Source organism: Pteropus medius, unplaced genomic scaffold (assembly GCF_902729225.1).
Source record: "Pteropus medius unplaced genomic scaffold, Ma_sr-lr_union100, whole genome shotgun sequence".
Lineage (NCBI taxonomy): Eukaryota > Metazoa > Chordata > Mammalia > Chiroptera > Pteropodidae > Pteropus > Pteropus medius.
In genome coordinates, this window is record NW_024355521.1 from 49,399 (window position 1) to 191,248 (window position 141,850).

Genomic DNA, 141,850 nt, shown 5'->3' on the forward strand with positions numbered 1-141,850 from the left:
TCTGCTCGCAATCCCTAACTCTGGGAGTGGCACCTCCAACCAGCAAGGTGATGAAGTTGAACCTTCTACCACCACATTCACTTTGCCCTTTGATTTTTCCTTTTAAATATTCATGGACCTATTCACTTTTCTCCACTCCCACTTAATAATAAGCTAGTTCAGAGTTCGCCATATTGTTCACACATTAGGGCTTTTAAGCATGCTGCTCCCTGACTGGAATATGGCTGGCTCCTTTTTATTCAGGCCTCAGACCTTCCTTGTCTACCTTATCTCAAGTACCCCATCACTATAACATTGTATTTTTTTCTTTCACAGCAGTTATCATATGCCATAATTACTTTATTCACTTCTTCACTGTCTTTCTCCACCACTAGAATGTAAATTCTCTGGTATCGGGGGCCATATTTTTTTTATCTCCAGTTATATCCCTAGCACTTACGACACTGCTTTTCAAATAATGAGTGTTCAAAATATTTACTGACTGAATAAATTATCTGGACTACTTCAGTGGCCTCCTGATCTCCCCACCCCCACCCCCCGCTTCTTCATGCCTCTCCAGGAGAAAGACATGTGACCAGGGAAACCTGAATTCTTCTGATTGACATTTAATTATCATTGAACAAAATCAAGGAGTCCTGAGAAAAGAGGAAGCTCAAGGCCAACTGTGGTGGGGGGCGGGGCGGTGCAAAAGAATTGGGACTGGTATGGTGACCAGACAGGGTCAGGGGACCTGGCATCTAGTGCCACCTTTGCTGCCTGCTGTGATCTTGAGCAACTCACCTCAACTGACCTTGAGCAGATGAAGTGGTGATATTAAAATCTTAGCGATATAGGGAAATTGTAAAAATCAAATGAAGATGCAAGAACGTTTTTTTTCTGGGCCTCAGTCTTTCCCTTAAGAAAGCCGGCATAATTATCTCATCTCCCAAGGTGTAGTCATCAATATTACAGTAGTGGCTGTAGGTGGTGTAGGGTGGACGCTTCCCAGAAGACATCAGGGAGAGTTAGAGTCACTTAACCTCAGGTCTTCAGGTGTGCCCAAGCTTAGTTTAGGAGGTAATGCCTGTTTGTCTTTTTTAGGTTTCCTGTAGCCAAAGGTTCCTCCTCCTTTAGCCATAAAAAGGACATTGTTTACTTAGTGGGCCAGAAGACTTGTCCCAACCACACGAAAAGATTTTTCAGCCTGAAATTTAAAAACAAAACAATCTCCTGTACTTGTAAAGTATGATCCATTTTAATTCATATTCTCTTTTGATGTTGTTTGCTCAGTCTCCTTTCCTCCATGGCTTCTTAAATGTTGGTAATTCCTACATTGATCTTCAACATTTAAGGAGAATTTACTTATCTGAAATTCAGAAGCCCAAGAATTTCTGATTTTATCTCTTTCTTTAGTACTTCCCTTCTCCAAATTGACTCCCAACCTATTGCCAGAGGGATTTTTCCAAAGCACAGTTTCGATCTGGCTCAGAAATCTTTTGTTCCTACTGTCAATAGGATAAAGTCCACATTCCTTAAGTGGGAATCACAAACTGCCACAATTCACTTTTTCAGTTTCATGTTGATTGACTTGATTTCAGTATAAATTATAGGATATGTTATCAGTTATGATTAGGTTCAGAGAAAGCCTAAACATTAGGGGGTTAAATATCATAGAAGCTTATTTTTTTAAGTAAAACTTATTTCTCAAGCCCCAACCGAGGTGGGCAGTCAAGGCTTTTGGGTGTCAGGGATCCATTCTTAACACAGTCGAAGATGGCTATGCAAATTCCAGGAACCATGTCTGTATCCCAGCTAGAAGGACGGTGGATGGGGAAGAAAAAATACAAAATAGATGCCAGCTATATTTTAAAGAGGTTTCTAAGAAACCATACCTACCACTTCTGCTTACCTCACAAGGGATGTCTGCTGCAAGGGGGGCAGGGAAAACAGTGTTTATTCCAGCTTACCATGTGCCCATCTAAAAGTCATTAGTTTTCATTCTAGGAAGAAAATGGATATTTGGGGAAAATGAGAAGATTCAAACATAAATGTACTGCCTCTATAACTTTGCTTTAATCTTTAATGCTTGTCTCCCTTCCCTGAGAAAACAATTATCCCTTTAAGCTCAGCTCCAATGTCACTTCCAGGCCTCTAGAGATACTGTTCTTAGGACATTCTGCAGGGTCCTCCACAAGGTCTCTAACCATGGGGTCATGAACCTTCCTCCTTCCCATGTGCCTCCTGGAAGTCTGTAACAAGGGCCTGCCTGCTCTTTCTCCATGGCTGCACACTCATCACTCCCACTGAGCCCAACACTGTGGACTATCCCCCAAAAGCCTAATCTTATCTTTCACTCCAGTGGCTTTTGGGCAGCCACCCACTTCCTCAAGCTTTCACTTGCCCACATTGGCCATCTGTACAAATCCTCTGTCTTACCAACCTTGAGAATAGAGGACAGGGGAATGGGAGGGACTTGGGTGAGCTGGGGCTGATCCTGTGCCCAGGTGTACAAGGTGGCAAATCTTATCCAGAGGGCACCTGCAGACCTTCCCCAGCTCCAGGCTGAAGCCAAGTCCTTTCTCCAGAGGACACACAAGATGCTCCCAAAGGCAAGAGGATCAATCACGCTGGGAGCCTGTGTACATGCTGGTGTGCAAGTAAACCTGAGTGTACTCTGGCCTTCTGAGCCAGTGTTTCCACATCACTCCACTGCTTAAAATCTGAGCGCCTCCCCAGGTCTCAAACGTAAGTCTTGACTTCGTGACGCTTTGCTCTGACCGCTGCCTACCGTTTCCACCTCAGTCCTCACATTTCCCCCATCTCTTAGGCAGCAGCTACACTTGCCTGTTGGCAGTTCCCCAACTGCCAAGCTCTCTCGGGTCTCCAAACTCTCACATGTGCTGTTGGCTTTGCTTGGTATACCTTCTCCTGCTAGGCCTTCAAGATATGCTGTGTCCACGCTTCCTCAGAGAAGCCTTCCTTAAACTCTCAGGTAAAGCTGCACTGTCCCCTCAACCCTGTGAACCCCTCTGTATCTGTCATTAGTATACTGTAAAGGTCTATCCCCTGCACTAGGCTAAGGAGCTAGGGGGCCAGCCTACATCTCTCCTGGGCATCCTTAGTCTCAAGCATGCATGAGGCACCTAATAAGTATTCCCTGAATGAGACTCTTGGGCTAACGGACAGAAGGTCAGGTGATAAAGGAGACATCCCAAAGTCTCTAGTTCTCTGCTTTGAGTGAGTGGATCATGAGGCAAACACCCCAAAGTCACATACTGTTAAACTCTTCTCTTTGAATTAAACTATTTTAAAGGGTGCACTTCTAAGCTTCATCTCAGGAAGCTTTATCTAAGGCACCCTGACCCCAGGCCTAGGTCAAGACCTTAGTTACATTCTCATGACACCTCACACGTGTCTTCTTTAGCACACTGATCACTATCGTGGGATTATTGGTTTAATGCAGGGTCCCTCATCAGTGGCACTACAGCATTTTGGGCTGGATAATTCTGTTGAGGGAGGCTGCTCTGTACACTGTAAGATGTTTTAGCAGCATCACTGACCTCTACCCACTAGATGCCAGTAGCACCCTCTCCAATATGCAGCCTATGAAATGTCCCCCGGGGGTAAAATGACCTCAGGTTTAGAACCACTGGTGTAACATGTCTCCTCAGTGAGAATGGATGTTCCATGGGGTGGTCCCGTCTCCTGAGACCACATTTCCTTGGTTTCTCAGCATGGCACTCACTCCCACGCACGGCGGATCCTCTTCCTGCCTCAGACTGCGCTGGGCACCACTTGAGAATGAGTCAAACCTTCCTTTTTCAGAAGATTCTCCTCTGTGAGCTTGGGCAGCTTGAGGGCAGAAATCATGTCTCACTGGCTTTTGTACCTGCCAGGCCCACCCCCGCTTTGCCTTCAGGGTATCAGGAAATGATTACTAGGGACGAATGGAGGACAGGCAAGAAGGGGGACTTCTTAGTCCTGGGAGATGACAGGTGTGCAGTGATAGTCCTTTTCGACAGAGATGACTTCTACTGGTTTTTGTCTGTTGTGTTTAAGAAGTTTAGACTTTATTAGATATCCCGAGGCTGACCCTGGGGAAAGCCTTGGTTGGCTTCACAGCTCTTCTAGTGGGAACAGACATTGAGGAGAGGAGCAGCCTGGGGAATGTCAAGGGCCTTGACCGAGGAGCCAAAACGTGTCCTGCTGACCCATCCCGCCCCCACCCCCTTCTGCCCCCTGCCCCGCACTTTGCTCTGGCTCCTCTGGGATTATTATCACATGATGAAAATCTGCTTTGACGATGTGAAGGGATGCATTGCGGTTTCCAAGGCATGGTTGTAGTCCTGCAGTGGGACCTCGGAGCAGGTGGGGGCTGTGAGCTTGCCTTGGTGAACGAGGTGGCACAGTGTAAGGATCAGCTCCTTAAAATGGTCTGTGGGAGGTCAGAGGAAGTTAGACAGGGGACCAGCAGAGCTTGGCAGAATGGCACCTGTGTCAGCCCCACTGGCAGGAGCTGGTGCTGAGCTCCCAGGAAAGCCTTGAGAGCCCAGGACTTGGCCACAGATAGGGCGGCTGTGGAGGTAGCCTGGTCTCCATCTGTGTTCAGGACAGCGAGGCCAGGGTGGGGACAGAGGAACATGGGGAGTGGCCCTAGGAGCTGACAGGCAGGCAGAATAGTGGCTACAATGGCTCAGACCCACAGAACCTGATTGAGGTGCAACCTGGAGTCCTGAATGGTGGGAGAGGCAGGATTACTTCGAGGTAGGGAAGCCAGAAGAGGCACAGGAAGGGAGGTGGGTGTGCCTGGCACACCAGTTGATGTGGAACAGATGAACTTTGCTCAGGGAAAGGACCTCTCCCTGAGGGCTCAAGGCTGGTGCTCTTAGAACCCCACAAGTTGAGATCACCAATATCCCCTTCCGCTAAGGACCCTATATGGTACAGGAAGATGAGAAGTGAAGGCATCGGCTGGGAAATATTTTTTCATAGACATCAATTCATTCAACATTCAAATCTAATTATATCCCCCTGCTTAAAACACTTCAATGGTTCTTGCCTTTATGATAGAGTCTGAACTCCTTAAAAAGGTCATAACCAATCTGTCTGGCTTCCCACTCTGATGGGCTTTGGCATGTGCTATTTTTTCTGCCTGAAACACCCCATTCACGCCACCCTTTTCCTCTTCTTCACTTTGATAACTCCATGTTATTCTTCAGTCTTAGCTTGGTGGGGGTCACTCCCTGGGGAGCCAGTCCTCCAGGAGAGGAAGAACAGTGTACTGGCTCAGGTTCTGGGGTCAGAGAGACTGGCTGTTCACGTTATGGCTGCACCATTCCCTAGGTGGGGTGACTCTGGGCTAGCTACTTAACCACTATGAACCTCAGTTTCCTCTTTTGTCATTAGGGCTAACAATAGTTTAAACTATTATCACATTTAACTGAGGGAGGGGGTGTTAGGTAACTTGCTCAGGTTCCACAGCTAGGTTAGGCAGAACCTCTAACCAGAAATGGTAGAAGCAGGATTTGAACACAGGCAAGCTGGCTCCAGAGTTTGTTCTCTTTACTCGGGGCGGGGTCTGTGTTGTTCAATGCTGTGCCCACAAGGACTAGCCCACTTTAGTCCAATAAGTATTTGCAGACTGGCTAGAGTTAGAGGCTGTTTTCTTTTACCCTGTTGTGGGGATGGGGGTCCGATCACCTCTCCAGGGCACAGAGTGGCTGGTCACTTCTGCAGTAGGCACTGGCCTTTTGTATGACCCTTGGCAACGGGGCCATCATCCACTCACCTGTACCGTGGTCATTCTTCCACTGGGATAGCCAAAAGCCCCGAAGTTTGACATCTTTAAAAATGAACAGGCTCTGTGGACACAGGAAGGACATACTGGGGCTCTGAGGGCAAGAACTTCAGGTACCACTTAAGGTACACATTCTTCCCCCCAGTGACAGGGGCACTGCCTGCACTGAGACAACTGTGGTGTCTGAGACCATCTCCAGGCCTGCCTTCCCCACCAGCTTACCACAGAAGCGATGACGGGCTGCTTGGCCATGCCCCCGTAGGTCACCATGGTTCCTCCGGGCCTGAAGAATCAGAGAGGTCAGGGTGGGTGCAGGCAGATTCGGAGCCCTTCTGGAACCTGCCACGGTGGTTCTATTGCAACCCTGGAGCCTAAACTTGCTTTCAGAATCCCTGGGAAGGGTCCAAAAATATGGATTCCAAGGCCTGGCCCCAGATTTAATGAACCAGGAGGGAAGGATCTATATTCAAAACAACCCTTCGTCCAGACGACCTACATGTTTGGGCAGGATTGGGACCCATTGATTTCACCACCCAGTCAGGCTTTGATGAGGGGTTGCAACAAAGCCTGCTCTACTGAGAAAAGCTCAAGACCCGAGTTCAGTCGGCTCTACTCCACTCACAGGTATGCAACTATGGGCATGGCATTGACATAGGGCCAGATCGCCTGTCTTCCTCACATGCTCGTGCGAAGGATCAATGAGATGAAACAGCTATAGGCTAAGGAATGGTGTGGCTGGTCTAGAGGATGATGGCAATTGTCCTTTTGCTGCAGCAGGGGCCTTGCCAGGACCTGCTGCCTGAAACCCACAGCCACCCCAGCAGTCAAACGGGAGAGGGGATCATATAATTTTTAAAAGCTAACAAGCTAGGACTTCACATGCTTGACTTACCCTTTGTTCCCGTCCCTACTACCTGGCTCTTTCTGGAGTTTGCTGATCAGGGATGAGTGAGGCTCACTTTGGGATAACACAAGGGAGACTTTGTAAACTACAAAAATGGAAGAAGTGCAAGGCAGGTAACTTTTTGTCCCTGAGGCTTTAGTCTTAAGTTCCCTTCAACTGCTACTTGTTCTAGAAAGTAGCACCTGGGGGTATGGAGCTCTTCTTTCCTGTATCCCCACTGTGTTTTGTCTAGTCAGAATTGATAACTTTTACTGGGCATTTTACTATGTGCCAGGCACAGGCCCGAGCATTGCACGTGCATTGGCTTAGTGAAGCCTCCGAGTAACCCCCAGGGGGCATTTTATTACCCTTATTTTGCAGATAAGAAAACTGAAGCCTGTCCCTCATTTGTATAGTGATTAGTGCGTCTCCTCAGTGTCCCTCAGACTAAACAGCTGAGCTAGAAAGGGTTTATATCTCCCCATTTTACAGGTGAAGAGACTGAGGCCTGGTTAGTTTTTCATGTATTGCCTAACTTTTCATAGGTCCACAGCTAGGAAGTAGCAGAGCTGGGACCGGAACCCAGCCTTTTGGACTCCAATGCCTATGCTGTAACCTCTGGGATAGGTTTCCTCCTCCAGGTGACATGGGATTGCAATCTGCCCTGGAGGTTACCCGGAGTAGGACTGGAGAGGTTTGTTCACAATACCTCAGGGTCAAGTCTGGCTCTGCTGCTTCCTAAACCTTGGGCAGGTAGGTAATCACCCTCCTGGGCCGTGTACAAACAGGGATGGAACAGTGGCCCTCGCCTAGGTGGTTATGGGAGGGGTACGTCAAGCACTCTGCACAAAGTCCTGTGCACGGTAACGCTCAGTGAGTGTTATCACAGCTCTTTTAGCACATGACCCATCTTCCCACTACCCTGTGAGTTCTAGAGGGTTCCCTCAGTGTCTCAGCCAATTCTGAATCCAGTAGCTAGTAAGTGCTAGCAAATATGTGTCAACAAATGCTGTTTAGGAGATTCCTGCTTTAGCTGGGAAGTGTCCTTTTGGCTGTTCTTCAGCTTGAGAAGTTTATAATAAAAGAAAAAAAAAATGAAAGACATGTACTGTTAACACTGTCAGCAGAGCTTCTCCCCCTTGGTAGTGGGATGATAGGTAATTTTTGTGCTTAATTTTTCCTTTGTACTTTAATATGCTTTCAAAACGTTTTGTATTAAACACAATGTTACCTCTAAAATTAGAATCTATTTTTAAAAGCTAATAAAAAATTTAAAAGCTAATAAGCTAGGACTTAGTGACTTTTTAAGATGCCTCCAGGTTATGAATGTTTACCACTCCCCTATCACAGAGAGCCTCGCAGTCTACTTCCGGGGTCCCTTGGAAAAACAAAGCTGGATGGGCCTCTTGGTCACCAATAAAAAAGGTGGTTGAGAAAGGAAGTATCCAGATAACTAGGACATGACTGTGGTCCCAGTTTCCTACTTGGGGTCATGCTGACTTGGCCTTGGCTCGCCTTGGCCATTGGGACTGGTCACTTCATGGTCCCCCCACCTAAAGGCCTGGAGAGCGCTGGCAAACTGGACTTGCAGGGTCAGGTGACTTACGCCAAGTGCCGCAGCAGCTCGGTGGAGCTTTTCCCACCGACGCAGTTGAGAGCAAGCCGGGGCCGGGGCACGTCCTGGAAAACAAGGAAACTGCAGTGAGGGAGTTCCACATGGGCCCTGAAGCTGCTACAAACAGCACCTCCCTGCCCCAAGTGCTGTGTCAGAAGGAGGGAGTAGAGAAAAAAGATGTTCATGCCTTCGAATTCTCTTTTTTCTCTGCCTGGGAAGGGCCTTTTCTTTACCAACCCAATCCCGCTATCTGGTTAGGAATTTCGTCCAAAAGTCACCTCCTCTGGGAAAGAACAGACAAAGGGCACCTACAGTCTGTTTGGAAGGACTTCATTTCCCTGACTGCATCTCTTTTCAGCACTTAGAATTCAGTTTATATTAGATGTGCTGATCTACTGCTTCGTAAATGTTCTCAAGAGGTGTGGCTCTCAAGTGAGTGTGTATTTGGTCCCTCCAGAGTTCAGTGCGAAGGGGCTGAGATGTGGTTTGGTCACTTACTAGGTGTGCTAGAGGTTCTGGCCACTTAGAGGTTATGGAAGGTTAAGAGGCTATGAGTTTGGAGAGACCTGGGGCTAGCCCTGACTCTACCGCTTACAACGGTGTGGTCTCGGTCAACTCCTTTATCTTCTCTGAGTCTCGGTTTCCTCATCTATGAAACAGATAGCACCTACTTTGCAGAGCTTTTGTGGGATTATCAGATATAAGGTCTGTGCCTAGGAAATATTACTTCTTTCTTTCTCTTCCCTCTTTGTGCCTCAGTTTCCTCAGGCCCTCTCCCAGCTCTGAGATTCAATTCGCGTCTGCTATGTGGGCTAATGTGGCTCACCACAGATATTCAAAACTGTCAGTCATACAGGGTTTTCTAACCCATCTTCTCTCCTGCCTCCCTTACAGCATCTGGGCACTTGATGCGTGCTGTCCCCTGGCTGAGGGATGGGCTTTATTCTTTCATGAAGAGACAAAGGGAGGATGTGAAGAGGAACAAAGCCAGTCTCCAGCTTTTCTAGTTCAAGGCAACTGTCTTCAGGGAGGTGAGCACGGAATGGAGGTGCAACGTCCCTCATTCTAGGTACCTTAAAGAAGTTTTTCAGCTCAAGTTTTCTTAGCTCTTCTTCTGTGATTACATACTCAGCCCCTAGATTCTTCAGTCTGTCAGTCAGCCTATGGATGTCAGGTCTGGAAACCAAACACAATTTTTGGTCATATCTGCTCACTTTCTCCACCAAAGATTCCTTGGACTCTGCCACAGATGTGAGGTGAATTTCTCTTTGTGGGAAGCTAGGATCGGGTTTAAGCCAAGCCTTAAGCTGGGGCTGGCCACCCAGTTTAATCGTACTCCAGCATTTCTTGGCCTTGGTTTTCTCGCTGGCATGAGAAAGCTAGACTGGGTGATTTCTTTCTTTTAAAAAAAAAAAAAAATATTATTTTTTGGTGATGTTGGCTAATGAAATCCAGTAAGTTTCAGGTGTATATTTTAACAGTAAGGCATATATATATTGCATTGTGTTAGGCTGAGTGATTTCTATAGCTCTTGCCAGCTCAAGGATGCTAGAAACTATCTGTGCCCAGGGAGAAGTCATTTCACTTCCTGATTTTTTCTACTGAAATGACAAACTCCACATCCTTTCCATCCTCTCTCTTAGCAAGAGGCTCTTCAGAGTGTTGTGCAAACACACTCTATCTAGGAGTGGCTTGAGGCCTCTTTGGCCAAGGCAAACAATAATTTTGTTAGCACAACTGAGGGGATAGAGAACTGAAGCGAGTATCAATTCTCCTGCTAAGACTGGACTTTCATGACAGACATGGCCATACTCGTGGACAGTGAGGTTCAAGGAAACTGGATGATATGAGGAAAAGAGAACAAGTCAGGAAACAGTCTGTTACTGACTTACTATGTCTCCCTGAGCAAATTGCTTCCTTTCTCTGAAACTTCAGTTTCCTCATCTGTGAAACAAAGTTGACAAACCTGCCCCGTCTCCTTTAATCTGTATTTAGTGTACTTCAAAGTACCACACAAAATGCAAGGGAAAAGGGCCCTCCATTAGACAGTTCACAGAAAGAGTAACACAGTTTACAACATTCCCAAATATGAACTGTGGTTTTGAAAACATGGGGTTATCACAAGTCAAGAGTTTCAAAAACTCCTAATGTTCAGTAATGGCCATCTCCACTTCCTTTCTGCCCTCCTCCTGCATTTCAAAGATCCACAAATCCTATAGCCAAAAGCCACCTGGACTTCATTTCTTGTGGCTGACTCATCCGTGCGCAAGCTGCATCCTGCCCAGAGAGGCTAGCTTATGCAAGGGCGCCATCTGGTGGAGAAGCAGGTTGTGAGGTGGAAAGGCCCAACTCCAGATTTGAGATTCCGCCTCCCCACGCACCTGTCTCGGACCACATTGATGGTCCTCAGGCCCAGGGCTGCGGCGATCTGGATGACTGCTTGCCCTACTCCACTGTTGGATGCATTCTGGATGACAGAATCCCCTGTGGAGCCAGGAAGAGACCAAAGTCAAGCCCTGGAGACCTGTAATAAGTAAAGGGCTTCCAGCCTGAGATCCTATTATATAAGGCAAGAGATGGAATGCTCAGGCTCAAAGGGGACCCAGGATCTGGCTGTTGAGCCTTCTCAGACTTGGAGTGTTGCACACTCTTCTCCCAATGACTCCAAATTTCCACAACACCTATGGTGCCTCCTAAGACTCAGCATCTCAGTCTACACTGGATGTAATTTAGACCCTGCTGTGTAAATGATTACATATCCTTTATCATCCTCCTCCAATTTTTATGTCCTAAAGTCTCTGCTTAGGTTATTTTTTTGGTTTGCAATGCTTTTCCCTCTCTCTCTCCCTTTGTTTGAAATTCTATATATCCTTTGAAGCACAGCTCAGATGTGGCTCCCTTCATGAAGACTTCCCAGATCCCCTGTGCTCCCACAGCACTCTGCAGGCATCTTTATTAATATACATGGTCTGCTTTTTCTTATACTTGGTTGTATATAGGTCCATTTGTATGAAGAGCTTGAAGCTTCTTGAGGGGAAGGCCATGTCTTATTTCCTCTCCGTACTGCTTAATAAAAGTGACATGCCTTGAATTGGGATTGGAGCCATATTGGAGAAATTGGCAGCCCCTGAAATAGGGTCCTATAGAAGGTTTGTGGTCTGAGCCAAGAGCTAGCTTTGGAATTAGTCAATGGGGAGGCAGCGTGGCATGTTGGGAAAAATGCAGGCTCTGGAATGAGATGGACTTCAGTGTGGGTCCCAGCTTCACCACTGACTGTAATTGAATGAGATGGGGCAAGTCATGATCTTTTTGAACCGCAGTTTCCTCTCCATAAAATAGGAGTCTTATGAGCACCAATCAGGATGCTCCTGATTAGAGTCAGTGCCGTCATGTCCAAGAAGGTACTCTTGTTACCTCTGAAATGCTGTATGGGTTTTAAAAGGCAGCAGGATCTGGTGCTAGAAATGGAGGACTTCCTGGAAGAAGGACGCCCATTCTTCTTAGCTGGGGTCAGCATACAGGTTGTCACTCATTAGTGGGTTATGAAACGAATGCAGTATTTTATTTTTTTAGTAAAAATTGAGGAAAATAGAATACAAAAGAGAGTGCATCACAAATAGTAAGGGTAAATATTGTTCAATGAAACTTTGGTTTGTCTATGTACTGAATATCAATGTGTGTAAAGTATAATTCTCACAGTGGGTAGAGACCATAAGTTTAACACTACTCTAGTCCAGGTCACGCCAGCCCCAAGGCAGAAAAGTGGAGAGATGCACTGTGGGCATCTGAGGTGGGGTGGTATCAGAATGCTCTTGTGCTCACCACAGCAGTGGCCCAAATCAGGGGCGGCCTAAAGGGATGAGACACAGATGACCAAAATGTCTGCTGCACTAGGACTCGAGGAAAATCCCTGGTCACACTGCTGGCTTTTCCACTGAAGTTTGCTAGGACTGCTCTGCTATCGCTGTGAGAACCTGCATTTCTCTTTGCAGGAAGCTGGGACTGGACTTCAGCCAGCCTTGGGCAGCAGCAGCCACCAAAGTTTATCAAATTCCAACATCTCTCAGCCTCAGTTTCCTTAGCATGACAAAGCTAGACTGGGTGACTTTCATGGCCCTACCGGCTTGCACATATGCCCACAATGGGGCATGAGAGTCAGTGGGTAACCTCCCATCATTTGGAGGTCAGTTCTGAGGTGGGTTCTGGGAGGGTTGTTAGAGCCCCCGCCCGCCCCCCCAGGACTGAGTCCCAGTCACACGCAGTGGGAACCCGCCTTTACTGCCTTCTCTTTCCCGGTCTTGCTCTCCCGATTCCCTCACTCCTACTTCCTGGGATCACCTCCTCAGTCTCAGGCTCTGCTTTCAAGGAACCCCAAATAAACACCTGGCTTTGTCATTTCCTGGCTAAGAGATCTCATGCAAATAATTTACCCCCTCTGGACCTTGGTTTCCTTATTTATAAAAAGGAGGAATAATGAAAGCATTTACTGCACTGTATGCCAGGCCCTGTGCTGTTACATTGCAGTGTTTCAGCTAACCTTCAAACTCTTTATTCTCCATTTTACGGATAAAAAACCTAATGATTTGAGAGGTCAGCTCACACAGCTAGTGAAAGGTGAAGCCTGGGGCTTGAGCTCGTGAGCAATGCTACCAACTTCACGGCACTGCTCTGACGATTTAATGCATTCAGTGGGGTAATGTGTGTAAAGGCACTTATGTAAACTGGAAAGTGCTGTAGAAATGCTGAGTGGAATTACTAACACTAAGTTCAGCATTTTATTGAAAACACAGGGACTATGTCTATCTTGTCTGGCTTTGTATCCCCAGTGCTTAGCAAAGCACGATACGTTTTTGCTGAATGACAGAATTCCATCCCAAGCTCTAGGAATGTGGTCCTTCAGCAGTTTTCCAGAGTGTATTCCTCATGAGGTTTCAGCATGTTTTCTAGGAACCAAGCTAACATCTTTCTAAGCAAAAGTAACAACAACATACTCATCCCGCTTAGGGGGCCCGTCTTCCTCTCCATTAGGTTCCTAAGGGACCAGGACCTCAGGACCAGAATTTGGGTCACACCCCAGTCAGGAGATCCTGGCCCACTCCTCTCACCTGCAGCTTCTTACCTGGCTGCAGCTGCTCAAAGTCCATCAACATCCTGTAGGCTGTGCAGGGATTGACACTCAGGGTGGCAGCAGTTTGAAGAGGGATGTCACTCGGAACTCTGATCAGTGCTTCCTCGCTGAACACAGCCTCGGTCCGCCAGGTTCCTGAGTCAGGATAGTCTAGGGCAGTGAGGAAGGACCCTCCCCTCCGCACTCAACCCCAGTCCACCCTCCTCAGTAAATGGGCATCTAGGACAGCAGACTTCAAATAATTCTTAGAGAAAAAGAAAATCTTGAAGTCTTTTTGAATGCCTTTGAGTCTTCATGCTAATTAAGTAAGGTAGATTTTGTCACTGGCACATTTGTTACTGTTAAATTTAGCTAACGTCACCCAGCAGGTGGCTAAGGATCTCAAACTACTGGACTCTGAGGGTGAGAGTAACATGACCACCAGGGCACGGGAGGCTGAGAAAGCCCCCATTTTCCTACTCAGTTCTCCTTCTTCTCACCTAGGGCAGGTTGACTTGGGGTGAGATTATGGAAAAAAGCATGAAAGTAGAAGTTGAAGGCCTAGGTTTGGACCTGTTAATTTGAGCAAATCCCTAAGTCACTGAGTTTTGGTCACCCTACTATGTGAATGACATTGGCAGGAAGAGCCTAACTGGCCTTTGAGAGCTGCTGTACAAATTAAATAAAATCAAGGAAATGAAAAAATCCTGTAAACTGGAAAGAAATGGTCATTAACTCCCAGCACACATTCCAGTTCTAGACAAAAGAATTGTAAAATGTCAGTACTGAGAAAGCCCTTAAGAGTATTGAGTTTAACCTCTTCATTCAACGGGGCGGGAAACTGGGGAAGTGACTTGACGAAAGTTACCTGGCTAATCAGGGCTGCCTCCCTTCCGTCTACAGATACCTATCCCATACCTACTGTGAGCCAGGCACCTGAACAACACAGACGATTACTTACTTTCAGGGAGCTTTCATTCTAATGGAGTAGAATGAATAAAAACAAACAAGCAAACAATAATTATAAATTATAAAAAGATACAGAAACAGTGGAGAGAATTACTTTAGATGGGAATCAGAGACACCTTCTCTGAGGAGGTAACAAGTTAAGAGTTAAAGATTAGAGATGATAGCCACTCAAAGAACATTCTAGGCAGAGAAGAAAGCATATTCAGAGACTCTGAGGCAGGACAGATGTAAGAATGGAACTGGAAGAATACACACTGGAGGGCAGAGGCTGATGGGAAGAGTGATTTGAGATGGGTTGATATGTCATAGGCTAGATGAGTGTTATATAGAATTTCATGATCTTGACCTATAGAAACCATGAGTTATGTTGTAACTCAGTACATAAATACACACACACACACACACACACCGCGGCTTTTATCTATCTCTATCTATCTATCTATCTATCTATCTATCTATCATCTATCTGTCTATCTATCTATCTATCTCTGAAGCCAAATTTTCATGGAATAATATTTACCGTATCTTCTTATTCTTTATTCTATTGTTTGATTTTCACAAAAAAGAAATGCTGTTTGCAACTCACTAGATTGATTTAGCTAACAGGTTACAACATGCAGTCTGCAAAACACAGGGCTTAGGGTCATGGCATGGAGAATGAATTTTATTTTAGTGAATGGGAAGGTTCTAAATAGTTTTAAGATAAGTCTGATGAGGTCGGATTTATGCTTTAAGACCACACAGTTGCTGTGTGGAAAAGATGGTGAGGTGGTGAGGGGTGGAAATGGGGAGGCCCACTCACGAGGCTTTTGCAGGGGCTGTGATGTGAGATGACAATTGTCTAGACCAGGACATCAGCGGTGGGGACGAAGAGAAAGTGATGGATTTGAGTTATCTTTTGAAGACAGAATCAACAGGGGTTGATGAGCATTGAGGGGCCTTTGTCCATGTAAGCAGGATCCCATAAAAAGCAGAGGCGAAGAGGACAGACGTTGGAATCAGACAGACACTTATTTAAGCGCTGGCTCTGCCATGCATTTGCCAGGTCACCTTAGGAAAACTACTTGAAGCTTTGCTGGCTCAGTGTCTGTGATGTCTCAGGGCCCTTGGCCTATACTTCCAAAGCTCTTGAGTGTGCACTCACTATCCACTTGCTGAGATTCTAACAGTACCTTGGTACTACGTGGCCCAGATATGGGGAGTAGAGGGCAGCCCAGGCGACTACAAATTGTGCTGCAGGAGGGGAGAAACAATGTGGGCTTTAGGGACCAGGAATTTGAGACAGAAGGCAGGAATACTCTTTATTAAAGGCCGTGTCAATCCCAGAGCATATCTTTGGCTGAGAAAATAAGAGGCTGAAAAACTGAAGGATTCCTTTGGAACCCAGGAGGGCCTTTGCGTTCTCTGGGCTTCACTCAGCCTGGTTTTCAAAGCATCATCATCCTCTTCATAATCATCACCCCCTTCATCTTAGCTAACACTTAATGTACTCTACTCTGGCCAAATGCTTAGTACGGCTTTTATGCATGAAATCAAGTGTGTCTTCTAATTCCCCTAGATGGCACAACAATGAGAACTCGGCCCTTGACATGGGTTTCTGGGACTTGGCAGTCCCTACTCCCCTTCTCGAGAGGACCTGGGTGGGATGGGAGCAGCGCCCACGGTCAGCCCCAAGGGCTTTCATGGCTTTAAAATAGAAACTCTTAGACTTTGCATTTGGAGACACGTGCTTAAAAACTCAGCTCTGCCATCCACTAGTGGTGTGACTTCAAATTCTCACTTCACCTTTTTTGATTTTTACGTTTCCTTGTCTATGAAATGCAAAGAATAACACTCATGTCATAGTGTGAAGATTAAACGCGATGGTATTTGTACAGACTATCACTGTGCCTAGTACTTAGGAGGTATGTAACACCCCTTCGTTCCCTTTACTGGTTTTAAGTCTCATGCCCTAGCTCTGAGGACTGCTATTTCTCAAGCATGTGCAACTGACCCATAACCATCTCCATCATCAGCAAACATGCAACCAAATTTGGCTCACCAGATTTGGTTTTTGTAAATACATTTTATTGAAACATAGCCATGCTCACTTTTTATGTACTTATAAAAGCAGACTTGAATAGAGGCAGTATGGCCTGCAAAGTCTAAAATATTTACTAATTCGCCCTTTAAGAAAAAAGTTTGCTGACCCCTAATCTAATGCATACAGAAATTTAGTGTTTGCAAAGATCGCTGCATGTATTCCCTCAGCTGAGCTGCTAACAACAGTTGGTTGAGGTATGTGAAGTTGACTTGGCTCCATTTTAGAGATGAGGAAACTGAGGCTCAAAGTATTTGTGACTTAAACAAGGTCATATAGGGGAGGAGGAAGGAGAACCCACATCTGATTTTCAGGCTAGTGCTCTTTCTTCTGCCCTGTGCTGCCTCATGGGGGTTTTGAATATTTCTTACGAGAAAGTCAGTTGGCACATTCTCTGGTCCAGTCTCCCCTGGGACTGGTTGGTTGCATGTGACAAAAAGCTGGCTATGGGCACAGCAACAGCTGGGCACCTCAGTACCATGAAAAATGATGAAGATCTAGCTAGCTGAGGACTTATCTGCTTAATGATTGCCACTTTTATTGAACTGCAGTCTTTACTAGACTGTCATGTCTGTCCACTGCTGTATGTTAGAGCTCAACACATTGCAGATGCTCACTAAATGTTTATTGGATAAACTAAGTTAATTATAGTCCTGGCAATTATCAAGTCCTCATCCTCTGTGACTGGCACCTGGTTTAAAAGACTCACCTTTTCTCCAGAGAGAAATCCTTAGTCTAGCTAATACCACCATCACCACCCATGCAATTATCCATACATCTGGCAGATTTGTCCTTTAGTCTTCTCTCCAAATTTATTTACCAAGTCCTGTTATTTTAGATCTTAAATCCACCATCTTCTCTAGTCCTATAGAACTGTCTTGTTCAGACGCTCATCATCTGAAGCCTGAACTGTTTAGCTACCTTCTTACTGGCTTCAGGCCTCCACCCTCTGCCCTTTCGGAGCATTCCTTGCACTGACTGGGCCCCTGACTATGCCTCCAGCCTCATCTTGCTTCTACCCCGTCTCTCCTCTGACTCGGCCACACTGAGCTACCTGAAGTTCTGACAGTGCCATGCCTTCTCCATCGCCAGACCTTTTCACATGCTGCACTTCCTGCCTGGGAAGGCCTTCCTCAACTAGCCCATTGGCTGCACTTCTACTGTCTTCCAGATGAAGTTCAAACATCACTTCTCTGGGAAGCCTTTCCTAATGCTTCCTGAGATAGGAGACTCTTGCCTTTGTGTCCATGCTGTGATTATAGCACTTATTATATTGCATTGTATTAAGTGTTGTTTTTCCATTCTCAGCCAAGAGCATTTTGTAGGCAGAGTCTGTGTCTGACCCATCATGGATGCCCTTCACTCAGCATAGGGGCTGGCCTGAAGCATCAGTCAGTATCCAGTGAATCCTTGCAGCTCTCAATTCACTCCCACAGTTAGGCTCTTTCACTGTCAGGTGGCTATTGGGGAGGGTGAAGCCGTTCTTGGCAGCTTTCCTGATCTGAGAGAAGCGAAGAGCTTCTAGTAGACTTCTGTTACTGTTTTCTTCCTACCTGATACCTTTTTCTTTCTAGGACTACTCCTTCCTAACCTCTGGGGCTATCAACCACAAGGCCTTACCTTCTGTACCACAGGGGTGGCAAGAGACTCAACTAGGCAACTGGAGTGGCCCAACCCCATCTTCCCGGCAATTGGTTCATGGATGGATGGGCAAGGACCCAGGCAGGGTTGGTCAGAGCCCTCTGGGCAATGAATATGGTTATCCTGAACGGATTGCGGAGGATGTGCTCGTTTAGTTGTTCTCAGGATGATGTAAACCTCAGGTTGCTAGTGATCATCTATGCCAGGTATATAGCAGAGTGTGTTAGAATCTCAGCTCTGCCATTTATTGGCTGGGTGACCTCAGGCGAGTTGCTTAATCCTTTATATTTATTGTTGTTTCATCTGCAAAATGGGTATAATAAGAGTATCTATATTTACTTCATGTTGTGGGTATAATAATTGAGTTAATATATGTAAAATACTTAGAACAATTAATATATGTAAAGTACTGATGCAAAGAGAGTGGTCACTAAATATTTGTTTCTGTTACTATATCACTATGTGGGGAGATCTCATCCGAGAACTAGAAAGAACAAGAGAAAGACAGAGCTCTGATAACATTGGGGTTCCTGGATCCAGCTCTGCCTGAAGCTTTCCATTTCTTGTACTTCCCAGTTCCACAAACCCATTAACTTTTTTTGTAAAGCAAATCTGAGTTGTCTCTCTGTGAGTTATAACCCACAGGGTCCTAACAATAAGGTGTAGTGGGAAAAACAGAGGGAACGAGAATCCAGTGAGCTCTCTTTCAGTTTGCTGTTTAAGTTTGGCCAAGGGCTTCTTTTTAATCACATATCCAAAAGGGATGAATAATGTCTGCCCTGCTTCTCTCTTGTGGCTGCTGTCAAGATCCATTTGTATAATGTTTGTGCCTCCAAAACCATCAAGTGTTAAATAACAAAACTCACCAATGACTCTTCACTACATATAAAAGAAGACCCTAACTCTTAGCTTGGCTTTTGCAGGGCCTCCCCCCATGTGGCCCCACTACCTTTGTGACCTTCCTTCTCATTTATGCAGTCCTCTCCCATGTGCACATCCTCTGCTGAGGCTACTGGATTTTCCACCATTTCCCGAACTCGCCTTTGTGTCTTTGCTCATTTGTTTCCTCCAAAGGAAACAAATGATTTTAGGCTCATTTCCACCTAACAAAATTCATCTATCAGAGTTCTGGTCCAATGAGCCTCTTCCAGGAAATCCTGACCCTTCCCTAAGACTCCCTCCCTCTGTCTCTGTGTCTGTATCTCACTGTCTCTCTGTCTCTCTCACTCACACACACACACATACATACAAACACATACGTGCACACAGAGTAGCCGGAAGTGCTCTTTGCTTCTTGTGAGCTTGTAGGGCTCCTTTTATTTAAGTTACTGGTTTGGAGATTTCTTTAATAAGATCTTAACCTCTTGGAGGGCAGGGGCTGTCTTTGTTTTGTTCCTCATTGTACGTTACTGCAGGGATTTAGGGATATAGGGATTCAGAGAATTACAGCTTTGATCAACACCAGCCCAAGGAGATGAGAGAGCAGGTGCATCATCCTGAGCAAAAGAAACAGAATCTTTCCTGGAGTAGGTATGTGGACTTAACAGTAAACCCCACATTGCTTAGTTGTTAGTTACACTGAGCCAATTAGCAAATGTTTATGGTAGAGGTAAAATAGGGTCTAAAACAATGAAAGGCTGCGGACACCTGGAGAAACTCACCCAAACCGCTATGTGCTAGAATCACCCAGTCTCCTGGCTTCACCCTAGTCACACTGCTGCCCACTGCAACCACCTGTCCAACGCCTTCGTTTCCTCCAATGGCAGGTAGCTTGGGAAGGAAGCCATAATTCCCTAAGGGAGAAGAGCACAGGGGGTCATCCAATGAAATGTGGGCAGTGAAAACATGGACTTTGGAGTCAGATCTAAGTCCGACCTGGGTTCTGCCTTAGAGCAGCTGTGTTACTAACCGACCTCTCTGAGTTTCTTTACAAAGAAACTAAGAGGATAATACTCTTCTGTGTTCATGGTTATTAGGACGATTAGATAAGACAGTGCATGAAATGAGCCCAGCATATCCCAGGTACTTCACTGTGGTTGGTTTACTCCCCACTGCAATATTTCTAACTCTTGAAAAGCCTCATAATCCAGAGAGGGGAGGCCAGAGGGGGGCTCACAGTCTGCAGACCGAGCATCTGGAGAACAGCTGTTGCTAATCATAGAGATTTCACACCCACACCTGAAGAGGAATGAAAATGAGGTGATGGCTAAGCAAAAAAGCCAATTAACATAAGCCACAGAAACCAAGGTTACCTTGGATCATATTTATGTCAGATGGATTGATAGGGGCCGCCAGCATCTTCACATGGACATCTGATCCGCCCACAGCAGTTAGCTCCAGGTTCTTCAGTCTAAGCACAAAGCCAAAGAGAGATGTTAATGTCACCCAGGCTAGACAGGGTATCTTTTGCTCAAATCATCTCTCCAAAGTAGGTCAGGCAGCAACATTTTTGAGCTACCACTGTGTGCCCAGGAATTCGGGTTCCGCTAGAAAAGGGTAAGGTGCTGTAAAGAATTAGCACAGGATACAGGTTAACTCTGTCATTAACTGCAAGTAGAAAATCCCTAGTGACCTCTCAACCCCACTGCCCACTCTAGGGCAGAAAAATATTTAAAAACTTCGCTGGCCTGGATTAGCCTTGTATTTTCTAAAACTTGCTTGCTTATCAGAATCACCAGGTATGCTGACTGATACAGATTCTCAGGCCCCAGCTCTGACCTGTGTAACTAGATCTCCAGATAGGGGTACCCCTGGTACTTCTCAGGAACAGGCATAACTGGGAAATCTCAGGCTCCCTGATGGGTTCTCCCCTTATTTGCCTTCTTATAATACACACAGGAAAGAGGAGACATTTCTGTTAGTTGCAGAGGGGGTGAAGGAAGTAGAGAGAGGGCCGTTGTGGTTCAAAAAGAACTCCCTGGGTGACTGTGGTTTACTCCCTGGAGTGATGTCCCTTCCAAATGCGGGCCCTGGTCTGTCAGAAAGGGCACTGGCAAGGATGGAGAGCTGTCTTAGATGTGAAGCCCTACCATGTGACAACTGTGTCACCTTGGGCAAGTTTCTTCCCCACTCTAGGCCTCTGTTTCCCCATCTGTAAATGGGGGTTGGAAGGGGTGGTCTGCACTTGTTCAATCCCAAGAGCCTCTCTCATTTTGAGTCTATATGATAACTCACTTTGCTTGTGGTGGGCCCTAGAAACCATGAGACTAACATCTTTATCCACTGGAACTTTGGTTAATGGGTAAAACCTGCTACAGGCCTTCTCACGGAGGTCCAGTGACAAGGTCCATGTGTGACTTTTGTTCTTTAAAAAAGGAGTCTTTCCAACCAGAAAGCCTGATCAGTGTACTACAGTGGTGGGGCCTCATGACTTTTTATTACCAAATTCCTTTTCTGTCTTTCTCCACACCCCTCAGACTCGTGCTGGCAATGCCTTTCTCTGCCCGAATGTACTTATTAATAATTCTCATTTTTACTTATACTTATTAAGTAATAATTCTCTTTATTTTTACTTACCAAAGGCACAACATTAGGCAACAGTGTCATCGCACTAAACTGATGTAATTCTACCCACTTCCCACAGAAATCTGACCTTTTAATTATACCCGAAGCTCCATTTTGGGCTAAAAGTGTGATTTTCAAGACATCTCTCTACTAATAGTAATAATGGTGGCAGGTTTTTATGAGGTGTTTATTGCACATCAAATCCTGTGTTAAGGGTTTTAAATACATGACCTAAGATGTAACATTCCTGTGGGCAAAGTATTAACATTCCCATTCTAGCAAGTAAGAAATAGAGGCTCCTGGAGATTATGAAATGTATGCAGGGTAAGATAACTGGTCAGTGGCAGGGAGTCTCTACTTTCAAAGTCAGCGCTCTTATTTACTTTTCTCTATATCAGTATCCTGAAATCAGGCTGGGAACCCTGCCGACTGCCTATAATGACCCCTGGGGATTTGGGAACCCCAATCTGGGAATCCCTGTACCAGATCATGACCAAGGTGAGGGAGGCCATGCCTCACCATGATTGAGAAACAAAACAAAACAAAACAAAAAACAAAAAATAGAAACACTACAGAAAATGGTTAACCAGGAAAAAGTTGATGACCAGGGCAGAGAGAATAAAGGGCTTTTTTTTTTTCTTTTTAGGTAAATATTAAGGAATGTATATTTTTATATATAGCTGGAGGAGGGCGAGTCTTTGTATAATTATTGTTTGAGTGGTTGTCAGTGAGGCATTCTGCTAAGTGCTTTCCATACTGGCTTTCTACTATTATTCTGATTTTATACCTGAGGAACAAAGGCACAAAAATGGTAAATAACTTGTTTAAGGCCACCAAAAATAGTAACTGGCTGATCTGATGTGAACCTGGCAATCTGATGCTGGAGAAGCCAGATGGATAGTGGCTCACCCCAGACCAAGCAGAGGGCAGCAAGGTGAGTACCAGCCAGCAGTGGTGTGTAGGCTTGATCCTTGCTGGGCTGCCATGGGTAGGAGGAAGGGTCAGCAGCTCCCTAGCCTCCCCTGTAGACTAAGCAGGGAGGCATTCTGTGAATGCATGTGTAAGTCTGCATTCCAAAGAAAAATCCTGCTCAGAGTACAAGGACTGTGGACTAGTGGCCTCTTTGTATTATCTGTACTGCTCCTCTCTTGCATTTTGACAGATAATCAGAGTTTTTCTATAAGCCGACAAAGTCCATGCACTTAAGCTAAAGACAATTTTTTTCTCTGCACATTTTCCATATGCTCTTGCCTCAGCTCAGAATTTTTCTATAACTTCTCCATAAAGTGAGAAATTCAGTTTACCCTTTAAGAACTGGCTCAAATTATACTTTCCCTAAGACATCTTTTGTTTTATTTTTATTTTTATTTTTTAGGCGAGGCAACCCTTGGTTGACCTCACAGATTGCAAGGACCTTGTCAGCTTACAATGCCTTATTTTTTCTTTCTTTTTTTTTTTTAACGCCTACAGCACCTGGTCTTCCTAGGTGGTCTCCCATCCAAGTACTAACCAGGCCCAACCCTGCTTGCTTCCAAGATCAGATGGGATTGGGCTTGTTCAGGGTAAACTGGTTGTAGACCTCTAAGACATCTTTTGACCTTCCTCTTGGCTCTGAAAAAAAATCGTGTGCTCCATCTTGAGTGTTCCCATTACACAGAAGGGGTGACCAAACCATTTAAGACCATCTTAATTGGGTTCATCACAATGAGGCATGAGTTCACATTCTTTTTCTAAAACTCTTGGGGTGAGATGTACTTCAGAGTGCGGAACCATGTATTATCTATACCCCTCCCCGCCCCATGAGGGCTGGGGAAGTATTCTGTGATCAGACACATTATTTTGCAGCAAAACATATGAATATTCACACTAAGTGGGATGAATAATGGCCATATAGAAACTTCATGTTAGAGATCAGGTTTTGCCTCCAAGACTTATAAAAAAACAAAACGAAACAAAACAAACAAATAAAAAAACAACTGCCAGTTTTCAGAGCTTTTTGGACTTTGGAGTTGAATATGGATCTAGGTCTTTCAGACTCAGTTCAGTGCTCTTTTTACTGACCTTCTAGCTTTGTAGTTAGAATGTGTGGTCTCATGGAGAGCAGAGAACTTTCAGTCTTAGTACAGTGCCTGGGACCAAAACAAAGCTCCATGATTCCTAAAGAAATATGCAAATTATCCAACTTTCTTCTCTAGAGAAAAAATGTGGCATAAAAATGCCAGTCATTTAGGGAACCGGGGTACAGGCTCAAACCATAGGAACTTTGCTATTGAGCTCATACTTGCCCTTCCTGGTTCTGGGCTGTTCAGGAACATGTCCCTGAAGGATGGGTGCAAATAAAAATGGAGATTATCCTTAAAAGAGTTTGGTGTTAGCAAAAACCTATGGCTCTTTTCCTCATAGGAAAGTGCAGATCAAATTTGCAATAAAATTGCACTTCTTAAAAATCTAGACAATCATGGTCAAGATGAGAATATAGGTAGATCTCAGTTCATAGATGAAGAGTAGAGAGCACGGGTTTGAATCCAGCCTCGGTCAGTTACCAGCTAGATAAACCTCAAAATGCTTGTCTGTGAAGTGTGGATAACACTAGAACCTAGTTCACTGGATTAAATGAGTTAATGTACATAAAGCATTTGCTAGAGTACCTGATACATAGTAGATGCTGAAGAAATGGCAGTTGTTATCCGTGGTAAGACTACCCAAGGAAGCCTTTGAAATAATTAGCTGGCTATACTTCTGAAAGGAATCACTGACTCACTGAAATTAAATTTAATTCAACAAATATTTAATGATTGTCAGATAGGGTTTAAATATGAAAAAAAAAATCTGCTTGGGAGCTCGATGGTGTGGCGACTCACACATGGGGGAAATGCTACCTCAGAGGCAGGCTTGTGGTGCTAATGCTGAGAGTTTAACCAGCCAGAAGAAGAAAGCAAACAGTGAGCAGAGGGCTTTGGAAGAAGCAATACCTTAGTTGAGGCTCAAAGGATAAATGGTTTACTGGGTGGGCTGAGAAAGGATGGGAGGCTTTCCAGCCAGAGGGAATGGCAAAGAATCTGACCTGACAGTAGGCCGGGCAACAGGTGTGGGCTGGATTGGAGCCATGGGAATGGAGAGGATTGGATAACCTAGAGTCTCTTAAATAAGAAGCAGCATTGATGTCACTTGGTGACCAACTCCATGTGGGAGAAGTGGAAAGCCTTTGATGGCTCCTGGGCTTCTGGCTTGGGCAACTGGATGGTGAGATGAAGAAAAAGGAAGAGCGGTTTGGAGTGGGTTGGAAGCTTGAAGCAGGTGGCCTGCAGTCGGGTACAGAGCAGAGGGCGCTGACATAGAGAGCTGTGAGTCAGCTGTGTGTAGGTGGAGTCTAGGGTAGTTGGTAAACATATTTTGGATGATGGCTGTACAATTAAATGACAACTAATGCTGACAGTTTCCTAAGCTCTGGGCATCGTGCTTAACATTTTATATATCCGATGCTGTTTAGTCCTTAAAACACCTATCTGGAGGGTGTTATCTTCCTAATTTACAGATGGGAAACTGAAGCTCAGAGAAGTTAACTTGCCCAAGGTTAAATTGTTACTAAGTGGCAAGACTTGACCTGAAACTTGACTCTGAAGCTGAGACTATTGAACACCAAGCCAGCATTCCTCAGCTCTTTGTGGAATTCTTGTCCTGAGAAATATTATTAGGTATTCCCTGGGGTCCAACACATTTGGCAATGCTGCCCACTAAACCCCCTTTATAAGATTCAGACTGCACATTAGAGTCATAAAGAAATCCATGTGGCTTTGTGCGACCCAGAGCTTACAGAGTTAACCTGGCTGGGAACAGTTTTCACAGCACACCAGGTAACTGCCTGTCCCCAGACAACAGCTTGAGGGGAGCTGCACTGGGCTATGACCTGCTCCCAGTTCTCTCCTCTTTGTCTTCTGGGTGGCCTAGCTTTCCGGTACTAGTTGAAATTCACAGAAGTGGGACGGAAGGAGAGTGGGGCAGGGACGAGGGTCTAGGAGATGGAAAGTTGAAGCTGCAAACACAGGTGGGTGAGGGCGGCAGGCAGGCCTGACACATGCTGCTCTCCTAGGGGGAGGTGTGTTGGTCCAGCTGCGTCTCACAAGGGAGACCAGCCCCAGCCTGCCCCGTGGAATGCCATCGATACCACAGACACTGCTGTTCCTGCAGAGTTCTAACAGCGTCGTCAAGGATACCATTCTGCAGAGACAGGAAGGAAAACGGACGAGTCTAAATTCCAGGAGTTGGACCTCTGGTGTAATGATAGCGATTTCTTCCCTTTTTTTTTTTTAAACTCACCAAAGGAACTGGTATTTGTGTTGTGGAGCACAAATGAGGCACCTAAACACAACCTGGCTAGATCTCAAGCTGCTTTCCCAGGATGGTCAAGGCCTTCCCCTGTCTGTGTAATGGCGCCATGCAATTCAGAGGGATGCCACTATCTCCACTCAATAGATCCCAGGCTGGATAAGGTCACAATGGCTCCTTTGAGGCTGCGGCTGCACACCTGTGATGCCATATGAACTACAAGGGAGAAAAAAGCAGGCAGAAGAAAGAGCCTTTTGAGACAGGGAAAAAGAGGCCAGTACTCTGGGGACTGGCTCAGCTCTATTTGCTATGTAAAGCGGGCACTAGCCAGTGCTGCTAAGATATCTTTCCCGCCTTCTGCATTTAATTAGCAACCATTTGTACTTATCTTGCATCTTCCACTCAGTCACCTCAAACTGGTCAATATCATTTTGAGCAGGAGAGAGACAGTCACGGTCCACAGAAACTTTCTCATCTGCTCATTACAGAGCCGAAAATGTGTGACCCATCATAGGGCATTGGGTGAAGATAACCGATATCTCATGTGGCTCTCCCTAGTCTGTCTGCAACCCCCAGGGTCACAAACAAGCTGCCTTCTGTGACTTCGTGAATTGCCTGGTGTGCTGTGTACACTGTTCTGAGATTCGATCGATAATTAATAAGCCAGGCACAATTGGGAAATTGTAAAGGAACGAAGTTATTCAGCTCAGAGCTTTTAACAGCTTGCTCCAACATCCACAGCAGGGGATGTTGATGGCCTCAGTTCGTGGGGTTCTAAGGAAGTCCTGGGCCCTTCAAAGCTCTTCTGTTCCATGTCCCTTGGTGTGCTAGGTGCACCCACTGCCTTTCTGCGCCTCTTCTGGCTTCCCTGCCTCAAAGTAATCTTGCCCTCCTATCACCCAGGACTTTTTGCACAATCATTTTCAATGGAAGGGAATCAAGAGACTTATGGCAACTTCTGGAAATGTCTATGCAGGGTTGGTAAAGATACCTTCTTCCTACCTTCTCTCAATCCCCTACTTTCCCTCAATTTAGATTACCAGAAAGCTTGCAAGCCCCATAATATTCTACATTTGCTGACATATTTGCTTGAAGGGAGCCGCAGTCTCTGTTGCTTAGTTTGCTGAGGCCTAACTCTCCTTGTTACTCCAGAAAGTGAGACTGGACCACAGCAGGAGGCAGACTCCCTGCCTTCAGTTACTTTTGTCTCTTTGACAGGTATGAAGATGACCATGTAGCCCCTGCCTGGCCAGCTGCTGATTATGTAACCAACCAAGAGCAAAGGGGCCCTTAGTGAGATTTTGTGCCCAGGACCCCAGATTTCTAGCCACAGCATAACTCCTTGGAGGCTGCTAGAACAACCACTGGCAAGTAGGCTGTCCAGTGCTTCCTTTGGTTTCATAGACTTGTCGGAGCTGGACAATTGTTGGATCAAAGAAGATTCATGTTTCATAGCAATTTCCACGGCTACAGTATTGAGAAAAAACTCTTGAGGCCTCACCTTGTCTTGGCAGGAAAAAATGTTGTTTGGGGAGAATGGGGTGAAGAGGTGTGTAGGTTTTTAATTTTTTTAAATTAAAAAAAATATATATTTTAAACGCCTACAGCACCTGGTATTCCAAGGCGGTCTCCCATTCAAGTACTAACCAGGCCTAACCCTGCTTAGCTTCCGGGATCAGATGAGATTGGGCATGTTCAGGGTGGCATGGCTGTAGACAAAGGTTTTGAGGTACAGAGAAAAGGGAGCTATGAAGGTTTGTCACTGGCACAGAAGACCGGGGTGGGGGGACAGCATGAATGTTTCTATTTACCACTGCTGACCTTGGTCACCCCTCCCTTATCAAAGAATAACTAAAATCAATGGAGACTGGAGTGATTTCCTCACTGTAATAGTCAGTTGAGACTAGAACCCAGGTTAGTCCCCAGTGACATATCCTGAGCCACAGACTAACCTCGTGTCATCTTTGCTTTTCCTTCTCTGAAATGAAGACCCTCCTACCCCATCCAGGGTGGGAAAAGCCTGGAACCATACCAGAGAACTGCAGGAGCCACTAGGAGAGGGCCAGACAACCATAATAGCTTGGAATTGCACTGGGTGGTGGCATTCCTCCCAGACACTCTGGACTTAGAGGGACAACCCTGTCTATTGTTTCAACTGCAGTTCCTTGGAAGTATGCCTGCCAAGTTCCACCCTCAGAGGCAAGAATGAAGAAACTAGGGTGAAAGAGCTTGGCCATGAACCGCACAGCCTAGTATAATGTCCAGAGGGAAGGTCATGTGCAAGTGTTATGGAATGTGGATTCTGGCTCGAGTTTGAGTCCTGTGACCTCAGGCTAGTCTCAGAAGATATCTTAAATAACAAATATTAAGTAGGCACTTAATATCTGTTAATCAGACACACAATTTTATTTTCCCTCTGGGTTTTTGCACATGCAAGTTCTTCTGCTTGGAACATTTCTATTCTTTCTCTCCTCATACACTGCCCACCTGATATTTTGGGGACTAAACTTAGACTTCAGGCCTTCATAGGAGGCATTCTCTTCCACCCCAAGGAGGTTAGGTACCCTTTTTCTGGATGTCTTTAGCACTTTGATCATATTCTGTCACTTAACCCACTGGACTACAGTGACCTGTCTCCTGGCCCAGAGTGTGAATTCCCCGAAGGCAAAGACCACAGATTATTTGTTTCTGATTCCTCTGTGCCTAGCACTTAGTAGGCACTCAAAGAATAAATGCTGGCTAACTTACTAAATCAATGAATTCTGTTCCCTCCTCTTTCATTTGTTGACAACAATAAAGAGCGGCAAGAGACAAGATGAACAAATAAAATCTCAGTTTTCAACACAGTGCCAAACAGAATGCTAATTTTTTTTTCAAAGTACTAAAATTCTAGTTTAAAACCAAGTCACCAGCATCGAGTTTTGGTTTTAAACACGGACATCAACTGTAAAAAGAAATCCCCTGAGAATAAACAGTGCCCTGCAGTGAGAACTCACTACCTACACAGCTTGGCTCCCCACCACATGCTCCCTCAAATTCCATCTGGCTAAGAGAATGGGTATGTGTCCAAGGACTTCACAGCTTCATTTCATTTCATGTTAGAAGCAGTCAGGTGAGAAAGCCATGATGACCAGGATGCTCTTTTATGAAAACTTCAGGATCCTGAAAAGGGGAGATGGAGAACAGTATTCTTACCATCTTCCCCAGGGTGGGGCTGCCCTTCCTATGAAGAGTAGAGACTTGGAGTCACTTGAACGACCTATAATCTCACCTTCTCTTCTGACCTATCTTATTCCTAGTTTTATCCTCTTCCTCATTCTCGAAAAATATTTGGGACGATTGTCATTATTTATTTAGGTCTATGTCTATATCAAGGACTTTTAATAAAGGGACATCCTAGTTGTGTGATCTTGGACAAATGACTTTCAAGCTTCTTGAGCCTCGGTTCCCTTGTCTATAAGATAGGTATATCCATGACCAAACTGGGTTATTGTGAGTTTTAAATTCCATAACATATTTGGAGAACTTAGCCCAATGCCTGCCACACAGTATATCACAAATGAAAGCTGCTTTTACCACAAGACCCAGAGAATGCAAAATTCTGAAAGGGGACTTTCAGGAACAAAAGGAAAGAGAAAGACATTGGAGTAACTAGGAATTATTTGACAGAGAATTTGGAACTCTGCACAAGGGGCAATGGCCATGGGAACTTCTGAAATTTCTAGAATGTTTGTCACTCTCCCATGTTGTCATTTTCTCCTGCACATTCTTACTTTATTTAGAACAGCAGTTCAACTTTTTAAATGCAAAAGGAACATGTATATAGGCGAGTCCATTTTGCGGGGAAAAGAAACTCTAAGAGACGAGGGAAAAGGCTTAGTAGAGGAGGGAACAGCTAGAATGTTTGGGGGCCAACAGGCCTGAAGAGAGGGACACTCAAAATGTTGACATGAGAACAGAAGATCCCTGGAGACTTTGTTCTGAGAAGTTCCCCAAACCCTCAGACCTGAGCAGACTATTCCTCGTCCCCGCCCTGCTGTTCCCAGAACTCTGGCCCACAGTGCCAGCATCACAAATCACTCCAGTTTGGGGAATGCTCTACTTGAATTCTGGGTAGTTCCATGACCCTACGTGCTGTAACCTGACCTATGTACCTAGTTACGAGGATGTTTAAAGGATTCTTTCTGTGACACTGTGGTTACTCTAAGTCTCCTAAGACATGACTACAAAGAAGAGAATCCCAGTCTCTGGCCTCAGTCCATACATGAACAAACCTGAATCTGGATCAGAAGGGAAAACTGCAATTCTGGAGCAAAGGGAGAAGACTGTCTGCCTGACAGTCCATATCCACGGAGCAATGGTTTTTAACCCTGGTCTGGGCATCAGTTTTTAAACTCATTTGGAGAGTTTAAAAAAATTCAGATTTCAGGGCCATCCTAGACCTACTACGTGTTTTAGAGAGTGGTGCTTGGGAATATGTAGTTTCTAAAAGTGCCATAAGTGACTGAGGTGTGAAGTCCAGGTTGAATACAACGCTTCATGAAAGTATCTGAACTGTTTTGAACTGGGAAATTACTAGGGTTCCACATAAGGAGAACAAGACAGATGTCTTTCCTCCCTAAGTGGCACTTGTAACCAGTCTGTTCCAGTTTCCCTGGTCTCCAAGAGGAGGTGATCAGGAGGCAAATGCACTCAATTGCCTAAGCTTCCCAGACCTTGCCTCAGGGTCCCTGAACATCGGAGACACCTTCCTCATCACCACAGAACTCAATAAAAGGTGCACTTCTTACTGAAGTCAGATACAGATTCAGTAACATTTTGGAGCACCTGGTTTGTGGCAGGTCCTGCACCAGACACCTAAATCACAAGCCTGTGAAGAGGCACTACATAGTTCTTGTCTGGGCTGCACTCCTGGAAAAGAAGTGTTCATCAGAGCTTTACCAGCTCATTGTATCAAGTCCTCCGGTGATTTATTACTTATGAGCAACATACAATTTGGGGCTTATTGACTGATGAGTCTTCTCAAAATTCTTTTAGTTTCAATGTTCTAATGGTGAGTGTGGCTAGGCTGAGCGCAAGACCTTGACTTTATCTGAGGTTTATCCCCTTGGGCTGTCAAAACATCCAGCTTGTCTTTTTTTTTTTTTTAACATTGAAAATATGGAATGCTTCATGAATTTGTGTGCCATCCTTGTGCAGGGACCATGCTAATCTTCTTCGTATTATTCCAATTTAATATATGTGCTACCTACCGAAGCAAGCACTCTAGCTTGTACTTTAATCATGAAAATAATTCCGTTTGCCTATCCTCTGGAAAATAATCAAACTATTTGCTGGGAATCAAAGAGTTGTAAACAAGGGACTGCAGGAGAGTATGCAGATATTTTTGGTGGAGAGCATTAGATTGATCTCAGCTGATAGGCACTATGAGGTATGACTGTTATTGTCTTAATTTTATTTTATTATTTATTATTTTTATTTTTTTAAATTACTTATTCTTATGGTGACATTGGTTAACAAAATCCAGTAAGTTATTGTCTTAATTTTAAAGATGATGAAACCAAGGTTAAAAGATCCTCAGTGGCTTGCCGAACACACACACAGCTAAGACAGGAAGGGCAAGGATTTGACACCAGGTCTTCTGATTTCCAGACCCATGCTTTCAACTTAGCTTCACTTCAGTGTCCCCACTAGCCCTTTTGATGGCTATACAGGCGTACCTTGGAGATATTGCGGGTTCAGTTCCAGACCACCTCAATTAAGTGAGTATAGCAATAAAGCGAGTCATAATCTTTTTGCTAATATAGGGTCTTGCCTTCAATTTGTAAAATACTCAACATCTGTAAAGCGTGATAAAGCAAAGAGCAATAAAAACGAGGTATGTCTGTAGTTACTTACGTGCAGATTTATAATAGTTGACAATTCACATACTGTTTTTATCAGCCACATGCAAAAATCATTAAGATATAACAGAATTTTAGGAGGACATAATTATAAAAGTAATGAGGGCTCAGAGGGCTTGAGTGACTTGTTCAAGATAAAACAGCTAAGAGGCTGAGTCTGTACTCGACCATAGGTCTCTATTGGCTTCAAAACAGGAGCGCTTTTTAACTAATTAAAGGCACATAAACAGCACAATGGAGAGGAAATTACATGAGAACAGGAATCAGAAGACATGGATTCCCATCCCCGTTCCAATCTTTACTGGCTATAGCACTTCAGACAAGTCCCTTGTCCTTTGTGAAATGGAAACGATGATCTCTGACCTACTTTACTGAGACGGGAAGATCCAAATGGATGCAAAAGTATTCTGAAATCCACTCCTCCACATCACCCCATAATAGAAGGTACGACCTCAGGCAGATCAGTCAGTCAGACCTGGATTCTGGATTCAAATTCTGACTCCGCCACTTACTGGCTGTGTGACTCTGGGCAAGCAATTTCACCTCTCTGATGCCTCAGTTTTCTCATCTGCAAAATAAGGCTAAATCAAGTCCGTATCCCCAAAGGTTATGACGATTAAATGAATGCACCCATTTACACAGGGACTGTCTTGACACAGTAGTCCATCAAAAAACGCCTGTCACTATTACCGTTATAATTGTGCCTCTCAGGTCTTCAATTTCTTGGAAGTACGTACTTTCTGAGTTACCAAACGTGCCCTGGGCTTCAGTTTCGCTTCCATTATTCTCTGCCTTCTTCCTCGGACCCGGTCCCTTCCTTCCCAGTCCCCCTTCTCCACAGCCCGCCTTAAACTCTCCAGGAACCCCAGACCCCCTTTGCCCCGTTTCGGCGCCGTCTCTTACTCGATAGCCTTGGTTGGGTGCCCGTGGCGCTCGTAGACCAGCGCCTGGACCTGGGAGGGCTCGGCAGAAGCGGAGTAGGAGGCGGCCGCAGGCGAGCAGCGGCCCGCAGAGAGCAGCAGCCCCGGCCGCAGCCGGGCCGCGCTTCGCGACCAGCGCAGCGCGCAGCAGACCCACATGCTCGCTTCAGTCAACTCAGTGCGGGACGCCGGGGATACGTCATCACCCCGCGACCGCGCGCCTGAGGCCCGCCTCCCGCTCCGCCGCGTGACCAAGCCCCTTGCTCCTTCTAAAGGGAGCGCGATAAAGGAATTCCCCTTCCTCTGCTGCCCGCGCGGTGGCGCCTGGTGAGACTACGCGGGGAGCCAGTGATGAGCGGTGAAGGGCTGTGCGGGAGTCGAGATTTCCAGCTCGCCGAAGTTGATCTAACAAGGAGAGTCTGAGACTGACCTAAAGCTTTGTCTACGGTCTGCAATTTGGTGTTTGATTTGGGGGAAGACGTGCCTCGGTTTCGCCTTCCTACCGTTTATTGAGGCATTTAGGCCCTTTAAAGCAATGCCTCATTTAATCCCCACTTTCTTCTAATAGTATAGTGAGACAGAGCGTACTTTCCTCCACTGAGTAGAGTGCGTGTAAACTGATGTGGAGGCTAGAGTACTGGGTTTAGAGTTAGAAGATTTAGGTTCACATCCCATCCCAGCTTCCTTGCTTGGCCACCTTGAGAAAGTGACTGAAACTTTGAGTCTGTTTTCTCATCGGTACAAAGTGGGAGAATATACCTCCTTCAGGACTGTTGTGAGGACTGCGTAGAACAACGGAATAATGTTATTGTGGACGCGAGAGCATCTTGGAAAATGCTAAGTGTGTTCAGATATAGGGAAGGGATCATAAGGAGGGCCTCCTCCCCAAATGATCACAGGGTAGAAGGGGATTAAGTGGGATGAAGTACTTTGTAAAAAGATGTAGCCCAGTAAAGACACTAGATCATATTTTTGGTGGCGTGAAGACATGAGCATAACTAAAACGCCAGATGAATGTTATAGCATGACAGAGGGCACTGGAATCAAGGAGAGAGGCACTCTGGAATGGGGGTGGGATAGGGACTCTTAGAGGAGATGCTGTTGGAGCCAGTCCTGTGACTCAAAATCTCCAATATGCATAAAACCCATCTCAGACTGAAGTTCCATCTCAGACCTACTGAATTAGAACCTTGGGGAGGGGTCCTAGAATGTATATTTCTTACAAGCTCTCAAGAACATTGTGATGCAGGTGGCCCAGGGAACAGGCTTTGAGAAACACGGAGCCAGAGCTTCCAAGGATAAAGAAGTTTCTTTCTCTGGGTTTTATTGACCCAAAGCTTGCCAGCTTAGAACCTTTCCTCTGAGGAAGAGAAGAAAGCAAAGTGCTGTGATGAAGGATCAGGGGCTTAATTCTGGCAAATCTAGATTTGAATCCTGGCTCTGTCACTTTCCAGCCATTTGGTTTGGACAAGTCACTTGGTCTCTCTGGGTCTCCATTTCCTTATCCTCAAAAATAAGGGAAATAATAATGTCTGTTTCAAGGCTGTGAGGATCAAGTGAAATATTTACTTCACTTGAAGCACTTAGCACAAGAATGCTTGGCACATGAAAGCATTTGATGAATATTATTAGGGGGTTATTGTGAAGATTAAATGAGAAATATCACATGAAAAAACCCAGACCAGGGTCTGGCTCATAGTATGTGCTCAGAAAGTTTTTGTTTTTATTGTAGAGAAAGTTGGTGTTCCATGGTGGGAGAAAGACTTAGTCCCACACTGGCTGGGTGTATCCTCCTGAGCACGCGCGCACCTGCGCACGCGCGCACACACACACACACACACACACACACACTACCCAGTCCTGCTTATTTTCTATTTTCATGGTGACACAAACACAGGTCAACTTCTGTCGGAAGACATCCTAGGTGACATTGAGCTGTTGACCTTGTCTTCTCTACAAATATCTATGTTATCTTCTCTGAGGTCCCTGGGTAGCCAGGCCAGGATACTTAGAAAATCACCCAGTAGGTCTTCCTCCTTGGGCCTGGACTTAGTCCCCCATTCATCCTGATAGCCCTCACTTTTGTTCTAGGCCATCAGCTGTTATTCAAACTGTGTCGACAGCCTTCTTCCTAACTGAGATCCCCTCCTTTCTTTCTCTCTCCCCAATTCCTTCTTTTTCAGGCCTCCGGAATGACTTTTTTCCAAACGGAAAGACCAGATTTGTCTTTCCCTGGCTTGAAGTCCTTCTGTGATTCTCCAATATTTAGGGAGAACCAGAAGCTACAGTTCTTTGTACAACACCATGAACAATTGATATATTAAACTTAAAATTGTAAGCAAAACTATGATTCTATACTAATTCTATCCTTCATTCATACTCGTGACATGTACTAAAGTTTTCAGAAAAATGTGTGGAGGAGAGACACCTTAAAACAAAAAAATTATATATTTATTGTAATTAATTTTTCATCTTGCAAATTAGAAAACTATGATAATGGTCTTAATTCAATGGCAAACCCCCTCAACTTGAGGAACTCTTGGGTCCCCCTCGGGCAAGTTTGAGGTCACTGATCTAGGGGTTCAAGTCCAATGTCCTGAACTTGTATTCAGGACTTTTGCACTCTGACTCCCACACTGTCTTTATCTCCTGCTATTGGACCATGCATAGCTTATAATCCAACTGGACCGGAAACCCACCTTTCCCAATACTTCCATATCCTGTGCCTTTATTCAGTCTGCTCCTTCTGCCTAAAATGCTCTTCTTAGTCTTGCCTATCTGGGAAACTCCAGGTTCAGATATAATTTCTTTGATGTTGTTTTCCAATCCTTCAGGCTGAGTTAGCCCCTGGTGCCTCTGTTTTTTTCTGGACTGGTGTTATGGCCTTTAGGACTCAGTCTCTTATTTATTTATGTGCCCGTTTCCCGCTCCAGGCAAGAGTAGAACCATGTTTGGTGTATCTCCATGATGCTGGCACCCGACGTGGGGCCTGACACAGGGTAGGTGTCATAAATATTCCATGAGTTGAAAGTAATTGAATTTCCTCATGGCTTGGTCCTGTTTGTGGTGCTGTCTCCTTTTTCTTAGATCTGGGTCATTCCAAACCAGGACTTTCCTTCTCTCTTCCCTCTTTTCTTTAAGATTATAGAAGTTTGTAGTCTTTTTCAAGTGAAGCAGAATGTTCTCTTTTCATCTGTCCACCTGTTCATTATATTCTTTCTCCCTTCATCAGTCTCTGCTCCATGGACTTCCCCTGCACAAAGAATGGAAGGGTGTGGAATCGGTCAGGTCTAGGTTTGAGTCCTGGACCCACCACTTACTAGCCTTGTGACCTTCAGCAAGTGCCTTATGCTCTCTGAACCTTGGTTTCCACATCCAAAAAATATGGAATCAATGGTAAAACCCTGTCACGAGGCTCCTGCAAGAGTCTTCTGCAAACGTCTTCTGCAAACAGCAGCATTTTGGATTTTGCTGTTCACCAGATTTCTCTCCTTGAGTTTCCTTTCTGGGTGGTCCTTTCTGTCTCTTCTCTGCTCAGCATCTGTCGACCTCCATTTCTTCCCCATCACCTTCGGTCTTTCTGTTTAATTCTCTGCCTCTGGTTCCTGCCTGCTATCTTTTCAGTCCCTTCTTGGCTCAGCCTGGAACTCATCAGTGCTCACAAAAGAGAAGACCTAGAACCCAGGAGCCTTCAGCCCTGCCTCTTCCAGACCCAGGACAACCTCAGTTATGCCAGCCTCAATATAGAGCCAGCTGGGGGAGGAGGCAGTGCACAGAGAAGGCCTAGATACACCTTGAATTCATAGGCTCTGTCCAATGCCACTGCTCATTAGTTAGACCCATTTGCTCATTGGTCTATACCTTCACAGCCTGTTCTCCATTTGGCTGCTTGAGGAACATTTTTTTTTTTTTAAATGAAAGAACAGAACCTTTTATTCTTCTGCTTAATGCTTCAGTGGCTTCCCACCACTCTTAGGATTTAACCCCAAATCTCGTGGCTTCTTGTGTGACCTGCAAATCTTGCCAACCTCTCTATCTGCATTTGGCTCTTCTTTCCTCCCCACCCACTTCATTCCATCCACCTTGGCCTCGCTGCTCCTCAGACCCATTGGCTCCTGCCTTTGCATGGTCTATCTTCTCTGTCTACAGTGTTCTTCCCAAGTGATTGCATGAGGCTAGCTCCTTCTCATGCTTCAGGTGTCAGCTCAAATGTCACCATATCGCTTCCTCAGAGAATTGCTCTCAGATCACCTTAACTAAAGTAGACCCCCCCACCTCCAAATATTTATCATAACACTCCATTTCCTTTAGAATACACATCTCAGATTATAATGATATATTTATCTGCACATTTGCTATGAGTCTCTTCCACTAAAATGTAAGCTTCATGAAGGCAAGGCCAATGTCTATATTCTTTCATTCATTCATTCATTCATTCATCCATCCATTCAATATTTATCGAGCACTAACTACATACCAGATACCAAGCACGGGGATACAAGACAGAGTACTTGCCCTTAGGGAGCTCATGTTCTAGAGGTGGAGACAAATAATGAATACATCATACAGTATATGCTCTATTTAAAACTGCCAGAATCTCCCTCCTTCACTCTTTCTCACCCCCATTTTTCTGGTATATCACTGTCTCATGTACCAGAGACAGTGGTTGATCACTGTTTCATAGACCAGAGAATTTGCTTTTTTTGATTGTTTATTGCTCTTGATTTACCACTGAAATGTAAGCTCTGTGAGGGTAGGGATTTTGTCTGTTATATATTTCCAGTTTGGCTTATAGTAATTGTTGTATAGTAAAAGTTTCCAGTATTAGTTGATTTGTTCCAGGTGGAAGGCAGGTCTCAGCCTCAATTCAATTCAAGCCAGAAGACCTTGATTCAAATTTTGGTGCTGCAGCATAGTAATACGTAACTTTGGAAAAGTCACTCCTTTCTCTCTATCTCGATTTTCATAACTTTGTAATGGGAAAAACAATGGTGAGTATTAAATGACTCCATGTGGGTTAAGCACATAGAAGGTGTCTGGTCTTACCTAGTAATGGATAACTTGTTTGTGGTTATCATACAAGGGTTTATAAGGATAGAGGCCCAAATAATACTTAACCTGTGTAGCCAGAGGGTACACTAGAACCACTGTGAGTTAGTGAGGGAGACAGACTTCATGGCATGAAAAAGAAGAACTTTCTAAAAGTTCATCATTGCAAGGGGACATAGGTGAATCCACTATCATAGTCGAAGACTTTAACACCTTTCTGTCAGAAATGAATACTTCCAGCAGGCAGAAAATCAGCAAAGACACAGTTGAGCTCTATAACATCGTCAATCCACTGGATATAATGGACATTGATAGAGTACTTCACCCAACAACAGCAGAGCACACATTCTTCTCAAGCTCACTTGGGATAGTCAACAAGATAGAATGCATTCTGGGCCATAAAGCGCAGCTTAACAAATTCAGAAGAACAGAATTCATACTCTCATTGCTCTTAGAAATCAATTAAATTAGAAATCAATAACAAAAAGGTAGCTGGAAAATGCCCCAAAACTTGGAGATTAAATAACACGCTTTGAAATGACACATAGGGCAAAGAAGAAGTCTCAAGAGAAATTTAAAAATATTTTGAACTAAGTGAAAATGAAATGAAATGAAAACACAACTTATCAAAATTTGTGGGATGCAGCAAAAACAGTGCTTACAGGGGAATTTGTAGCACTGAATGGATGTAGGAGAAAGGAAAAAAGATCTAAAATTAACCATCTAAGCTTCTGCTTTAGAAAACTAGGAAAAGAAGTGCAAATTAAATCCAAAGGAAGCAGAAGAAAAATAATAAAAATTAGAGCAGAAATCAGTCAAATGGAAAATGGGAAATCAATAGAGAAAAATCAACCCAAGCAAAAGCTGGTTCTTGGAAAAGATCAATAAATCAATAAGTCTCTAGGCAGGCCAACTAAGAAAAGAAGAGAGATACAAATTGCTAATATCAGAAATGAAAGGGAGGGGCATCACTACAGATCCCATGGACATTAAAACAATAAGAAAGGAATACTATGATCAGCTCTAAAAGTTATCATTTCCAAAGACCCAACCACCCGCTCTTAGTAGGTGATGAGCATTCTGTCCTTGGAGATATGTATTAATGTGCATTTGGAGTCGCCAAGGTAGAGGAAATACAAGCATCAAATGGGGCAGAGAGGCTGAGTGTCTTTGAGTCTGTTCTTGAGGGCTAGATATGAGCAGTAAGCGTGCTCACTCGACTGAGAATGTCGGTGACAGATCAGTGCAGAGGCGAGGGGAGGGGGTCCAAGCCTAGCCTGGGACCCGGGGTGGGGGGGTGGGGAGGAGGGAGGGTGCAGGAGTGGGGGATGGGAGCGTCTGGGCAGCGGGAAACCGGATCCGGCAGCAGCACGTGCGGCTGCCAGTAGGGGGCACAGCAAGACCACGGACCGCGCAATCGGGTCTGACGTCAGCGCCCCGCTTGCTTGGGCTCCCGCTCTGGACTCGGCGCCAGTCCCGCTCCGCGCCGCGCTGCTTAGCTCCGGCTCTGGCTCGCCTTGGGCTCGGCTCGCGCTCCAGCGGCGGCCCCCGCGCCGGGCCCGGGGCAAGCGGCGGCGCACCATGGCCCGCGCCCAGGCTCTCGTCCTGGCGCTCACCTTCCAGCTCTGCGCTCCTGAGACCGAGACTCCGGCAGGTAAGCGCGTGTCGGTCGGACGAATCTTGCCCCGCGGAGTCCCCGGGCCCGTGGCGTAGCTGGGAAGAAAGTGTGAGTGTTGGGTGACCCGGCGTTACGAGCCTGCTCTCTGCGTGTGTCTGAGTGTTGGATGTGCGATCCTGTGCTCAGGGTGTTCTGTGTCTGCGAATGTCGTGTGTCCATGAGTTGTGTGTTCAAGAAAAGGTGGTGCGTGTGTTGTGTGTCCACAAGTACATTTGGGTGAATGTTGTGTGCATCGAGTCATTATATATGTGAGCTGAGAGTCTGTGTGTGTGTCAGTGTGTAGTGTTTGTGTGGCCAAGTAGATTGTGTGTCTGTTGTGTGTACATCTGAGTTTGGTTGTGTGGGCTGGAGTTTTATCAGCTATGTGTTGCATTTGTTTGCATTTTGTGTGCCGTAGCATAGAGTGCTGTTTGTTGTGTGTTTGAGAATGTGTTGTGTGTTTGTGTTATGTGTGTGGCCGGGAGTGCTCTGTGGATTCTGCCCGCGTGTGGATCAGGGAACGCGTGTGTGGTGTGTATGCTTGTGAGATCTGTGTACGTGTGTGAAGGCGTGGGAACGGGTCTGGAACGTGTGTGTCTGTGCGCTGTGTGCGCGATGTGTACGTGTGGGAGTGTCTGGGGTTGGTGGTGTGCGCCGCCGGGGGCTGTGTGGGTCCGAGTGAATGCCAAGTGTGTCGGGAATGCGTGTGTAGGAGCGTGTCTGGAGCGGATGTGAGTGTGTGTGTCCGTGCGTGCTGGCTGCGTGTCCAGGAATGTGGCGAGTGTGCTGTGCGCCTGGGCCGTGGCTGAGTGTGTGCCCGGGGCCCGGGGCCGCCCGAGGGGGCGGTGGCAGGATATATGTGTGTGTGTGTGTGTGTGTGTCCCGCATGTGTGCGTGTGTGGCGCGCGGGCCTGGAACAAGTTGTCGCGGCGGCACCACCGCCCCTTCCCGGTCCAGCCCGGCCAGAGGCTCGGGAGGGAGAAATGGGGGCCCCGCGGCCGCCGACTCCGACATGTCGGGCTGTTTGTTGTTTCGCAAGTTCAGCGCGGCGCTGGCGGGCAGCTGATCCGAGGCGGCGCCGGGGCTGCGGGGCGCCGGGCGGTTGGCGGGGAGGGCCGGCCGCGCGAGGAGGACGCGAGGGGCCGCGGGCAGGGCCGGGCGCGGGAGGCGGACGCAGGAGGCCGTGGGGAGGGCGGGGCGGGCGGGCGCTCCTGGGGGCACAGGGCAGCGGGGCGGGGGCCGGGCCCGGGCGCGGCTGCGACGTCCGGGCGCGGGCAGGGGCCTGGCTCTCCGCCGCGGGACGGCGCCCCCTCCGGTTGCTCGCTGGAGGTGCCGCGGACCTTCGGGTCTCGCGGGACGCTCCCTCGGTCGACTCCGCAACTTTGTGCGGCCTCCCCGCCGGCCCGGACCGCCGTGTGTGTGTGTGAGAGTGTGTATGTGTGTCTCCGTGTTCGTCTGCTGTGTGATCGCGCTGTCTCTGGGCGTTTTGGAGTCTAGCGTATTTTGGCGTGATGTGTGTGTGTGTGTGTGTGTGTGTGTGTGTGTGTGTGTGTGTGTATCTGTATATAGGATCGCATATCAACGTGTGTATCTGGAGCCTGTGTCTGTCTCTGTGTGCCGTGGACCATGTGTCGGCTGTGTGTTTGTGTGCATGTGTCCGTGTCCCCCAACCCCTAAAACCCCCACATCCCATTCCGAGGTCTGGGATCCCAGGCTGTGGCCCCCTCCAGCGGATTTGCGCCCGTCCCCTCCCCTGGGGCTGGGGTGGGGCGGTACCCCTCTTGGGGGCCTCAGTCTCTCCCATCCCCACCTGTTGGGCAGCACCAGCCTGGTACCCAGGGTGCTGAGTAACGGGGAGACGCCTTGCGCAGGAATCAGCACTGAGACACACGCGGGAAGCCGCCTCGGCTCCCGAGAGAGACTCGTCTGAGACTTCGGCCTCAGAGAACGGCTTGCCCGGGATGGAGTTCGTGGCCCGACAGACCTCTCCCGCCTCTGCAGCGCAGCTCCCTGGCTCCCGCGGTCGCTCCTGCGGGTGGCTCAGAGTCGGGGACTGACCCTGAGGCCTCGGGGCCATCGGGCACAGCTTTAGCATTGACCTCCCCATGCCCTATCCTCCCCCAACTCCTCTCCAGTCCCACAGCAACCGCCCCCGCCCTGAGGTCAAACCCCAGGGGTACAATACGGGCTCTCCCACCCCTACAGCCTTCACCTTAATTCCAAGAACCCTCATGTGACTCAGCTTCTGGCAGCAGGGGAAATTGTCAAGAACTGAGGTTTGGGAGTGAGACTGTGAGCAAGTTACTGCCATTGCTCAGGCCTCAGTTTCCTCATCCGTCTCATAATAATGGTGTATGGTATTTGGTAGATCCTAAAGTAAAGCTACATCTGTGAGTACAAGCAAACAAAAAATGGTTTTGAGGACTGTTACATAGCTCCAGAGGCTGCGATTTCAAGCTGGGGGACCTGGGTTCAAATTCTGCCTCTGCCACTTGCTGTCCTTGTGACCTTGGGCAGGTCACTTCTAAAATTCCCCACAACCTTGTAGCTATTACTTACGTTAGAGCTTAATTAAGAAGCCTATAGTAGAAGGCGCAGGATCTGCCCTGGCCCCCAGTCTGTGTAGAATCAGCCCAGCTCCCTGAATGCCTCCTAATTTCCCCCTCCCCCTCCCCCCTTAGGGTGGGTATGTGATGTCTCTCAGCCTGTAAATCTGGCAGTAATTTATTCTGCTGCGTTCTAGCTCATTTTGTCCTTTTGGTTCCTGGAGTTGAGGACAGCAGGAATGAGGGAGAGGCTGCCCAGTGGTTTCAGGTTGGGCAATAAAGGCTTGTCTGGGCAGCTGGCCCTTCTCTCTGAGGCTGGGGGAGGGGACTCTACAGGAAGTGGCGAGAGTGGGGATGTTTAGCTCTGTGGCAGCCTCCTGCCCAGTTCAGGTGTCAGGGAAAATCCAGAGTGGGTACCCTGCTTGCTCAAGGCAGGCTGCCATCCTCCCAAGCTTTTATCAGCTAAGCTAGAGTTGGGGGGTGGTCTATTCATGCAGGGCTGGGTTAGCTAGAGTGGCAGGGGTCCCTTGTGCCCTCTTCCTCCCTCAACTCTCTTCCCTCCTCCAAGCCCTCTTCTGCATCCTGATGCATCCCTACCCTTACACACTCTCAGCATCTCTCTCATCTGTCCCCTTCTCTCCATCCTCATCCATCTCTCACCTGCAGGAAGGCTCCAGCCTCTTCCCTCCCTCCTTCCATGGTGCCAGGGATCTTTTTAAAACAAAAACTCACTTTTGGAATCTGGTTTGGAACCCACTGAAGGCTTCCTCATTGCCTTTAGGGTTAAGTCCCCCCCACCCCACTTTGCCTTGTTGCCTGTTCTAGCCCCTGTCTGCCTGCCCAACCCCATCTCATTCCATGCTCCTTGTCCCTGCATCCTATGCTCTGGCCACTTTGACCTATTTATCAGTATCCCCTAAATGTGCATTGCCTGCTGTCTCTTCTCTGGGCCTTTGCACAAGCTGTGCTTTCTTCCCAGAACTCTCCAACTCCACCTCTTTTCCAGGTGAACTCCTGCTCTTCCTTCAGGTCTCAGCTTAGACATCACCTCCTCTCTGAAGTCTTCCTTGGTTACTCCCTGTTCTAGCCTAGGAAGGGAAGGTGGGGGTTGATTGGATTTTTTTTATAGCATTGTAATTATTGTAATTACAGTTTATTGGTCCTTTCTCCCTTACAGACTGTGAGCTCTGTGAGGACAAGGACTGAATATTTAGTTCACCTATGAATCCTTAGTGCCAGGCACAAATCCTGGCCCACTTGTGCTGAGTAAAATACATGTGCCATGAAAGAATGCAGTCCATTGGGTCAAATTCTGAGCTGGAGATGCCAGATGGGGGCGCACTGATTCCACTGAAAGTGGAGATTAAAGAAATAAGCTTCCCTCCAGGAATCTGGAAAATTCTGCTGGGGGATGGTGTTGTGCGTGAAAAGGCCATATAGACAGTGTCACCAGGGAGCTGTGAGTTGGGGATGTGAAGTCCCTGGCAGAGAGGAAGGGGCCAGGTCTTTGCCTGCCAGCACCTCCCCCCAGCTCCCTGCACTGCCTCCCACTGCCCTCCAACCCCACCCCCAGCAGCTGGCCAGGCTTGTCAGTGGATAGGTCTTTGTGCTGAAGGCCTGGACAGTTGGTGAGAGGCATCGAGTCCCAACCGTCAGTGTGAGTGTCTGTGGAGGAGGGAGAGACAATGAATCAGGGCGGGGAGACTCTCCCTCAGTCCTAGATCTTGAAGTGGGCAGGCGGGGTCACAGCCTCTGTCCTGGCTGCTTGTGAGCCTGAGGGAAGGGAGGAAAGCTGCTTCCTGTGGTGACCCCTGAGGCCAGCTGAGATGTGTGCAGGTGCAGTCCTGGCATATGGGCAGTCAGAGTGGGGAGTGTGTGTGTCTGTATAATTGTGGTTGTATGAATGTAGCCTGTGGCACAGGACATATGTGTGACCTGTCAGGGCATCTAGCTGTTTTGTTACCTTGTGTGGCAGGATCTGAATTTGTAGTAGGGAGGCAAACAGCTGCTTTGATCCCCGGGAGCCTGATGCTAGGGTATCTAGGTATCTAAATGTTAAATTCCTGGAGTTTGGATGCAGAACTATTAGGTGTGGGGCTCCCAGTGCCAGGATGTGGAGGATCTGAGTGTGCCAACCTAAGGATACCCTAGCTTCTGTGGATCGGTAGGTGCATGTATCCAGGTGTCTGGGAGTCCTCAGGTTAATGGGTGTTCAAGTGTGGGAGTGTCTCTGTGTTGTGTCCAGCTGTGGGGCTGTCCAGGTGCCTGGTGTCTGGGTGTGGGGTATCCAAGTGTCTGGATATCTGAGTGCGGGCTATCTGTGTACCCAGCAATGGGGTTCAAACACATTGGAATATCTGAGTGTTTGAGTCTGGCCATGGGTTGCCCTGTGCTTGGTGTGTCTGTGTGTTAGGTGTGTATGTCTCCAGGAAAGGGATGTGCATCTGTTGGATGGAAAGTGTCCTGGTGACTGTGCCCAGCTGTGGACTAGAGCTGTGCCAGCTCAACTTGTGACACCCACTTCCCTGGGGCTTGCCTCCTAATCTCCCTTCAGACCCCAAGGCCAAGAGCCTCAGGAGGAGGCCCCAGTGGCTCTCCTTTCCATGGTTAGTTGGTCTAGAGCTGCACAGTCTAATAGAACTTTTCTACAGTGATGGACGTGTTCTCTACTGCACTTTCTAATACGGTGGCCACTTAGTCACATAAGGTTATTAAATTTAAGTTAGTAAAAATTCATTAAAATAAAAATTCAGTCCCTTAGTCTCATCAGCCAAATTTTAAGCCCTCAAGAGTCACATGTTGCTAGTGGCTATTGTATTGGTCAGTGCAAGCAGAGAACATTTCCATCACGGCAGAAAGTTCTGTGGATAGTGCTGGTCTAGAGATGTGAGACCTGCAGCATCTTCAGTGAGGCCTGGACACCTCAGGGAGTGAATGAGTCTGGACGGACCATCACTCAGTAGCCTTTGAAGAAGGTTTGGTTGAGTCCATGTCCCCTTCTACCCAGGCCCATCATTTCTTGCCTGGACTATTGCAATAGCCCCCATCTCGGTCACCATTCTCCCATGAGTCTTCCAGTGCTTCCATTGCCCTGAGACCTGACTGACTTCTGTCAGGCAGACATAGGATGTTGCCATGCCGTTGCCCCAAGCTGAAGGTTCTCCAGCACCCAGGGGACAAAACCCAAATTCTAACATGGCAGGTGAGGTCCTGCATGACCCAGCCCCCGCTTTCCATGACAGCTTCATGCTTATGCCTCTCCACCCCGACCCCACTCCTCCCTATCCACCTTGTGATCCAGGACCACCAGGCCAGTGTTGATCTCAGAACCTGCCAGGCCCTTTCACACCTCTCTACGCTTGTACGAGCTGTGGCTCTTACTGAGGATGCCCTCTGGTTTTCCTTAGCACCCAGGGCTCAGCCTTCACAGTCCGTCTGTGATGTCATTTCCCCAGTGGAGCTTTCCAAGACCTCCTGGCACAGTGGGTCAGAGTTCTCCCAAACTTACCTATGACAGTGTGTGGCACTTGTTTTTTGTCTCCTTCCCCACTCTCCCCAAGAGCCTTGTACATGGCAGGTGCCCACTCAGTGTTTGCATCGATGTGAGCCCCTGGGTACACAGGGAAGCCTCAGTGGGGGTGGAGGATGGAGCTAGGGCTCTGGAGGGAAGTCATGGATGGCGGCTAGTATGTCCCCTTGGCTGGCCCTGGGCAGGGGCTGCCATTGCATGCAGAATGGCTAGAGGAAGACCCCTGGGGTAAACCGCCCAGAAGAGGCTGTTACCGGATGTCTCAAGGGAGCTTGGGCAGATTCATAGGGCGCAGACCCCAGGACCTGGTGGTGAATCAGAGGGGATGAGGACAAAGGGGGCTAGGTGCGGTTGCTGAGGGGTTGGAGTTGATTATAGAAGTTGAGGTGGGGAGAGTGGGATGGGAAATTGAGAGGGGTGTCATTGGGAATATTTTACAGGTAACATCACAGTTGGGGATTGGTGACAGCTCGGGAATGGGAGGTCACTAGCAATGAAGATATCTGGGGATAGGACAACTGAATGAGCAGATAGGTAGTGTTGGGGAACAACTGAGGGTTGGGGGATAGATGGGGATGGAGAGAAGAAGATGGAGACAAGGGGGGATGGGGGGCAGCTGGTGGATAAGAGATGACAACTGGGAGGTGTCAGAAGCCTATCTAGACAGGATAGGTGGGTCTTAGCTGAGAGAGTGTGAAATGCATTACTTAGAATGTGTATACAAGTGTGTGTTTGTGTGTTTACATGTGTGTATGTGGTTGTACATGTATGTAAATATGTGTTTTACCTCGAGTGTGGTGGTCAAGAATTTGGGCTTGGGAGCCAGGCCATCTGGGTTCTAATTCTGGCTCCAGCACTGCTAGCCGTGTAACACTTGGGCAAGTTACTTGACTTCTCTGGGCCCTTAGTGTTCTCGTCCGTGAGATGGGATAATAATAGAACATACTGCATGGGATGCTGTGATGACATATTTTGTGTACATACATATATGGTTCAGAACAGGTCCTGGCCCATAGTAAGCACTGTATCAGTATTAGCTATTATTAAGTGTGTTCTTGGCTTCTGATGAAGTCCAGGCCTGGGAGGGGCGATGGTGGCAGGGAAGGTGGGGGTGACCAGCCAGGTTGCTTGCGTCCGGCTTGCCTCTCACATCCTCCCCCTGTTCATCTCACTTCCAGCCCACCCTAGACCATGACCTAATCCAATAGGTCTTCCTCTCTGTCTCTCCCCTGCCCTGCCCTACACTGCCCTGCCCTGGGCTGGGGGCCAGGGGATGTGCTTTAATTGTCCAAAAGCTTTTTAGCAGAATCTGAATTCATTGTGTGCCTGCCAGTGCACTGGGGCCCTGCTCATATATAAATACCTGGACAATGTGCTCAGTTTTGGCTACCCGTCCCGTGGTTGGCAGCGATTTCATCCTGTGCCCTTGGAAAATCACTGGGGTGGAAGATGTTGGGAGTAGGGGATGGGGTGGAGGGAAGCCCGTGGGGCAAACGAGGCCTCCGTTCCTAACCCATGGGGTAGCCAGTTCAGCCCGACGGAGCTCAGGCACAGTGCTTTCCAGGGGTCTGGGCCCCTGCTCTCCAGAGCATCACAGGGAAGCATGTGCAGCCCTCCCTACAATACTTTTGGAGTGAGCCATTCCTTTGCCCTATGCTAATAACTGAGCTGCATCACTGCTCTGGACTGCTCTGAGTGAGTGCTATCAAGGGTTCCTGGTCCCAGCACCTCAGGACTGGGCCGCTGCATTGTGTCCTTGTACTACACTGCATCTCAGCCCTGCACTGCATGATCGAGCTGGGATTCTGCATTGCATTGGCTGTGTGGACTCTCCTGGGTTTCTGTGGGCTCCGTCTCTGCATTGTCCCATTGTACTGTACCTCCGTCCTGCAGTTGTATGGCCATTTGTGTCTTTGCAGCTCTCTTCTGTGTGGTCTTACTCTATCAGCCATCACTGTGGCATGGGGCTTGTAGACTCTCCTAGAATTTGGGCATAGCTCCTAGCAGTGCACCACTGTGCTGTGCCAACAGATGGCATGCCACCACAACACTGCATCTTGCATCATATGGCATCTCTGTACTGCACTGCATTATTGCAGTGGGCATCCACACTGCACTGGTTATGTGGACGTCCTGAGTTTTTGGGCACAGCCCCTCTGCATTCTACTATTGCACTGCACCAACACAGTGCATCTTTGCCTCACATAGCTCTTCCGTCCCACCGCCTCGCTGCACTGCCCTGGATCCGTGCCTGCGCCTGGCCCAGCGCTTCACACTGCACCACTGCTACTGTAATCTGCCCGCTGTGGGGTCCTGGCCTTTCTGTGTATTACCACCGAGGTGTCGGATGGTGGCCTTGCCCAGGTTTCTCTTGGCAGCCCCAGTTGAGCGACATCTTTGTATGGAACGTCCTCACTCCATGCACCTCCGCCCCTCCTTGCACGCTGTGCAGGGGATCTATACTTACACTGCAGTTTGGAGCCACTTTGGTGGGCTTTGGGACTGGCCTGAGTTTTTATGGGCAGCATCTTTGCACGGTACCCAGTGCTGCATCTGCACTGCACAGCATTACTGCGCCAGACCTGAACCCTGCACTGTACCTTCTCACTGTTGGGTTGTGTGCACTCTGCTGGATCTCAGGACCCAGAGCCCTTGCATTGAATTTACTGCTCCACACAGCACCGTCACTGCATTCCATGTTTGTACCACTTTCTTCCCCCGCATCTACACCTACTCTGCTCCTCGGGACTGTGTCGAGCTTGTATTCTGGACTGGGTTTCCACACCCAGCAGTTCCTTCTGCACTGCACCACATCCTTCTCGTCCTTGTATCTCTGGGCTGTTCTACATGCCTACAGCGGACACAAAATCATTTCCGTGAGAATTTTTAGAGCGCCAACTATGTGCCTAGCCCTGTGCTAGTGTCTGGAGGGGGAGAAGTATGTGTGAGCTTGAACTTAGCACTTGGGCATTCCTACAAACACCTATCACTTAGCACTGGGCGCCAGCCCAGTGTACCACTAAATGCACTGCACTGGTGGGCTGTGCCTTTGTGAAGTTCTGGGTCATGCCAACGATGGATGTGGCACCTCTACGCTGCATCATGGCACTGACCAGTTCTGTTCCACGTGCTGTTCCAAGTGTCTGTATAGGGGGCTGTGCACACTGTGTGCTCTGCTTCCCTGTGTTGTATAACTGCATTCTGCCTCTGTACAGTGTGGCACTCCTGCCCTATACCCTCAGCACACCACACCATGGCACTACCTAGCCCTCGCTCTTCACGGGACAGTTAGAAAGTATAGATCTTCACACTGCACTGTGTTTTCAAATGACACAGGGTGTCTGCACTGCAAGGGTCTATGTACTCTTTGCCCATTGTACCTCTACACAGCACAGGTACCCCATTCAGCCCTTTGCCTCTGTGTGGAGTCTGATTCTATCCTGTGCCTTCCCATATACTGCCAATATGGCAGCCCTGCCCATAACTTTGGGATTTGGGGATGTATATTGATCAGGAAGATGGGGAGCGGGTCTGGCTTAAGTTCCCCCTGATATAGTTAGCTTCCTTCTATCCTCAGTGGAGATGGAAGGATGTTGGTATTGCTGTGTTCAGTGTTGGCTCCTGTAGGGATCCCAGCTCGTCTTATTCTTCCTGTGGCATGCTCTGGGTGATCTCCCTGGTTGCAGCTTTTGGAGAGCCCTGGCTGAAATCGGGATGTTTTGATCTGGACGAGGAGAGCATGAAGTGGGCTGGGTCACTCAGCTGGAGACATGGTCCTTGAGCTTGGGTGGGGTTCATTGGGGTCAGACTCTCTGGGATCATGGGGTCAATAGCCCAGCCACTGTTGGCCATCTACTCTACACAGGGTTTAGGGATGGGGTTCAAAGGTACAGAGACAGTCCCTAACCTCCGGAAGGGAGGAGGTAGCTGTTAGGTCTGAGTTAGATTGGTAGTTGGGATGGATGGGACTGGGTTGGACAAGAATGTCCAGGGGGTGAGGCCAGTGTGGGTTCCAGGGCTGGGCGGGGCTACCTAGAGTAGGGGTGTGGCTTTGGACGATGAAATAGACCTGTGTTGTCATTGGGATTGTATTTGGGTTCCCCAGGCCAGGGTTGGGGCTGTGCATGAGGTTGGGTGTGATCCCATCCCTTAAATGTGTAATCTTTTGGGAGAAGCTTTGTTTCTCCTGGGGTCACCCTTGGGAACTGGAAGTTCTATTGGCAAACCAAAGGGAACAAAAATCTCCTTGCAAACAGACTCTGTTTACCTAGGGTCTTCAGAAAACAGCTGGCCGACGCAGTTGACACAGAGCACGATTCTCTGTCTGGTGGTCAGGAAAGTCTAGTGCTCACATTGTCGTAGTGCTCACACGCACACACCCACACCAACACCCACAAACACACATGCACAACTTCTCTCTACCCTGCCACGTACACTCACCTTCTCCCTTAGGCATGTGCTTATCACTGGATATGCTCATATACCTCTGCACATAAATGTATACCTACACTGTACCCACAACTTCACAGCACACTGCCTGGGATGCCCATGTTCACCCTCGCCTCTCCCCCATAGCCTCTCTCTCTGCCCTCAGGTAATTCTTGCTCACATGCATACTCATACAAATGGAATCAGAATTCTGGAGGCTGAAGCAGGCTTAGAGGTCACCTGGTTCTCCATTCTCATTTCATAAGTGAGGAAGCAAGGATTCAGAGAGGGCAAGCCACCTGCCCAAGGTCACACAGGGAGTTAGAGGATCAGCAAGAATTAGATCCAGGTCTCCTGCCTCCCAGTTGAGTACTTACAAGTTGGTATCAGCCTGTTACTCTCACAGCCATGCACACACACACACACACACACACACACACACACAACAGCTTTGGCTCTTGCTTGCATATGTGAAAACACATCCACGTGGAAGGGTAGAGATCCTCATACCAGGCTTACATCCAGGGGACTCTCTCCCACACTCTGACTCCTCCTGCAGAGATTGCTTTGCCCCTTACATCACCCCATCCAGAGCCCAGCCGGATGTGGATAAACCATCCTCCTGCCTTCCCAAATTGTGGCTGACGGTTGCTCAGGCAACCGCCTGCCAGATTGGGGAGATTAGCTGAGGAATGTAGCTGGGCCAGTTTGAGTTGAGGCTGGGGGTCCTGCTTTGATTCATCCCACCCTCTCTGGGAGGTCCTGGCAGAGATGGGGTACCCCAGGTGGGGCCTGGTTTTCTTCCTGTCCCTAGTCCAGTTGAGACTGTGTCCCCAAAGCTTAGACTAGGCTAGGGGAAGGGAGTGTGTGTGTGTGTGTGTGTGTGTGTGTGTGTGAAATATTTGAGTGTGGGCCAGTGTGTGTGTGTGTATGTATGTGTGGTGCATCTCCTTGGGTAAGATTGGAGTGTGTGCTATTTGCATCCAGCATGGGGACTTGAGGCCCTTTTCCTTACCAATTCCTGACATCTGACTCTCGACCCTTTGGTGGCTTGTCCCACTCCTCATCCTATAGTGCCCTCTGGAGAAGTGATCTGCCCTCCTGATGGTTTATAGGCTATATCACTTGTCTCATCTGAATCCAAGCGCTACTGGCTCAAACACCTACTGTGGCTTCCCAACTGAAAAGGAGGCCAAACTCCCCATCCTGGCATTTAAGGCCTCTTTTATGTAATCTCGACCCTCCTCCCTCCCAGTCTCATTTCCCACTGTTACCCCAATCTAGGCTTCTCTCTGTGCCCTGGAGGAACTCTGTGTTTACGCACTGCCTTCCTCTGCCTCCGCTGGGCCCTTTGCCTCGAATGCCCTTCCACTCATCTCTACTGGTCAGAATGACAGCGATCCTTCCAGGCTCTGCTTAGGTGCACCCGCCTCCAGAAAGCCTTCCTCTGCTCCCACCCTCCTCCCTTGGATGTCCCTTGTGGCCTGTCATTTGTTTTATTCCCTTACTCCTTACTCATACCAGGAGGTCTGAGGGCAAGGTGGAGTCTTAACCATGTGTATGCCTCTAATAGTGACAGCCTGGGACCTGCTTTGTACTGTTATTGCACTGAATTGTTCTGTGAATGGCACTGAATTAACACATGTGGGCAGCAGTATACCAGGGCCTGATTTTGTTTTTGCCTAGTCTCCTTGAATAAAGATAGGTGGCTTAAGTCCCAGCTCCTGGGACTAAAGGCGTGGCTCCAAGCAAGCCACCTATTATTTCTGTGCCTCAGTTTCCCTCTGTTAAACAGGAACAATAATAGTACTTACCTTCTGAGTTGCTGTGAGGGTTCACCAGCACAGGTGGTCACGGCGGTGAGTGGCAGCCCTCGTGGTGGTGTTGATGTGTGTGTACATGTCTGTGTTGACATCTGTGTTGATGGACTTGAGAGGGATACCACTCTCGCTCTGAACCCAAAGTCTGATCTAGCTTTTTACTCCAGGATGGTGGCCTCTGGCAGGAGTTGGTCTCTAGCAGGAGCTGAGACTTGGCTTTGGGGATCTTGGCTACTGAATCTTCTAGACTGGAGGTGATGAGGCCTAGGAGGGCTGATTGTTCCCAACCCAGGGTGAGCTGGGGAAGAGATGAGGGTGGGGCTCGCCTTGGTAAGCCTGGCCCCAGAGATGTTACCCTATAAGGGCTGTGGCTGGGATGGGCCTTGCCCAGAGACACAGGGCTGGGGACGGACACAGACCAGGGAGTCGTTCTCTCTGGAGGCCACTCTGGATGTGGTTAGTCAGCCAGGGAGGTCACCCTGGCTGGGGTCAGTTGTAGGAATTATTTGGCAGAGATCAGGGGTCACTCTGGCCATGGTCAGCAGGTCTGGGGTTAGTCATTCAGTCTGTTGGTCATCTGGCTTAAGTCAGATGGTTTGGCAGTCCTCTGGATGACAATGGGGCCACTATGGCCAGGGAAAATCAGCTTGGGGCCGCTCTGGCTCAGGTCTATCTGTCTGGGTGGGGTCACTTACTTGGGTTAGTCAGGCTGGGGGCTACTCTAAGGTCAGTTGGTATTGGGGTCTCTCTGACCAGGTCTGTCAGTCTGGGAGTCCTGGCAGCTCATGTGGCCTGGCTTAGGATGGACAGAAGGAAGCCAAGGAACTGGCACTCCCAGGCTTGCCCCAGGGCCATGTGTGAGACATCTGGGGCAGCTGCCTTGTTACTTGCAAAGGAACAGGAAGGACCTGAGCCCCAGCCAGGGCTCTAAATCCTCGGCTTCCCTTTTTGGCAGTCCCTCTGCTTCAGGGAGGCCTTGGCTAAGACCCTCAGGAGCAGACTCGGCTCAGGCTGAATGAAATCAACTATAGCCTTCTCTAGGAAGCCCTCTCTGACCATCCCAACTGGCCATGTCCTCTCTCTCTGCTGTGCTGTGTGGATCATTTTCTAGTGGGAGAGCTGAGGCCCTCCCAGAACAGATGGGGTTAAAACCCACCTCCTATAGGCTACAGCCACTATGCTGACCAGAGATTTTCACACAAAGAGGCAAAGAGCTCAGTTCAGGTCCTGCCCCAGCTCTGGAGAGCAGGTTCTGTTATTTCCTCCCATCCATTCAGTGTCAGCCACTTCTCATCATGATTTTACACTCTGGTAAGGTCCAAGAAAAGTAAAGGTAAAGGGTGAGCCCTTTTGTGCCTGGCTCTGCTGGATGTGTTTCCAGATGCTACTTCATGTGATCTGCATAACAACTTAGAGAAGTTCCTGCTACAGATGAAACAAGAGCCTCTTAAAGTGTCACTGGCTGTGTCTGCAGATGCCCGTCACTGTGCTTGGCATGGGGCAGTCACTCCTCAATTACTGCCTATTTCTCTTACATCCTCTTCTTGAACCTAGGAAGCCGCTCAGGTTTGCTCCTTCTCATAGTGAAAGCTTTTCTGGTGGGCAGTGTGGACTTTGGCAACTGACTGATATGGGTTCAAATCCTTCTGTTACTCACGTAGACTTAAGTAGCACACGTGAGGAGCTGCTATTTCTTGAGTGCTTGCATGTGTAGGCATTGTGCTGAGTGGACCCCTGCACTGAATCCACAGCAATCCCATGTGTGGATGGGGAAACTGAGGCTCAGAAAGGTGAAGTGACCTGCCTAGTCACAAGGGTGGCAAATTGCAGAGTCAAGATTCAATCCTAAGTGTGTCTGATGCCAAAGGCCACTCACTCATCTACCATGTTATGCTGTGGACAAACCCTTTACCCCTTAGAGCCTCAGGCACCTCATCTGTCAAATGGGGAGAAGTACCAGTGGCTGGCAGGCACTCAGGACAGGGGCTGGCACAATTCGTGCCTGCTTCCTCACCACTCGCTCAGGTGTTTTCCTGGTCTCAGATGCTTTAGACTACCCCCCATGGGTCTCTAAACACTGAGGTTCAGGAGTGAGTTCAGGGGCCAGTGAGCAGTTACTTTCTGAACCAGGGGCGTTTATTAGGTGCCTGACTCGAGGCTTTGATGAGCTAGCTGAGATTTATGGACCTCATTACCAACCAAAGACCTCACATCTATTTCAATCTCTTTTTCCTTCTCCTCTTCTCATTTAAACTGTAAATATTGGATCCAAATCTTGAGACTTTGCTTCCTCTAGTTATGTGTGTACCCAGTCCACACATGACTATGTTTTTGCATGTCACATTTCTGCAGGCAGAGAACTAAGTCGGGTGACTTTGGGCAATGATTGAATTTCTTAAGCTCATCTGTCAAATAGGAGTAATAGTGGTACCTACCTCAGAGGGTGAGGCCTGAATGAGACTTTGCACCTAGAGCATTTAGCACTGTTCAGGGCTTGTCGTAAGTCTGAGATGATCGGTGGCCATTGTTGATTTTAAGGAAATACCTCAGGGCTGGTTTAGGGCATTCATGACTCTGCCCATCCCGGGGCTCACTATCCGTCTTCTATGCAGAAGATGGAGGGGTAGATGATGGGACACTGACTAGCAGTCAAGAGAGTTCAGTTCAAATCCCACCTCTATCACTAACTAGTTGTGTGATCTTCAGGAAGTCATTCAGCCTCTTTGGGCTTTGGTTTTCTCATCTGTAAAATGGAGATAATTATAGCCCTATTCTCACGAGTTGTTGCGAGGCTCTAGTGATATAATAATGGTAACTAGTTTTTGTTGAGGAGGGTCTTTGATGGGTGGTTGAGCAGTGGGGGGTCCTGGAGATTACTGAGGAGTCTGGTATTGGGAGGAGACAGTGAAAAGAGGGCCATGGTAGGCGGATAGGATGAAGGAGGGAGAGTTTTGTTGGCGGGAGCCATGGGGGGAGGGCCTGCGGAGAGGGAGCAGGGGGTGGGGGGCCTGGGTAGGAGGGCACAGTGTGAGGGCACCTGGAAGGAAGTCCCAGGAGCCCTCCTGGCCAGCAGCCCTGCCCTAGCCTGCGTTAACCAGGCCCTGCCCTCACAGCCGGCTGCACCTTCGAGGAGGCGAGTGACCCAGCAGTGCCATGCGAGTTCAGCCAAGCCCAGTACGATGACTTCCAATGGGAGCAAGTACGGATCCACCCTGGTACCCGGGCGCCTGCAGACCTGCCCCACGGTGAGCTTATTCTCAATCACCATTCCCCCTTTGACTCCTTCCAGGGGCATTCTACCCACCTGCTGTGTGACCTCAGGTACATTACGTAACCTCTCTGGGCCTCATCTGACTTGGCATCTGTAATGACATATATGACACTGTGAATGTGGAGCCCTCTGGATACTGTCCAGTTGTGTCTACCAGGTAATTTTACCTGTAAAATGGGTGCAGGTTCAAAGACCCCTACCAACTGTAAGTTAAAACCCACCTCCCATTACTCCTCTTGCAGCTTGGCTCGGGATCCACCCCTACTCCCACCAGACCTTCCTAAATCCTCCACCTTCTGGGGGGCTCTCTTCATCCTGAGAGCTTCTGAATCCTGGTTTCCCAGGACTTGAAGATGCTGATAGAACAGTAACATGGGGGCTGCATGTATGTAAAACCTTCCTTCCTCTGCCCTCTTTTTCCTGTAAGTCCCGGGTCCATCCCGATTTCCATGTTGCCCTGCCCATATTTCAGTATGGAGCGCTTTGGCATTGTGAGCACCAGACTGGGAGTCAGGAGATTAATTATGTGGATTCTAGTACTCCCCACCTACTCTGATGGTGGACCCTAGAGCACTGGTTCCAGAGTTATGAAGACGGCTTCAAATCCTGGTGTTATCACTTTACCAGCTGTATGACCTTGGGCAAGTCACTTAATTTTTCTGATCTTCCATTTTCCTAACTGTAAAATGGGAGAACAATAATCTATTTCATAGGGTTATTATATAATACCTATAAAATATATTACGTGTGTGTAGCATGTAGGGGTTCAATTAAGTTTTAGTTGCTATTATTGGAGGTATTTGAGGAGGTCCAACTACTAGCACCCCTTTTCACTGGGTACAGAATCAACTTGGAGTTAAGAAAAGACAAGTAGAGGCCAAATTATCAACTGTATTACTGATAAAGCCTGGGTTGGGGGGCATAGCATAGAGTGAGAACCAGTTGGGCTTGCTGAGAGCACCCCAACATTGAATAGCCTGTGGACCCATCCTCTTTGCCCTATCACAGTAGTGGGCCTGGGTCTAGCTGCTCAGCTCATAGCATGGCCAAGATGGCATCTACTGTCAAGGGTGTGGGAGAGGGGCAGCAAAGGTTCTTAGTGCTGGGGCCAGGACCTGAAGCCAACAAGAGAGAGGCTCTCTACCACCTGGCACGGACGGCCTCCAGACCCTCATCCTCTACCACTGGCCTTGCGTCCTGGAGGCCTCCCTGCCTCCCCCTTCTGTGTCACTGTGCCCTCCCTAGGGCTTTCATCTCTGAGTTCTCATGGCTATCAGCTCTTTGTTCAACCTCTGTATTATCAGGTATTGAAGTCTGACCCATGTGACAGTGATCTGTCAAGGTGCCGCCCATGGTAGGGACACTGTGTGGGCTGTTTCCATACCTCCAAGGCCCAGCCTCAGTTTGGTACATGGTTGGCACTTAGATGCAATGTGATTTGAATTCACCTCTAACAGTCCTGACCACCCTGTGTGGGCTCTTCCCCTTTCTCTCTCACCCACGAGCAGAGATATATCTACTGGGAGAGGAGAGAGAGACATTTAGCGTATAACATAGGCCTTGTCTTAGATCCTGGAGATGCAGTGGTTAGCAAGACAGACACAGTCTTTGCTCTCTTGGCGCTCACATTCTAGGGGAAGGTGTTGGGGGTGGAGAGAAAAGGAAGGAGGGAAATTCACGCTCAGAGAAAGAGAGCAGGAGAGAGGAGAAAGAAGAGCCACAGGGGCGAAGGGAGTAAATGAAAGAGGAGGGGAGGGATGCAGAGTGAGAAAAACACAGGGAAAAGAGAGGAGAGAGGCAGAGGGAGCAGGAGGAAGAGGCAAAAACTGTCAGATTGAAAGGGGGAGAAAAACATACAGCTGCTCACAGGGAGAGGAGGGAGGAGGACGGAGGAGTGGGCCAAGAGAGACTGACTACTCAGGGTTGGGATCTGCCCCTTCCTAGGTGGGATGGGGACCGGGGGTTTTGTTTACTATACCCACTAGGACTGAGTCAGGAGCCTCCTTCACAGCCTCACAGAGATGAATGAGATCCCTTCCAATGAAGTCCCTGGGGAGTCCTCCCACAGCAGGGAGCTGAATGAGCTTATGTTGGCTGGCAGCCAGGCCCAGGAGGAGGCAGTGCTGGGTGTCTGTGTGCAGCTCCTGGGGCCTGCTCCCCATGGAAGGGAAGCCATAATCCCCCAGGCTGGTCCTGAGGAGTCCGACCCACTCCTGAACCCTACCCTCAGGTCAGCGCACAGACTGGATCTCTGGGGAAGGGGGAGGGCTGCCTTTCTCTAGGTTGGAAATCAAGAGAATTGTATCCCAGGAATTTAGATTTAGGGGTAGGGGCTGGAAGGGAAGTTAGAGTCCTTTCATTCAATCTGTTTTACACCTTCATTCAGCTTGGGTTCAGAGCCAGTGCTGGGGACACAGTGGAGCCCTGAGGCATTACAGGCTGATGGGACATATACACCTTTATTAATGATCTAAGGGCCAGGAGAGAAGCCCAGAGAGGGGATTGGAGGGGTCTTTCAGAAGAGGTGGTCTTTGAGGGCTTGTTGTGCCAGACTCTTGACTCCTGAGATGAATGACCTAGTCCCTGCCTCCAAGGACAGACAGCTCAGAACATGAGGAAAGCCTTGGATCAGCCTGAGCTTGGATTGTGATTGTAGGTGGTGAGGAGCCATAAAGGATTTTGACAAAGTTATATTTGTATGCTTTTTGCTGCTCCAAAATTCTCCTTTGAAAAACAGATGCAGGGAAGTGAAGGGACTTACCCAGTCAATCAGAGCTGGGACCAGAACTTAGAACCCCTGAGTCATGGTGGGTCCAAATGCCTGGAGTCCTTTGTTTCTGCCCCCTCCTCTGTGCCCACTTGACCCTGGTTCTCCAAGGTCTCTTCAGCTCCTGACTCTTCCTCCTCTCTTTCTAGGCTCCTACTTGATGGTCAATGCTTCCCAGCATGCCTCAGGCCAGCGGGCCCATGTCATCTTCCAGAGCCTGAGTGAGAATGACACTCACTGTGTACAGTTCAGCTACTTCCTGTACAGCCGGGATGGGCACAGCCCAGGCACCTTGGGTATCTACGTGCGTGTCAATGGGGGTCCCCTGGGCAGTGCCGTCTGGAATATGACTGGATCCCACGGCCGGCAGTGGCACCAGGCTGAGCTGGCTGTGAGCACCTTCTGGCCCAATGAATATCAGGTGGGCTGGGTTCAGTCGGTAGTCAGCCTATGCTTGGGGGCTGGGATAGAGGGGTGTCAGTTTGAGGTCAAAGTAAGTGAGTGGCTGAGGTTGGAATTGATTTGTGTTCAGCATCAAGAGTCTCTCTGTGGCCAAGGTTAGGGGTCAGTTCGTGATCAGCATTGGGTTATTCAGCGATGGTTGTCTGGATTCAGCATCAAAGGTCATTCTTAATACAAATAGTCTGTAGCTCGGGTCAAAGGTAAGTTGGAACTGTGCTGACCTGGAAACCTTGTCTGGCTGGGAAAAGTTTTGCTGCTTGAAGGGAACTGTCCAGGATTGGGATTGTATCTGTGGCCTTGACCTTGTTGGCTCTGGATGCTACCCTCTCCCCCACCCCCCAAACTAGCTGGCTTGGTTGGGAGGATCATGGTGAGCTGGGCTAACCTCTGCTGGTTGAGGATGGGACTGGAGCAGAGCTGAAAGGGGACTCTTGTGGGCACCTCCCCAGGCAGGGCTGGAGAGACGTCAGTGTGACAGGGACCCTCCTGATTCCCCAGGTGCTGTTTGAGGCCCTTATCTCCCCAGACCGAAGGGGCTACATAGGCCTAGATGACATCCTGCTTCTCAGCTACCCCTGCGGTGAGTCCCAGCCCCACTGGGGTGCAAGGTGAGGGGTGCAGGAGGCTACGGCTCTTGCGGGGGAGCAGGTTCAGCTAACGCCACTGCTTTGTTATGGCAGCAAAGGCCCCGCACTTCTCCCGCCTGGGCGACGTGGAGGTCAACGCGGGCCAGAATGCCTCGTTCCAGTGCATGGCGGCTGGCAGAGCTGCGGAGGCTGAGCGCTTCCTCCTGCAGGTAAGGAGGGTACTTCTTGTGGGCCCTGGTTCCCTTAAGGGGTGCTGAGTCCTTCCTTCATCCTTCAGCACCCAAACACGTACCTAGGCTCTGCTGTGCCCTCTTGGGTGCCTCCATCGCCCCAGGACAGAGCGCTGCTCCAAGATCCCTCAGCTACACTCTCTATCAAAGGCAGAGCGACCACCTTTCCTTCCTGTGGCGGAGTCAGGAACTCATGTGCCCCTAGTGTAGTAGGGACAGCTAAATGGGGCCAGCACAGTAACTACTCCTCTCGCCAGGTTCAGAGCGAGACTCTCTCTCACTGGCGTCCCTGACCTTGTCCCCACCTCTCCTCGAGCAGAGGCAGAGCGGGGCGTTGGTGCCCGCGGCCGGGGTGCGGCACATCAGCCATCGTCGCTTCATGGCCACCTTCTCGCTGGCCGCCGTGGGTCGCGCGGAGCAGGATCTGTACCGCTGCGTGTCCCAGGCCCCACGTGGCGCGGGAGTCTCCAACTTCGCAGAGCTCATCGTCAAGGGTCAGCGCGTGCACGCTCCCGGGGGGCGGGGCCTGCACGGGGGCGGGGTCTGTTCTAGGGACGAGTCCGACAGGGTCTGATGGGGGCAAGGTTTGAGTGGGGGCGGGGCCTGCGGAGGGGTAGCGTCTCTCCCCACAGAAGGTCTGATCGAGGGGTCGGGGTCTGACTGAGAGGCGGGCCTGCGGAGGGACAGGGTCAAGGTGTGAGCCCCGCCAGCCGGGGTCTGGCTGTAGGGACCTGGGGTTGACCCGAATGATCAAGCAGTCAGCCTCTGGAAGCGAGGACTTGGGGATTTGGAGGGGAGTGAGAGAGAGGGTGTAGGCCGAGGGTTGAGGGCAGGGTCAGCCTTTGGAGCGAGGCTCCCCTTAGGGCCTGGGGATTCAGTGGGGTGGGAGATGCGGTATGGTCGAGGACTTGGGGGTTGCTTCAGGGGTCTGAGAGAACAGGGAGGGCTCTTGGGGATTTGGGTGTGGTAAGATGCCGAGCTGGGGGCCAAGGCCTCACAGCGGCATCCGTCGGTTCCGCCTCTTCCCTATGGCCTCGCAGAGCCCCCCACTCCCATCGCACCCCCGCAGCTGCTGCGCGCTGGGCCCACCTACCTCATCATCCAGCTCAACACCAACTCCATCATTGGCGACGGGCCGATAGTGCGTAAGGAGATAGAGTACCGGATGGCACGTGGCCCGTGGGCGGAGGTGCACGCAGTCAGCCTGCAGACCTACAAGCTGTGGCACCTGGACCCCGACACGGAGTACGAGATCAGTGTGCTACTCACGCGCCCGGGCGACGGCGGCACTGGCCGCCCCGGGCCGCCCCTCCTTAGCCGCACGAAGTGCGCAGGTGGGTGCCTCTTCGCCTTACTTCCTCGGCTGGATACCCGGGTGTGGGCTCGGGGTAACTGAGGGGCAAAGGGATATATTCCGAGAGTTATCTGCATCTGTGCTTCTAAAGCTTTCTAAAACGTTGTGATTTTCCCTCAGCTTTGTTATGGTAAAGATAATGATAGCAGATATGTTTGTGTGTGTGTGCAAACACACATATACACACACACACATTGATTTAAAACTCACAACACTACCATGATCTAGGCACTCTTGTCATACTAGTTTTACAAATGAAGTGACTGAGGTACAGAGATGTTAAGTGACTGGCCCAAAGTCACACAGCTAGTAAGTGGCAGAGATAGCATCGGAATCCTTGATAGGCTGGCTCCAGAATCTGTTCTTAATTCTATATTATAATATCTAGATAAATGAATCTTAATTCTATATTATAACATCTAGATAAATGAACAACTAAACCACATAAAAGTGTGTTATTACATTCTACCTGGGTTCTCTTGTCTTGTGTGGGCATTTGAGCCTGAAGTCTGCTCTACCGTATTAAAAAAGAGTAAAGCGGCTCTTAGGAACAATGACACACGCCTGCAACAGAAGAGCCTCCTTTTTTCTTTTTTGGTTTAATCCTAAGAGAAATTAAAAACAGAACAATTTTCTCACTCTGTGATTTCAGCATTTTTTTTAATTGGAATTTTTATTGGGATAGCTGTAGATTCATATGCAGTTATAACAAAATACAAAGAGAATTCCCTATACAAGTTACCCTGTTTCCTGCAATGGTAACATTTTGCAAAACTGTAGTATAATACCACAATCAAGATATTGACATCGATACAATCTTAGATCTTATTCAGACTTCTCTAGTTTACTTGTCCTTTGTTTGTATGTGTGTGTATTTAGTTCTATATAGTTTATCACATGTGTAGGTTTGTGTGTTTACCACCACAGTCAATATACTGAGCAGTTCAATCAATTCAAGAATCCTTAGTGTTGTTTTATAGCCATACTCACCTTTATCCCTTCCTTCGCCCCAACCCCTTATAACCACTAATCTGTCCTTCATTTCTAAATTTTGTCACTTCAAAAATATGTTGTGTAAATCATGAAATCATATAGTATATAACTTTTTTTGGAATTGACTTTTTAGTTTGGTACCCATGTTATTGAGATAGAATTCATTTCTTATACAATTAACCCATTAGAGTGTACAATTCAGTGGTTTTTCGTATAACCTCAGAGTTGTGCAACCATCACCATAATCAATTTTAGGACGTTTTCATCACTCCAGAAGGAAACCTTGTACCCCTTAGCAGCACTCTTCCCCACCATTTCCTTCTAACATGTCCAACCCTAGGCCACTACTAATTTACTTTCTGTCTCTATAGGTTTGACTCTTCTGGATATTTCATATAAATGCGATCATACAATATATAGTCTTTTGTGATGAGCTTCTTTCACTTAGTGTGTTTTTAAGACTTATCCATGTTGTGGCCTATATCAGTATTTTATTCTTTTTTGTTTCTGAATAATAGTCCATTATATGGACATACCACAACTCTTTTTATCCATTCATCAATTGATGGACATTTGGGTTGTTTATAATTTTTGGCTATTATGAATGGTATTTCCATGAGTATGTGTGTACAGATTTTGTGTTGACATATGTTTTCATTTCTCCTATGTATATAGCATATATATATATCATGTGGTAATTTTGTGTAATCTTTGAGGAACTGCTTGACTGTTTTCCAAAGTAGCTGCACCATTTTATATTCTTATCAGCCGTTGTATGAGGGTTCTAATTTCTTTGCATTCTCACCAACACTCGTTATTATTTGTTTTCTGATTATAACCCTTCTAGTGGATGTGAAGTTGTATCTCTTTGTGGTTTTGATTTGCATTTCCCTGATGGTTAATGATTGAACATTTTTTCATGTGCTTACTGGCCATTTGTATGTCTTTTCTGTAGAAATGTCTATTCATATCCTTTACTCATTTTTAAGTTGGGTTTTTGTTTTTTTATTATTCAATTGTAAAAGGTTTTTATGTATTATGGATACTAGACACTTACTTATCAGATGTAGATATTTTCTTCCATTTTGTAGTTTGTCTTTTAATTTTATGATGGTGTCCTTTGAAAAACAAAATTTTTAAATTTTGATGAGGCCCAATTTATCTATTTTTCTTTTATTGTTTGTGTTTTAAGGTCATATCTAAAAAACCCAATTACCCAATCCATTTTTTCTAAGAGTTTTATAGTTTTAGCTCTTACACTTAGCTTCTTGATCCATTTTGAGCTAATTGTTATATATGATGTGAGGTAGGGGGGTCCAACTTCATTTTTTTTTTGCCTGTGGATGTCCAATTTTCCCAGCACCATTTATTTAAAAGACTGTTCTTTTCCCACTGAATTATCTTGGCACTGAGATTGTTGTTGTTGTTGTTGTTGTTGTTATTGTTATTGTTTTTTTTTTCTTTTTTTGCTCAGCATAATTCCTTGGAAATTCATCTAAGCTGTTTATATCAATAGTTCATTCCTTTTTATTGCTGAGTAATATTCCATGGTGTGGATATAACACAGTTTATTCAACCATTCACTTGTTGAAGGACATCTGGATGGGCCCCAGTTTTTGGCTATTAGAAGTAAAATTGCTACTTTTTTGTACAGATTTTTGTATGAATATAAACTTTTATTTTTCTGGGATAAATGCCCAGGGGTGCAGTTAATGGGTCATGTAGTAATTGCATACTTAGTTGTATCAGAAACTGCCAGATTGGCTGTATTGTTTTTACCAGCAATGTATGAGTGATCCTGTTTTCCGCATTCTCGCCAGTATTTTGCGTTGTCATTATTTTCATTATTTTAGCCATTCTGAGACGTGTGTAGTAATATCCCATCCTGGTCTTAATTTTCATTTCTTTAATGCCTTGTGATTGATGTTGAATATCTTTGCATGTGCTGTTTGCCATCTGTATTCCTCTTCCATGAATTGTGCATGTCTTTGCTCATTTTCTAATTGGATTATTAATTTTTCACTGTTGAGTTTTGAGAGTTCTTTACACATTTTAGATACTAGTCTTTTGTTGGGTATGTAGTTTGTAAATATTTTCTCCCAGCTTTTAACTTGTCTTTCTATCTCTTTACTGGTCTTTCACAGAACAACCATTTTTAATTTCGATGAGGGCCAGTTTATCAAAAATTTCTTTTATGAATTGCGGTTTTGGTGTCAAGTTTAAGAAGTCCTTCTCTAGCTCTAGATCCCAAAGATTTTCTCTTATTTTTTTTTTCTAAAAATTTTATAGTTTTACATTTTACACTAAAGTTCATGATCCATTTTGAGTTAATTTTTAGATTAGAGCGAGGTAATTTATTTTTTGCCAGTCGATATTCTTAAGTGTTTTTAAAAACTCATCTGGGAATCATCTAAAATCCAGTTTAATGCCACACTTGGGGAAACCCTCGAATGGTGGGTCTGAGTGTTCCAGTGGGAATTACTTTCTAGCTGAAGGATCTGAGTCAGGTTACTTAGCCTTTTGGAACTTTAGTCTTTTTGTTTTATAAAATGAGAATAATAATAATCTTTACTATTATTCAGTAAATGTTTACTGAGTGCCTATTATGTGTCAGGTACTATTATAGTTGCTGGGGATATAGGACTGGGACCAAGACAAAGGCCACTAGCATATGAGTTCTTCTGCATGTGGAGCTTACATTCCGGTGGGAGGAGACAGTAAACAAGTGAAATATATAGTTTGTCAGATAATGATAAGTGCTGTGAAGACTAAAGCAGGGAGGGGGGATGGTGTGTGGGGGTAGAAGGATAGTTATTTTAAGAAGGCTCAAGAGACTGGTTTACTGAGAAGCTGATGTTTGAGCAGAGACATGAAGGAGTGAGGGCTGAGCCATGTAGGAAGCTAGAGGCGTTGCTGGGGGAAGGAGCATTCCAGGTTGACCGAACAGCAAACTCAAAAGCCTGGAGCATGAAGGATGCTTGGCATGTATGAGGAGTAGCAAGGAGACCAGTGTAACTGTGGTCTAGTGACTGAGGGGAGATGGCGGGAGAGGAGGTCACAATGATACTGGGGATATGGGACTCAGGGCCATTTTATTCTGAGTGAGCTGGGGAGCCATTGTGGGGTTTGGAGAGCAGTAGCAATATCAACTTTGTTTAAAAAGATAATTCTGGCCCTTTTGTGGAGAATAAACTCTAAAAGGGGACCAGAGGAGAGACCAGTGAGGAGGCTACTGCAGCAATCCAGCTGAGAGATGGTGGAGGCTGGGTATTGGGAGGAAGGGTGGGGGTGGTAAAAAGTGCTTAGATTCTGGGTTTATTATTAAGGTAGAGCTAACTGAATTTGCTGATGGATTGGATATGCAATTGGAGAGAGGAAATAGAAGTCAAGGATGGCTCCAAGGTGTTTTGCTTGAGCAGCTGGAAGGATGGAGTTGTCATTTACTCTGAGAGAGAAGATTGCGGAAGGAGCAGGTGTGATGGAGGTTCGTAGATCAGGAGGTCTGTGTTGGAACTGTTGACTTTGAGATGCCCATTAGATGTTCAAGTGGAGATATCCATCGGGTGGATGGATTTATGAGTGTGGAGTTCAGAGAAGAGGTTCGGGCTGCAGATATAAATTTGAAAGTTCTCAGTGTAGACACGGTGTATTTAAAGCCGTGAGACTGGATGAGGTCTTTTACGCTGGGCGTTCTTAACTAGGGTGGATTTGTCTCTCAGGAGACATTTGTAGTGTCTGGAGACATATTGTTTGTCACAACTGGGGGGTCGTGGGGTAGGGTGCTAATGGCATCAAAGGGTGGAGGAAGCTGAGGAAGCTGCTAAACATCCTACAAACCATGAACAGCCCCCCACAACAAAGAATTATCTAGTCCAAAATGTTGATAATGCTGAGGCTGAGAACTCCTGATTTAGTCCTTAGATTTTAAAGAATAAATATAGATGGAAAAGAGAGAACCCTGGGGGCCTCCAGTGTTTTGGGTTAAATGCAGGTAATTGCATATAAATGCATTAAATGCATGTGAAATATAGTGCTTAACATACAGTAAGAACTCAGGAAATGAAGACTGTCATTATTATGGTGTTTTTAGCTCTTCAAAGCCAGTTCTGGTCAGGTACTTAGAATAAAATAAATCAGAGCTTGAGGTCCATAAAGAATGTCTGTTTCACTCCCCTTAGTGTACCGATGAGGGAATGGAAACCCAGAGAAGGGAAGGCAGTTGCCTGTGCTCATGCAGTGGGTTAAGAACCCAGGTTTCCTGGTGATAGCTTTTGATTGTGCCCATTTTACAGATGAGTAAACTGAGATTTGGAGAGTTAGTCACTTGCCCAAATCCACATAGTGAGTCTGTAGCAGAGTCAGAACCAAAGTTTGAATGTCCCGATTTCCAATCCAGTGTCTGAAACAGCAGCAGCAGCTGCTGCTGCCATCATGGGCTGAGTGCCCACTTGTTGCCAAGCGCTGCTGAACAGTTTACACAGGCTGGCCAGGATGGAAGCTCAGGCAGGGACCAGACAGACAGGACCCAAACAACTCCTCCTGCCCCTGTGAATTACATGCTTCTTGTTGACATCACCACCCCCTCCTTGCTTAGGCGCCTCAGCCCAGTGTTTGTTTTGTCGTTGGCCATCTGTGTTGTCATCTCCTTCATCCCCCTAAAACTCCCCTTCCACAATATTATTTACCATAAAAACAATAATATAATGTCAGTAAAAGGCATTTGAAAAAATCACGCTAAACCTCACCATCCTAGCCCAACAGCTGTTTTAGTTTTTCTGTCTTCTTCAAATCTCTGCCCATATGCCTGCAGTACACATTTTTACACCCTCGTCATTGCGATGTAAGAAAGCATTTGTATTCTGCTTCCTTTGCTTGGTGTTGTTACATGCGTTGTTTATCATTATGTTTATTGGCTATAGAAGTCCATCAAGTGTCTCCATATTGCCAGATTATTTGTTTCTAGATTCCTAGTATTATAAATAATACTACATTGTAAAACTTTGTGCTTATAGTGCTTTAGTTCCTCCCTGAGTTATTTCTTTAAGATAAATAGCCAGGAGTGGTTTAAGAGAGGGTTCTGACATATATTGCTTTAAAAAATGGTTATACTATTTTATACTGTTGCCAGTATTTCACCTGAGTATACACATTATTAATTATTAATTAATGTCTATAGGCTGGGCCATTTGACTCATCTCATGTAACTCTCACATTTGCTCTTCAAAGTAGATGTTGTTATCTCTATTTTTCAGTCAAGGAAACTGACATTCAAAGGGGGTTGAGTGAATTGCCTGAAATTACAGAACTAATGAGGGGTGGAGATAGAACTTGAAGTTTGGAGCACTGGTCCCCACTCCAGAGTCCCTTCCATGAGAAACAGTTGAATAGTTCATGGTTGTAGTATCCTTATTAGCATTATTAAATTCAACACATTTTGGCCTAATTTAATAGATGTTAACTGTTAGCCTCCTTGTTTTAATGCGCCTTTTGACCTTTGATCTCTGAGTGGCCTGCAGCCCTATAGAACTGAGAGGAGTGGGGCTCTGAGGCCCCCCCAGTGCTGTTTTGCCAGTGTGTGCTGGCAGCTGAAGGGAGCCTGTCTGGGTGCCAGAAGGTTTTTGGAAACACTGAGAGACTTATGAATTCACACCCCTCAATCAACATATCAGTCTGTAGTCAACAAACTATTTGAGCCTCTGGATCTGCCCAGATTTGATCAGAGCAGGGAGAGAAGACATAAGTGAGCTCTTTTTTTAAAGATCCCTCTGTCTAGCGAGGTAGATGGGCCTAACAGCTGTTGGAGAATGAGACACCCCTGTATGAGGGTGGAAAATTCATCCTCCAAGTTAGAAGTTGCTGTTTTGTGCAACAAAGCCCCAATAAATGGTTTTAAAGAACCCGAGCAGGTTGCCACTATTTAAAAACCTGGAGGTTTCACATAAAAGTCTGAATTTCTGACTTCTCTTAAAACATAGGAAGATCTGGCAGCCCTGAGCCTGTAGACCTACATGGCAACATTGCCAGAGCTGGGCAGCAGCTGTCCTTTTTGGATGGGACGCTTACCGTCCTGTTTATTTTAGTCCTGACCCAGCTTGTGTCACTGGTTTACATTTGACTTTTCATGCCCTTCTTTAAATGCTGCAGGAGGGCAGAGGAAGCGGTGGATTTTGGCCAAGCCTGGAAGGATGGAGAGGAATGTGGGCCAGGTATTCCCTGGGGGTAGGCATGACGTGAGCAGAGCTGCAGGGACCAAGATCTGCTCTCATTAGTGCAAAGAAAGCAGTGGTACTTTGGCTCCCATAGATACCATGGGACAGTACACATGAGACAGTCAGGACCAGAGCCAGAAAGTCAGGGAATAGGCAAGGACCTCTGAACAAGATGGCAGAGTGAACATACACAACATCTGCCTCCTCCACTCCAGACATGGATTAAAACAAAATTACAGAGGAAAAACATTAGGAAAACCCATGTGGGCCAGGAATGAGAGAGAAAACTTAAGTGTGGTAAGTGGTCTTGCAGCCAGCAAGCCCTCAGGTTGCAGTTAGCAGTGTGAGCCAGCTCTTTAATATCCCTGTTGCATGGGGATCTGGTCTTCTGTGCTTGAGGAGAAGGCAGCTGGATTCTGTAAGAAGTCAAGAGGTGGGCCTTGCTCTTGCAGGTGCTGAAATAGCTCTTTGGTGGCCCGACATGTGACTGAAGACATGATATTTGCCTGTAGCTGAAGACATGATATTTGCCTGTAGCTCGGAAGAAGGGAAAGCTCCTGGGTGGAAACAAAAACTTGTATTGTGCTGTACTTGAGGCCAGCTTCTCAAGCTGTGCTACCCATGGGCTCTGAGTAAAGAGCATTTTGGGCTGATGTTTCCCTTTGTGTCTTCTTTGTAAAGTACATCCTGAGCAATTTGATCCTATAAAAAACTGTAATAGGGTTGTATTTAAGCATCTTAAGAGGTGAAGCAGCAGTACCTTCACACCTGTTTATTAAGGCATATCCTGAGATCCTTTAACAGGGGACACTTTGCAGGTGCGCACAGAACCTGAGGGTATGAAACTGCATTTCGCAGAGTCAGGGTACAAGAGGGAAAAGTATCCTTATATATAATCTTGGCTCCTTCCCTCATTCTACAGGTGAGTAAATTGAGGCCCAGAGATGTGCTTAAGATCATACAACTGGTCAGTGCAGATGTAGGACTGGGGACTGAGCCTCTGGGCTCCATCCTGGCTTTGCTTCAGAAGCCTCCATTTATTTATAAAATGGGGACCACTTTCTGGTTCCACGGAATCATCAAGAGGCTGTAAGTGTGCCTCCCTCATGTTGGGGTAGCTGTCTCTACTGTGGCATTGGTGTGATTTCTTTTTGGACAGTGAATTCCTTATAGGGAGGCAGGGTAGTAATGATTAAGAGCATGGATTCTGGAGCCAGCCTGTCCAGGTCTGGATTTCAGCTTCACCACTTACTGTCTGTGTGACTGTGGGCAAGTTATTTAATCTCTCTGTGCCTCCATTTCCACATCTTTATGACAGGGCTAATAATAGTACTTGTCTATTGGATTATAGCACAGATTAAATTAGATGAAGCATTTTAAAGGCTCTAGAACAACATGCAAAGCCCCAATAAATGTTAACTGCCATTATTATTATTATTATTATTATTATATAACAGATTGTATTTCCTGTTTTGCTTTGGCAACTAGGGAACTCACCACCCAATTTGAATCTTATTTTTAGAGCCAGCATGGGACCTAATGGCATGCATTTCTGTTTCCTTAACATTCTCCAGCATTATTGAACTACTCATTTCCCCATCATCCTGATCTCTGTATATTATTGCATTGTGTGTTTCAGAACAACTTTGGAATTAATCAATTAAGAAAAATATGGCAATGGGTTGATTCCTACTGGCCTGATGTCATCCAGGAATTAAGAAGTGAACTGTGTTATTAAAACAAAACTGTAGCTAACATTTTTGAGAGCCTTTAGAGTTTTAGCCGTTGTCGTACATGCTTTGCATGTATTAAACCTCACAGTTGTTCTATGAGGTAGGGCCTATATTATTATCCCATTTTGCAGCTGAGGAAACTAAGGCCCAGAGAGATAAAGTGACTCAATGGTTGCCAGCTGCAAGTGGCAGAGCCAGGATTCAGATGTGGCCCTGCCTGACTCCAAAACACACACTTTTACTCCCTGTTCAATGTTCAGTGTTCTAGGGGGTCCCCCGAGCTCTTGGTGGCAAAGGAGGGATGATTTCAGTCAGCCGACTGATGTTCTCTCTCTAATCTCTTCCTTTACTCTTCCCATTTCCTCTACCTTCTTCTCCGTCTTTCCTGGGTTCCCCAGAGCCCATGAGGGCCCCCAAAGGCCTGGCTTTTGCTGAGATCCAGGCCCGCCAGCTGACCCTGCAGTGGGAACCGCTAGGCTACAATGTGACGCGTTGCCACACCTACACCGTGTCCCTGTGTTATCACTACACCCTGGGCAGCAGCCACAACCAGACTGTCCGGGAGTGTGTGAAGATGGAGCGGGGTGTCAGCCGCTACACCATCAAGAACCTGCTGCCCTACCGGAATGTGCATGTGCGGCTCATCCTCACTAACCCCGAGGGGCGCAAGGAGGGCAAGGAGCTCACCTTCCAGACGGACGAGGATGGTAAGATTCCTGGGGCCTTAATTCCTCCTCCAGATGACCATGTCTGAGACTGAAATTTTTTGCTTAGGATTAAACCAACTGTATAACAACAAAGTGGTGATAGCTAATATTTACTCTCTGGGAGCCTTTGGGTTGGTTGGTATAATTTCCTCCTTAAATTTTGGAAGATAACAGCAGGGAAGCAAGCCATTTGGCCCGGAGTTTTCTTTGTGGCAATGTTTTTTTAATAGCAGTTTTCATTTTTAAAATATATATTAGAATATTCAGCTTTTCTATCCTTGTATCAGTTTTGATGTACTTTATTTTTTAAGGGATTTGTTTATTTCACCTAAATTGTCAAATTTCTTGACATAAAGTTGGTTATAATATTCTCTTGTTGTATTCATTTAATGTCGGTAGGGTCTATGTGATGTCCCTTTTTTCATTTCTGAAATCGGTAATTTGTGTTTTCTGTTTTCTTGTTCACTCTTGCTAAGGGTATATAAATTTTATTAATCTTTCCAGAAAAGACAACTTTTGGCTTAGTTGATTTTCTTTACTGCATGTTTATTTTTATTCTTTATTTCCGTTTTTATACTTTGTTTAGAGTTGGTTGGCTGTTCTTTTAGCTTTTGGAGATGGAAGCTTATTAGATCATCGATTTTTAGCCTTTCTTCATTTCTAATGTATGCATTTAAGGCTTTAAATTTCCCTTTAAGCCCTGCTTTAGCTACATCGCATGAGTTTTGATATATCCTATCTTTATTATCATTCAGTTTAAAATATGTTCTAATTTCAGTTTAAAATATGTTCTAATTTCTGATTTTTTCTTTGACTCAAGAGTTATTTAGAATTATGTGGCTTAATTTTTAAGCAATTGTGACTTTTCTAATTATCTTTTTGTTATTGATTTCTAGCTTAGCTCCTCTGTGGTCAGAGTATACACTCTAATTTTGGTTTTTGCAATTTGATCCTCACTTTTTGGTCCACATAAAGTTAAATTTTGGTAAATGTTCCCTGTATACTTGAAAAAAGTGTGTTTTCTGTCATTGTTGGGTGCAGTGGTCTACTTATTAAGCACTTACTACATGTCAAGCATTATTCTGAAAGCTTTTCATATATTAATGCATGTAATTCCATGACAACCCTATGTGATAGGCTACAGTTACTATCCCCATTTTACAGATGAGGTCACAGAGCTAGTAGATGGGCAGCAGAGCTGGGTTTCAAACCTGGCCATGTGCTTTAGAGTTTTCATTCTTAACAGCTACGCTCTGAGGCCAGCACAGGTCTAAAGCCTTCCCCCAGATTCCTGCAAATCCCCTGGTGCCTTGAGCTCCTTGGTTGACAGTTTTTCTTACCTCCCCACATGTGCAGTTTTCTGTTCTGCACAGCAGTGGCCTAGGCACAAGATACAGCTACTTCCTTGAATTTTCACTAAACTCCACTCACCCAAGGCAGCACGTGTGTCCCATGCCCTGTGTTGATGAGGTGAGGATTTATTAGGGGTGGGAGTGAAGACTGGAGGGGTTTACCCTGAAGAATTGCAAATATAGAGAAGGAAAAACTTAACTTTTTTTTTTCTTTCTACCCATATTAGGTTCATTGGCTGGGGCCCTATAAATCAGATTATGAAAAGACAGATTAACAAGAGAAAAACGTGGGAGTTTATTACTGTGCCATCGTACATACCCATGGGAGTGAATACTCAGTGATGAGTAACTCAAAGGGGTATTTAGGACTTGGGCTTATATGGCATCTTAACAAAAGAACAATGAATTTTTAGAGACGTGACAAGATGAAGAAAAAGGACTTTGAGATTCTAGAGGCAGCAAATTATGTGAAGGCAAAAATATGGGGAAACTTATGGTAGATGAGGACTAGTTAGTTAAATTTATGTAGACTCTTCTGATCTAGAGTTGTCTCAGAAAGATTAACTTTTTTGCTTCCTGGTAGGGAGTGTGGGGTGGGGGGTGGGGGCAGGCACCTTTGCAAATTTATGTCCTGTTTTTAGGCAAAATAGGAGGAGGGCAGAGAACTTTCCTTGTACAGTAAGTCCTCACTTAACATCATCCAAAAGTTCTTGGAAACTGCAACTTTAAGTGAAATAACGTACAAGAAAACCAATTTTACCATAGGCTAATTGATATAAAAACGAATTAAGTTCCTGCTGTGTATTTCCAGTTACAAAAACATCACCAAACTTCGAAATAAAGACCTCAAACACTTCTAATATTAAATGTTGAAATAAATGTGAGCTGTACATACATTTAAGAATGATGAATAAAAACAAGTATGATAATTCTTTTCCAACCCACTTATTCCAGTTCAGGGTCACGGGTGGCCAAAGCCTCTCCCGGCAGCTCAGGGCACAAGGCGGGACCCACCCTGGGCGGGACAGCCTTCCTTTGCAGGGCCACTCACATAGCCACACATATTCAGACGGGGACGATTTAGACATGCCAGTTCACCTCACATGCACATTTTTGGGATGTGGGAGGAAACTGGAGTCCACAGAGAAAACCCATGTAGACATGTCGGGAGAACAAGTAAAATCCACGCAGACAGTGGCCCCAGCTGGGAATCAATTTTTTTTCTTATCAGTGTTGTAATAAAACAATGTCGAATGAAAGGATTTTATTCAAGGACCTGCTGTGTCTGCTTCTCCTAAATTTCCCTCTCGATTCAGCTCAAGACAATCCTTATGCCAAAGTGGCATATTTTGGGGCAACATAGTCTGCTACCCTTCACGAACAATCTCAAATTCAACACTAGATCACACCGACTTTAAAATCTTTTGACCTCTGCCGCTCCCCCCACCACCTCTGCCAAGGTACATTGTTGTGGCTGTTTCGCTCCACTCTGCCCAGGCCTCACTTGGGCCGTTTGGCCTTTCTTCTTTCTCTGCCCCTCTCTTTTCCTCTCCTTCCTCTAATTGCTCATTGTTTAATATTTTTTTACTTTACATTAAAGTATTAGTATAATTCTTATAGGAATTATATTTATCTTAAGCGGTCAACTCAGTGAATTCTCATAGACTGGGCATACTGGGATAACCCACATCTGGACCAAGAAATAGCATAACCAGCTCCCAGAAGCCCGCTTCATGCACTCTCCCACTCCCAGCCTCCCAAGGGTAATTGTTATCTCAACGCGTAATACCACAGATTGAAATCTGCCTGGCTTTGAACTTTACATCAGTGGAATCGTAGAGTGTCTATTCTTTTTATACACTGTGTAAAAGACTGGCTTTTTTTCCTCTCAACTTTATGCTTGAGAGATTCAGCCACGTTGCATGTACAGATCTAGAGAATGAATTCTCATTGCTGAATAGACCGTTATGTGAATATACCATGTTTATTTATCCTGTTTACTATTTTTGGGCATTGGGATTGTTTTCATTGTTCAGCTATTTTAAATTGTGCTGTAAAAAAAAACCCTTGTAGATTATTATTTTTAGTAGATCCACACATTTCTGATGGGTATGTTCATAATAAATAGATACATCCAGTTTTCTCAAATGGTTGCATCAGTTTACACTCCCACTAGCAACGTGTGAAAATTTCGGTTGATCTGCACCCTCACCAACCTTTAGAATTGTCTTTTTCATTTTATCATTTTGGCGGGTGGATGGATGGTGGTGTTGCCTTGGTAACTTCATTTTTACACAGAGCGCTATCTGCTTTCCCCTGCCTTAGGATTTCAGTTTTCCCCACAGTGGTTTATTAAGGTGTTTTCCCAAACAAAGACCATTTTCTTCCTAGAAGAAATTCCTTTGGCTGCTGTTAAGATGATACATTAGAACAAAAACACAAAACAAAACAAAGCCATGCCTGAAAGTGTTTATGCTGAAATGTTAACAGTCTTAATCTCTAGAATTGTAGGTGCTGTTAATTTTCTTTATGCTCATTTCGATTTTTACATTGAACATATTATTTGTGCAATTAGAAGAAATTTTTAGACAAGAAAATATCTCCATTCATAATCCTGCCAGTCTACTGCAATTGTTTTCATTTCTCTGGCAAATGTATATATTTTCTGAAAGCCACTCAACTGGATCAAAATAGGAGCATTCGAACATTCTCCTTTTCTGAATGCAACCTGCACAGTAATGAAAATGTCGGCTACCCTTTTTGAGTATTCAGGAATAGGTTGAACCAAATGAAATTGCTTTCTGTACATCACATCAGTTCATTCTGGTTAGGGAGGGGTTATTATCACCCCCATTTCACAGATAAGAAAACAGTCTCGGAGAGGTCGAGTAGTCCAAGAATATCAGCTAGGAAATGGCAAGGCTGGAATCTGAACACAGGTATCTGACTCCAAAGCCCGCTTTCCCCTGCCCCATGCTGCCTTTCCCTCGCAGTGCCTGGTGGGATTGCAGCGGAGTCTCTGACCTTCACTCCACTGGAGGACATGATTTTCCTCAAGTGGGAGGAGCCCCAGGAACCCAATGGCCTCATCACTCAGTATGAGGTAGGTTTAGACCCCATTATAGTGGGGGCCCCTGGTGGAAGGTGAGCACACAGCTTGGAAAGGGAGGCTTATGGTGGGGACAGAGGTGATCATTGTGGTTCCTTCAGCTGTGACCAGTTGTGTGCCCTGTGGGTTATGGGGACAGGGGCCTTGAAGGCAGGAGAGGTGAAGGTGCTCAGAGGTTGGGCTAACGGGCATCCACAGTCCCACCGAGCCTCTCCCTTTGCCCAGCCTTATCCCTAGCTCACTTGAACCATGATGGGCAGGAGGCTACAGGGCCAGTGATACCCTTCCCCATCCCTGTGCCTGCCTGCCTGCCCATCCTGCCCTCAGATCAGCTACCAGAGCATCGAGTCGTCAGACCCAGCTGTGAATGTGCCAGGCCCACGACGTACCATCTCCAAGCTCCGCAATGAGACCTACCATGTCTTCTCCAATCTGCACCCAGGCACCACCTACTTGTTCTCCGTGCGGGCCCGCACGGGCAAAGGCTTTGGCCAGGCAGCACTCACTGAGATCACCACCAACATCTCAGGCGAGCCTCCCCATCCCATCTTGGGCTTGGCCCCTTTGGAGGAGGCCCAGATCCCAGGGTTCTGTGGGCAGAGGGAGTAGTGAGGGGCACCCTGGGGGTGAGATAAATGTGTCTTTTAGGAGTTGAGGTCAGAGGTCAGGGAGGATTAAGTCAGAGGGTTCAGGAGACTGTGTGTGGTCAGCAGAATCAGAGGGCTGAGGTCAGAGAAGCTCAGGTCAGAGGGAACAAGGAGGCTAAGGCTGAAGGGGAAGAGGTCCGAGGACAGGGGTCAAGGAGGTCGGAGGCCTGGCCTTCCTGGTGCAGTGGCCAGACTCTGTTCTTATGTCCCTGTTCTCTTCCTCAGCTCCCAGCTTTGATTATGCTGACATGCCGTCTCCCCTGGGCGAGTCTGAGAACACCATCACCGTGCTGCTGAGGCCGGCACAGGGCCGTGGTGCGCCCATCAGGTGGGAAAGCCTGGATGGAGGGGTGGGAGATCAGGTCCAAAGGGAAGAGGCTCTTCCTCTGACCCAGAGCCCTTCCCCGCCCAGGCCGGCTCACCTTTGTCTTCCTTCAGTCTCCCACTTGGGGTTCAGAGTGTCTAGAGGAAGACGTTCTGTGATCCTGGACAGGTTGAAAGCCTGCAGTCACTCCCTCTGAGGTCATGGGTGTCTGATGGTGATTGTCATGAGAACTCTGGACAGTGTCCTGCCTGGAGAGGTGACTGTCCAGGCTTCTCCAGAGGGCCTTACCTTAGACTTCTTGGAGAAGTGAACTCTGGGGCCTTATTTCTTCCTAGCTTATTTCCTAGAGGGTCCTGCCCAGGGAGACACAGGAATGGGCTTACTAGAAGGCTAGGGCAGCCAGCTGGACAGGGCCATCTCTGTGGAGAGACCAAAAGCATGGCTTCTCCACTTCCTTCTCCCCAGAGGAAGCTGGGACTGCTGATGCCATGGTGGCTTCCTCTTCTGGGGAGAAGATGCTAGAGACAAGCTGGTGAGTGTGTGAGAGAAAGACATGTGATATGTGTGTGATGCATGGTGTGAAGGTGTGAATGTGTGTATGTGAGACAGTGTGAGGGTGTTTGTGGGCACATACTGTCAGCCAGACATCATGCTAAGGACTTACCTGCACGAGTAATTTATCTTCATGGCAATCTGTGGAGTGGGTACTAGTACCCTTATTTTACACACCAGGTAACAGGCTTAGGGCCTAAACAACTTGCCCCCAAGCTACACAGCTGGTAAGTAATAGAGCTGGGGTTTAGAACCCAGGTCTGTCTGCAAAGCTGGTACCTTTTCATGAAGTCACAGAGCGTCCCTGCTCCTCTGGTCCACTCCTTCCTTCCATAAAAGTACATCACTGGGAGAAGGTGACAGCTGTTTTTGGGCATGGGAGGGACCTATTAAGTCCCCCTCAAGAAGGTAGGGGGTTGCCTTGGTGCCCCAGACACCCCTCACTTCCTCATTCCCTCCTCCACTCTTCTCTCCTGCTTTGCTTCCCCTATATTTGCCACTGCAAAGCCTGTCCAGGGTTGATTCCCAGACCCTCAGGGGAAACCCAGAAAAACGTCAGGGCATCTGAGGGGCATTTTGCAGGATCCTCAGGGTCCTGGTACATCTAATTCCGGGAGGATTTGGGAAACCCAGCAGCACCTTCTCCTTTCCTTGTCCTTTTGGGGGGTCCTGTGAGCCAGCCTGGTCAGCCCCGCACTGATGATGACAATGCTGGGGGGTGGGGGTGGGGAGGTGGTGGGGTGGTGTGGGAACATGGTGAGAAGGAGGTGTGATGGCTGTGTAACCTTGGATATGTCCCTTCACTTCTCTAAGCTCTCTATCTTTATATGTATAATGAGAATCAAACCAGATCAAGGTGTGCTTTGTTCATGGCTAATGTCATTTATTATCATCTCCTGGTAGAACTTGGGGTTGGGGAGGCCTGACCTCAGCCTGGGAGACGGAGGTCTGGTGTTTGCAATATGCTAGTGACAGGGAACAAACCTGTGTGGCCCACATCTCGGGATGCTGGGGTGATGGCCCCATAACTTGGAAGCCCAAAGGAAACAGCTGGAGAGCAAAGCAAAGGCATTTCTACTTCCCAGAGCACAGGCTGTTAGTATGGGGTGTCACACGTGAAGATGTGACCGAGGCTGTGACTGGAAATACTTAAATTTGTCAGCATTCATTTAGTTACTCTTGGCTTTGTTCCACAGAGGATTTGGAGGAACTCACAGCAAAAGGCCATTCAGTAAAGTGAGAAAAATAAATAGAAACACACAAGTTGGAACCAGGAGACACAAATCAAAGGAAATACAGACCAGGGAACATAATCAGCCATTATGACTGGGAGACGGCAGGCTCAGAGCTGCAGACTCGGGGCTGTCTTCAGGTTTTGGGAGGGTATTTGGGATGTAGGATTAGTGTCTCCTTGTTTACTTGCCCAGGGACCATCTCCCCCACAGAAGGTCAGTTTCAGGAAGCCCAGATCCCCAAGAGGGCCCATCGTCTGAGCTCAGTAAACGCTTTCTGAATGAATGAATGCATCTTGTCTAACTCTAGTTTAAGAGGCCCGGAAGGGAGTCATTTGTATTGGGGGGTTGGGGGGGTGATGGAGCTGAGGCTGTCAGGACCTGTGGCAGGCACTGGAGGACTCATTGTAGAGTCGGGGTGGACTTAGGGCTTGGTTCCCCGGAGCAGGGCCCACATTCCTTCAGCCTTAGTCACAGTAATAACAGCTGACAGGCTTTGGCTGCCTGCTAAACTTGCCTCCTTCCTCACATCTACCTCTTGGAGCAGTCCTGTGATAACTCTCATTCTGCAGAGGATGAAACCGAGGCCCAGGGAGGTTAGTGACTTGTCCAGCTAGTAAGAGGCAGAGCTTAGCCCTCAAACCCATGCCCCTGGCTCCTAGATAGCTCTCCCTGTCCCTGGCCCCCAGTGGTCACTGCGCTCTCTGCTCTCCCCTCCTCACCAGTGTGTACCAGGTGATTGTGGAGGAGGAGCGGCCGCGGAGGCTGCGGCGGGAGCCCGGTGGCCAGGACTGCTTCCCAGTGCCGCTGACCTTCGATGCCGCGCTGGCCCGCGGCCTAGTGCACTACTTCGGGGCCGAACTGGCGGCTAGCAGTCTGCCTGAGGCCATGCCCTTCACTGTGGGTGACAACCAGACCTATCGCGGCTTCTGGAACCCACCGCTTGAGCCCAGGAAGGCCTACCTCATCTACTTCCAGGCAACAAGCCACCTGAAGGGGGTGAGGGACCGGTTGGGGGACAGGCTGGGGACACCTTGTAGGGCGTCGCTGCGGAGGCCAGAGACCCCATTCCACCCGCTCCTGACCCCACTCCCTCCATTGGTCCCCGCCCTCTTATGGCCTCTTCCTCCTCCCCTGTGCTTCGCCCCCTCTTCTGAGCCCCATCCTCCTGACCCCAGGCTCCTTTCCTCCAGTGCTACCCTCTTCTCGAGCCTGGTTTTTTTTTTTTTTTTTTTTTACCAGACTCTTTTCTACCCAAGCCCCCTGTCTAGTCTCTGCCCTCTCCCTGAGGCCTTGGTCTTCTCTCTCAGGTTATCCATCTCAGGTTCCTGCTTTCACCAGACAAGGCCTAGGACCCGCCTCCTCCCTGAAGGCCCGCCCCTCTCCAAGCTCCTCCCACTTGGATCTCTTTTTCCCAGGCTTCCTCCTTCCCATCAAAGCCCCTGGACCTAGACCCAGTCCCATTTCTGAGGCTCCGCCCCCTTTATTTCCCTGTCCCCCTGGATATCATTCCCCTTTCCTGGGGCATTGTCCTATTTGTAGACCCCTCCTCTCTCGGAACCAGCCTCCCTGGTTCCCCTCGGCCCTTCTGCCGGGTTGGATGTCTTTAGATAAAGTCCGCATCCCACAAGCCCCGACCAGGCCCAAGACAAGCTGTCTGAGGTTCTCTCCCAGGGAGGGTCAGGTCCGGGCTTCAGTGGTGCTGAGACCCCCATCTGTGCCACCAGGAAACCCGGCTGAATTGCATCCGCATCGCCAGGAAAGGTAAGTCCACCTGGGTTCAGTCCTCCGGGGCCGGGTTTCTCACTTGCTGGGCTCTGTGGGGTTGACCCTGAGCGCCCAGGGCGGTGGTAGCAGAGGAGAGTACCTGGCAGGCCTGGGGTCAGAAAACTTTTTCCTTTTTGGCCCCTATGCGCCTACCCCAAGGGCTCCTCCTTCCAGACTGGGCAGCAGGGACAGGCCCCCTCTTCCCTTGTGGTCACAGGAGGGGCCTTGGCAGGGGCTGGAATTGGCTTTGGAGGGACAGTCATTTTGGTTGGGCCATGAGGGTGAGAGATGCTAGGCTCTCATCTTGGGTTCTGTGTCTGCCTCCTGGGGGAGGTGGGAACAGCACAGACCCTGCAGTGTAGGGATTGTCCCTGTTCCCAGACAAGGAGTGTGGTTGGTTACCCATCCTGAAATGCTCTAACCACCTCCTAGGCACACAGTTCTCTCCCCCATCACCTCCCAGGGGGCCAAAAGGGTGGGTCTAAAGGCCTCAGGCATTCTCCGACCCCCATCCACTGTAGGATGGGGAGGATTTGAAAAAGTAAAGGAGAGGGGGGTATTCCTGATAGGAAGAGTCAAGGAAAGCCTCTGACACAGAGGTGCAGAAGGTATGGGGCGTGGTGAGGAGATAGATCTGATCGAAAGGCTGGACACATGTTGAGAGGGGCAGTTGTCTTTGTGCACCTGTTTTTGTTCAGCCTGGTTTATTCCTTGTGGCCCAGACTCCTGCATGTAGGGGGTACGTGGTCCTTATCTCACCTCTGATCCTTTGTCCTGCTTTGTTCTCCCCAGCTGCCTGCAAGGAAAGCAAGCGGCCCCTGGAGGTGTCCCAGAGATCAGAAGAGATGGGGCTCATCCTGGGCATCTGTGCAGGGGGACTTGCTGTCCTCATCCTCCTCTTGGGGGCCATCATCATCATCATCCGCAAGGGGTGAGCGAGGCTGTGCCCTGGCCCACCTGTGGCTCCTACCCCTCAGAGGCCTAGTAGGCATAGAGGAGCCATGGCTGGGGACTGCTAGGGTTGGGGGCTGGTAGGGCAGCTGCCTGGTGGATGTGTGGAGGGTTGCCAGCCTGGGCATCAGGTCTGTGGATGGACCCAAGCTAGATGGTGGGAAGCCAGAGACTCTGCAAATGTAGCTGTGTCAGAGCAGCTTGGCTGGAGCCCAGGTCTGGCTGGTACCAGGTACCACTATTCAGGGAAGGGCACTTAGTACCTGCTGCTAAGGAGCTGTGCTGGAAGGGGTCACCACCCTTCTGTTCCTGCTGGGATATTCCAATGGGGAAGGGTGTGGAAGTGACCTGACTTTGAATCCCTAGCCCGCTGCACACCTTCTGCCAACTTGTCTGCCCTGACCAGAGAGCCGTGGTGTTGACCTTGAGTCGTGGAGTGGTACTCACTCCCCTTTAAACCAAGGAGATTGAGCTGTTTCTGTAACTGGGCCCCACCCTCCTTTGGGCTTGACTGTTACTATTGATCCCTGAGGAGTCCTGGGTGCATCACTCAGAGAAGACCTCCCTCCTGCCCTTACCATCCCTCAGGCTTCAAAGGTCCAGCCTTATGTTTATAAGGGATGCATTTCCTAGTCTATTTTGCAGTGAGCAGCATGAATTTCAGCATGCCTTAAAATCCAGAGTTTAAGAAATTGGAGTTTAAGAAATTCAGGATTTGAGAGTCTAAGAATCTCAGAATTTAGAATGTGGAGGCTCAGAGCCCATAAAGTGAGAGCTGCCAGGTAGTTCAAGGACATTTAGTCTATGGGTATCAAATCTTTTTAGAGCAACAGAACCTGTCTTAAAAACACCAAATAAACCTCCCCTAGGAGCCCAGTACATTGGAGCAGCTGAAGGCTGAGTCTTTCCTTGGAGTCAGATGGGGGCTTCTGAGACCCCTCTGCTTCCCCTGCTCCCCGCCCACTTGCTGCCACCTCATTCCTTACCAGGCAGTCCCAGGACACTGTGATCCAAGCTCCTTAATTGAGGGATGGAGATGCTGAGGCTCAGAGGGGTCATGGATCTGCCCAAGGTCACTCAAGGAAGCAGAGGCAGAGCCCTCTCTGCCCTCTCCCCACCTGAGCTCTGGCTTCTGTAGGCCCTGCTGCTGCCAGGCTGGGTACACATGGATGAGTTGGCGCTGGGTCTCTGGGCTGCCAGGAGCAGATAAGTGGAATCCAGGGATATGAGGGAGAACTGGCCAGGGTACCAGCAGGAGAGAGAGACTCTTCCAGAAAGCCTGGGGGTAGGGCATGCTAGCAGTGAGGAAGTAGCATGGGGGTGGGGTGGCCTGTCCAGGTTGATAGGCTCTGATTTTTCCTTTCCCCAGCTCCTGTACAACTTCATAAGACAAAATATTTTTAACTGTCACTTGTTGAGTAATTACTATGTGCCAGGAGCTTCACACACATCACCCATTAGGATGTTAGTTATTGAGCACCTACTGTGTGCCAGGCACTGTCTGACACTCAGGATACATCAGAGAACATTTCCTTCTTAGATCCTGACCCACAAAGCAGGTCTGACTCCCTTTTCACAGATGAAGAAACTGTAATTGAGTGACTTGCCCATGTCACTCATCTGATAAGTGGCAGGGCCTAATATGAACTCAGGCCTGACTTCGAAGCTTGTATTCCTCATGCCCAGGGTTGTGAAAGGCCTCACCATGGCTGGTTGGCACACAGTAGGAGCAGTAAATGGCAAGTCCCTGCCCTTCTCTCCAGCAGGGGCGTGCCTTGTAGGTGGCCTAGGAGTTGATTCCGGGGGGCTTAGGAAGTGGGACAGATGGAGAGGAGCGTAGGGAGGGGTCAGATTTGGGGAATTGCAGGTGGTATTTGAGGTCCTAGAAATCTACTCTCAAGGAGAGAGGATTAGCAAAGTGGGAGATGTCACACACCCCTGCAGAGAGAGCATTGGGCCTAGGAAGGGATGAGCCAGAGATGCTGCCAGGGCCTCACTTAGGAAACCCTCTGTTTATACAGCTGCTACCCTGTAAACGCTTGAGGCAACCCCCTGTAGGATCCCCCTTTCTTCTAACAACCATTCAGTTCTAGTCTATAGCATGTCACTTACACGCCCTCCCCCCATTCTACCTAGCCTTCAGGGTCTACTCTGTTCCTCAGAGGGCCCCCAATCTGCACCATGGGCTGTCATGAGACAAAGCAGTTCTGGCAGGGATGGGGGTATTCAAATCAACTTGGGGTACAAATGTAATGGACAGATTAGGAAGCTGCTGTGGGAGGGCAGTTATCCAGTTAGTGTACCCACCCCCTGCACCCTTGGAGGGAAGAGGTGAATGGGGGGGATTATGAGTCAGGAGCCAGCTGAGAGAAGAGATATCAGATTCTCCATCCTGCTCTGCTATGTGGACAATAAGACTGGCCACATCTGCCTCTGGAGACTCCAGGGCGGGGAGGGGAGTGGCTCACTCCAGACCCCAGATCCCAGGCTGGCTCAGACACCCTTGCTCCGCCTGTAGAGGCCCCGCCCCACCCCTGCCCTTCCGTTTGCAACACTTTCTTTTCCCTGCACGTTTTCATTTGCTTACTTGCAGTGTTTTGCTCAATGTTTATTTTCACTCCTGGATGGAGCACTCCATGAGGGCAGAGAAAGTTCTCTCTTGTTGGCTGTGCATCCATCAGGGAAGAGCTGAGCCTGCGTTTCCTGTTGCCTAAACCTCACCACAGCCCCAAGGGTGGGTGGGGAGTGGGGTGGAGGTGGGGGAGGCATTACTAACTTCACTTGTTTGGAGGAGGAAAGAGAAGCTCCGAGAGATCTTTTATTTCCCTCTTTTGTTGATTACTCAATTAAATGAAATATTTATTGAAGGATTAAAATGTGTTGGATACTGTCCTGGGCAGAAAGGACAAGGTTGCTGCCCTCTTGTGCTTCGTAGCTAGTGAGGAGCCTGTCATTAAACTAGAAGGAGCACAAACGGGTAATTGCAAATTGTGAAAAGAACGGGGTGCCTGGGTTGGGGCTGAGAGAGGGTCAAGGGAGATAGAAAGTAGTTGGCGATTGTGGGGGAGTGGTCAGGGAAGACATTTCAGCTGGGGCCAGAAGAATGCTATTCCTTCAGCCACCCTCCTCTCCTTCAGGGCCTCTGTGGCCAGCCACAGGGCCGTGGCCCCTTTCCTCTGTCCCTGGGGTGAGACCTTGAGGTGAACTCCTGCCCTGGCTGGGCCTCAGTCCCCACCTTCCTCTCTCCTTCCCTTCCCCCAATCTACACGATTTCCTCCTGGAAGGCCATTCCTTGGAGTCCCTGCCTATGGGGTGATGTGGGGGTGGGCGAGCGGAAGGCCCCTGGATATGCCTGGATGAAGCCTTAGGAGGGAGCTGGCTCTGGGGTCAGGGCCCTGACCCTGCTGTGGACTCCGCTAGTGACCCCAAGAGTCCCGTGCAGACCAGATCGTGACTATCCGAGACTCGGCCTCTCCCTCCTGTGATGTGGGAATCAGACCTGCTCTGCCTCCTCCCTGTGGGTGCTTTGCTGTCATGTCTGGGCTCTTGACAAAGCTGTGCTTTGGGTGCCCATGAAGGGTGACCCCATACCCAGGGGCAGTCTGGGGACAGTGAGGGTGGGTCCCAGGGTTGTGCTGGAGCCCTCTCCACCCTGCCCACTCCTTACCCCAGCCTCTCGTGCCCTCCCAGGTACAGGTGTATGCAAAGGGCTGTCCCCTCAGGAGCAGAGGGGCCTGCAGGTCTGAGCAGCGTTGGGACTGAGGGTGGGGGGCTGTCTGCAGGGGTGAGTGTGTGAGTGGGGGTTGTCATGAGTGTGAATGTACACATCTATGTGAGTGTGTGTGAATATGTCTGTGTATGTATTTGTATGAGTGTCAATGTGTAATTGTGTTTAAAGACGTGTGTCTGTGCATGTGTCTATGTTTGTATTTGTGAGTTTATGTGAGGAACGTGTGTGTGTCTGTGTGTCTGTGAGAGCTCTGCCTTCCCCCTGCTTTGCTCACTCCAGTAGCAGGCTCGGGGAAGGTTCCAGAAGGTCTGAGGACCCTGGTCCTTAGCGATTGAGCCCAGCCAGCCCTTGGGACATGGCGGGCCCTTCTGACCTGGCCAGACCCTGGCCAGCCCCCTCCCCAGCCCCGAAAGCACCAGGCCCCTCCCTGCTAGCCGGGCACTGCCCTGGGCCCGGCCTCGTGGAAGGACCAGGGGGCCGACTGTGCTGTTCTCTTTGCACGCTGCCAGGAGAGACCACTATGCCTACTCCTACTACCCGTAAGTAGCTCCGCTGGCCGTGGGTCCCGGCCCCTCCCGGGGAGCCTCTGCCCTCACCCCCTTGGCTGGGCCTGGGCTCCAGCATCCCCCGCCTGGCCTGGCGTCAGCCCCTCCTCCACGGGCGCCTCTGTCACCGAGCTTCCCTCCTCTGCTCTGACTCTCCCCTCTGTGTGGTCCTGGAGGTCACGAGCCCTGGCTTTGTAGTCAGAGCCTCTGGTTCAGACCTGGCTCTGCTGTCACCCCAGTCAAGTCACTTACCCTCCCTGAGCCTTCCTGTCCTCTCGCCCCCTGAGAACAGCCTGCTGTGTTCCAGAGCCATTCCTTCTGGTGGGCACTTCCTGACGTCAGACCATAGTCCATGTCCCGGAAGGTCTCACGCGGGCCCCACTGTGGGGTCCCCATCCGTGTGCGTGTGTGTGCACGTGGAGGCAGGCCTGTCCCCACACTGGCAGCTCTCCCCACAGTACAGATAGCGTTCAGGTCACAGGAGCCCCTTCTGGGCCGGTGGCCACAGGCTCTTCAGACCCACCATTTCCTGAGCGCTTCCTCTGGGCTCAGTTCTTTACACAGAATCCTCACAACAACCCTGAGAAGTAGGAACTATGATGCCATTTTCCTCATGAGGAAACTGAGGCTCAGGGAGGTTAAGGGACCTGTCAGAGGTCACAGGAAGTACAGAGCTGGGGTGACCACCTAGGCCCCCATCTGACTCCACAGCCTCCCGATGCTCTTCTGTCTTCTGCCTCTGTCTTCTCTGACTCTACAAGCCTTCTAGAACATTCTCCCCTACCCTTGCTTGTTCTCCCTTCCAACAGACAGAGCAGGCTCAGAGAGTCCTGGACCAGCCCAGAGGACGGTGGTATCTCAACTCCTCCTCCCTGGACCCTCTACTTGCATTGATGTCACCCAATGTCACACACCCCCATCGACTCATGAGGAACCTCCAGCTCGGCTTGTACAGGAGCTGCTGACAGGGCAGTTCTCCCTCCCTCTCTTCTTGTGCAGTTAACTTTTGAACCTAAATGCAGAACTTTTCCAAGTGTCTGTATTACATTCCATCTGATTAATCTCACCCTGAGATCGACTGGAGGCCGGCAGTGTTTCGTGTCCCTCCTGGGTTCTGTCTTCTGTGGATCTGGTTGGTTGGTGTGTGTAGTTCTTCTTCCAAGTAGGCCAGGAGGCCTGGGCGGGAAGAGAGCCCTGCGGCACACCGCTGGAGCCTGCCTCCAGGCCAGGATCCACTCGTGACGTGTCCTCCTTGGGCACCGTTGTTCAGCCATCTTGACTGGCTGTCTTCTGTCCATGGTCCTGTCTTCTCTGTGGTTTTCTGGTGTCTGATCTGTCCCTGTTTCTGTCCCCTTCCTCATCTTTCCTTTTCATTGTCCCTTTACTCTCTCTCCCCTCCCTCCTCCTAATTCTCTTGTCCCATCTCTTCCTCTCCTCACTTCCCTTTCCTTCCATTCCTTTTTCCTCTATGTTGATGATCATGGTCACAGCCACAGAGGCTTCTCTTCACTGCCCCCAAATGGGTCTTTGGCTCTGCCCAGAGACTGTAGGTGGGGCTGGGAGCAGGAGGCTGAGCTGTCTCTCGTCTAGACTGGGAAGGCTGTGCCCACCTCAGTATACAGCAGCATTGGTTCCCATTGTGGATACAGAGTCATCTTCTTAACACAGGAAGCACATCGTGGTTCTGGCAGGAGGGGCACCAGAGGTCGTCCTGTCCCCTCTCCTGGCAGTTCTTGAGTCAGGACAGACTGATTGGAGTTTGCCTGTCTGGGAAGATCCCTTCATTCGCCTCTTCATCTCTATGATGATCGGTGTTTCTGAGCCTTCATAACCTGGAAGTTCTTTCTCAGGTCTGCCCCACACCCTACATGCTGTAGGGCTGAGCTAGTGAACAGATTTCTTGTCTTGAGCCTTCCCTGTGATTAGGCTCCTGCTCTTCTCCTGTGTCTCCATCCCCTGTTGTCCCTCCCACTTACCTCCGAGTTCCCTGTAAAGCTGAGCTGGAGTGCTGGGCTGTGTGGGCACTTGCCCAGGGGCCTTTCTAGAAGCTCTACCCTCTCAGAGGGATGGGCCTCTCACTTCCCTCTGCTGCTTCCAGCAGGTGGATAGACTGGTGGGCAGTGGTGGGAGTACAGATCCTGTGTAGATCTCTTTACAAGTCTAGTGTGGCTAGTGGTGGGGCCATCCTGGGGGCTGGGGGGGTGAGAAGTAGCCATGGTTGGGGTTCATTCTGGGTTCCAGGGAGGACTCCTGAGTACTGGCTCAGCACTAGCCAGACCCTCTGCCAGGAAGGAGGAGTGTGGTATATCCCATTGCAGGAGAAAAAGATGCTCCTAAGGCAGGTGTCTGGTGAGGATAGGGGAGAAGGGAATGGATATGGGGCTACAGCGGGGACAAGCATTTTTCTAGTTTGGGGTGGGATGACGGTCTTCTGTGACACCAAAATAGGCCCAGAATGACTTTTCCTCCCATTTCCTGAACTCATGAGGCTAGGTCCCAGCCCAAGGCCACTGCTGCTCCTGCTCCATCCCTTAGTTTCAGCGAAGGTCCTCAGGACAGGGTCCCTTCTCAGTCCCTTTTTGGGAGAGGCAGCAGCTCTGGTGAGTGAAGGATGGAGGTAGAGCCCTTTCAGCATCTAGAGATACTTCTAGAATGGCTCCTGGTCTCAAGCCCCTGACTGCTGGGCTTCCCCATCCACCTCTGGGCACCGTCCCACCCAGCTCAGCACCCACGTCTCCTGTCCACTGCCCCCTTCAGGAAGCCAGTGAACATGACCAAGGCCACTGTCAACTACCGCCAGGAGAAGACGCACATGATGAGTGCCGTGGACCGGAGCTTTACGGACCAGAGCACCCTACAGGAGGACGAGCGGCTGGGCCTCTCCTTCATGGACGCCCATGGCTATAGCCCCCGGGGTGAGTGCAGCCCTCAGGCCCCTTCCTTGTGGCTCTGGGGTGCCCCACATCAGATGAGTTCTGTAACACCCGAACCCAAACTGAGGCATCTATTATGCTCCTGCTGGGTAACAGCACTGGCCCTGGAAAGGCAAAGAAGGCACAGGTATGACCTTGCGCTAGAAGAGCTTTAGGAAAATGGAGGACTTAGACACAGGCTGCTACAGGAGGAATTCGAAGTTATGTGTGTTAATTGTAGGAAGTGCTTCGGGGACTCAGAGGAAGGAATGATGCTGTGTGATCAGAGAGGATCAGAGCAGTCTTCTGGCTTATGGAGCACCTGCTTTGGAAGAAGCAGAAGACCAGTCAGTGGCTAAGAGGGATTGCTCTAGAGTCAGACAGACCTGGGTTTGCATCTCAGATCCCTGTAGCTGTGTGACATGAGGCAAGTCAGTTAACCTCTCTGGTGGTCTGCTTCCTCACATATAAAATGGGGAGAAAGATTATCTCTGCTGTTAGGGCTGCTTGAAGGCTAAATAAGATAATGTGTGTACATCATTAGTGCTGTACCCGGCATACAAGAAGAGTATCGTGAGTCTGTTGTATGTACTAGGAACTTGTCATAAATCACTTTATCACACATCTTTTTTATTCTGTTTAGTGCTGATTTATACAAAAGAAAATATAATGTTTATGAAGATCATAAAGTCATAATGATAGGACAAACACGGGTGAACACCACTGGTGAATTAGAACTTCTCCCATATGCCCTAGCTCCCTCTTAGATGTAAATATTCTCCTGAAATTTGTGTTTATAACTTGCCTTTTTGGAGGCCGTTTTACCATGTGTGCATGTATCCCCAAACAGTGCATTGTAGAATTTTGCTTGCTTTTGAGCTTTATAAAAATGAAATCACGCTCTATTTTTCAACTCCGCATCATGTTTCTGACATTTACCCAGGTGGATATTTCGCTGTACTTCATTTATTTTCTCTGATGTATAGTTTTCCATTGTTTGAATATACTGCAATTTCTTTCTTTCTGCCATCCATGGGTGTTTGCTTTGTTTCCAGTTTTCCTGTCATTACAAACAAGACTGCTGTGAACATTCTGAAATGAATCTCCAGATGCACCTGCACAGGAGATTCTAGAAGTAGAACTGCTGGATTATGGAGTGTGTGTATGTTCAATTTACAAGACAGTGTCAAATTGTTTTCCAAAGTGGCTTTGCCTGTGTTTGTTCCCAGCAGCAGTGTATAAGAGTTTCCGTTGCTTTATATCAAGATTAAAATTTGCCAGGCTCCTTCACTTTTGCCAAACTTGTTTGTATAAAATGGTGATTCTCTATAGTCTTAATTTGCATTTCTCTGATTGCTAAGGAGGTTGAACATATTTTCAAATCATTATTGGCCATTCAGGTTTCTTCTTCAGTGAAATATCTGTTTGTGTCTTTTACCTAATTTTCTGTGGGTTTTTCTGTGACTTTCTTAGTGGTTTTTAACAGTTCTTTATATATTTAGGATGCTAATCATTTGTGACTAATGAATTGCAGATATCTTGTCCCAATTTGTGACTCATCTTTGACCATTTATAGTGTCTTGGGATGAGTATGTTTTTATTTTAATTTAGTCAAGTTCATCAATCTTTTCCTTGTAGATTTCCATTTCTTTTTGTGTATTTTCTTAAAGCATTCTTCCTTATTCAAGGCCATAAAATATTTTCTACTTTTTATAAAACCTTTACTATTTTGCATTTCATATTTAAATCTTTATTCATCTGTAATTGACTTTTGTGTGTGATGTGAATTAAGGATTTTATTTTTTCTGTGAGGAAAACCAACTGTCCCAGTGTCAGTTACTATAGTTCATATTTTCACTACTGATTTACAGTGCCACCCTTACATATATCACATTTCTGTTTACATGTGGATTGTGTTTTGGCTCCCTGTTCTCTTTCATTGGCTAATTTGGTGATTCCTATGCCAAGACCACAGTGTCTAATTTCTGTTATTATCTAAGTCTTGATATCTGAAATGGAAAGTTGTTTGTTCTTCATCGAGGATGTTTTGGCTATATTTGTCCTCGTTCTCTGTCTTATAAATTTTAGAATCATCTTTTCAAGCTCCTTGGAAAACTTTGTTGAATGGATTTCTATCGAATCTAATGATCGATTTGGGGAAAATGGACGTCTTATGAAATTGTCTTTCCATTTATGAATATTATATATGTATATATATATATATCGCCCCATTTATTTACATCTTGAATGTCTTTCAATAATTTTCTCCATAAAATCTTGTACATTTTTTGTTAGCTATAGCCCAAGGTCCCTTATATTTTTGATTTCTATTGCCAAAGGTACATTTTTTTGTGTGTTGTAAAATAACGTATAACATAAAATTTACTATCTTAACTATTTTAACTATACAGTGCAGTGGTATTAAATACATTCATATTGTTATGCAGCCATCACCACTGTCCATCCCCATAGCTCTTTTCATCTTGTAAAACTGAAACTCTGTGCTCGTTAAACAATAACTCCTCGTTCCCTTTTCTTCCCAACCCCTAGTAACCACCATTTTGCCCTCTGTCGCTGTGATTTTGACTACTCTAATGATCTCATATAAGTGGAATCGTACGATATTTGTGTTTTCTGTATGACTGACTTATTTCACTTAGCAGAGTGTCCTCAAGTTTCTTCCAATTTGTAGCATCTTTCAAAATTTCCTTCCTTTTTAAGGCTGAATAACATTTCATTGTATTATATACCACATTTTTCTTACCCATTCATCATCTGTTGATGGACACTTGGGTTGCTTCCATGTATTAACTATTGCGAATAATGCTGCTATGAACCTGGCTGTGTATACAAATATCTCTTCAAGGCTCTGTTTTCAGTTTTTTTTTTTTTTGGTATATACCTACAAGTGGAATTGCTGGCTCATATGGTAATTCTATGTTTAATGTTTTTGAACAACTGCCATGTTTTTTCACAGTGGCCATACTATTTTACATTCTCATCAATAGTATACAAGGGTTCCAATTTCTCCCATCCTTGCCAATACTTGTTATTTCCTCATGTTTTGATAGCACCCATCCTACTGAGTGTGAAGTTATATCTCATAGTTTTGATTTGCATGTCTCTAATGACAAATGATGTGACGTTAAGCATGTGCCATTTGTAGTTCTTCTTTGGAGAAATGTCTAGTTAAGCCTTTTGCCTATTTTTGATTCAGGTTGTTTGTTTTTTTGTCGTTGTTGAGTTTTAGATGTTCTCTCTCTCTATATTCTAGATATTAATCCCTTATCAGATTTGCAAATATTTTCTCTCATTCTGTGGGTTGCCTTTTTATTTTATGGATAGTGTCTTTTGATGTACAAAATTTTAAAATTTTCATGAAGTCCAGTTTGTCTTTTTTGTTGTTGTTGCCTATGCCTTTGGTGTCATAGCCGTGCTCGCTTCGGCAGCACATATATGAAAATTGCTGTCATAGCCAAGACATCATTGCCAAATCCAATGTCATGAAGCTTTTGCCCTATGTTTTCTTCTGAGAGTTTTATAGTTTTATGTCTTTGATCCATTTTGAGTTAATTTTTATATATGGTGTTAGATAAGGGTCCAACTTCATTCTTTTGTGTGGATATCCAGTTTTCCTAGCACAAATGGTGTACTTTTAAGATATTACATTTCTAATTGTTGCTCATAAAGAGAAATGTAGTTGATTTCTGTATGTATATAGATACTTCTTGATCGCCTTTCTTATTAATTATAATTTGTCTGTAGAATCTTTCAGATTTTTTGAGTACAATGAAAGGATCTGTGAATACTGACAATTCTGTTTCTTCTTTCTCATTTCTTATCCTTTTTTCCTTGTCTTTCTGAATAGCACTGGCCGGGACCTCCAGTACTGTGTTGGAAGGAAATGGTCAGAGCAAGAATCCTTGTCTTGTTTTCCTGATTTTAAAAGGCATGCTTCTAACATTAAGCATTGAGAGTCAAGTTTGCTCTGGCTTTGGTAGAAATGTTTTACCAGATTAACAAAGTTTCTTTGGTTTTTAGTTCGCTAAGAGGTTTTATTTTAAATGGACGTTAAGTTTATAAAATTCTTTTTTTTCTGCCTTATCGTTGTATTTTTTTCCTTTTAGTTTATTAATGAGGTCAGTGACATTTTTTGGATTTTCTAATATTAAAATAACCTTCAAGTCCTGGGATAAGTTCAACTTGGTCATGATGCATTATATTTTTTGTGTATTGTTGGATTCAGTATAATTACAGTATTGTTCAGGATTTTAAAGCTGTATTCCCAAGCGAGTCTGGCCTGTAATTTTTCTGTTTTGTACTATCTTTGTTTGGTTTCTAGTATTAAAATTGTATTAGCCTTACGAAATGCATTGAGGTCTTTTCTCGTTTTTCCTTGTCATGGAAGATTGGAACACTTGGCTCCATGAAAGTGTGATGGAATTCGCCTATAAAACAATCTTTTTCTGTTTTCTTTACGGAAAAAGTTTAAACTTTTAATTCAGTTTATTTAAAGGAATAAAGGACTATTGAAGCTTTCTATTTGTTTCGAGCCACTTTTAGTAAGTTAATTTTGTCTAGGAATTTGTCCCTTTCATTTGAGTTTTCAAATTCATTGATTTGAACTTATTCATCATATTCTCTTTGTGACCTCCCTCATTAAATTTTCACTACAGCCGTTCGTGGTAACTATTATCAGCTCTTCATGTTACAAATGACGAAACAGAAGCTCAAAGAGGCAGAGTAACTTGTCTCGGTCAAACAGTAGGAAGTGGCATAGCCAGGATTTAAATTCAGGTTTTTCGGAGCTGCAAATTGCTGTTTCTACTGTATCATGCTAGGCCTTGAGGAATGGGTAGGATTTGGACAGACAGAGATGGGAAAGAAAAGGCTTTTGTGGACAAGGAACAGCATGTGCAAATGTGCAGAAGTGGACACATGAGGAAAATGTGGAGAGGTCTGTTTGGGCTGAAAACTCAATTGAGTGTTGGGTAGATTGGGAGGTGAGTGCATATCTTGCTGCTGTGTCATGTTGAGAAACAGAGAGAGGCAAGAAACACCGGCTCTGTTCCCAAGGAACTCACTGACTGGTTGGGGAGCTAAGACTGATCCAGGGAAGTTAGCAGCAGGCTAATTGCCATGAGGATGGTGGGGACAATTAGTGTTGTCAGAGTTTTGAGAAGATACACCTTTGGGCAGGGGTGGTCAGGGTTTCAGCTGAGATGGATAAGATTTGACTGATGGTGAGGAGGGCGGCGTGGGCGCTGGAGGTGGGATGCAGGACGTGGGAGAAGATGTGATAGCTCGGAAACTCAAGGTATCAGGAGAGTGGAGTTGAGTCTCGGCACCTTCCCTTCGTTTCTCCATGCCCAGTGTGAGACTAGCCTCCACTTTCTTCTTTTCTTTTCCAAACAATGTAGGCCAGATTTTTGTGGCTTAGAACAGAAAGCCGTGTTGATTTTGATACATCCTCTGTATGCAAATTTTAAAATAGGGACTTATCGCACTGAGTAAATGGTGGCAGGCTGGCTGCGAAGAAGCCAGCTGGGATGTTCCCAAGATGTTGGCATGTGCTCCCATTGTCTCTGAAATCCTGTCTATGAAAACCCTTAAACCCTTCTGGGCCCTGGCCGTTCGGAGCTCTCGACCCCTGTGGGTGCCAGTGGATTCTGGCCAAGTGGTTTGTTAAATAAGTGCTAGGTTCTTTCGTCACCACAAATGCCCCTTTGTTAGGGAGAGAGAAGCAGAGAAAACAGGGTGGACAACGGGGCCTCAGAGTCAGATGGGCCCGAGTTTGAATCCTAGTGCAGCCACCAGGGCAGCTAGTTTCCTCATTTGGATGGGGGGATAACGACAGCACCTACATCATAGGGATATTCCAAGCCAGGGGTCCCCAACCCCTGGGCCACATAGCAAGAGGTGAGCCGTGGGTGAGTGTGCGAAGCTTCATCTGTATTTGCAGCTGCTCCCCAGCACTAGCATCACCGCCTCAGCTCCACCTCAGATCATTAGGCATTAGGTTCTCATAGGAGCACTGGTCCCTGGTGCCAAAACTGTTGGGGGCTGCTGTTCTAAGGATTAAATGACTTAAGAATCATGCCAGGCAACCAAAAGCACTCACTGTGTTAGCTATTGCTAGCTATCATTAGAGGCTGTGTTTCTTTAAAGTATATGCTAATTGCAAACAGTGAAGGAAGAGTATAGCATGCTACTAGATTGTATAACCTGGGGCTTCTCTTCATCTGAGGGTGGATGGGAATCAGGAAATGGGCCCATCTTTGAGGAAGATCTGAAGATCCTTATTTTCAGATGATGAAACTGAGAGGTCAAGTGACTTGAATTTGAATTTGGGTCTCTCTGACTCCAGATTTAGTGTTTATTTCTCTGGGCCTCAGCCTTCTCCACAAAATGTCAGTTGTCTAGTGGTTACTTGCACAAGATATAACATAATCATAATGGAGCTGGGAGAGCCTGGGATAACCCGTGGGTAGTGACATTGAAGCTGAAGGCTGGCTCTCACCTTCCTCTCTCTCTTCTTCCCTTTTGGGGGCTTCCAGCTGTAGGCAAGGTCCTTAGTGTGGGGATAGGAGTTGGGGCAGTGATGTGTGTGTGTGTGTGTGTGTGTGTGTGTGTGTGTGTGGTATGTGTATGTGGTATGTATATAAAGTCATGGGAATTCATAGGCAAGGATTGCAGGGACCTGTCTTCTCTGGACCCAAAATGGAGGGTCCTCTTGGCAACATCATTGTTCATCATCCTGCCATTTTCTGGTGGTCTTTGTAGAACATCTTGTGTCCTTCTCGGGCTTAGCTGGAGGCCACCAGATTTGCCTCTGGCTTCCTGTCAGGATCTCAGCCAGGTGGGATTTTTGCTTGTCTTTAGATGCTGCAGGCTGATTCGTGCCTACTTGTGAGGGTTCCCTGCCACCTCCTTTGCTCCTTTCTCTACCTTGGAGAGCCCTTTATGGAGCTGCCAGTTTGGTTTCGACAAAGAGCACTAGCACCCCTCTGTCTCTGAGTTCTTGAGCCAGGAGAAGTCCTTTTTCTTGACATCTTTGTACCTGTGTTTGTTGTAGATGCTCTTTAGAATTGTCAGGTCCCGGACAAAGATCCTGCAGCAGAGAGGACTAAGACAGAAAGGCTACCTCTGTCAGCCAGCTGCCCTGGCTTTCTGGGACTCAGGGATTTTCTCCCTTCCCTGGAAGTTACTGATCATGCCAACAGCCACCATTGTGTGCCAGGTGCTGGGCAGGGTGTTTTATATGCTTTATGTTATTTAATATTTACATCACCATATTGGAGAGTAATAGTTTTTATCTTCATCCTACATGTAAAAATGGAAATTTAGAGAAAGTAACATCTCCAAAGTCGCAGGCAGGCCTGGGATTTGATCTGAGGCTTGTCTTACTCCACAGCCTGTCTCTTAATAGCCACATTGCACGGTGTTCCCCTGGGGATGTTTCGTGAAACACAACTCTCTATGGTGAAAGGCAGTGGTGAAACATTGCTATCTGCACCCATCTCCTGGAGATTTAAAATGCACACTACCATGCTGGAAGCCCTAAGGGGTCTTACAGAGAAAAGACCTAATTTTTTTTTTAAACCAGAATTTCATAGATTCCCTTAAAACATAGAACACCTTCTTGTCTTCCTTCCCTTCTTCTTCCAATGGACTACCACTTAGTCATGTGGCATGACTAGTACTTTCTGGAACACACTTTGGCAACCACTACATTCGGCAAGTCTCCTGTCTTTGGACCTAGTTTCCTCATCTGTAAAATTAAGGGTTTGGAGCATCTGACCATGATGATGTAACTGGCACTTGACTTGCTCTCCAGCTCTAAGCAACTAGAAATCTGAATAAAAGATGTGAAATAATTATTTTCGGACCTTAGGTGACAGGCAGCTCAGGACTTTGAATCCTGAGAGAAGAGAAACAAATGAGGTCAGCCCTGCCTTCAAATAGCCTTTCTACCTGGAGTCGGATTTCAAAACGTGGCACAGGAAGCGGGGACACAAGCAGGGCCCAGCAGTCTCCTGCTTTGAAGGGAGTTTGGGGAAGTTGAGCTGCACAGGGGTCTGTCCTGGTGCTCGTGCATTTATTCTGTCAGTTAGTCTTGGGTAGGAATTAGAGGCCAGGCACCGGAGAAGGCTCATCAAGGAGGGTCATTTTGGCAGGGATCTGAAGGATGAGTATGAGTTCACCAGGCAAAAACAGAAGGGTGTTGAAGGCAGAGGGAAGGGAGGAGGCTGGCATCTAGGCCCACTGGGAGTTCCTGGGCAGAGAACAACTGTGAGAAATGTGGAGGGCTGGCCTCGAATAAGCCCCTACGTCTTACCCAGGACAGGAGGACAAATGTGTTAAGTAAGTATGTGGGAGTGAGTGTCCGAAGGTGGGTGGTACTGGGTGGAGCTGTTTTCTCAATTCCAGGACCTGATCTCAGGGACCAGAGTGGGATGTCTTTGGGGATCTGACCAGAAGGGTCGGGGAGTGGGGAGGGGCTAGTTCTTTGGGGGAGCATTCTCCACCTGTTTCCCGGTTGGCCGAGGCGCTGCACAGGCTGACAGTGGAAACGCTTGTGCAGGAGAAAGGCCTCTATTCAGGTGCCTCGTGTTAGTCTGCAGAGGAGGAGGCAGCAGTTAATTTCGAGATTTGCTTGTCTTTGAATGGGGGTAATTGCTGGGAGTTGCCAGTGTTCTAGATTGTACCCTGGAAGTGGGGGAGGGAAGAGGGGACTGTCACAGGCTCTGCTGAGCACTGCTCCCTATAGGCAGCATGGAGAAGTCCCAGAGGGGTGGCCCTGGCTGGGGAGCAGTGGGGATGCAGCAAGGGGACCACAGGATCACAGCAGGCAGGGCTGGGCCAGAAGGGCCCTCAGAGGTCACATGATCTGACCCGCTCATTTTACAGATGGGAAAACCAAGATGCAGAAGGGTGGGCACTTGCCCAGGGTCACACGGGTGGGCCCAGCTAGGCTGCTTGGCTCCAGTGAACAACCCAGCCATCCTCCACATTGGCCATGCTCCCTGTCTTCCCTCGGCCCCTGAGTCCATCTGAGGCTCCCCAGGCTGGGGCCTGTGTGTGTCAGGAACCCCTCTCCCTTTCTCTGACTGCAGGGGATCAGCGTGGCGGTGGGGTCACTGAGGCCAGCAGCCTTCTGGGGGGCTCACCACGACGTCCGTGTGGCCGGAAGGGCTCCCCGTATCACACAGGGCAGCTGCATCCTGCAGTGCGTGTGGCCGATCTCCTGCAGCATATCAACCAGATGAAGACGGCCGAGGGCTATGGCTTCAAGCAGGAGTACGAGGTGCAGGGCCCCAGTCCAGCCAGGAGCCCTCGCCAGGGCCTTGCCTGGTTCCTCACTGTGGTCTCAGACCCTGCCGACCTTCAATCCAGCCCTGATGGACCCTTGCTCTGATAGTTCCCAACTTAATCTAATTGTTTTGACCTTTTCCTTGATCCTAATCTCAGACTGACCTGGTTTCTCACTCTTATCCTTAACCTTACTTGAAATCTAACCTCGAACCTTATCTCAATCTCCATCTGGACCCTGATCATTCCCTTATCCTCTCCCCAATGTAAATGAACACTGACCCTGACCTCTAACCTAGCCCCCAGTCTGCCTTTGACCCTGACTCTCATCCTAAACTCTGTTTGAAATCTGACTTGAATCCCATCCTACCTCCATCTGGACACCACCCTTATCCTAATCTTAATTTGACCTTCTTCCTAACACAAACCTAGATTTAACCTAAACCTCATCCTCATTCTAAAGTGTCTCTGAATTCTGTTCTTTTTTTCTCTTTTCTCCTTTTCCTCCCCCAACACTGCTTGGTTTCGAACCAAGCTGATAAAGGGAATTATGGTGAATTTTCTCAGACTCCAGGTTTAACCCTGAACCTGGCCCTTATCAGGGTCCCACCTGCATCCTGTTGAGGGGATACAGGTGTTGTGAATGGAGGGGTTTCTCTCTCCCACTGACTTCCATTTTTCCTTCTGGCAGAGCTTCTTTGAAGGCTGGGATGCCACAAAGAAGAAAGATAAGGCCAAAGGAGGCCGGCAGGAGCCCCTGCCTACCTGTGAGTTCTGGGGAGGGGCCTTGGGTCTGGGGCAGTGGGTGGGAGGGAATAGGAAGAGGAACAGCCAGAGTGAGCCATTTACTGAGTGTCTGTCACATGCCCAGCTGTGTGCTGAGCATTACACCCATTATCTCACTTACTTCTCTCAATAATCTGGTAAAGTGGAACATAATATAACCCCACTTTACAGATAAGGAAACTGAGGCTCGGGAGGTTAAGCCCCCTGCCCAAGGTCACACAGCTAATACTTGCCTGAGCAGCACACAGCCTTGGGCCTTCTTGACATCACAGCCCAGAGTCTAACCACTGGTCTGTCCTGCCCTCCGTGGTCCCTAAAGCTTACTGGTCAGTCGCAGGCTTCCCTGCCTGCCCGCAAGTCTGGCCTCCAGGAAGCTTTCCTTCACTGGCCCGGATCTGGGCTCTCCAGTTCAGCCCCTGCCCACCCGCTCTGTGTTTCCAGATGATCGGCACCGAGTGAAGCTGCACCCGATGCTGGGAGACCCGGATGCCGACTACATTAATGCCAACTACATAGACGTGAGTGCCTCACCCTTGACCTCTGCTGACCTGGCCCTGCCCGCTCCAGGCTCACTGTGCAGGCAGGGCAGAAACCTGTCAGGAGATAGATAACTGGGGGTTCAGATGGCTGGGTTCTGAGAACCCCCACCTCCTAGAGTCAGTGCTCCAGGGAGATCAGAGGAGGGGAGGACAGAGTGGGCAGCAGCCATCAAGAAAGCTTCCTGCAGACTTCTGGGATTAGCCTGAGAGATGGGGGGCCTTCAGTGAGGCAGCATGAAAGGAAGAGAACGGACAGGTAGGCCTAGTGGTGAGAAAGGGTCCCCTCTCCATGAGGAGCGAAGGGGCTTGGAGGTGGGATCCCATGACTCAGTGAAGCTGAAGGTAGGCAGGGGCTGGATTGTGAAGGCCTCGAAAGGCAGAGTAAGGAGATTGGGCTTTTTCCTAGGGGCACCAGGGCGTTGTTAAAAGCATTTGACTATGATCAGAGTAGTACTTTAAGAATAATAACTCATCTTTATGCAATATGTACTGTGTGCCAAGCACTGTGCTAAGCACTTTATACCAAATATTTAATTTTATATAAACTCTACAACCACCCTACGAAGTAGTTAGCATCATGACCTCACTTATGGGTGAGGAAACTGGGGCTCAGATTCCAGGTGAAGCTACTTATCCCAGGTTATGCAGCTAGTGAGTGGTCAGGAAGGGACTCAGATCTCAGCCTGTGTCTCTAAAGCCTTTGCTGCTAACCATGAAGCTCTCCTGTCAATCATGGCAGCAACTAGATCTGGCTGGGCCAGAGGAGGGGCCAGCAACAGGGCAGGCAGCCAGGAGGCCTAGGCTGGGATGTGAAAAAGGGGTGATGAGTCTGCTCCCCAAGTGAGGATGAGGGTGAGATAAGACCCTGGTCAGACTCCTTCACCCTGCAGCAAGCCAGGTTTGGGAGAGAATCATTATTCATGATCAGATGTATTTTGAGTCCCTACGATGTGCCAGGCGTTGGACTAGGCACCAGGGATACAGCAGAGAACACGACAGACACGGTCCCTGCAGTCCCTGAACATATAAATTCTAGTCGGGGAGACATATAAATATATACACAAGCAGAGTAATTTCAGACGAGATGGGAAAGCACAGGCCAGAAAAGAGGAATGATTGGCCCAGTGTCGCGCAGCAAGTTAACAGTAGGACCAGGGTTAGCTGTGGCAGGCCGCATGGGGGGAAGGAGGGCTTAAGCTGACATAGGGTGGCCGGAGAGGAAAGGAAAGGATACCTCAGGCAGGGAGTAGCATGAGCAAAGGCCTGAGGTGTGTAGGAGGAGGAAGGCGCATATTTGGGAGTTAAGGTAGCTGGGGATTCTGGAGATGACCTTCTTTTGTCCCTCTACCTCACCTCCTCCTGGGGGCCACTATTTTTCCCAGAATTCCTTGCCTTCTCCCCGACCTCCCATCCTCTCCCCTGGCTGAGGTACGGGCCAGGCCCAGCCCTCTCAGACTCAGGCAGCTTTGGCGACAGCTTTGGGGCCTCTCCTTGGTCTCCTCAAGGTCCCAGCCAGCTTCTCCCTGGGCCTCAGCAGGGACACGCCACTCCCTACTCCTCGGCCCAGCCCTGTCCACCCGTCTCTGCTCTGCCTCCCCTGCTCGCATCGCCCATTCTGGCCACTCCTGTGCTCCGTCCACTTCCATCTGCCTCTGGCCTAATATCTGTCTCTTTTGCTTTGTACTGTTCCCTCACTGGAATCATTAAGATTCGGATAAACCGTGAAGTAAGTATCTCTCTCCTGTTCCCCTCCTCCTCTTCCTCCTACTGTCTGTCTGACCAGCTGTATCTCAGACTCTCTCTCAGTCTCTGGCTGTCTCTCTCTCTCTCTCTCTCTCTCTCTCTCTCTCTCTCTCTCTCAATCTCTCTCTTCTCTCCTCTCCTTCCTGTCCTTCTTCCCCTTCACTTGTCCGCCCAGCAGCAGTCTGGCCAGGGGCCCTCCAGGGGGTGAAGATTCGACACTATATCCCATTTGTATGCAGTTCTCCCGCATTTCCACTGCCCTGAGAGATGGGCAGCAGTGTTGGGGTGCTTCCTCAAGCCCCATTTCTGCACCGGCCACCACCTCTGTCACCTTTGTCCCCATCCCTCACTAGCCACACTTTCTGCTGGGCCCCAGGTGGTGTGGGTGGGTGTGGGGAGCTGCCTTGGGGTCAGGATCTTCAAGGAAGTGAGGACAGCCCCGGTCGGTCCCCTTAAAACCTGTTACCTGGGTGTTCAAATCCCTTCGTGATCAGTTTGTTTGAAACTCAACCCCGACCACTTTGTCCTCAATTTAGCCCCAATTTGAATGTTTTATTTTGGGGAGCAGTTTGGGTATTCTATTAAAAAGCTGTGTCATCTTTGGGCCTTTAAAAAATATTTAAAAAACCCCAGATCATCTGGTGATTCTCTGATTTTACATATATATAAAATTTTTCATAATATTTGATGCCTGATGGGATTGTTTGCTATTTTGTGGGTACATTTTGTGTTTTGTCTCCTTTTTTCTTTTAGAAATATACTTCTTGCTTTTTTATGATAATAAAAATAGTTCATTGTCAGACTGTCAGGCAACACAGAGATGCCTAACACACAGCGTGAAAGGTTCCTGCAGTTGCATCTGCCAGAGGTGGCCAGTTGCCCCAGATGTGCCCCCTAGACATCCCCCTTATTCTGAGTGCTCTTAAGCAGTTGGTTTGTAAGTTTCCCAAATTTAAATGGACTATTAGGCCCATGAAGTGCAGTGGCTACACTCAGCCCTAGTGCCCCCATTAAGAGATGGTGAATATAGATCATTATACTTTACACCTCAGTTTCCATGCAATACACAGTTCTACCCATTCAGTTCATTGTTGTCAGGATCTTAAGAAACGCCCTAAGAAGGCTTGGCTTAATTTGGCTTCAAATGCCAGTTACCAAGAGTGTTATTGGCCGAGCACTTGCTCTGTGCCTGCACCTTAGGCACATCATATCGTCTTTACCGCGCTGTCTGAGCTAGGGACCCACATTTGGCAGATGAGAAAATTGAGGTTTAGAAAAGTTAAATGACTTGCTCACAGCTGCATGGAGCTGGGTCTCAAACCTAGCCTGAGCCCTCGACCCTAAAGCTAGATCGTGATTCTCTCCCTTTTGGGGAGCATCAGGATGCCCTGGGGGTCTCACCCACCACGCAAGTGGTCAATCTCCTAGCTCCACCCACTTGGCTGCAGGGAGGACCAGGTGTCTGCCCCATGAGCAGGCTCCTAAGACATGCTGGTGCTCTGCAGTGTGAGGACCGGGGCTCTCTAATGCTGGTCCCTAAAGTGGGTGTTATCTTCCTTTAAATCTGATCATTTTAAACCTTCCGCTTTGCTGTCCTCTATGTAATATAATTGCACAATAATGCACCTGTGCAATTAAAAATTGACATGCAGGTATTGATGGTTATCTGTTTAAGAACATATTTGCTGATAGCATATGGGTGCTAGCACTGTGCTGGGCCCTGGAGGGACAGAGACAGATGAATCGGAAGAGACTCTTGCGCTCATGTGGCATTCTCAGGCAAATGGGTTTTAGGTGGAGTAGCCTGTTCCCAGCTTGACCAGCTCTGGGAGCACTGGCAGCATCTTTGCTGGGCTCTCTCACTTCTGACCCCAGTTGCCCAGCAGCTCTGCTGAGGACTTGAAGCAGAGGCAATGGCTAGGGGGACAGCAGTAGGGAATTAGGCTAGTCTTGGAGAAGTTCCAGTAGTGAGGGCTGAGTGAGTTTGGGAGGCTTTTCCTTATTGGTATCTTTGACTGTGGTTTGGTTATTTTTTTACAGGAATGGGATGTAGGTATACAGCAGACTTTCTGAGGTATATGTCTCACTATTATCCTCATACGCAGAGGAGAACAGAAGCTTAGAGAGGCTGAGAGCCTGGCTACTCCAAGTATGTTTTGAGGCCCAGCATTGGTACCACCTGGGAGCTGGCTGGAAATGCACAGTCCCAGGCCACCCCAGACCTTCTGCATCTGAATCTGTCTTTTAACTGGATCCAGGAGATATGTGTGCATATTAGAGGCTGAGAAGCGCCCTCTTAGTACCTAGAGTCACACAGTTACTACTTGGCAGAGCTGTGACAGGAACCCAGATTAACTTGACTCCAAGGCTAAGATCTTTAACCTCTATAGTAAAACACCTTCTGCCCCAGGAATTCTTGACAGCCACACTAGATCTTCAGGGATACTCTTTGACCTTTGAAGTAGTAATCATAATAATAGCTACTATTTATTAAGTACAGACACTGTGCTTGCCACAGTGCCAAACCCTTGACTTACATTACTTTACTCTTCACAACAGCCCGAGGAGGTAAATACCGCAATGATTCCCATTTTATAGATGTGAAAATCGAGCATAGAGAAGTAAAGAGATTTGCCTAAGGGCACACAGTTAGCAAAAGCTCAGTAGAGCCTGGGTTTGAACCCTGGCAGTCAGGGCTCCTTGGTCCTGGGGGCCCACAGGGCTGGAGGCATTAAGGGAGCTGTGTAGAGACTGTGAACTTGAGGCTAGTGGCTGAGCTCGGTGGTTTTCTCCTGCACCAGCCCTGTAGCACTTTTCACCTGTAATTCCGTGTTGCTTTCATGATGCCCTGGGTGTCACGTGTGCACAGGACCTCAAGGGCAGCTGTGGCCCTGAGGTGGGAGTGGGGTCTGGCCAGCTTTTCTTCTCAGTCTGAGGGCTCTGGGGATGGAGGATGAAGTAGCTCTTGGCCTCTATTCTGTGGGAGATAATATAGGTAAAGTGCTTAGCACAGTACGTGGCCATAATTGGGTCTCAAAATTTATTATTTTTATTATTGATTTTAGGTATTTAAAAAACACTTATCTAAGAATCACAAATAACCCATGTGCTCATTTGTTCCCAGCCTGAAGCCTTCATCTGGGCCCTCAAGCTCTGGGTGACAGGTCGTAGGGAGGAGGCACCGCCCATTCTGGTTGCTCCAAATGGGGCTGGGATAGCTGATGAGACCCAGCCTAGGGTCTGGGGTTGCTTAGCGCCTCTGGGGTTTTGGGGACAGGGCAGGGTCACCTTGGCCTTTATTTGTCTCCAAACAACAGCTGGGTTGTGAGCAGATTGTGGATAATTGTTTCCAATTTATGGATGGAGAAACCCTCTAGACCTATAAAAAAGTCGTGTCCTCCCTGGCATCACACAGCAAAGATGGGTTTAGACCCAAGACACTGGTGTCCCACCTGTTCGCCCTTCTTGCTCAGGGACTGGAAGGAGAGGGTCACCTGGTTAGGAGGTCCTGGGGAAGAGGGTGGGGCAGTTCTGGGGGTGGGGGTGTGCTGCTTCTGGGAGAGGAGGGCAGAGGAGGCCTGAGCGAGCGAGGGGCTGCTCCTTGGGGTCTCACTATGCCCTCTTCTCCTGTTCCAGGGTTACCACAGGTCAAACCACTTCATAGCCACTCAAGGTACCTGACACCTCTGCCCATGTGCTCCTATGTACTCCCAGTTTGCTGAATGCCCTCTGTCACCTTTCTGCCTTCCCTGCCCAGCTGCTTGACTTCCTGTCTCTCTTCTGTCTCTGTCTGTCTGTCTGTCTGTCTGTCTGAGTGAGCCTCACTCTGGCTGGGTCTTCTGGAACCTGGCTGTTAGTCTCTGTTCCTCCTTGTGCTTGTGTCTCCCTGATATGCCCGGTCTAGCTGTAGCTCCCTGTCCACCTGTCTGGCTCTGATGTGGTGCATGCAGAGAGGCTAGCCAGGCTCAGTCCTCACGGCTGTGGATTGTGCCTTTCTGTCTGGTGGCCACCTGGGTCCCCCTGGCTGTGTCTTTTCCCCCTGACTGTCTATTTGTTTATCTTTCCTGGAGACTTCTGTCATGGCCCTCCAGCTCTGCCTCCTGGGTTCCACTCAGGATGACCGAGGTCTCCAGCCAGGCCCTTCCTGATATTGCCCATCCCCCAGGGCCCTCCAGGCATAAGTTGGCAGTTTTTGGGGTGTGTATGGGGTGTGCATGAAGCCCTCATCGGGGCTCAGAAGCTTCCTGGCTTGGGATGGTAGTGCTGGGTGCCAGGGGTGCTGACCCTGGGTGGAGACCTTGCCTCAGGGACAAGCACCCTCTGGGCCCCCAGGGCCGAAGCCCGAGATGGTCTACGACTTCTGGCGCTTGGTGTGGCAGGAGCATTGTTCCAGCATTGTCATGATTACCAAGCTGGTGGAGGTGGGCAGGGTAAGCGGGGCTGTGCGGTGAGGGGGGCCTGGTAGGCTAAGGGGGGCAGCAAAGAGCCCACTGAGCCTGCCCCTTGGGGACTCCAGGTAAAATGCTCACGGTACTGGCCAGAGGACTCAGACATGTACGGGGACATCAAGATCACACTGGTGAAGACGGAGACTCTAGCCGAATATGTTGTGCGCACCTTCGCGCTGGAGCGGGTGAGTCTCCCGTCACCTGGTCCCTCCGGAGGTGCCCGAGGTGGTGGGGCAGAGCCCACCTCCCCACCTCCCCCAGCCCAGGAGCAGGAGCAGGGAGGAGGGCACCGCTGCCCTCCCAGCAAGGCTGCTGCTCGGTCACTGCTGGGAGCGCTGGGGGTCAGGAAGGTAACCGGCTTTGCTGGACTCCAGCGGGAAGATGAGACACTAAAGACGATGAAGATAGTTTGTACTGGGCACTGTGCTGACCCCATTACACATACTGTTTCAGCCCTGGAAAGCTCTATGGGATTAGGCATTTACTATTAACCCCATTTTACAGATAAGGCAAGTGAGGCTCCATGGTTACGTCACTCATGAAAGGCCACAGGGCCAGTGATTGGCCAAGTCCTGTCCATGATTCCATTTGATCCTATGTAAGATCCTCAGAGGAAAGATAGTATCCCCATTAGTCTAAGACCAGAGAGTCAAAACGATCTCCTACAGTTAACAACAACTTGGTGGCAGAGGTGGGTGTTTAATAGCGCAGGTGCAGGCATCAGGCAGGCCCCGGCCCAAGTCTCATGTAACTAACCTTGGACAAGGGGTTTCTCGGTGGGCCCTAGTTTTCTCACTTGTTCGAAGAGATATTAACACCCACTCATAAGTTTATTATTGGGATTAATTGAGATCCTGCTGTGAGATGCTCACCAGAGTGCCTGGCACACAACAAGTGTCTAACAGATGCCAGCAGCGACTGACTGTGGTTCCTGTTGTCTCCCCAGAGAGGCTACTCTGCCCGGCACGAGGTCCGCCAGTTCCACTTCACGGCGTGGCCGGAGCACGGCGTCCCCTACCATGCCACAGGGCTGCTGGCCTTCATCCGGCGTGTGAAGGCCTCCACTCCACCTGATGCTGGGCCCATTGTCATCCATTGCAGGTGGGGCTCTGGGAATCTCCAGAAAGAGGCCATGAGCTGGGTTGGTTCAAGGTCCCTATAGGAGACTGGGCTTGGGTTCTCCTACTTAGAGATGGAGGATACGAGAGAATGACCCCCAAGGATCCTTTACCCTTTGAGCTTTGGCTCTGAGGTTGGCACCCCCACAAGGAGGCCCTTGGACTGGATGACGAGGGGGTGCTGGAGACACAGAGGGGTTGGGGTTAGCAGCACCGAGCAGTATCGAGTTCAACAGGTGTACACTGCACACCTGTGTGCTAGGTTTGACCTAGATGCTGGGAAGGACTTTGCCTCTTCTTCAAACTCGGGGTCTTTCCTTACCCCTTGGCCTTCACACCCTCTGTGGCTTTGACCTTTACTCCTCCCTTTTCTGACTCCTGCCTTGGTTGGGTCCTACAACCCCAGTTGCCCTTTCTCTACTTGCTTCCTACCTGGCTCCACATCTTCCTCTTGTCTCCTAAGTGAGGCCCCAGTGCCCTGGCCTGTCCCTCCCCCTACTCTGCCACTGGAGAGCTTTACCTCTGACCCTGTGGCTTCGGCAGGTCTCCTCAGCCCACAAGTCCTTGGCCTCTGTCTTGTCCTGGCTCCTCTATTTGGCTTTTTAATAGCTCCCTAAATGCCACAAAGCAGACTCATTCCCCTCCCTGCCCTGCCACCCCCAAACCAGCTTCTCTTTGATTTCTTTAGGCCTCTTTAAGATACTGTTTTTTTTTTAGAATAAAACTTCATCGATGATTAATATACTTAAAGCAAAATATACAAAGAATAAATGTATATATAACTTTATGAATTTTCACAAATCAAATACACCTGTGAAATAACCAGCACTACTTAGATCAAGAAACATAACATTAACAGCACCCAGAGGCCTCCCTTGTCCCTCCTAGAGTGATCGCTCTCCTGACTTCTAAACCACAGAATCGTGTTGCATGTTTTTGAACTTTGTTGTAAATTGAATCATATAGCAGGTGCTCTTTGGTGTCTGACTTTTTTCTCTCAGCTTATGTTTGTAGGATCCATCCATATTGTATCATATTCCACTGGACAAATAAGCCACAACGTATTTATCTCTTCTGCTGTTGATAGGCATTTGGATGGTTTCTAGTTTCAAGCTATATGAATAATGCTGCTAAGAACATTCTATTGCATGTCTTTTGGCCAATGTATGCAGCCTTTTCGGTGGGTTATGTACATAGGAGTGGAATTGCTTTCTGTGCGCACATTCAGCTTTAGTAGATAGCGCCAAACAGTTTTCCAAATTGGTTGTACTAATTTAAGGCCCCGCCAGCGGTTTATGGGGTACCCAGGTGCTGTACGTCCTCACCAACACTTTGATACCACCATTTTCAAGCTTGAGATCCTGGTATCATCGTCTGTTCCCCCTGCCTTCAACTCCACTCTATCTGGTGCTGAGCACAAAGATCCCAGAGATGGATCCAACACAGCCCAGCCCTTGACGAGCTCCCAGTTGGGTTAGGGAGACAATCATGTACCAATAGCAGGAAGGGTGTTTTAATAAAAGCCTGCCCAAATTGCTCTGCGAGAATGCCATCTGCTGGAAGGATTGTGAGTGGATACAAATGTGTGGGGCTTTGAAGGATGTGCAGGAGATTTGAGGGTAAATCAGGAGCAAGAACAGTCTTGAATTAATTTCTGAGCATCACCTTTATCCCTCCACCCCAGCTGAAGTTGCTAAGTTTCTGCGTCTTCCCTGCCCTTTCCCTCCTCTCCTGCCTGGGGAGGGGGTGTCTATGTGTCCCCCTCCCCCTGTGTGGTGTACACATGGCCGGGTGTCCCAGGGCCACTGTTCTCTTCTTTCGCTCGGTCCCCGGCTCCTTCCCCGAGGCCCTGACCTGGCCTGTGCCACTCTCTCCCCAGTGCGGGCACCGGCCGCACAGGTTGCTACATCGTTCTGGATGTGATGCTAGACATGGCCGAGTGTGAGGGCGTCGTGGACATTTACAACTGCGTGAAGACCCTCTGCTCCCGGCGGGTCAACATGATCCAGACCGAGGTAGGGGACGCAACCCTTTCTCCGCTCCCCGCTCCAGGACTCGGGTTCCTCATGCGGGAGCTCAAAGCTGGTGTCAGAAGGGTATCCTGAGGCTCTTTCCCTTCCTAGGATTCCCTCTTGTTCATTTCCCATTATGAACTTGGCCTGCCAGCCCCTCAGGATCTTCTAAACTTAGCTCTGCTGTGTTCTGCTGGGTGAGGTCAAATAGCAGCTGGCCAAGGTCATAGGTTCTGCAGTCAGGACAGACCTGGGTTTGTATCTTTACTAGATGTGGCGCCCTAGAATGTCCCTTCACTGTCAGAGTCTCTGTAGGGTTGTTATAAGAATGAAATAGGAGATAAACATACTCATGAAGGTTGTTTCAAGTAAGGTAGTAACATGTGGCTTGACTCCACTTCAGGGCAGCCCTGCCTCAACCTTGACTTTGCTTCCTCCTGCCACCACCCCTAAAACCTCTAGCTTCTAGGCCCCACCTAATTCCTTATATTCTCACCTCCTGTTCCAGGAGCAGTATATCTTCATCCATGATGCAATCCTGGAGGCCTGCCTGTGTGGGGAGACCACCATCCCTGTCAGCGAATTCAAAGCCACCTATAAGGAGATGATCCGCATTGACCCTCAGAGTAATTCCTCTCAGCTGCGGGAAGAGTTTCAGGTGGGGCATGTGTGTGTGTGTGTGTGCGTGCGCGTGTGTGTACGTGTGTGTGTGTAGGTGTGTGGGTACAGTTTGTAAGTGAGTGAGTGTATGTGTGTATTGGAGATCCTCAGTGCTGTAGGAGTTGTTGAGAGCCAAGCTAGCGAAACAGAATCGGGCTACTAGAAAGGACTTAGAGACAGTGGAGGAGACAAGGCATCAAAGCGGTTAGGAGCCCAGGCTTTGAAGTCGGATAAACCTTGGTTCGGATCCTGGCTTACCTAATTAAGAGCTGTGAGTGGCCTTGGACACTCACTATACCTCTCCAAGCCTCAGTTTTCTCATCTAGAAAAGAAGTATAGGTAATATTGCCCTTGCAGTGTTTATAGTCATCAGGATTTTTTTTTGGTTGCAAGTAACAAAATCCAGCTCAATGGTTATTGTACCTGGAAAGTCTGAGGATGGTACAGCTTCAGTAATGGCTGGATCCAGGGGCTCAAATGATGGTGCCAAGACATAGTCTCTCTCTATTTTCAGTTCTGCTCTCTTTTGTTTTTGACTTCATTCTCAGAATCACACCCTGGACCCTAACAGAGCTGGGCTCGTGTCATCTTTTCTGTCAGGAGACTGGAAAAGGGTATTTTTCCAGTGGTCCACAGTGTGGTTACTAGGCAGGCAGAGACCCCGGATGCCTTCTCCACTCTAGGGTCCCTGTGAGGGTTCACCTGGATGGTACATGTCGGGTGCCTGTTGCTCTAGAGCTGGCACAGAATGATGTCACAGAAAATGCTGCCTGTGATTCCTGGAGAATGCTTTTGGGCTCTGGGGACCGTGAGAGACTGGGGTTTCCTGTTAGAGATCTCTAAGGACAAGAGAACGAAACAGACCCCGTGAGTCAGGATGCATGAGGCATGAAGACAAGGTGGGGAAGAGTCCAGAGTCCCTGGCTTGCTATAGTGCCAGGTGTTTCGGACTTGAGTTCTCTTCAGAGAGGGTTGTGACCAAGGAAAATGACTACCTATGCCAGGTCCCTGGCGTCCGCTTCGTAGAAGACATGGGGTCTCAGGGCTTGTCTCTTTGAAAGTCTCTGATAAGCTAGTAATGATCGTCTCTGTGTGTGGAGCCCCGCATGTGCCAGGCTCAGTGCTGGGTGCTCGACGTTACCTTACTTCATTCTCCTAACGGTCCCTTGGGGTAGGCCTATTAATATCCCATTTTACAGTTGAGGAGAAACGAGGCTGAGAGATACAGTAGCTTGTCTAAGGATAAACGTGTGGCCAGGAGGCAGATTTCAGTCTCCACAGCCCTGTCCAGGCGCTGCGTGGCCTGGAGACAGGGACCCTGGCTCCCTGCTCTCTCTACCTCTCTCTGGACTTCGATTTCTCCATCCGTTAATAGGGTTAGTAACCCGGCCCGGTTTCCGTCCCGGGACGGTGAGGAGGCCAGAAAGCACTGACGTGGCCCCCGTTCCTCTGCTGCCCCTTGTAGACGCTGAACTCGGTCACACCACCGCTGGACGTGGAGGAGTGCAGCATCGCCCTGCTCCCCCGGAACCGGGACAAGAACCGCAGCATGGACGTCCTGCCACCCGACCGCTGCCTGCCCTTCCTCATCTCCACTGATGGGGACCCCAACAACTACATCAACGCGGCCCTGACTGACGTGAGGGCTTGGGCGTGGGCTGGGCTCTGGGACTCCCCGACTCGGCAGCATCTGGGGAGGTCCAGGAGCCAGGGAACACAGCTGAGGGCTCCGGTTGGGGGACCCTCTGCTCTTTCTGGGGACCAGGCCCATGGGGTGACTTCCTGTCCCCAGAGAACTTCTATTCAGGGCATCAAAGCCAGTATTCCTCCTCAGGTATTACTCTGGGCCTGAGTAGGGGTCTGGGTGGTAGAGCGCAGGTAGAGGGCTGTCACCAGCATTGGGCCCAGCAGAGCCTACGGCAAGAGGAGTGGTTTGGGAGTTTGGGCTGGGAAGGCTGGGAAGGTTTGGGGTTGGGACTTGAGACCAGATGTCTGGAGTGAGGGGAGCTCATCTTAGAGTGATTGAGCTGGAGCCTGCTCTAGGACACAGCGTGGAATAGTGACTCATTCCCTGGTTCCACCTTGGCCATGGTCTGAGAGCTCAGGAACCATTTAGAAGTCCGTTCTCCTGCTCCCAGCTCAGGGGGCTCCACCTCCTTCCCTGGGTGTTGAAAGCAGAGCAGGGGCTTTAGGGCCCAAAGAATAACTCCCAAGATGCTGCCATTTGAGTGAGGAAGAGTCACCCCATTCCTTTCCCAAATTGGCACCCGTTGAGAGATGGGTGCAGAAGACAGACAAGCTGGAGATCGAAATGTTACCTTTTAAAGAAAACTGATAAAACTGCAGAATGTGAGTTCCGATACATGGCTCAGTGGGCTGGCTACTCTTTCGCTCCTTAGGCAGGCTTGTCCCATATATGACTGTACAGGCCATCCCCTCCCCATCAGGAATAGGCCTTAATGTGTGGCAGAGGCAGGAGCAGTTGAATGCATACTTTCTGAGGACAGGCTGGCCTGGAAAAAGAGAGGAAGGGGCTGAGCATGTGCAGTCCTTGTCCCAAACTCTCCATGGGAGGAGCGCATGAAGGTCGGTCAATGCCAGGTGTGTCAACCACTGGACGTCTCTCCACGTGGAGATGAGAGACATGGAGAAAGAGGTTCCCTCTCAGCAGGTATGAGGGAGACGTGCCTTTCTTGGTCTGGTTCTTGGCCAGAGCACCTTTGCAAGACAGTGCAGGGGACAGTGGGGTTTCTCTATGGAGAGAAAGCCACCATGTTTGCTTCCCAGGGGCTTCCTGGCATGAGCTGAAGGCAAGGGGACAAGCAGTCCCAGCCACCGAAGGGAGCGGTGGGAGAGGGGCCCCCCAGTCACTGTCACTCATTCTGGTGGAATGTGTGAGCGTAGGTGTGCTCAGGGGGGCCAGGGTCCTGGAGAAGTGGCATGGGTGCAGGAGAGTTTTCCATGGAAACTTAGGAATCTGTGACCTCCCTCCCAGCCCACTTGCGGCCTCAGTGTGCCCATCTGCACACTGCGGGGCTGGACAGGAGGCTGTCAGAGGATCCTGATGATCTCTGAGCTGGGGAGGGTCACGTTGAGATCCCTGGCCCCGAGTGGGAATGGGCCGCTGGGGACAGGCCACGTCTTGAGATCTCTCCTTTTTGAACCTTGCATTTAGGGAAGGGGTTAAGACAGTCATTAAACAAATATACAAAGGAATGTCAGATGCTGGAAATTTCTACAACAAAGAACCAGGCAGAAGTATTTACTATGGATTTTGGGGACCTGTGAGTGTGGCTATTTTTGATGAGGGAGGTAAAGAGAGCCTCTTTGAGGAGGTGACATTTAAGCAAAGACCAGACAGAAGTGAGGGAGAAAGCTAGGTCAACACTTGGGAAATTCATTCTCGGCTACAGGAATAGTGGATGCAAAGGCAGGGAGCAAGCTTGGCCAGCCTCTGCCTACCAGGCCTCAGCTCCCATTGCCATACATTTGAGAATCTTTCACTGTTTAGTTCCTGGGAGCCATGAGCTTGGGCCCTAGAGGCCTGGGGGCTCACCTTATCAACTCAGGCCTCTGTACTGGCCAACCTCTGACATGGGCCACCAGAGGCAGCCGCTCCTACGGCAGAGACTTGGGCCATGTCGGGGCTCCACTGAATCCTGACTCCACCGCAGAGCTACACACGGAGCGCAGCCTTCATCGTGACGCTGCACCCACTGCAGAGCACCACACCTGACTTCTGGCGGCTGGTCTACGACTACGGGTGCACCTCCATCGTCATGCTCAACCAGCTGCACCAGTCCAACTCTGCCTGGGTGAGGGCCCTGCCGGCCGATGGTCGGGCTGCCTGCTGCCCAGGGCCTCTGTGTGATCAAGGGCACATCCTGAAAGTCAGGGTTTGGATCCCAGCTCTGCCACCTCTTTGTCGAGTGACCTTAGATGGATCATGCTCCCTCCCAGAGCCTTGGTTTCCTCGTCTATAAAATGAGGTTGTCGGATTAGAGAAAAATAGCTGCTCTTTATTGAGTACTTGCTGTATGCCAGGGGCTCTGCTTTGTACTTAGAGGTTCAGGTGAGAAAATTAAGACCCAGAGAGGTGAAGCACCTTCTCCAAGGTCACAGCTGGGAAGTGGCAGAGCTGTTCCCCTACTCTGGGCTGCCTCCTTCCAGAGCCTCTGCTTTTTCAATCACTCAACTAAACTCCCCATTATGGGGGCTTTTGAGGCAGAGTATAGTTCCAGCCTCCTTACTTCCTGATTGTTTGATCTAGGATAAGTTAACTGACCCCTGTGAGCCTCAGTTTTCTTCTCTGTGAAATCGGGACTATCGAAGCACTTGTTCTCTTGTGGGTTATTGTCAGGATCATGTCAGATGTACGTAGGATGCTTAGCACTGTGCTGTGTCTAGCACATTGGCACAAACTATATGGCAAGGATGAAGGCGATGAGGGTGACAGTCACTTCTGAGACTGGTCTAGACACTGGTTCAGTGACTTCAGCTAGAAGGTCTGCTCTGTTTCCTTTTGGGGCTCCCAAAGCTGGAGCTCCTGGAAGGTGCAGATGCTCAGCCTTTCAGCCCTGCAATGACCATATCCTCTAGATCTCTGAGTCCCCTCCATTCCCAGTTCCCCGTCTGAGGAGGTTGGGAGGATTTTCTATAGAATGAGTATGACAACCTTTTAATGACTGTCTAGCGAAGACTTGTTACCTGGGCTCTTTATGAGTCAGACACTCGGTATAAATAACCTAGGACTGCAAGGCAATGGGCTCTAACCTCTTGGCAGGGATCTAGAGAGAATCCCATGTGGCAAGGACTTGCCCTTGTTCAGATGGAGGGGAGGGACCCAGAGGGAGGCTCACACAGATCTCATTCATGGGTCACTCATTTGCTCATTCATTCAGCCATCTTTTACTACAGGCTACTTCCCGTAATGTGTAGTGGGAGAACACACAGGGAGAACACACAGCCCCTCCCAGATCTCACTGTCCAGGCACAAAACACAACAGTGACAGCAGAGGGAAAGGATTAGCATGAAACTGGCATAGGGACACAGGAGCCTGAGGGGTAATGTATCAGGGATGGCTTCCTGGAGAAGGTAATATCTGAGCTGAGATGTGTAGGAAGGGTAGAGTTAACCAGGTGAAGAGATGAGGACGAGTGATCATGGAGAGGAAGCAGCCTGAGTGCATGGAGTTGCCAGGATCCCAGGCAGAAAGAGGAAGGTAGTGGCCTCTCCTTGGGTGTGGTCAGAGAGGGGAGTAGATGGAGCATGGCGTTGTCTGGGAGGAGTTTGGGGGCCATTTCATAGTTGGAGAAGCTGGGGCCCAGAGAAAGGAAAAGCTGAGACTAGAAGCTGGGGCCTGGGACCAACTAGCCCAGAGGAACTGTGCATGTATGTGTGTGGGGGCTGCTCCTCCTCTACGGCCTGGAGGGGGTACATTTAGGATCCTGACTCCATGGAGTGGTCCTAGGGCAGGTGTTGAGCTGTGTCACAGCATCAGGGACACCCCACCTCTGTGAGCTGATATTGGAGGGCAGAAGTAGTGAGAGAGACCAGGGGTCGGGGGTGCTGAGATGGGTGGGGTGATCAGTCCCTGGGAGAAGGCAGCCTCATGGAGGTGTGTGTGTGAGTGTGTGAGTGTGTTGGGTGTAGCTGCATAGCGGCTTGGCAGTAAGTACCGGTGTACCCGCTGTGAAGTTTGTCTCAGCTGACCTGAGTGTGTCAGTGCAGAGCACACTGGGGCAGGCGCGTGCTGCAGCCTGATGAGTGAGTGGTGGAGAGTGGGGGGCACCTTGAAGGTGTATCTGGAGTGGGTGGGTGGGCCACGGTGCACGGGAGCCCTAGAGCGAGTGTGGAGGTCCAGGGTGGGTATGAGCAGCAGCCGCCCAGCCGGCTTTGCTCAGCTGTCCTCTCCGGCCCCCAGCCGTGCCTGCAGTACTGGCCGGAGCCCGGCCGGCAGCAGTATGGCCTCATGGAGGTGGAGTTCGTGTCGGGCACTGCGGATGAAGACTTGGTGGCCCGTGTCTTCCGGGTGCAGAACATCTCTCGAGTGAGTGATCTGGGAGCCCCGGGTGAGAACCTGGGGGGGCGGCTTGGGTGGCCTGTAATGACCTTCTCGAGGTCACTAGGGGCCTTATAATGCTGGCACTCACGTCCCCCTGGCTGGCTGCCCGCGCCCCAGCTGCAGGAGGGCCACCTGCTGGTGCGGCACTTCCAGTTCCTGCGCTGGTCCGCGTACCGGGACACACCTGACTCCAAGAAGGCCTTCCTGCACCTGCTGGCCGAGGTGGACAAGTGGCAGGCAGAGAGCGGGGACGGGCGCACTGTCGTGCACTGCCTGTGAGTGCTGGTCCTGCCATGGGGCGGGAGGAGGGGCTGGGGAGCCCTGGGGTCAGGGGCAAAGGTCCAAAGACTGGCACCAAAGCCCCTGAGCTCCCAGATGGCCTGACCCTGCCCTTCCTGTAGGAACTCAGTCAGTTTCCAGGGTGTAGACTCAACCCTGAACTACCCAGGACCCTCTGTGTGATGTTTGACTTTGCCAATTTAATTAGAGTCCCGTCATAATTGTTTACCCCATTGATAAGGTAGTACACTTTTTAAGCCAATGGATTTCCGGTCTTTGTTCATGAATGCTCACATATAACTTTTCATTCATTCATTCCTTCATTTGTTCACATGCCCCATTCATAACTCATTTATTCACGCAGGTCTGAGTGCAGTCACTCCTTTGTCCCCCACTTTTTCATGCTTTTAGCGCTTACCAGCCCTTCCCAGTGCCGGGCTGGGCAGGCTGGATGCAGGGATAGGGAGCCGACTCAGGCAGGGCCTGGCTCTCGGGGACTTTCAGTTCTGGTGGGAGAGATTGCTGGAGAAGGGAGCCAAGGGCCTAGACAATCCTTCATCTTCTGAGAGGTACCTTACACCTGAGTTACAGGGAACAGAGGAGGGAGAGGGACTGGGCATAGGAGGGTGTCTGGGTGAGAGGCTGCAGTTTGACGCAGAGTGTATATGTGTGCACCTGTGTTCGTGTTGCTGGGGCTGACTGGCGTGCTCTGTGTTTATTCTCCATCTGATCTCCAGGTTTTGCTTGTTGCCCTGCTGCCCTGCTCTGTTATTATCTGTCTCCCTGTCTTTCTCTCGGAGTGTGTCTTGCCTTCTTTCCCTCGGAAGCTGCTCTGTTTCTCCTGAAGGCACTGTCTTCCAGATAGCTTCAGCTTTGGCTGTCAGTCAGCGTCTGATTCCACTCCCTTAACCTTGTTCTGCTGCTCTCCAGTTACCCTCCCTCTGAGTTCCCCGGCCCCTCCCCTCACCTCAGGGCTCCCAGACCCTGGCCCTGCCCTTGCCCTTTGAGTTCGGCCCCCCACCCCCAAGCCCTGTCCCAAACCTTTTGTGTCTTGTACTTAGAAACGGGGGCGGCCGCAGTGGCACCTTCTGCGCCTGCGCCACGGTCCTGGAGATGATCCGCTGCCACAACCTGGTGGATGTTTTTTTTGCTGCCAAAACACTTAGGAACTACAAACCCAATATGGTGGAGACTCTGGTGAGGGACCATGTCCCCTGTGCCCAGCCACTTCCAACTTCCTGGTCCATCTCCAACCAGGCCCTTCAGCACCCACTCTCCCTTATCTGGTCCCCATAATTGGGCCTTGGGTTCTAGTCCTGTAATGCCAAAACATTACCCCCAAGTCCCCCCTTCTCCCCAAAGGTGGGCCAGATCTCGTACTTGCCCTGTCTTCCCCAGTACTAGAGAGGGTCAGGTTCGTGATTCCTTCTCTTCCTCTCCCCAGGATCAGTACCACTTTTGCTATGATATGGCCCTGGAGTACCTGGAGGGGCTAGAGTCAAGATAGCGGGGGCCCCTGGCCTGGAGCATCCACGGTGTACTCAGGGCCAGGCCCACCATCCTGGACTGATGAGGAAGATCTGTGCCAACGCTGCTCAGCCACAGCCCCCACGGGGAAAACACCAGAGCGGGCAGTAGGCCATCTTGGAGCCACCTTCCACTGCGGGTGGAGCCTTTCATCGTGTACCATGGGCAGGCTGGGGCCCAAGGAGGAGCTTAGCAACGCTGTAGCCCAGCCCACTTGTATCGGGTCCTGCAGAGTCCTGGCACTGCCTGGCCGAGCGGCAGGGCTCAGAACTGCCTGCTCTGGGGGCCTTAGGCCCAAGCTCCTTGACTGTCTCCCAGCCCTTGGTGGGGTGTATACCAGGCCAAGGTTCCACTCAGTGTGGGTGGAGAGTGCGTTGGGGCTTGGCATCTAGAATCCCATCTGGCCTAGCCCCTGAGGGTCTTGGGGGGACTGGGCTGTGCCCTCATTTGCTACTGGGCACATCAGACTGGGTCTCCCCAGGGGGAACTGCAGCCCCCTCCTCCACCCGCTGCCCCCTGCAGCCCCCAGGATATTTTGCTCATGATCTTTCCCACTTCTTCCCTGATGTGTGCTCTGAGCTTCCCTGAACCAGGATCTGCTCATCCCTAACCTGTCGTTTATAGGGCCCCTTCCCTGCCTCTGCAGAAGGATGTCACCTCAGGCCCGTCTGCCTATAAATTTCAGGCCACACTGGCCAGATCCTGCTCAGCCTGGGCCAGTGACACCAAGGCTGAGCAATACCCGCTGGGGTTGAGGGCCCTGTGGCGCCTGGTCAGGCTGCCCACTGTGGGGAGGGCACTACTAAATCACAGGTGCCCACAACCTCTAGAGTTTGGAAGAAGAAGATATATTTTGGGTTGGAGGATCAATGCTTTTTTGTTTATTTTGTTATTTTTTCATGGGTGGGTGGGAAGGTCTCTTTAAAATGGGGCAGGCCACACCCCATTTCGTGCCTCAATTTCCCCATCTGTAAACTGTAGATATGACTACTGACCTACCTCGCAGGGGGCTGTGGGGAGGCATAAGCTGATGTTTGTAAAGCGCTTTGTAAATAAACGTGCTCTCTGAATGCCACAGAGTGGCCTTGTGTGTTTCCAACCGGCCTGACCGGGGTCTGCCAACCTGCCCCAGCCTCCCAGTGCAGTGGGAGGACCCTGGACTAGAAGTTAGGGGCCTGGGTGCTGGTCCGGCCTCGGGTTTTCCATCCATAAAATGGGGTGTGGTCCAGAGCATCACTCAGGGCCTTTCCACTTGCAGAGGTGGTTCCAAGGGACTCTGGTTATTGCTGCCTCTTCCCAGGCTTCTGAAGCAGTTCCTCAGGTGGTGGGCTTTCTCCTGAGACCCCCACGGGCCACAGAGCTGCCTCCCAGCCTTGGGGGCCTGGATCTGGGTTGAGCTCCTTTGGGGGCAGCATGGGAGGCTCAGGCTTTGGTGTCAGGCAGATGGGCCCCACCAGCTGGAAGATTTTGGGCAAGTCAGAATCCCTCCCTGGGCCTCAGTTTCCCATCTGTAAAATGGGGACGATCCTATTAGGATCAGATGAAGTAGTGATTAAGTGCCAGGTGAGCTGAAAGGGGGCTCTGTTTACAAACATACAGCAGAGACGGGACACACCCCTGCTGACCCAGCTATTCCCAGCCCCAGGCTTCCTCAAGAGGTGGTGTGGGAGGGAGAGTGGGCTGGCTGGTAGGGAGAGTGGGCTGGCTGGTAGGGACCTGAGTCACTGCTGGCTCTGTCGCACACAAACTTGCTGTGTTATCTTGGGCAGACACTCCCTGTTTTTGGGCCTCAGATTTTTAATATATGATGTACTGATTCTCTTCACACACTGGCTGACTCTGTGCCTTAGTTTCTCCATTAGAAAGGATATGACCTATTCTAATGACTTGACAATTTAACATCCTTTAACCTGAATAAATTTACTAGACGGTTATGATCCTACTTAGCTAGGGCATAGACCGACTCACTCACACTCATTCTGAACTGACTGCTAAGCCTTACCTGATGGATCACACATGTATGACACATATGGTCAAGCAAAAAAGTGTGACTTGCTTTGACAAAATGTGGCAGAAGTGACATCAAGTGAGTTCTGAGTCCTAAATCTCAAAGGGCATTGCAGCTTTTGCCCTCTTGGAACTCTGCCATGTGAGGAAGCCTATCTAGCCAACCAGATTTGAGGGCACCTGGAGAAGAACCAATGCCACTCATGAACAGCAAGTACCAACTTCCAGACCTGTGAATAAGGCCATCTAGGGACTTCCAGCCTGGCTGACCTGTCAGGTGAGTGTTGCTGCATAATTACATTTAGCAGAAACTGCCTAACCAACCTCCAGAACTGGGAGAGATAATAAATTGTTTCTTTTAAATCAATATGTTTTTTGGGTTCATTTGTTATGCAGCAAAAGCTAACTGATACATCTGTGTTCTGGGCAGGGTGGATACAGCTTTACTCTGCCCTGTCAAGTATTGAGTTCCTCCAGGATAGGAAATGTTTCTTTGTTTATCTTGTGTCCATTGCCCAGCAAAGGGCTTGTCTTGGAACTGGTGCTTGAGATGTGTTGGCATGAGGGAGTGTGGTTGTGCCTGCCTGTTTGACTAGTGGCCTTATACAGAAGCTGGGAAGGTAGGCTGCATATGAGCAGGAGCACCAGCCCCAGAATCAACAAGCTAGGGGCCCACCACCAGCTCCACATCCCACCAGCTGGTGACCTTGCTCAGTGCCCTAGGCCCCCTGTTTCCTAATCTAGAAAATCAGCATAACACCTACTTGCAGGATTGGTTGCTGAACTCTAGAGAGAAAATGTTTTAAAAAAACTAGCATAGTAATTGTCCCTCAATAAATGCCGTCTCATATCATGATATTGTAGTTCTTGGGTGATAAAGATGGTTACCATCGCCTTTCATTTAGCACCTATCACTGTGTTAGATGCCTTATACCCTTTATCTCTTACTTAATCCATACAACAGCTCTTTAAAGTAGGGAATTATTCCCCCTTCATTTAGACAGAGGAACTGGAGGCTCAGAGAGGCAGTTTACTAACCCAAAGTCACAGCCATTACATGGCAGAGCCCGGACTTGAATTTGAACCTATATTTAGGCTGACTCCAAAGGCTGGGCCTTTAACCACCTTGCTCCATGGGTGGTGCGGGTGGTGTCAAAAGCCAGAGGACCCCTTCGTGCAACACCAAATGGGTAATTTGTGGCCTGGGCACTGATTTTCAAGTGCCGTGATATGTGTCAGAGGTGGTCGCCTCTTGGACAAAGTGGTGGGAGCACAAGAAGACGAATGGTCCAGCCTCTCTCTGCCCAGGGCCATGGACCTTGCAGGAGTAGGAGAGAAGCTCCCCTCCCACCCCCCACCCATCGCAGCAAATAAGATTTCTATAAGCGTGAATGGGCTGGCTGCCTAGTACTGCCAGGAGCTAAATTTATTTCTTTATGTCATAATAAATCTGGCTGTAGGAACCTGCCAAGGCAATTATTACTTCTCACGGCCTCTCTGCTGGCCTCTGATTGGGACATGTTATATATCCTGGGCACCCAGGAGATGGAGCCATGACTTTGATGGATGCTAAGGCCATTTGCAAGGTCCTAATTGAGAGCAGACTCTGGTTGCTCCCTGTCACTGGGCTCCTGCTGACCTCCCTCGGCTGACCTCTGATGGATAGGAGCTTAATACATACCCCCATGGCTGAGGGCAGTGCAGAAATAATGGTGTCATTGCATAGGCAGAGCCTACCTTGCCATGTAGTAGAGAGAACAGGGACTCTGGTGTCTGAGGCCCTTACTCTGAGGGCCTCCTCCTCTTGGGGGCACTGAGGCTGGTCCTGACCTTCAGTGAGCCTAAGGTGCCTCATCTGAGAAATGAGAGAAGGAAAGAACCACAGGGCGTGGTGCTCCCAGGGCAGTGGGAAGCTGTGCTGTGCTGATGGGATTGGGAGGACCTATGGTTTCAACAGATTCAGGCCAAGCTATGTCCTGTTGGTGGAGGATGAGGGCTTTGGATGGGGTGATGTAAAACAGCAAAGCTTCATGCTTTGTGTGGGTTGTCATGTCAGCCTCCGATGAAGCCTGTGAAGTAGGTACTATTATCCCCACTTTGTAGACAAGGCGGTCGAGGCACAGAGAGCTTAAGCAACTTGCCCAAGGTTACAGAGCCACCAAGTGTTCCACAAACAGCAGCAGCCCAAGTGATCGTTTGAAAAAAAAATAAGCTGGTAGCATCACTCGCCTGCTCAGACCCTCCAGTGACCTACCTATTACTGCTCTGTGAGTAAAAGCTGAGCTCCTGACCATGACCTTGGAGGCCTTGTCTGACATGGCCTTTGCCCTCTCCAGACTGTGTCCCTCCTGCTCGCTCATTTGCTCACTCTGGCCTTATTTCTCTTCATCACTTGGGGCTTTTTGTTTGGATGCCTTTCATCGGTCTCTACATGACTAGTCCTTCTTGGTGTCCAGGTTTCAGCTCAGATGGCCCTCCTTGAGAGACCCTCCTTGACTTCCCCAAAGTGGCCTCTCTGCCCCACTGTCCCTGTCATTCTCAGGGCCCCACCCCATGTATGTCCCTCATTGCCTTCTTACAATAGATGATCAACTTGCTATTCATGGGTTCTTTGTTCACTGCCTCCCCCACTGGACTGTGAGAGAGCCAAGGCCATGTGGTTCTGGTCCACTTGTGTCCCCTGCACTGAGCATGGCACCTGGCACATGCCAGACACTCAATGAATATGTGTTGAATGAATGAAAAATATGGAGCTAGGATGCAAACAGCCTGTCTTCCTCCAAAGCCCATACTCTTAAGCACATTATTTTTAGTATTCCAGATGGTCAAATGGCTTGATGCCATGAGGTCGGGTTTCAGTGCTGGCTTGACCACCATCATGCTGTGTGGCCTGGAGCAAACATCTGCTCTCTTTGGGGCTCAATCTCCTGATCTGTCCAGTGAGGAGGTAAGACTAGGTGCTCTTTAGGAGCCCATTCCATTGGGGTACCATTGGTTCAATATCAGTGACAAAAGTGGGGTTGTAAAGTACAGCACAGGGAATGTAAACAATAATATTGTAATAACTACATATGACATCAGATGGGTATTAGACTTATCAGGGTGATCACTTTGTAAGTTATGTAAATGTCTAATCTCTATGCGGTACATCTGAAACTAATATAATATTGTGTGTCAACTGTAATAAGAAAAGAAGAACAAACAAAAAAAAAAACCACATCAGTGATAATGGGGTTGATGTGGCTTATTGGTGCCAGGCTGCTAGCCTAAGCATCTGCTTTCTGAGTCTGGTGAAACCTTGGATGTGGTTTGGGCTTTGGTCTGATGGGCCTGAACACCTGCCCTGGAAGCTCTCTGTATAATATTTAATGTAGACATTGTCTATAATCTTCCCAGCAATCCTGAAAATTACATATTACCAAAACCATTCGATATACAAGGAAACAGGCTCAGAGTGGTGAGGTGAATTGCTTAAAGAACCAAGATAGGATTAAAACCCACGTCGCATGACTCCAAAGACTTTGCTCTTAGAATCGTCACAGAAATACTGGCAAATTTGAACCCGAACATTAACTGCTTGCAATTTGTTTTTTGTTCGTGAATCAGTCTGCCCTCTCAACAGTCGCTCAAACTGAGCTCATCACAGACAGCTATAGACAGGCTTAGCTGAGGCCCACAGCCTGCCAGACTCAGTGTTCAGCACCTAGTAGGCCTGTCGGAAATGCTGTTGAATGATTGAATTTCAGGTGAATCTGCAGATGGTGGAGGTGGCCTGAGTCAGCAGGTACCTAGGAACTGAGAAAGCCTTTTCAAGAAAAATGAAATGCATCTCAGCTCCTTTCTACTAACTCCCAGGGGTGGGAAGAGGGAGCTTATTCAGGAATTTTATTTCCTGTTCATTTGAAAGTTGAACAATGTGGCTTTTTTGAGCTGTGTTTATTAAGCGACTGCATTCTCTTTCTGAAGAGAGCCAGGGCCAGTTCTCTCCCCAGGACTCCAGCCCATGCCCGCCCCTCCTCACTAAAAGGCAGAGAAACTCTTGCCCCTCTAGCCTCTTTTTTCTTTCTAGTAGGTGCTCCAGCACATTCCAGTGTGGTGACTTGACTCAGGTTTTGGCCACCAGTCCCTTCCACATCTGACTCTCTCGTATGCCAGTTATTGATTTATTATTTCTGAGCTCCAAATACACCCTTCTTCGCCCTGCTTTGTGATACTGGAGCTGGACCCTGTAAACAGTTCTTTTGCCAGTTGGAGCAATGTTAGGCTTTGTCAGTAGAGGGCGTTAGAGGGACACTGTAAGGTGATAACAGGAAGGCACTTTTCAAGGTTCTGGTCCTCTCTCTCTCTCTCTCTCTCTCTTTTTTTTTTAAGAAAAAACTCAGTACAGGAGCCAAAACTCAGTGGCTGTTGTAAACCAGCTCCAGATGTACCCTCAGGCTTCACTCTCCAGAGGGCTGCTTCTATAGACCGGTGCTAGCCCACAATCCCTGGCAAGTTTCTTAGCCATGAGAGGCTGCATGTTCTCGTGCTCGTCAGGCCCTCCTTGAAGAGGTCTGACTCTCAGTCTTGGGGGAGAACCTTCTCCTCCGTCCTTAGTTCCTTCTTTATTCATTCTCCCTCAGCCTAGACATAGTAGCTGCTTTTTTTTTTTTTTTTTTTTTTTTTTTTTTTTTGCAGAACAGTTTTTCTTCTGGGTGCTTCTTTCTTGCTGCTTTTGGGTCCCTTAGCATTCTCTTTTACCCCTTTTAGTAACCCTTTGCTAGTTAGCAATTCTTTATATTAAAGTTTCCATGTTCAAGTTATGGGTTATGAATTCTGTCTCCTGACTGGATGCTAATTGCTATAGAATTGGGTACAGGGGTGGTCCTAGGAGACAGACCCTCAAAAATGGAATTTTTATTGGTTTTATTGCCTGCGGGCTTGAGCTCAGTGCTGAGTTCCCTGCCAATGGGACAAGAGATGCTACTAAGACATGGCATAGTGGCATTGTAATTATCCTATCACCTGTGGTGGATTTTGATACAATGCCAACTGATGGCAAGTGTCTTGGGAGCCCAAATGACTACTATGCTTGACCATCACATTGGTAATTATGGTTGCATGGACTGTGGTGTGGGATGGACTCTTGAATGTGCTGGAGCACTTACTAGAAAGAAAATGATAAGTTTAGGTCATTTAAGACTCTGCTCAAATCATGGTTGGAGGATCACAGAGCTTCCATGGCATCCTTAAAAGAATTTCTTATTTAATGTAGCCATAGAGCACATAGCAATGAAAATAAAACATAAGATTTAATTGTGTGGGTCACAGAATTTAAATATCAGTTAAATTTACAGCATTGTCAAGTTGTTCGTGTCAAGAGTTTGGGTATAAATTAGGAAATGATGGAGGTCCTGAAACTTGGAATAGAGATATCTGATTGCACTCAGATGAAATGGAGAGTCACTGTGAGCCTCCCTTTACCAATGGAAAGAACTTGCCTTCTTGTATCTGAAGAGACTAGTTTTCTCTTATTTGAAAACCCTGTGATAACATGATATGGGGCAGATGCCTTGAAGCAATGACCATTCTCAAGACATACCAAAAGCACCTTTTGTTGTCATTATATCCACAATGAGGGTTGAATCCCAGCCTGCTTTAAGGGCTTAGGTACACACAATAATCCAGAAGGAGATTGTTTATATAGTTTACACAATAGAAGAATGACAAGAGTTTTGCTAATGGCAAGATTTGACATAATCCTGGGGAACATATATGGGAAATGATTCTAAGGGTGAAAGATAATACTATATCATTCTGAGTTCATGAGTGTTTAGGATTGAACATGTTAGCTTGTGCAGGTGAAGGTGGCTCTAAACAGTTTACTTGACTGGACTCGAAGGTGTCTTGTCTTTAATGAGTGAAGATGCTGGAGTTTCCATGGAATCGTATGGAAGAGGGAATCTAAAGGCTTAAGGATATAGGATGTTGAAGTGAATCTACTGTGTGTGACCTGCATAGCCACCCCCCAAACTATGTTCCATGGAAATTCCCACAAGACACTTTCCTAACTAAGGAATCGAGAAATATATTAGTGAGGTAAGAACCTATGTCCTTAAAATATTTTGTGGATGTTCACCTTTGTAGGCCAGGTAGTACCAGGAGTGTACTGTTATTCAGATGGGCTCCCTGATTCCATGGGGATGATAGGATCCTGGAGATGTATAGGCTAAGTGGCAGTGCTCATAGCCAAAGACAAGGTCTAAGTGCCTTGACCATAAGGAACAGCAGGATTGTACCAGTAATCAAAATGTCTTGGCTTATAGGGATATTTGGTGGTGACTAGTTGATCGCTGAATCAGTAGGAAGGAAATAGATGGACATCTCACTAGAATATTGTTTGATCTATATAACAGGAAAACCGACCACCCACCCGCCCGCCCAACCAACCTCTGGGACTGGTGGCCAAAACCTGAGTTGAGTCACCACACCAGAGATTTGTGGCTTCTCATCAGTTTGCAGACTTAAGCCAATTCATAGATCAGAGCCCTTTGATTAAAGAGGAGGCCAGTCCCTTTGAAGAAGTTTCCTGCGCCAGTGCGGTTAGTATATACCATAAATATTCCTCTGAAGCCTTCACCCAAGGGCTTGTGGCCATTTACTTGAATGACTGTACTTGGTAAAAGAAGGTACCCAGACCTTTGGATATTACTAGAATTTATGATCTGAATTTATGATAATTCCTGGGGATGCAAAATGCCACTGTGGCCCACCAGTCAAAGTGACAAACAACTAATGTAGTCAGGTGAGAGATACTTAGCCCAAGTGTATCCAGTGGATCATTCCCCCAGTTCCTGAAGGTATAATTGGAGTAGACTTATTTGGCAACTGGAAGAATCCCCGCTTTGGGTCTCTGACTCATGAAGTAAGGGCAATTATGAAAATAATTATGGGAAAAAAATGGAAGTTCCTTGAACTTCTCTCTCTACCCGGATAGTAAACTAGAAGCACTTCTCTATTCCTGGGGGAATTTCAGGGAATAATCGAGGCTGGACTGCACAGAGGTGGTAAATCCTATCTCATTCCCATTTAACTTGCCTGTTAAGTCTGTGCAGAGGTTGGATGGGTTTTGGAGAATGACTAGATTATTGTGTGGTTCATCAGGTGGTGACTCTAATCACAGTTCCTATCCCAGACATAGTCTTTACTGGAGCAACTCAGTATAGCACTTGGTATATAGCCATTGACCTAACTACTGCCTTTTTCTCCATATCAATTTATGAGGACTACCCAAAACAATCTGCTTTTACCTGGAAGGGCCAAGAGTTTTCCTTCGCGGTCTTGCCTCAGAGCTAAGTCAATTCTCTTGCATTCTGCCAACATACGATCCACAGATAATGTAATCATTTTGACATAAAACGCATCACATTGGTGCACTACACTGATGACAAGCTGATTGCATCTGATGAACAGTAAGTACCACATGTTTGAATGAGGAGGTGGGAAAGAAATACCACAAAATTTCAGAGGTCTGCTATCTTAGTGAGGTTTCTGAGGGCTCAGTGATATGCAACATGTTGAGATATCCACTCGGAGGTGAAAGTCAAGTTTCTGCACCTTGTACTACCTACCACGAAAAAAAAAAAAAAAAAGCACGGCACTTGGTAGGTTTTTGGATTTTGAAGAAACATGTCACATTTATGTGTGTTACTTTGACACATTGACAAAATCCCCATTAGACTGCCAGTTTTGGGTGGGGACCATAGAGAAGGCTCTGCAGCAAATAAAGGCTTCAGTACAAGTCTTTCTACCACTTGGTCCTTATAATCTAGTAGATCCAATGATTCTCAAATGTTTCATAGTGAGAAGGGATGCTGTATTGGAGTCTCAAGCAAGCCCCCAGGAGGGGAATCACAGAACAGACCCTCTAGGATTTTAGAGTAGATCTATTCCTTCTTATGCAGATAATACTTGTTCTTCTAAGACACAGCTTCTAGCTTGCTACTGGACTGTGGTAGAGACTGGATGCCTAACTATGGGACATAAGGTGACCATGCAGCCTGAGAGTCCCATTTAGGATTCTCTTGACACAGCTAGCTATAAATTTAGCTTTGTGAAGCAGCAATCTGCTATCAGATGGGAGTAGTGCAAAAGAGACTACGCTTGGGCAAGTCTGGAAGTTATGAGTAAGTTATGTGAGTCAGTGATTCTGACTCCTGCTTCATTGCTTCCCATTTCTCAAACATATCTATGGCTTCGTGGGGAGTTCCTCATGACCAGTTGACTGAGAAATAAAAAACTCATTGTTTACAGATGGTGCTACACTATATGCTAGTACCACCCAAAATAGAACACTGCAGCAACATAATTCCATCAGAGGTGACCCTGAAGGACAGTGGAGAAGGAAAATCTTTGCAGTGGGTGGAACTTTAACTAGTATATTTAATTGTCCACTTTGGATTAGAGATGGCCAGCAGTATGGATCTACAGTGATTTATGAGCTGTTGTTAATGACACGGTTTGGCTGGATGGTCACGGAAGGAACAGGATTGGAAGATCGGTGGCCAGGATTTCTGGGAAAGAGGTATGTGGATGGACTCTTCAGAATGGGCACAGACTGAATTGTGTCCCATGTGAATTCTCACTAAAGAGAATCCACTTTAATGGAGGCTTCCAATCATCAGGTGAACATTATGACACACTTTGTGGTTATCAGCCTCTTTACTCAGTTATTCCTGTGCTTGTCCAAAGGCCCATGAATAAATTTACCATAGTGACAGGATATGCATGGGTTCAAAGACATGAACTTCCCCTTAGAAAGGGCTGTCTTGGTTACCAACACTGCTGGGTGCTCAGTCTTCCAAAAGAAAAGACCAACATGAGTCCATAATACGGCACCATTCCCTGGATGGGCCAGCCATCTACATGGTGGCAGGTTGATTTCACTGTACTTTTATCATGAAGGGGAATTCTTCCTTACTGGAATAGAATTATTTTCTGGATATGGATTTGCTGTCCCTGACTATAATGCTTCTGTCTGTGCTATCACCCATGATTTACAGAATGCTTCAATTACCATCACGGCATTCTACCCAGAATTGTCTCTTCTGAAGGAATTCATTTTATAACAAAAGAAGTGCCATCATGGGCTCATTCTCGTGAATTTACCTGGTCTCCAATTGTAAAGGTAATGGAAAGTATTGGCAACCTCCAAGAGCAGGATAATTGAGGACTCTTACCACTCAGGAATGAAGTTTCGGCTCACTTTTCCTGGTGAAAAACACCCACTAGCTGAGGTCCTGGTTGAGGGTGGGGGAAATGTGGGATGGGTAGTGAAAGAAGTCATAGATGTAAATTTTGGTTTTATGACCAATTACAGAAACAAAGGCCACAGTAGCCTTATTTGTTATGTTTATAAGTTTATATCTAGATGTTAACCATTTATTTTTCTCTCTCCTTCTTCCTATTATTATTTATATATAAATCGTCGGAGGTTAGCCTTACAATTTAGTCTTTAGGAAACAGAATAGTCAGTGTGATTGTATTGAATTTGAGGAATTATTCATAGAGCCAGCAATGGATATAGTGACATTGGAACTATGTATCTCCTCATTTTTAGTCGCGTGCCAGAACTTTTTTATTTGTACAAAGGATAACTGTTTTGTTAGGTGGAAACATAGAGTTGCTTTGTTGTGAATGGAAGTTCAGAAGTGTGTAGAAGGTGTATGTGGAAGCCGATTAGCCAAAGGCAAGGACTGTGGCAGTTGTCACTTTATCATTCTGAGCTCCAAGTCTGCCCTTTGCCTTGCTTTGTGACGCTGGAGGTGGACCCTGTAAACATTTCTTCTTTGACAGCTGGTGCAATGTTAATATCTGTCAACTGAGGGCACTGGAGGGATATTGCAAGGTGATAGTATCAGAGGACACCACTTTTCTGGTGTCGGACATCCTTCCATTTTTTTTTTTTTTTTTGGTGCGGGAGCTGTCCAGTGACAGTCCCCTCAGCAGCCATCAGGGACCAGGTCCACTGCACCCTCAGCCCATGCTCTCCTCATCTAGCAGCCACCTTTACAGACCAGCTTCAGCCATACCCTTAGTCATTGCTAGAGGTAGTACATTTTCCCTACATTAGCAATTCCTGCGTTCTTCAGTCCTTTTTAAATCCTTTTAGAAGTTAACCCCCTTTCACTAATTAATACTTTTTTTATATTAAATTTTCCATGTTCAAATTACTGATGTGCTCTCTTGTCTTGTGAATGGACTCTGACTCAAATAATCCCCGCTCCATCATCTGGTCTCCTTTGCTGCTTCCATCTCCATTTTTGGCTGATTTGGGCTCCCTCTTGCTCTTCTCACCTTGGTCTTTCTCCTCACCTCTGCTCTTTTGGATCCATTTTAGGAATATCTAGTTACTGTGCAAAGACTAGGATGTGACATCTTCCCAGGATGCCTTGCAAAAAGGTGGGATTTCACAAAGCTGGTAGTGTGGAAAGAGCCTGGACCTTGGAAGCAGGGTGCTTCAATTCCAGACCCAGATCAGCCTCTGACCCATGTTTTTCATAGGTGGGAAAACAAAAGAGAAGTTATAATAAATAACTACTCATATCCAAGCTGTTCTAATCAGCTATCAAAGAGTTCCTACCACCCTAGCTCCCATTATTTTATGTGTTCCTCATGAGAACTCTTTTCTGATGGGTTGGCTGGATAGGTGGTATTATTATCATCATCATTATTATTATTATTTTATTATTATTACAGTGATTTTCAACAGGGAGCATTTTGCTTCTCAAGAGACATTTGTTTCACAGCAGAGGTGTGTATGTGCCACCGGCATTTAGTGGATACAGGCCAGGGAAGCTGCTAAATGTCCTATGATGCACAGGACAGATCCTCACGACAAGGAATTATCTGGCTCCAAATATCAATAGTGTTCAGGTTGAGAAGTCCTGAATTAATAGGTGGAGAAATGAAGGTCCAGAGAGTAGTGACTCACACGTAAAATGGGCAGCAGAACTCTCATCTGGGGTCTTTTCAATCGTTACCTTCAGCCTTTCTTCTCCCTGGTGCAAGGATAGAAAAGGAGCTTGGAAGCCAGTGAGGCTTGTCCCAGAAATACTGTGCCTGCAGGTGGCTGGCATTCTCTTCTTGCCACCCTGCCCTGCCAAACCCTAGCCATTTCCCAATGCAACCATCTGCTTTCTCAACTCCTGTTCTGAGCTGCAGGGAAGATGCTGAGAAAGCTGCACTTAGTGAGTACTGGCAACACAGCCAAGGAGTAAGTGCCAAGGTAAGCTGGCTCCAGCATCACCCATCCTTCCTCTGACCTTGCTGTAGTCTGCTCCCACTCTCCTTACCTTCAAGGACTTTTCAAGTCCTCCATTCTTGTCTAGCCACCTCTCATCCCTACCCATCAACTCCTTCACTCCCAAGAGGTAACTCACTTCTTTGAGTAATCCTTTCTCTCTTAGAGCTAAAACTATTCTCAGCCAGCTCAGAACAGAATTCTTAACCATCTTAGGAACAGAATTTTTCCTCTCCTGGTGGAAGGCCAGTTTCTTCCTGTCTTCTGGACTCATATACTCCTCAGTCTGTCATCTGGTCTCCTTTGCTGCTTCCATCTCTGTTCTTGGCCAATTTGGGCTCCCTCTTATTCTTCTCACGTTGGCCTTTCTCCTCACCGCTGCTCTTTCAGGCCCATCTTGGGACATCTAGTTACTGTGCAAAGACAAGGATGTGACATCTTCCCAGGATGCCTTGCAAAAGATGAATTTGTCCAGGTTGGGAGAAGCATGCAGAGGCACAGAAACCTAGATCACACAAGCAAAGAAATACAGTTAACAAATTTTTGTGTTGATTATAGGAGAAATTATTCTAATCTGGCTAAAGCAATTATATTTGTGAGGACCACAATTCATGTGCTAATGGTGGTTAAATTGATTAAGATAATAGGAGGGCGAATTTCATGTCATTAGTCCAATCAGGAAAAAATGTCAATGGAGAACCATGGTAAAATGACTGTCACATGTATAAACAATGGGTGTGACGTTAGAGACAGGAAGTGGGTGACAGGGCATTGATTGTGTGCGGCCACCCTAGGAACTCATGGGGGTTGGCATTTGATATGAATGAAGAGCAGCAGGTAAAACATCCTCATGATCCCACAGTGGGTGAGTAGTGGAGCACAGATTCCAACTCAGACATCTGAAGCTGAGGGTCTGACTCATCAAAGTTGGCCAACACCATGTCTTTGGGCTGGACGTTCCCAGGCCTCCCAGGCCTAGCAAGACGGGGGGACAGAGCAGCCGGGGACTAAGAGTGGCTGGGGTGAGGGGACCTTCCTTGCAGTGCTGATAGGCTGGACAGCAATTATAACCAGTGGTTTTGTCTGTAAGGCCAGAAGGATAAATGCACCAAGCTGTGGATTCTCCAGTTCTCTGGGATTATGAAATCCTTTCAGGCTTTTCCCTTAAAACCTGCCAAGAAAGCAACTACCCCCCAACAAGGATGGCAGAAATTCATTTTCTTAGCAGATCGACATGGGTGGCTATGACCACAAAACTGTGGGTGGAGATGAACAACTTACGATACATACATTTTTGAATTGAGATAAAATGTCAGCTAAATATTTGTCCTAGATTTCTCCTCTTGAGCAATTAAACTGTGAGATGCCAGTTGTTTTAATATGAAACATATCATTACATAGAGACTCTATTATATGCATAGTCAGTCAGATATGCACGCACGTATACAAACACACACACACACACACACACACACACACACACACACAAACACAAAGAGTAGGCCCCTGGGGCTATTTTCCTTATTCAAGAATCTTGAGTAGTTCTGAGGAAGTGGAAAAGAGTCTCCAAACTCAAAAAAATATTTTCTCTGGAACCTGTTAATGCCACGCATAATTGTCCTAATATTGTTCCTCTAGCTTCCCTCTTTACCCTCCAGCCCTATTTTGCCCTGAGGATTCTGTTCCCTATACTGAAGGGGAAGTGGCAAGGAATATTCACTCTATAGCCCTCATGGTTGCTCAACTTTTTGGGATCTTCTCTAAGCCTCCCCTCATCACCTTCCAAGAAATGGATGCGGAATAGAAACTTTAAGGTCTGAATTCACCCATTGAAAGAGCTTAATTCTGTTTCAGCACCACGGACAGAGTCCCCCACTCTCGGAGGAGGCAGGTTTGATTTTGACAAGTTTAGGAAGGAGAAACTGGGAGCTTCCTGTTAATGGCGTCAGGATATGGGGGACACCAAAGTTACAAAAACGTCTGCATCCAGGCAGTGCTTTATCTAGACCCCAGCCACAAGCTCACAGGTTCTTTGAATTTTCCAATTTAATATTTCAAATCCGTGCAAATTTTGCCCTCTATGATATACCCATGCTTGTTTTTATATGAAATATAAAATAATGAACATTTTTTTCCATGATATAAGAGTAACACTAACACAGAGGGAGAATGCCCTATGCCTTAGCCCAAAATTCCTCAGGCGTGTGCATGCCAGCACACGTGTTTGTGGCAGGGTACATTGCCTACAGGGTGAAGTTCAAGATCCTTAGTTTGCAATTCATATCATTATGGACCACTTCCTTCTTTTTCTCCCCCATTTTCACCACTGCCCCACCCTTACATCTTGTCCCCTGGACTGGGATCCTCATCACTGCTGATGATGAGAAGACAAGAGAAATTCTTGGAACTTGATTATCCAGTTCAGCTGCAGCTGGTAAGTGAATGGTGAACTTTTGTTTTTTGTTTTTTTTCCTCAGCCTAGAGTCTATCTGTGGCTCAGTGAGCCTTCAACAGCACTAGAGGTCCTTTGTGAGCTGAGGCCTCTGCCATGCAGCCTACGTGCTAGATCTCTTCCTGTGAAATCTCTTTTCATTGCTCTAATTTGGGGCTGGGGTCTCCAGGAGCCTCTCTGGGAGAACCGAGGAATAGCAGCTGGTGTCTGTCATCATCACTCATGGCCCTGACCCTGGGAAGTCAGAGCAGGAATATGAAGCTCCCACATTGATTACTCAACAGCGCATTGACACTGACTCTGTGCCAGGCCTGTCCTAGATTCTGGGGCTGCTTGGACATTGCCCTTCCCTTGGGGAGCTCAGTCTAGGGGCTGGTAGATGAATCACAAAGGGAGGCCCAGAAAGGGGGTGTGACTTATTCCAAGCCCCATAGTCAGGCAGCAGGCTGAGTTAGGATAAAACTCAGGACTCCCAATGCCCAGGCTGCCTGACTGGGACTTGCCATCCTGGTGCCAAGGCAGTGTAAGGGGTCAGGGGATGTTTTTCAGAGAGAAAGATCCTGACTCATAAGAACTGTACATGGAGATAGAATCAAAAGGAAAGGGAATTGGCCAAGACCACTCCACCCCACCCCAGGTCCAGGCACCTGCTGGCTGCTCCTTTTCCAGCTCTATCCAATTCTGTCCTCCAGAAATGCCCTGCACCAGGTAAGAACTTTTCACTTTAAAGTAGCAACAGACTAAACAAACATGGGAATCTGCTGGCTCAGTTATTGAAAACTGCAGAGGCAAGTCCAGCCAGGCTCCATTTCTTTCTCTGCTCTCTGGCCCCCTCCAGCATTGCCTTAGTCCCTGGCTCTCTGCACCTTCACTCAATGGAGCCAGGAGAAAAGTGCAGGTTCCTTCTGGAAGTTCTCTGGGAAGAGAGGGGAGGATCTTCTTTTCCAGAAACCCAAGCAAACATCTTGTCTTTCATTGGTCAGTTTCATTGGTCATGTGCCCTTCCCTGAACCAATAACATATGAACAGGATGGGTTAGGCTGCCAGCTTAAGTCAATCAAGGCCTACTCTGGAGTTAAGGGTGGGTCATTCAGACCATGTGACTGAGATGGGTGGGTAGGGCAGTTCTCCAGAGGAGATTCTGCTGGGCTTGGTGGGAGGAGGTGAAATGGAAGCAGAAGAGGCAGCAAAGAACTGTTATAGACACCATCGCCTGCCCTCCCTACCCTCTTTCATCCTTTGGACTGCAGCTCGAGCTTCACCTTTTGCAACTATGAAATAAGTCATCTCTGCTGGGGGCTCCCACGGCACGTTGCTTGCTCCCATCACCATCATTTTCTACGCCATTACGGTCAGGGTTCCTATTGTCCTCCTCTCCCATTCCCCATACGCACAGAACTCACTAGTTCCTTGAAGGTGTTGAAATAAATTTCTAGGCCCAAGATGGAGCCACTCCTGCCCAGGGTGCCACATTAGTAAACCAAAACTCAGATAACTTTTGTGTCTATAAATGTTTTACTTGACCAGAAATGCAATATGTCAGCCAATCTCTAAATTTCAAGCCAACTCTAGGATCTATGCTTATTTCTTTATTCCTTATTTATTTTCTATTTTTCTTTTTTCCGGTTACTTATTCATTTTCTGTTTTTCTCTTTCTTGTTACTTATTCTTTCTCCTATAAAAGCTTCCTGCTTTCTGCCCCATTTTGCAATTCCCTTAACCCTTGGGAACGGAGACTCTGCTTCATGAAGTGTTAAATAAGCCTGTTTGTATCACCTAAATTGTCTTCTTTAATCATTTTTTAACAAAGGTATGGACCTGGACAAGTCTTAATTAATCTCTTTATTCCAAGCCTCTAGGTATTGCCTGGTTAGAGCAAGAAGTCAATAAATATTTGTTGAATTAATAAAAACAAGTCTGTGTTGAAGACATGGAGTCTGTGAAGTTGTTTCATTTTAACAAAGGACAAATTCTCAAGCCACAGGAATGAAGCTCCAACTGTAGAATTTCAGGCACCAGGAAACTGGGGATGGAAGCTTCCTCTATTGTTTAGTGCCTGGAGGAGGCAGGTGGAATTTTTCCACTCACGGCTTCCCAGTGTAAAAACAATCACATGGTCTCCTGAAAATGTAAGTGTGTCATGGAAACAAATGTTTCCCTTTGGCTTTCTTGTGGAAGGAAACTTTTGTAGTCCAGTAAGTTTTCCTGCCCTGGTTCTGTTTGACAGAATGTTCCTTCCTGACATCCTGTGAACTTTGAAGATTGACCACCCTCAGCTCTCTGATCCCATGGCCACCAAGCCCTATCTGTCAGCCCAGATCTGCCTGGTAGGGGAAACCCATTCCATGGCTCAGACATTTCCACATTGAGCCCACCATCCTGGCTGCTTCTCCTGAGCTAACCTGGGGTCCATCCTCACTACTGGGCCCCTCCTTGGTCCCCTGACCAAGCCCCTCTTGTGTCCTAGTTCTGTGCACTGACAGCATCTCTGCCCTCAAGCACGGCCCCTCCAACCAGCTCTCCACTCTGCCCCAGAGTAATCCTCTGCAGCACAAAACTGACTGGGCCCCTCCCTGCTGGAAACCCCTCCCAGGCTGTGCGGTGTCCTTGGGTCACTGTCCAAACTCCTCAGAACTGCGCCAGCCACTCAAAAGCATGGACATTAACCAAGTACATACCAGGCAAGTGCCCACCCCTGTTTTTCCACCTGACCTTCCCTCTTCCTAAATGTCCTGCCTTCCCTGTTGGCCTGATGAGCTCTTACTCATTCCTCTAGACGCAGTCATAACATCCTCTTCTCTGTGAAGTCCTCTCTCTGAGCCTATTTCTGTCTCTGCCCATGGCCTCTCAGTACTGATCCTCTGGTAGGTATCCCCCACTAAACCATGAGCAGCTCTAGGTAGGAAGCAAAGTCTGATTTTCACTGTCTCCAGCATCTGGCAACGGAATAGGTGTCAGTGTGTATTTGTGGAGGGAATCAATGGATTTATTACTGTTAAGATAACAGTATTAATTATAGCTCTTATTTCTGGAGCATATACTGTGTGCCAGGCACTGTGCTAAGCAATTTGCCTGCATTTATCTACCATAGCTTCACGCCCCCTTCTGAATTTGGCATGATTATTAGATTCATTTTATACAAGAGATACATTGGATTCAGGGAGGTCAAGAATTCAGTCCCGGGTCACACCACTAGGGAGTGAAGGGGTTATAACTTGAACTCAGGTATCTTGCCTCCAGCTTCCTTATTTACTGAGGACCTACTGTGTACCAGGCACTGTCCTGTGGTCTGAGGCTCCAGAACAGGCCAAGCCCCTGGCCTTGTAGAGCTTCTATTATAGTGCATGTGGTGGAAATGAGACAAACAATAAACAAATATGTAAATAATGTCAAGGCTGAGAAGTGCTAATAGAAAAATAAGACAGGGTTGGAGGTGTGTATTAGTTCTCGCTGGCTGCCTTAACAAAACTCTACAGACTAGGTGGCTTAAGCAATAGAAAACTATTTTCTCAAATTTCTGCAAGCTAAGAGTTCAAGATTAAGATGTTGGCCTATTTGGTTTTTTTGAGGTCTCTCTCCTTGGCTTGCAGATGACCATCTTCTTGCTGAGTTCTCACATGGTCTTTCCTCTGTGTGTACACATTCCCGGTGTCTCTCTGTGTGTCCTAATCTCTTTTTCTTATAAGGACACCAGTCAGATTGATTATAGTTCACCCTAATAGCTTCATTTCAACTTAATTACTTTTTTAAACGCACTATCTCCAGATATAGTCATAGTCTGAGGTACTGGGGGTTAGAGCTTCAACACATGAACTTGAAGAGGATGAATTCAGGGGTCAAAGAATGATGGGCTGAGGTGGGTGGTATTTTAGTGGACATCTGAGCTGAGGCCTGAGCGAAATGAAGGTTACATCTGAGAAAAACAAGCAGTGGGAACAGCAAGTGCAAAGGTCCTGAGGCCAGAATGGGCATAACATCTTTGAGGAACAGCAGGAGGTCACTGTGGCTGTTGCTTTGTGAGCTGAGGAAAGGAGAGGGGAATAAGGTCAGAGAGGCAGACACACGCGCACACGTAGACACAACACACATATTCCCTGAACATTCTCAGAAATTCGTGGCTCAAAGTAACTGACTCTTCCCACCTCTGTAAGTATCTAGTTCAATACCTGTGCTGTGAAAATAGTGAAACTGAGGCCCAGAATGGGAAAGAACCTGCTCAAAGTCACAAGGTGTGTTGGTATGGAATATCCTGTCCTAAGACTGCCGTTAGCAACCCTCCCTCTGGGGAGGTGGGTGGAGTGCAGCTGACGCTGGCAAAGATTTGCTGAGAGGAAGGATCTCAAAATTGGGATTATTATAATTATTGTTATTGTTATCTCTGTGCAGAAATGACAGCAGATCTGGTCAAAAGCCAAGTCAGGGAGGAGAAGCTCAGATACGGGGTTTCCGGGCGGCTACTTCCTAGGAGGGGAGTGATTGTCCCAAGAGACTGGATGCGCTTCCTTTTTGCTAGTTTATTAAGCAGCTTCTACCCAGTTCCAGGCTGCATGCACTGAACTCTGCCAGGCTGGGAAAGTCCCAGATTCTAGCACCACAGTCACCATCTACTGAGCATGAAATGAAGGCTCTGGTAATGACAAAGACCCTCACCCAGCTCCCTGGATCTGACTGGCTTAGCTAGCAAGTGTTTTATTACTTAAATCACATACAGTAAGTATTACTCCTTTGACTGGACATTGAGAAATCATCGCAGCCATCAAGGTGGTAGGTGAAAGAGGAATTACTGGAGATGACGGAAAATGATCAGTTGGGAGACAGAGAAAGGCCAAGGTGGACCAGGGCAATGGGCTTCCAGCTCAGTGATCCCATTACTTGGTGACACAGGCAGCCTGTTAGCTTCCTTGAGCCTTGGTTTCCTCCTGGGTAAAATTGCTCTGGCCATATACAGGCTTCGTGAGGCTCCATTCCTGGAATTTTCACTGATGCCGACTCTGCTGGACACTTTCGCCTCCTCTCTCCTCCAAGGCTTTTCACAGTTGGTGTCTCTGCTGGGAGCCTCTTCTCCTTGTGTGGCCTGCCTACCCCTACCCATCCTCCTGATCCTGGCTGAAACACCATTTCCTCTGGGAAGTCCCTGACTCCCCTGTATTGGACTGTCTGTTTTGCTCTGCCCATAGCTGGAACTCCCCATCCCGGAGTGTTGAATCTGTCCTGCTCAGCACTGCATCCCCGGTGCCTAGGACAGAGCCTGGCACATAGAAGGTGCTTAGTAAATGAATGGCAATTATTTATTCATTTATTTAACAAGTAAGTATTGAGCACCAATAGTGTGCCGGGCCCTACCTGGGTGGTGGGGAGCTTGTGGTTCCAGAGAATGTCCCTTCTTGAGGTGGAGAGGAAGATGAGGGAACAATTGGAGACATCAATGGATAAGACATCTGATAGAGTGAAGATAACCCTATGTGATGAGAGACAGAGGGACCAGGAGGGGAACATACCTACTTAAGTGGTAGGTCAGGACCAGCCTCTCTGTGGAGGTAACATGTGAGCTGGAATCATATGGACAAACCCGGCAGGGGCAGGGAAGATGTACAAATGGAGACTAGGGTGGCTAGTGGTCCTGGTTTGCTGGGTTCTGAGGGGTTTCCTGGAACACAGAAGTCTCAGTACTAAAATCGAGATGGTCCCAGGTAAAACAGGATGGGGTTGGTCACCCTAATGCAGACACTGGCTCTGCTTGGAATTGGGTGAGGCTGACAGGCCCGGAAACAGCCATGATGAACACGGTTGGGGCGGCTCAGGTGGAGGGCAGTGTGCTCCGACCTGAACCAAGCACTTTGCACATGTTCACTTATTTAATCCTTACAACAGTCTTGGGAGGAAGGCAATACCTATTTTACACAACTCATTCCCATTTTATAGATGCAGAAGCTGAGGCCTAGCACAGGGAAGTAGCTTGCCCAGGTCACATACTGGGAAGTGGCAAAGCCAGGATTCATAACAGCCGGCTGACTTGGAGGCTGAGGCCCTCGCCACCCTGCTTTGCTGTTGTCGTAACAATGATAATGACACTAGCCAGCAAGCACTGAGCTCCTCCTGCATGTGAGCATGAGGCCAAGCTCTTAAAGACCTCATCTCATGGAATTTTCTCCTCTGTCCTCCAAGGTGACCACTTTTTGCCCCATGTTTTCACTCACATCTTTTCACTCCCAGATGAGAGGCTGAGGTCCAAAACAATTTAGGGACATGCTCCAGGTCACCCAGTGCGTTGAGACAGGACTTGAACTTGGGCCTGTCTGAATCTAGAGCCTGAGTTGCTGCTGATAGCAGCACCTGAGCCCAGTGACAAGGCCTGACTCCAGGGCTCAGTACCCCCAGGTGATTGGGAAGAAAACTGGGGGATGGAGAAAACACAAAGTGCTTCTTGTCACAAGGAATCTACATTTCAGGAGGGGTTCCCTGGCTAAGTCACGCTCATGGTGGAAACTAGACATCTGGAAGGTGGTGGCTGCCAACCAGCCAGAAAACCTCCTCCTCGTCTCAGAGATGCTGGGTGTGGTCCCTGAGCTGATGGAGACACTCTCCCTGACTTGGGTACAGACACGAAGTGCCCTGTACTGGGTCCCCAGACAGTGAGTGATGGCTATACCCAGCAATGTTCTAAAGGAAAGGACAAGGCCTGATTCCCCTGAGAGAGCACAGGTCACAAAAAATGACAGGGATATTGGGGCTGTGGCTGGAGGAGAGCAGCTGGCGAAATGCCCAGGGAGTAGTCAGACAGAGGCAGTGTTTGCAGCCTTGGTCTGTGCTCAGTGGCAGGGCTGATGGGTAGCTTAGATGTGGTAGATCAAAATTACACAGCTCCCAAATGAATTTCTTCCCACGGTGGGAATAACAGGGCTGAGATGGCAGTGCTGGGAGATGGGGGAGCATGTATGGCTTTAATGACAAGCCATTTGCGCACTGTAAGCAGGGGAATCACTTGTTCTGATGGTGCGTTAGAAAGATGCGGCTTTAATCTGGACAATGGGCAGGAAGGGTGAGCACCTCAAATAGCCACTCTTGCCACCGACCCCAGCTGTGACATGGCTCAGAGCAGTCCAAGATGCAGGGCCTGTGAAGGCTGGGTGATGGGCTCAGGGATGGGCAGATGGAGCTTGAAAGGCCTGTAGAACCTGGATGTGCAGATCTGGGGCCTAGAGGAGAGGTCAGTGCCCCAAAGGAGGGCTGGAAATTGTCTACTGATAGAGCAAGGCAAGTAAGTAGCATCTGAAGGGCTGAAGAAATAGGTCTAAGCATTCATATGCAAACTGAGTCCACACGTTTGACTCCAGTTGGCTGGAGGAGTTGCACAAAAGCTGTGACGTCGGAGGGACTTCCTGGCGAAGCCCTACCGTGCCCTTCCTGATGTATTTTCTCCTTGCTGATCTTACCAAACGCCACTTCTCTCTGTTCTCCAAGGATGCTTCTAGACTTCCCTGCTTCCTGGCTGTTACTCATGCTGCTGCTTCTGCCTGCAATCCATGTACTACCACTTCTGCTTGTCAGAATCTTTAGCCTCCTTTGAAGTCCAGCGCACATGTGATCCCCTCACTTCTGCCCAGATCCCCTACAGCTGCACACTGCCTGTACCTCCCCTGCCCCTAGCGGGTGAGTGGAAAGAGCATGGAGGGAGGCCCAGGCAGGCAGGGTTTGCACCCAATTCTTCACTGCGTAGCTGTATAAACTTGGGCCAGTGTCTTTCCCTCTCTGAGTCTATTTCTTCGTCTAAGGGGTGGGGAACATGACACCCACTGACTACACTGTATCCTGACTCTTAATAAGGGTAAGTGTTAACTCGATCACCCCCTTAAGACAGTTTTTATTCATTACTTTTCTTCTACAAATTGACTATAAAACAAACTCCTAAAATTAAAGACCATCTTCGTTCATCTTTTTTCTTTTGTTCAGCAATTTTTTGTTAAGTGTCCCCCCTGCACAGGCCAGGTCCTGGGCACTGGCACGACACATCCAACCTCACCTCTGCCCTTAAGAATCCCATTAAAAGTCTGCATCCTTCATCATGAGGTATCCTGATTATAACTGGGCACCTGTGAGGCCCAGTCTCCACTCGGAGTTGTAGCCAAAGAAACAGTCCAGTAACCAACGGTCATTTAAAAAGGAATTCCTATTTTACTCTCATTTCCTGAGGAAAACGAAAGGGGATACAATTTCTGCCCCCTAGAACAGGGTTTACCAACCCCTGGGCCGTGGACTAGTACTGGTCCATGGCCTGTTAGGAACGGAGTCGCACAGCAGGAGGTGAGCAGCAGACGAGTAAGCAAAGCTTCGTCTGTATTTGCAGCCGCTCCCCAGCACTAGCTTTGCCGCCTCAGCTCCGCCTCACATCATCAGGCATTGGATTCTCATAGCAGCACTGGTCCCTGGTGCCAAAAGTGTTGGGGACCGCTGCCCTAGAATACTTCCTGAAGGCCCCGTTCCTCACGTGTGGGACTGCAGAGCCTCTCCACAGACCACAAGTTTGCAGAGCTGTGTTCTCTGCCTCCTCCCTCCCTCACCTCCATGTTTCGTTATATATGGAACGACCACCTTAGTCTTCTGGTTTCTCCTTTGCTTTCCTCTCCGTTGCACTGACTCTCCTGGCGTGGCCTCGTGTGCAGACAAGTGCGCGTGTGCGCACACACATACACACACATCAGAAACCATCACGTAAAGATAATATTCTTGTTTAGAGGGTGGGGAAAGGGGAGAAGCTGGGTGGGTAAAGATAAAATTCTCGAACATGTGTAGATGATTGCAAATGGTGATAAATAAATCCCATTCCGGCCATGACAGGATTTCGCTGAGTGCCTGGGGAAATCCCTGCAGCCCCGAGATGCTGTGATTCCATGAATTTTAAGATGTCAGGCTTCAAGGGGATAGGGCCGAGCTAAAAGCCAGTGCCCCATCAATGCCTCCGCCTCCCAGATACTATGCAACTTCACAGCCATGATGGAAGCCAGACCACCAGACAACCGTCTCGAGTGTACCAATGTCTACTTCTTCCTAAGGAGGAATGGAAGACCTGGTTCACTGGGATTCTTACCCTGACCGCCCTGCTCCAGCCCCTCAGCTCCAGGCCGCCATCTTGTTTCCGGTATCTCCCCGCAAAACCTCTGAGAGCTGCAGCCACAGACGTGTGTGTGTGTGTGTGTGTGTGTGTGTGTGTGTGTGTGTTGGGGAGCAGCAGTCCAGCCTGCAGAGCAAAGGGCCATCGCCATTTCCCCTCAGCAGAGCCAGGTGCCTTCCTTCTCATGAATGACCTTCTTGAATGTCGTTAATTTAACAAACTCTCAGTGTCCCCACCCTGGTCCTGCCCTGGGATGGGCATTGAGGCCTTAGAGGAAATCCCGCTTTCAGAGTCCCTGGTTTTGATGGGGAGGCAGGTAGAGACATAGACCAACTACAAAGCAGAATGATAAGGGCTTCAATGAGGGAGTGAACTCAGGTGACAAGAAGATGACAGGTTGAGTCTGGGGATCAGAAAAGGTTGATGGGAGTGGGGCTTGAGGAGGTTCCAGGGTGCAGTCACAGGACTCAGCTCAGATATCATCTCCTTCATTTGTTCACCCTTTCTGTCGTCCATTCCATATTTCTTGCACACTGATTATGATGCTGGAGAACCAGGTGACCAGGACCTGGTGGCTGCCCTCATGGCGTTTGCAGCCAGTGGCGGAGAGATGCACTGAACCAATCGCTGCCCAGATCATTAATTCATCACATCTGGGGCAAATGCCACATGGAAGATGGCTTTAATACTCTGGGAGAGACACATATAATATGGACTTGACCTGTCGGAGAAAGTGAGGAAGAGCCATGGGGACCGGGAAGGTGGTCTAGGCAGAGATAAGGGCACATGTAAAAGGCCCGTGGTGGGTGTGAACCTGGTGCATTCTGGGACGCTGAGAGAAGGCAGTAAATTTTGGAAGGCAGAGGGAACAGTATGGGGAAGCCAGTGACTGAAGGAACGTTGGGAAGCAGGAGGGATCAGGCTGAGGCCCACCAGGCTTAGGAAGTGGGCTTTGGGCCATTTGGGTGGGGAGTTGTGGGATCTCAGGTATCCAAACCATGGTCTAAATTGGGGGCTAGCCTTCAATGGGCACACTCTTTTGGCCACATAGGCTCCTTATCCTATGAGGAGAAGCACGGTTTGAGGAGGGACAGAGGAGGGTGGGGCCTCTTGCTCAGGTCTGAGGATGGTATAAAATCAGCCCCACTTTACCTGCTAGGTTGTCTGTCTGGTTCTGCAGCTGGAAGGACCCAAGAGGCTGGAGTAAGCCATTAGGAAGAGCGAGACTCACAGATCCATGCCACGGCCCTAGATCTAGATTCAGAGATAGGACCATACTTAGGGCTTAGAGCCCCAAGAATAGAGTCAGGCAGAGAAGGGGTCT

The 141,850-nt window shown here is 48.1% G+C and overlaps 2 protein-coding genes, 1 non-coding gene and 2 pseudogenes across 13 annotated transcripts; 1 reads left to right on the forward strand and 4 right to left on the reverse strand.

Annotated features, from left to right (window-relative positions):
- Positions 1 to 4,017: 4,017 nt before the first annotated feature.
- MECR (mitochondrial trans-2-enoyl-CoA reductase) lies at positions 4,018 to 32,922 on the reverse strand. 6 transcript variants are annotated; one of them, XM_039858705.1, is made up of 11 exons: positions 32,708 to 32,842; positions 32,317 to 32,372; positions 20,324 to 20,421; positions 19,733 to 19,864; positions 13,394 to 13,537; positions 10,656 to 10,758; positions 9,348 to 9,450; positions 8,266 to 8,339; positions 5,999 to 6,059; positions 5,768 to 5,840; positions 4,018 to 4,414 (listed from the first exon to the last, which is right to left on the reverse strand). In XM_039858705.1, exons 2-11 carry the CDS (start codon positions 32,370 to 32,372, stop codon positions 4,257 to 4,259), a joined length of 1,002 nt encoding a protein of 333 aa, XP_039714639.1. In that variant the 5' UTR covers positions 32,708 to 32,842; the 3' UTR covers positions 4,018 to 4,256. The 6 variants fall into 6 exon arrangements, with proteins under 6 accessions (XP_039714639.1, XP_039714638.1, XP_039714637.1 ...); XM_039858704.1 differs by lacking the exons at positions 9,348 to 9,450; positions 32,317 to 32,372 and adding an exon at positions 6,669 to 6,765 and having other exon boundaries at positions 32,708 to 32,922; XM_039858703.1 differs by lacking the exon at positions 32,317 to 32,372 and having other exon boundaries at positions 32,708 to 32,921.
- Positions 23,037 to 23,154, reverse strand: LOC120599630 (uncharacterized; annotated as a pseudogene).
- LOC120599627 (uncharacterized) lies at positions 27,500 to 27,618 on the reverse strand (annotated as a pseudogene).
- LOC120599623 (U6 spliceosomal RNA) lies at positions 31,056 to 31,165 on the reverse strand. Its single transcript, XR_005651945.1, has one exon. It is a non-coding gene; the product is annotated as a U6 spliceosomal RNA (small nuclear RNA).
- A 6,310-nt stretch (positions 32,923 to 39,232) lies between the features above and the next one.
- Positions 39,233 to 116,752, forward strand: PTPRU (protein tyrosine phosphatase receptor type U). 6 transcript variants are annotated; one of them, XR_005651943.1, is made up of 30 exons: positions 39,234 to 39,427; positions 54,867 to 54,998; positions 57,941 to 58,212; positions 58,752 to 58,833; positions 58,934 to 59,049; positions 59,390 to 59,564; positions 60,111 to 60,404; positions 69,758 to 70,066; positions 74,412 to 74,521; positions 74,855 to 75,056; positions 75,400 to 75,502; positions 78,009 to 78,282; positions 79,011 to 79,047; positions 79,843 to 79,981; positions 87,034 to 87,191; positions 96,305 to 96,495; positions 97,192 to 97,267; positions 97,728 to 97,804; positions 103,205 to 103,241; positions 103,901 to 103,998; positions 104,085 to 104,201; positions 104,963 to 105,117; positions 107,014 to 107,149; positions 107,655 to 107,804; positions 109,272 to 109,445; positions 111,481 to 111,621; positions 113,731 to 113,856; positions 113,936 to 114,146; positions 115,212 to 115,347; positions 115,595 to 115,666. XR_005651943.1 is itself a non-coding variant. In XM_039858695.1 (30 exons), the coding sequence occupies exons 1-30, from the start codon at positions 39,355 to 39,357 to the stop codon at positions 115,655 to 115,657; spliced, it is 4,311 nt and encodes a 1,436-aa protein (XP_039714629.1). In that variant the 5' UTR covers positions 39,234 to 39,354; the 3' UTR covers positions 115,658 to 116,752. The 6 variants fall into 6 exon arrangements, 5 of the variants coding, with proteins under 5 accessions (XP_039714631.1, XP_039714629.1, XP_039714632.1 ...); XM_039858695.1 differs by having other exon boundaries at positions 113,989 to 114,146; positions 115,595 to 116,752; XM_039858696.1 differs by having other exon boundaries at positions 39,252 to 39,427; positions 103,901 to 103,989; positions 113,989 to 114,146; positions 115,595 to 116,752.
- Positions 116,753 to 141,850: the final 25,098 nt, after the last annotated feature.

What these genes read in the sequence shown, in the direction of transcription:
- MECR (XM_039858703.1), bottom strand. Translation starts at nt 32,883, where the DNA reads ATGTGGGTCTGCTGCGCGCTGCGCTGGTCGCGAAGCGCGGCCCGGCTG. An exon ending in CTTTGAGCAGCTGCAGCCAG is followed by an intron (nt 10,759 to 13,393) that starts GTAAGAAGCTGC and finishes CTGGCTCCACAG; the next exon opens with GGGATTCTGTCATCCAGAAT. An exon ending in GAAGAATGACCACGGTACAG is followed by an intron (nt 4,415 to 5,767) that starts GTGAGTGGATGA and finishes GACCTCCCACAG; the next exon opens with ACCATTTTAAGGAGCTGATC.
- PTPRU (XM_039858695.1), top strand. Translation starts at nt 39,355, where the DNA reads ATGGCCCGCGCCCAGGCTCTCGTCCTGGCGCTCACCTTCCAGCTCTGC. An exon ending in CTTCCAGACGGACGAGGATG is followed by an intron (nt 70,067 to 74,411) that starts GTAAGATTCCTG and finishes TTTCCCTCGCAG; the next exon opens with TGCCTGGTGGGATTGCAGCG. An exon ending in CAACAAGCCACCTGAAGGGG is followed by an intron (nt 78,283 to 79,010) that starts GTGAGGGACCGG and finishes CTGTGCCACCAG; the next exon opens with GAAACCCGGCTGAATTGCAT.